The 144,179-nt window shown below is 38.7% G+C and overlaps 2 protein-coding genes across 6 annotated transcripts; one reads left to right on the forward strand and one right to left on the reverse strand.

Annotated features, from left to right (window-relative positions):
- Window positions 1-7,942: 7,942 nt before the first annotated feature.
- Window positions 7,943-77,667, reverse strand: MAPKAPK3 (MAPK activated protein kinase 3). 5 transcript variants are annotated; one of them, XM_087954956.1, is made up of 12 exons: window positions 77,506-77,667; window positions 74,821-75,173; window positions 32,518-32,627; window positions 21,108-21,247; window positions 17,294-17,358; window positions 15,871-15,950; window positions 15,395-15,521; window positions 14,733-14,808; window positions 14,385-14,509; window positions 13,234-13,319; window positions 11,373-11,453; window positions 7,943-10,452 (listed from the first exon to the last, which is right to left on the reverse strand). In XM_087954956.1, the coding sequence occupies exons 3-12, from the start codon at window positions 32,590-32,592 to the stop codon at window positions 10,294-10,296; spliced, it is 1,014 nt and encodes a 337-aa protein (XP_087811082.1). In that variant the 5' UTR covers window positions 32,593-32,627; window positions 74,821-75,173; window positions 77,506-77,667; the 3' UTR covers window positions 7,943-10,293. The 5 variants fall into 5 exon arrangements, with proteins under 5 accessions (XP_087811082.1, XP_087811081.1, XP_026529051.1 ...); XM_087954955.1 differs by having other exon boundaries at window positions 17,246-17,358; XM_026673266.2 differs by lacking the exon at window positions 32,518-32,627.
- A 17,622-nt stretch (window positions 77,668-95,289) lies between these two features.
- CISH (cytokine inducible SH2 containing protein) lies at window positions 95,290-108,074 on the forward strand. The gene is made up of 3 exons (XM_026673269.2): window positions 95,290-99,684; window positions 105,072-105,298; window positions 105,800-108,074. Exons 1-3 carry the CDS (start codon window positions 99,638-99,640, stop codon window positions 106,300-106,302), a joined length of 777 nt encoding a protein of 258 aa, XP_026529054.2. The 5' UTR covers window positions 95,290-99,637; the 3' UTR covers window positions 106,303-108,074.
- The last annotated feature ends 36,105 nt before the right edge of the window (window positions 108,075-144,179 follow it).

The following is a 144,179-nucleotide window of genomic DNA, read 5'->3' on the forward strand; positions in this document are numbered from 1 at the left end:
TGCAACTGTTCATTGTATGTTTTAGCCTCCAGTCCTCTAATCATATTGGTTGCTCTTCTCTGTACTTTTTCTAGAGTCTCAACATCTTTTTTTATAATTGGTGAACAAAACTGGATGCAGTACTCTAGGTGTGGTCTTACTAAGGCTTTATAGAGTGGTATTAGTACTTCCCTTGATCTTGATTGTGTCCCTCAATTAATACAATTTAGGATTGCATTAGCTTTTTTGGCGGCTGCTGCACACTGCTGGCTCATATTTAGCTGGTTGTCCACCAAGACTCCAAGATCGCTCTCACAGTTACTGCTATTGAGCCTGGTTTCATCCAGTCTATATGTGTACTTTTGGTTTTTCTTGCCTATGTGTAGGACTTTTTTCTACATTGAATTTCATTTTGTTAGATATAGCCCAGTGTTCTAGTTTGTCAAGATCCATCTGGATCTTGAGCCTATCTTTTGGGGTGTTAGCTATTCCTGCCAGCTTAGTATCATCTGCAAATTTTTGTAAGTTCCCCTTCTATTCCCTCATCTAAGTCGTTAATGAAGATATTGAAGAGTACTGGGCCTCAGACGGAACCTTGTGGCATCCCACTGCTTACTTCCCTCCATGTAGACTTAGACCCATTAAGGACTACTAGTTGAGTACGGTTTGCCAGCCAGTTGCGAGTCCATCTAGTGGCTGTGCTATCTATTCCACTTTTTTCTAGCTTACTAAGAAGTAGGTTGTGGTCTACTTTGTCGAATGCCTTGCTGAAATCTAAATATATTATGTCCACAGTATTTTGCTGGTCTACTAATTTAGTCACTATGTTGAAGAATGAAATGATTGGTTTGGCATGATCTGTTTTTAACAAACCCGTGCTGACTGCTAGTTATTACTATACTTGTTTCTAGATGTTGGCAGATCTGTTTTTTTATTATCTTTTCCAGTATCTTCCCGGGTATTGATGTTAGGCTGATTGGTCTATAGTTTCCTGGGTCTGTTTTTTTTTTCTTTTTTGAAGATGGGAATCACATCAGCTCTTTTCCAGTCCTCTGGTAGTTCCCCGGTGCTCCAGGATTTTTGAAAGATATGGTGCAGTGGTTCTGAGATGACCTCTGCCAGCTCCTTTAAAACTCAGGTCCCGGTGATTTGTTTTCATCAAGATCAGACAGGTGTTATCTTACTATTTTTTTTTTTGCTTATTTTAACTTTTATTTCTGGTCTGTCTTTTAAAGTTATATTTTTGGTGGGTTGAGCTATAGTTTCTTTTTGTGTGAAGACAGATGCAAAGAATGAGTTAAGCAGTTCTGTTTTCTCTCGTTGCCTGTTACTTCCTTGCCATCTTCTCTCTTTAGTGGACCAACTGTTTCCTTGATTTTTTTCTTGTTATTTATATGTTGGAGGAAACTTTTTTTATTATCTTTGACTTTTGTTGCAAGTCTTTGTTCCTTCTGAGCCTTTGCTATCCTGACTTCGTCTTTGCAGATTCTGGCTATCTGCTGATATTCTGCCTTAGTTATATGTCCTCATTTCTATTTTTTGTACTTGTCCTTTTTTTCTTTCAATTTGCCAGAGAGATCTTTGTGCAGCCATGCTGGTTTCTTCTTGGATTTCTTGTTTTTCTTTCTCAGTGGTACTGTGCTGGTCTGGGCTTCTATGATCATATTTTTTAGAGTTTCCCAAGATTCTTGAGTTGTTTTCCCCTTTAGGATTTTCATCCATGGAATCTTTCCCAAGTTCTCTCTGAGTTTATTGAAATCAGCTCTTTTAAAATCCAAGACTCTGGTGTCATTATGTTCTGTTGCTTGTGTTTGTGTTATGTTGAATTCTAGTATGACATGGTCACTCTCACCCAAGGTTCCTGCAGTTTCAACTCCATCACTTCTTCTCTGTTTGTAAGAATTAAGTCCAGTATGGCTGTCCCTCTAGTTTCACTCTCTACCTTTTGGACAACAAAGTTGTCAGCTAGGTTGGTTAGGAACTTACTTGATTTCTCACTTGGTGCAGAATTAGTTTTCCAATTGATATCAGGATAATTGAAGTTTCCCATTACTATTGTTGTATGTTTCCTGCATATGTTTGTTAGTTGGCTGGCAAAAAGGACATCTATATTTTCTGCTTGATTGGGTGGCCTATAATATACACCTATGGCCATGTCATACTTTTTTCCTTTTATATTGACCCATATGCATTCTAGGAGGTTTTCATCTTTGGTTTCATGCATTTCTGTAGCAATATAGTGGTCCTTTACGTACAGTGCAACTCCACCTCCTCTTTTATGGGGTCTGTTTTTTTGAATAGTTTGTATCCTTCTACCAGTATGTTCCAGTCATGGGTTTCATCCCACCAAGTTTCTGTTATTCCAACTATATCATATTTACCTTCATGTATTCGTAGTTCGAGTTCACCCCGTTTGTTCCCCCAGACTTTGTGCATTTGTATATAGGCACTTGAGATCTTTACGTCTGACACTGTGTTTACTGTCTACATAACCTGTGTTGTGCCTGCCTGCCCCTACTTTCTTGCCACCTGTTTGATTAGTGCACATGGTATGTCACTCACTATTAAATGCTTGATTTTGGTTGGCATCAAGGTTGATAATCTTACCTGCACAAACATCTATTTTGCAAGCACTGTTATCCTTGTTAGTTTTAGGTTGCTGGGGACAGAGATGTTCTGAATCCATTAATTCTCTGTCCCCGTTGTTCAGTTTAAATGTTTATCCAGGAAATCTGTGAATTTAATGCCAAGTAACTCAGTCCCTTTCTTTGATGGATGCAAACCATCTCTTTTGTACAGTTTTTCATTGGACCAGTTGCAGACATTATGACTAATTAAACCAAAGCCTTCCCTTTTACACCACTCCTTTAGCCACACATTAAACTCTGCTACATGCTGCCCTTTCCTTTTTTGTTCCTTGTATACTGGTAGAACCTCTGAAAAGATAAGCCTACAGCCCATATTACTAAGTTCATACCCCAAGCTCTGGAAGTCTTTCTGAACAGAAAGTACATCCTTCTGGGACGGATCATTTGTACCAAGATGTATAATAGCATCAACATCACAGTCCTTGCTGGCATTCTTGACTATCTTAAGAATACGCTTCTTGTCTCTGCTGGCAGTAGCACCTGGTAGATACCTGACCTCTTTCAAAACCTCAGTATCCTAAGTTTTCCTAAATTTACATCCCTTACAATTGAGTCCAGAAGGTGGCTTCTCTTTTTGGATTTCTGAAAGACCTTGAGACTTTCAGCATTCAGTTAGAACATTAACTTTTTATTTCATCCAGATTGCAGCACAGTGTTAACAACCTCCAAATTCTGGGTATATTTTGCCTCTGTTTTCACTAACTCATAGTGTGTTTAATACCCGGGGAGACCCCTTCTGGGAGCCACACTCTTTGTAGCATATAGTAAACCCATAGAAATGGTTAGCTCTCACTTTCTTCTTACAAATCTCATTCCCAAGGTTCAATATGAGATAAGTATACAATTGGTGCCCCCTTGTATTCTAAGTATTCCTGGGGTTGTTTTTTTGTTGTTTAGTTATATTAAAGAATGTTTATATACTGCCTCCACTTTTCTTTTCCTCTCTGCTATGTTATGAAAACTATTACCTCCTATTAGTGCCAGCTGTGGCCAAATGTAGATAGCCAAAGGTTTAGTCTGTGGCTGACAGGTAAAAGAACATTAGAAAGTCAAAAATAATAAAACAATAAGAAGTGTTTTTTAAAAAGTTGTTTAAAATGGAACTGCAAAATGTAAGAGAAAAAGAAATTAGTTCAAGTTAATTCTATTTTTTTTTGCAACAATTTCATTGAATATTACAATTTAAAAAAATAAAAGCAAATACCAACTAAAACAATAAAGAAAAATAGAAAGTGCAGAAAAGAAAAATATTGTAAAGAAAAAAAATATATAACTTCCTCTTTCATCACAAATATTTTTTTTTCCATATCTCACCTCACATTTATAATCAAAACTTTAAAGCCTCATCATTCAGTTCTGGTCAACAAAAGTTTGTTAAGGGTTACCAGAGAGCAATATTTCCTTTTTAACCTTGATCAAGTAAACCAGCCTTATATTCTTTCCATCTTGATCTTTAATCCCTTCAGCTAATGTCCTACAACTTTGTTTCTTTTTCTTTTTTGTCCTTTCTCACAAAATCTTTCAAAATTAACAAGTCTCTTTTGTAAATCAATACAGAAAAAATATCCAAGTCATTCTTCCAGTTTGTTTTTGTATATTTTAATTATTACATTTTATTATTATATTCCATATCACTCTTATATTCGGTCATTTTAAAATCCATATTCAAATTAATTTCATTCAGACATTGAAGATCTTTCTGTTTTGTTTTGTTTAAAAAAACCCAACTCCATTCCCATGTCATCTTCAGTTGCAGCATTCAATAGACTACATGAGATTCTCAGAAAGATGAGCTTAAACAATAAAATGCAGTGTATGAATCAATGTACGGATCTGGTGAAAGCAAGAATGATCTCCAAGGACAGAATGGTCTAGAGAGGTATAGCAAATGATCATGCTATAAACTAGACTTGGTTAAATTTCCTTTCGTTTTATTTATTTTTATTATTTAGGGAATTCATATTGCCACTTATTCGCACATGGCAACTCGAGGCAGCTTAGAGTTTTATTTCCTTTTCTTTATTGTTTATTTTATTTTTTTTGCTTTTTCTGCATTTTTTATAACATTACTTATTTTGGAAAGGAATATTGTGATGCGTTCATGTGTGATGAAATATTGAGATGGGCTTATATGTATATAAGTAGCTTTCAGAATAAGCTATCATAATCAGGAAAGGATGAAAGGCTTGGACAGCAGGGACATAAAGCAATATCAAGCAAAAAGAACAGGGAAAGATATATAATGAAGAATATAACAATAATAAAAAGGAAAATAAGAGATGTTTTCAAGAACATCACAGAAATCACAGAAAATGTATAGGTAAGAATATTAATAGTCACAGAATGAATCTAATTGAGGCCAATAAGATTAATAGAAGATAGACTATTGAATCCCTTTACAGACAGGATTATAGAATGCAAAACATTTGTAGAAAAATTATATATTCAAAGAGTGATTATTGTAGAAAATAAAGAACAAACCATGTCACCTATCAAATAGAAAGGGACCAGGCACAAATAAATTACCCACTGAACTCTTGATCAGCCACTTAGCCATGGTCCAAATAAAGACTAACTGTTCCACTGGAACAATAATATGAAAAAGCATATACTTTTGGCATCTGATATGAATGCATGGTGGACTAGAAAGAATTACGCTAGAAGCAGGGATGGGATTTTACCATTTCAGACTATTTCGGTTGAATCAGTAGTTCCAGTGAGCATTTGGCCCCGCCCACCCACCTCTGCTCTTTCCTATGCTTTATTTCGTTTTTTAAGAGCACAGCTGATTTGCGCGGCAGAGCAGTTTGCCGTGCCTCAGCTGTTTTATTCACAGGGGCTGTAGTAGAAGGTAAGTATTAGAACTGAAAATGGGCTTTTAAAATGCGGAGCGTGCGCTCACCGAACCGGTTGTTACACCGGTTGAATTGCACCACTGGCTAGAAGGCTATAAAAGAGGAAGGCAATGGGGGTGAGGGGCTGAGATTTAAAAAAACTAGAATGTTCTCAGAAAGCTGTAATTTTACAGTAAAACTGGCAAGCATTTGTTCATCCAGTTGCCAGGAGTTAAATTCAACTCAGTGCTATCTTGCTTCTTAGCCTAAACAGAAAAGTACTCAGCAGAACATAGAAGGGGGTTCGCATACAGTAAAAGAAAATGTGTTTCAGAAGGAAGTGTTACTAATCAATAACAAAAGCATCATGTATACTTGAAGAAAGGCAGAATAGATATGGCACCTTTTAGAGAAACTTAAAAGTTGGAGAACAAATAATCTCATGGCCACCTATCTTTCCAGAAACAAAATGAAAGAAAACCTGGCCCATTTCATAAACACGTATTAATGAATTACTTATTTTATACTTACTTTAATTTCTTCTGAGGTTATATCCTCTCTCAGAAAATAATGGTTGCCTGATGAGTTGTTCGTGTATTGCTAAGAAATCTTCACTACTTGGTAGTGGGAGTACCTATTACATTTTTTTGCCATTCTTGGCCAATGCAGTATTTTCTGATAGTTATAAGGTTTAGAATTGAAACAAAGAGTAGTAACAACTGGTTTTCCTATTCTTTGTCTTATAATATTTGCTGTGTTCACAGGGAATTTCCCCCACATTCATAGCATCATAAAATTGTGGGGCTGGAACGGACCTTGGAGATCTTTTAGTCCAGCCCCCTGGCCAAGACAGGAGTCCTCATTCCATCCCAGATATAAATGGCTGTGCAATCTTTTCTTGAAAACCTCCTGCGATGGGCACCCACAATTCCTGGAGGCAATCTGTTCTACGAATTAATTGTTCTGTCAGGAAATGCTTCCTTAGTTCCAAGTTGGATCTCTCTTTATTGAGCTTCCACCTGTTGCTTGTCCTTCAGATGCTTTGGAGAATACATCAACTCCCTCATCTCTGATTTCCCTTCAGGTACTGGAAGACAGTTATCATGTCACCCCTAATTCGTTAGGCTAGACATGCCTAGTTCCTTTAACTATTTATCGTATGGTTTACTTTCCAGATCTCTTATCATCTTTGTTGGTCTTCTCTGCGCTCTTCCTAGGGCCAACACCATTGGTTTTTGTATCGTATATTATTCCCAATAAGGAATTAAGAGAAAGCGTCTTCCTTGAGGCCTTGCAAAGGTTTGGTGAGTTTATTCACATACTTTTCTCTTGCAATTGTGAGATTTATAACACCTTCCTCATTATCATATACCTTCCTTGTGCTCCCGTTATTCAAAATGTCAGATGTAATTAAATGTAACTTCACTTAGGACTGAATTGTTGCACATCAAGATTCAATCTGACACTTAAATGAAAGAAAAAGCAAGCAAAGGGGAGGTTGTCTAAAATTATATAGTTTTCTTTAATTGGCCAAAAACAGCAATAAGATTAGACAGAAATCCCAAAAGGATCAATCATTCCACTTGGAAGCAAGAGTGATTCAGCAAATAATTCCATGGGCAACAGCTTTGGAGAGCCACCTAATGTAACTAAGTGGCCTGTTTGCAACATCTTAAAACTGCATATTTTCCCAGGATCCTGCATCTGTCCTCCAATCTCAAGAAAAGCAGTTGTTTTAAGGTGCTATGCATAGAGCCATCTGCATGCTGCAGAGCACTTTTTTGGGGAGATGGCATCCAAAGTACTGCACAGAAGTCAGATCTTATGTCTCTCTAGTTCACCAGTGAGTAATAGCTGATCTCAAAGTTGTCTGGCATTGCCTCTCTTAGAAATACAGGAAATGCGAAACATGTCGTCTGACGATGAATTATGGCACTTTTGTAAATATTGAGTAATTGTGGAGTCTGAATAACCTTAAGAGTAGGTGGTTTTTTGTTTTGTTTTTTGCTCTTTTTTTTTTTAAAGAAAGCCTTTTGCTTTGATTTAGTCCCATATGCTAAAATATCCTCAAGTCATGCTTGACTTCTGATGGCTACAGAAAGACATCCATGATGTTTTTTGCCATCATTTCAGAAATGTTTGCCACTGCCTTCTTCTGATAGGCTTTTTTTTTCAATTTCCAAATCTACCCTCTAGCCCTGGTGATTCAAGTACTTAAACCAGATCCAACCATGTTTTTTTTAAGAGCAGCCAAGGTTGGCTAAGTGCTGCCATCTAGTGACTATTGCTAACTTACAGTTGCTCTAAATTTAGTTAAATTGAATATTAAAACAAATAACATGTGGACAAAAAAAAATGATGCCTTCAAATTAAGTTCGCTTCACATTCCTTGAAAAGGAGGAGAAGTCTGTAATCCTAGAACTGAAAGTAAAATATCACAAAGGAAGATTGATTAAGAGTGAGGTCCATTTAAGAAAAAAATGGGAAAAGCACCATTTTATTAATATCTGCAAAATGTTACAATTTCACAAACAATCTGAAGTGCTTTTAACATCAATTTAATATGCTTGCAAATCAAAGAGAGGCACCTATGTAATGAATAGAAATTTACTTCATTGCAGATTAATCCTAATTCTAGAATAAGGCTATAATACAAAGTCACCAATATTTTTTTGGTTTAACAGCCACAAATTTTCTTCCTCCATCTCTGGTCTCTTGGCTTGTGCAGCAGACTTAGTTTGGAGAATGTAGAGAAGAAAACAATTCACCTGCAATTATTTATCATCTCACCATTTTACAAGTACTGTTAGGAGAAGACTTCATCTCCCCCTTGAGCCCTCTGACAAACCCTGCTGCCATCAAAGAATCTCTCTTTCCTGCAGCAAGTGTTAGAAATGAGAAGTAACATAAACAAGCACCTGCTGTTTGTTAGCATCTCAAAAACTGTAGCACAATTGAAAGCTGAGAAGGGGGGCTGGATCTGTTCTCACCTTCTTCCTACAGGGCCAGGGTCACTTGCATGTGTGGAAAATTGTGATAGGAATATCCCCTTTCAAAGAAAATGTTTGGACAATGAAATGATTTGAATAAAGATGATTGATATGTAATGCAGGTTTCACAGGACAAGCTTATTATGAGATATTGTGTGAAAATCCACTCCACTTTGGGACCTTCAGTGTTTGGCACAGTTGCTTTTCTTGGTGCATATATTGCCAAATTGAAATATCTAAACTCTCCAAAAAAATATATCCACAAGAATTACTTGAGTGACTTCATTTTTGTGCTATCCCATCCACCTTAATCTACAGGGTATTAAGAAATTAATATATGATATGTCAAAACAACTGTAGTAGTGTGTGTGTGTGTGTGTGTGAAATTTACAAATTTCCTCTTTGAATTTAGAAGCACTCACAGCATGTGCCCATGTTTTAAAACTTTTTACATGTGGACAGTACATGAAAGTGCTATATCACCCAGTTCACAGAATAGTCAAACTAATACGCTATCTCAGGGAAACTGTAGTTGTAACTATTTATTTTCTGGTAGTATTTTCCCAAGATTTCTCATGGAAATTCATTGATAGATAAATAAAAGGAATATAAATAAAATATGTGAAGTAGAGCCAATTGGTTTAATATGTTTTTTTAAAAATAACATCACAAGAAGGAAAGGGGTGGCAATAATTCTACCCCTGATGTTGCTACCATGTCAACCTCAGACCACTGGAAGCTCTCTACTGCTGGAAAAGAATGTAAAAAATGTTCCTTCTATCTTTAACCTGATAGCTATATCATGGTTCTTTTAGTAAAATTCATAATGCATCCGGGAATCATTTCCTTCTGAACTGTGTAATATTTCAGCTAAAATCTTTGTGCAAAGTTGTGGATGCTGACATAAACAATGATATTTTGGTTGATTACTGCTATACATTAATCTTTGATACTTAATTTAAAAAGTAAACAATTTGAAAAAAAATCTGTGATAAAAATAAATTATGGCCTATATGTAAACAAGGAAATGGAACATCTAAATAGTAAAATGTAGCAATTGCACCCATACCTGTTTGTGGATCCTACAAGACAGCCAGCGGAAGTTTCCTGTGATTTAAAAAAAAAAGGTGTGCCCACTTCACATATAACTACACTGTTCTTACCTCCATGATCTGAATGGAAGAATGGAAGCAAGCTTGTAATAATCCCTTAAGCCTTGAATTGTAAATATTTCCCAAAGACTAAAAAGCAATACTTCCTTATACAGATGGACAGTGTATAAAATAAGAGCATTAACGTGATAAGAACATTAAATACAATAGAAATGAACAATGAAAATCAACAAAAATATATGAAAAACTTACTTTTTCATAACTTTCTGATTGCTTCTTGTAAATAACCTGATCTTTTTATTTTACTCCTTTGCTTTATGCATGGTTTAATCTATTTCTCTTGAATGGATTCAGCATAATCCAGTCTAAATTAATCACATTTATGTCCTTATGACGTCATCTGAGAGTTAAGGAAATGGATGCTCTAATTGCTTTATATGAAAAAAGGGATTTAGAATTGCTTGTTGTGACTGTGCTTTTGTAAGCACTGAACTCGCATTACCACAAGAAATATTTATTTATCCAAACTTCACTGATATTGTAAGGTTTCTTGCAGCTCCTTAGATAAAGTATACTAAAATGTAATATAATGATTAACAAAATTCGTTGTAGAAAAAGGCCCAGTGTGTTGAAATAAAAGGTTCTTATCATCCACATTTGTGTTTCAGTTATGTATCCTTTGTGCGATGATTTCAGCTCAACTAATTATTTCATTTTATTTCTCTCGCCTTTATTGGTTGTTACAGCCAGCTGATGCAGTTGAGGTGCCTCCTTGCTTTTGTTTCTTACGCCGTTTGTTGAGGAGTCGATTGTTGGATATTTTCAAATCTTTAATTTTTACTTGATCATAGTCTACTCTCATGGTCGCCAAAGCACTAGTCATTTCCTCCTAAAATACATAAAAAGTAACAGCAAAATTTAAAGGGAAAAAAAAGTCTGCCTCCTGTTATGTCTACAGAAGGAACGATCTCAGCCAAAAGTAACAACTATAGAGTTCCCCCTGCGAAAGTTATATCCCAGATGTAGTAGACTGTAATGAAAAAAGCAATTCATATGTAGGATTAAATATTACATATTAATGACAAAAAGACCCTGAGAACCAAATTAAACCTGTAAGGAACATTCGGCGAAGGAGTATATCTTTAACGCTGTCCATGTGTATCTGGAATTTAATGTTTTCCTGTGTCAAAGGCAACCTGGCATTAGGAAAACTTCTAAGAAAACTAGTGGCACTAGTGGCACTTCATGAGTGGAAAAGTGAAGTGGGTATTCAAAGTCCAAACCATCTGAAAGCCCAAGCTGCCTATTCTTGCTAGATCTGCCTGAATAAGGATGGACACCTTACAAAGCACATTATATATGCTTTCAATTGTAGCCCCCAGAACTTTTGGAGAAACATCAACGGCACAATTTTCCATTATTTTTCAAAGAAAATAAGATTTTTTTAAAAAAGAGTATAAGTATTTGGACAGATCTAGCACGTTTATTTAAAAAAAAACACCTCCAAACCGCCTACGCCAAAAAGCATACTAAAGAAAGATTAAAGTAAAAATCCTGGCTTCAGCCACTGCAGACCTTTTTTGCTAAAATCTATTAAAAAAAATAAACACCTACTCTGCTACTAAAACCTTGCTTGTCTCTCTATGCCTAACTTTAGTAATTCTCCCAGTCCATTATCTGGATATGTTTTAGCAACCATTGTGCTATTTCACTCTACTTGGGGTTATAAGTAATTAGAGAGAACATTGTTTTCCAACTATCCATAAAAAGGAAGATCTCCACCCAACTCTGCACATGCACAAAGATTACCTTCACTTCGTCCCAGTGATCTTTATCTTCTTGCAGGACTCGAGTAGTGTGAAGAGGGGTTGGTGGCACCACCATGGACTGCTAAGAAAGGCAATCAATAGAAATGATTTCTGGTGACAGACTGCTGACACACTAACCATTAACTGCTCTTAAAAAAAGAAGTTGTGTTCAAAATGTAGAAACTTGTCTCCTAAGTTATGTGAGAAAGAGTGTAGGCGGCTGCATTTTGGGAGACAGCCACATTTTTCATAATCACAAAATTGCATAACTTCCATAAGAGTGTGGCAATTAATTTTCTAAAAACTAGAGGAGAAAATCACATTTGAGCTCCTCCTGCTTCCCCCAGCAAACACTTGTCAAAGGAGGATAAAGCTTGCAGCAGCAGGGAAAAGCACAACATTTCCCCTTCTGCTACTCAGCTTCCAGATAGACCCTTTTCCCCAAAGTAAATCTCAAACTTCATAATAAGGCTCAAAACCATATTCTTCATAAAATAATTTAGTTTTGCCATCTATTGCGGTATGAAATTCTGCAGCTCTTTAACATCAAGGTCCCATTCTCCTTTTAAAATATTTTTATTTATAGGCCACATAGCTGAATAAGAACTGGAACAGACTGTCAGGAAGATAAGTTGTAAGGACTGTCAGGAAGATAAGTTGCTCTTATCACAGCTACACTTACATTTTAGTTTGTAAATTCTGCTTAAAGCCCACAATGAGGTTGACACAACCCTTGAATCAAAGGCTAAGCTTGTTCTTGATCAACTGACATCCCTATGTCCAAATTAATCCGTTCTACACTATGACCTATGTTTGTGTTTCTAAATGTGATTCAATCTAGGTTTCTGGCTCAGAGGAATAGCAGATGCTAGAACAGAGTTTCTGTAATAGAGAGACAGATTCCAAGTCTCTCCAGAATTGTTTATATTAGAAATTTAAATCTTGATACATCGGTTTCAACTTTGGTGACTGGATAGAAAGCAGGACTTTCTCATCACAGACATGCTCAACTCATTTGTCTGCTTAACTCTGAGCCTTTCTTGTTGAAACTGAGATCCCCTTTCAGCCTAGGTTCCCTTTGGGCTGAGAGAAATGACAACTCCCTATTTAACCATTTGCTCTATGGAGTATTCAAATTGCTCTCTTGGACTTTGCCTCTTTTAAGAGAAAGAGTTAATCTCTTTAGATTTATTTTTCTTGGCAAGGGTATAAATACATTTTTAAAGCAGCTATTTTAAATGCATCGATAGATGTGAGAATCCACTACAGAAAATGTTGGTATCTTTTGCCTGGCAGTATGCAGATGGAAAACTCATAGCTTCAGCAGCACTCTTCCACTCCAGAGGGGAGTCTACTTTAACACTCCCAGAGCCTTTTAGTTAGTTGGCATCTACATCAGAAACAGCTCTGATGTGATTTTCTGAGAGAGCCGTGCTTAAGCCTCCCCCTTCCCTGTCTTGAGTTTTCCCAGTCTTCTGCCAAAAACTGAGAACGCCCCCAAAGCAGGAGGTCTCTATTCATATCAACACTGTGTAGCACGATGGTGCCTCGGAGGTCTAATAATAAGTCCTACGTTGATGAGGTAATGTAGCTTTTTATAAATAAGAGAAAGAGAATGTGTGCACTGCAACGAAAGCTAAATCTAGCTGAGAGCAGTTGGGTTGGGGGTGTAATGTCCTTGACTGCCACTTACAGAGAGTTTTTCCCCCTCTACCCTCCAAGTCTGCCCTCATACTGTGAGGGAGAAATTATATTCATTTTTACAGATAGAGCCTTCGTTCAATTAGTAATATGCTAAATCTTCTCAGCAGGTTGCCTAGTACCCACATCAAGGCACAGGCAGACCATTGTGCAGGACTCACATTAATCCAGGGGTGATTCATAAATTGAGAAATGGTCATTCTCTCTGTTGGGTCAGTTTTCAGCAATAGACGAATGAGCTGCTTGGCTAGAAAAAAATACACATGGAAACATAACGTAGGCAATAAGGGCTTGTAAAAGTATATAAGAAAAGTATTGTAAAATATGCCTGCATCCTAGTCACTTTTCCTCTTCTGTTCAATGAGAATGAATATGTTATATTCATGTATTTAAGAACTACTTATCTTTTCCCATTTGTATCCTGACTTTTACCCAGAAGCATAAGACCATACATTGTGATTTCCTCTCTAGAGTTAGCAGCCACAAAAGGTATTTTACTGGTACCAAATTACCCAGTGAATCTTCATGGCTTATTATTATTATTATCTTTATTGTCAGAGTACAACATGTGTACAATGAGATAGTTTCTAAGTCTTTTTAATACCATAATATTTGTTTTACTAATTATTAATTTAATTGTTTTAGCTTTCTTTCCTAGAGTTATTTGTTTGTGAAAAGGGCGTATAAATTTGACAAATAAAATAAATTTGACAAATCCAGTTCTCCTCAGTCTTAGATCAATACCCTAACTGTTGCAATATTTTAATTCTACAGGGAGGAGAGAAATTACTTGGAATACATTTTTGCTTATTTTCTACTGGCCCAGTACATCTAAATTTCTCTCTCTATTAAAATATTTGAAGAAATGGCATATAATTCAATTTGTCTATTTTTTTTTGTTTTTGTTTCTGACCATTCTTTTTACAATGCTTATGAGTTAGGCATGTGCATTCATGAAATTTGCCAAATTTTATTTATTTGTTTCTATCCCTCCTTTATTATGTTTACAAATAACTCTAAGTGGCAAACATATCCAACATACATTTGTTTCCTATTTTCCCCACAACAAGAACCCCGAGAAGGGAGTTGGGCTGAGAGTGAGTGACTGGCCCAAGGTTACCCAGCTGGCTTTCATGGCTAAGGTGGGACTAGAACTCACAGTCTCTGGCTTTTTAGCTTGATGCTTTAACCACCAGACAGTCTTGCATCTTGAAGCTCTCTGTGAGCACCTATGTTACCCAACTAAAAGTTGAAATTTTAAAAACCCATCAGTGATGCAGTTTTATTGGAAACATACACAGCACTTGTTTACCTTCGTCAGATACCTCTGACCATTCAGGATTTGGAAATCCATATTGCCCCATCCGAATTCTTTTTTTCATTCCTGGGGAAATGGCTTGGCCAGTATTGGAATAGAATGGAGGGAACCCACACAAACTGAAAAAGAAGGACTTATATAGATGAGATTCTGGTAACTAGAAAATTACTATATATTCCCTCCCTGGTCCCATGTAGAGTCACAGATGGCTGCTGATTCTTCTGACAGAATGAGTAATGATCCAGTGACTAATTTTTTTGATTTACTAATGGCATTACGATAACAAGGAGCTAACGTGTGACGTATCCAAATTTTGTTTTCTTATGTACATTTTACACTTACAGAATATACATGATGACACCAAGAGACCACATATCACAAGATTTGTCATATTTCTCAGGACCAAGTACTTCAGGGGCTGAAGAAGAGAACAAAAGAATTGTGAACGTTAGTTTTTCAGATGTTGGTTATATGCTAACTAACATTTATTCTTTCCTTATTATTAAATAAGCAGTTGATATATAATTGAATATAGGTACTTTAATCATCAGTAACAAATACTTTATATAGTTTATTTATGTAAACTAGTGCACATGAATGTGTGTGTGTGTCAGAAACAGACATCCCAAGTTTTATTTCCAGTGCCGCCAGCAATGTGAAAGTGATTATCCATAGTAAATCTAGAACAATTTTTTATTTGCTTGCATGATCTCAGCTCATATCATCCTTCCAGCATAATTTGTCAGTTTTTACAGGAGTCTTTTTTGCCTACAAGTCCCATAAAACACTAACTTTCACACTACATTGCTTGCTGAAGTCCAAAACTTACAATGGAAGTTAACTCCTAGCCTGTTGTGACTATGCACAGGGGTTTTTTTCCCTCTAATCCTGGATTGGTACCTTTGGATTTGACCTCTGACTGCTTGACTGCATTTATGAAAGTGTAATAATTTCTTGATTTCCAGAATGAATAAATCAGAAGATAGGAAAAAAGCCAAACTTACCTACATAGTAAGGAGTGTAACAAGGAGTCTGCAGTGCATTCTGTATGGTTGTCTCTTTAGCAAACCCAAAATCTGTGAGTTTAAGCACTGACTCTTTCTCTTTGGATGTATAAAGAAGGTTTTCTGGCTGGAATTGTATATAAAAAAAGAACACAAATGAAGATGAACAGGATAATTTTTGGTACTAATCTCTTCTGAATTTTTAATTCTGTTTGGTTTGTAGCTAGAGTCAAATTTACTTTTAAATACCAGTACATTTTAATCTTGTAGGTCAGTTTTAAACTGACATTAGGTCTTCTTTGAACCTTATTTAAATGGGCTGACTTTTAAAAGATACTTGGATTCCTGCCCAAGAGCATGACTTAAATGTTTGATTCAAGCTGTTTCTCTCAGTGTTGAAATAGGCCTATGCAAATCAACTGTTTAGATGTGTTAATTTTTTCACATAGTTAGAATACATTTATAGAAGTTCTCACCTTGACATCTCTATGAGCTATGTTCATCCCATGAAGATGTTGGATGGCTGTTCCAATGTCTCTCATTATTTCGGAGGCTTCTAGAAATGTTATTTTACAGAAAGGTCACATTAGCATTCTTGCTGTATCTCAGAGATATACAGTGCTTATAACTAGCAACCAGCTTGTTTATGTCAGGGAAAAAAACATAAAATTAGCCCCAAGACTCGTGTTTTGCTTTGAGAATGACTATTAATTAATTAATCAATGGCATTTCTGCTCCTCAGTCCTTTGGTTAAAAGGTAATACCAACGACATGAAATCATGTACATTACATACCTGCAATGCACTGAACACTTTTTTAAATGACTAAACAAACACCTTTTGTGCATGTTTATTTTGAAATAAACACGGCAGTATTTGGTGAAGTTTCAGTCCATAATGTGAAAGCCTTGTTATTTAACCTTGGATAGTTTTTCATTAAAAGCAATTCACATGACCCCCAATAAAATTTATATTTCTCTGAGTTTTCAGGCATTAAGAAATAAAAATAATTGGAAGCTCTACAGAAGTTTTGAAAGAGTTACCAATTTTGATTTGATTAGAATTCCTTTGAAATAGTAAGAATAAAGAGCTTATCTAAATACAGGTAGCCCTCAACTTATTACCACAATTGAGCCTAACATTTCTGTTGTTAAGTGAAATATTTGTTAAGTGAGTTTTGCCCAGTGGTGGGATTCAAATAGTTTTACCATCGGTTTGGTGGGCGTGGCTTGGTGGGCGCACTTTGTGCGCGTGCCAGACGCACACTTTGTGCAGGCGCAGAGGCATTTGCGCTGGTGCAGAGGCGTTCTAACTCACCTCCTGCAAGCCTGCATGATCCCGGTCATTTCAGCAGCTGCCGTGCAGCACTCTTGTTCCGCGCAAAGCAGCTGCGCTTCAAATTCAGAGGATAAAGGTGAGTATGGGAGCCTGGGCGGGCGGGTGGGCCCAACCGCAGAGCGGCGGAGAGAAGCGGTCCGGTCTCCGCTGCTCATCGCTGCTACTGGCTCTGCAGAACTGGACTGAACTGGTAGAATACCACCTCTGGTTTTGCCCCAATTTACAACCTTGCTTGCCACAGTTGTTAAGTGAATCACTGCACTTGGTAAGTTAGAAACCTCTTGTTAAGTGAATCTGGCTTCCCCATTAACCTTGCTGGCCAGGAGGTTGCACAAAAGGTGACCTTGGGACACAGCAACAGTCATGAGTAGGAAACAGGTCCCAAGCATCTGATCACATGATCATGGCGATGCTTCAAAGGTTGTAACTGTGAAAAACAGTTACAAGTCACTTTTTTCAGTGCCACTGTCACTTTGAACAGTCACTAAATGAACTGTTGTGAGTTGAGGATTACCTGTATTAACTTCCAAGAATGTGTTTGTAAAAACTTCTGATGCTCTACCTTTTTGTGTGAAAGCTTGATCTCCTCGCTCCTGGATTCGAGTGAAGAGTTCCCCTCCCTCCATGCTGTTGGGAACAAGATACAGATTATTCAAAATGCACGCATGAAAGGAGCACCTAATTTTAGTTCTTATGGGTTAATTACTATTTCTCCATTTCATCTTCTCTGCTGTGTGTTTCTCGAACCAATCTGACATCGAGGCCCAAAGCTGCTGCTCTAGCCCTAAAGATCTCAAATCACATTGCCACGTGTTTAAGCCTTGCTTAAAGGTTTCTAAAGGATTTGCTGTGCTTGTCTGCTTTTGCAGCCTCTAGATCACCTGCTTCTGATTGATCCAGTTTTCCTGCTTACAAAGAAGGTGGCTGGATATCTGGAAAGTATGTCTTTCACACTAGCCTTTTACAGGCATGTCAAATTACTAAGAATATTCTCATGATATCATCCAGGAACTATGTTTAGATACAAAAGCATTTGGGAAAGTTGCAGAGCAGTTGGGGCTGCTCTGCAACTTTTTTTCCCTTGAAGCATAAAACAAAGGTGATTCTTCTCAAATTCTGTACATCGAACTATACCTTGTCTGTACCTGCCCGTTCTTTAAAAATACTACAGGAAAGGGTGGGACTGCCAATCCCTGGCCTATTGCCATGTCCTTTATATAATTTTCTATCTAATATGCAGCAATGCACAAAGGAAGTCTCTCTCTACAACGGCAGGAGGTAAAATATGTATGATCAAGAAGGTGGCAGAAAAAAAATTTTTTTTAAAAGCTTTTCAGCTTTAGAAATGTCTAGAAGACCTTAATTTGGACTACTGTAATACTATGTTTATTTATCCATTAGTTGCATTTTACAAGTGTAAAGTTTAAGTGAGGTCTTGTCTCTACTCCTCAGTGCTCCTCAACAAAATATCCATCATATTGGGTCTGAATGTCCATCAAGAGCTTATACCCGCCCAATATCTGATTTTTTTCAACCTAGGCCATCCTGTCCTTGAATGGCTGGGTGGACTGGACATTAACATTTGAACCACTATAAGTCCATGTATTTGCCATATGCTAAAATAAAAATAAATTTTACAAGTAACAACTTACATCCTCCAGTAATGGGTAACCATTATTCCCAGAATGTATTTTCATGGGCTAGGAATCATAGAAGTGCTAGGAAATGAAGTTCACACGGTTGTCTGAGATATATCTCATAAATATTTTTAAATATGTTATTTGTCGTGAATGCAGACTACTTAAATCCTGCTGTCTTTAATAGGATTTTAAATGTTTAGCAGCAAGACCATTGCTGCAATAAATCACCCACTTGTGACTGGATGACTGTAAATTACTGTTCCTCCCTGTGCCTCCCTGATATATTTGATAACAAAGAAACCAAATGAATACACAATGAGTTTTAAAGCTTGATGTTTACTATACATGGGAGCTTTTCAGAGAAAGCTGAATCACTACTTATTATTACTTGACCTTACTGGAAATGAGCACAACAGACAGTACTGCAGGATGGCTAAAAGTAATTTCTCTAGTTTTGATGCTATCAGAATTCTGGAAACAGAAAATAAAACAGCAACAGCAACTGAAAGGTTGGAGAGTATTTGAAGAGAAATATAAAATTGGTCTAATATAGATTCTAAAAAGTCTCTTATGAAGGAAAAGCATAATCCGAGCAGATGCATATAGAGTTCAGAAAAGGATGCATAAGTCTTAGAATGAGGATGAAAGGAATTTGATTAGCCTCTGTCTCTCACTGATTCTGACTTGACTCTGATCTTTCCCTCCACAGCAGTTTTTTTTCATAGTTAGCATGAATGAAAATAGCTACAAATTCCTTTGAATATACTCCCATCTTCTGCAACTTTTTCAATTTCTAGACAGACTGCCAGGACAACCAGCCAACAGTATCAACTATATTAATTTGTTCATCATCTCATCGTATCTGTACAAGACTTTTCAGAAAATATTTGGCAAAGTATCTCTCTATAGCATGCAAAAAGTATCAACTGCAGTATATTTTACATTTAAGTCGATGCCATTTATGTTTCAAGCAGATTAATGTTAATTTAAGAGAAAATCCCAACAGAAAAATACAGTGGTACCTCCATACTCGATGGCTTTGAAACTCATCAAATTTGTTACTCAACGCATTTTGACAAAAAAATCTTGTCTTGGTACTCATTGTTTGTGTGGTTCTTCACGTGCAAGCTAGAACTTGTTGGTGTTGGCTGCCTTATGACTTGCAATCCTTTCCAGAGGAAACAAAGGGTCATGCATTAGTCACGTGGTTTGTTTGGTACTTGTTGTTTGTAGTACTCTTCGTGTCTCCCAGAACCCATTGAGTACTGAGGTACCACTATACTATATTCATATTCATGATGCAAGAATAAGAATACGGAATGTGTTCCTAAGAGCATCTGTTCTTTTTTTTTTTTAATTGTTCTTTTTTAAAAAAAAGCCTTACAGCCATCTGTGTTATTCCTCAGGGCAACACATCCCATTCTCTCTACATGGAGACAATCCTAATCAGCTATCCTAGTATTAGTTAAGGATAATAAATACATTAATTATACTTTAAACAGATCAGATGGCATCGCTATCTATACAGAAGCTTCCAAGAAGATGTCATTATCCTCACCTCTTGTAAAGAGCTACTTTCAAATCATAAAACTGGCTACTGAGGAAAATGGGATGATGAACTTGATAAACCCTCAAAGCAATTCTGATGCCTTTCCATCTTTTACTACATAAGTATCGCTAAACCATGGAAAAATAAACAGGGAATTCTTCATATAGATGTTTCTACTGCCACTCCAACTACAGACTAGCTTTGATCATTGAGAGCATTATCACCTAGGATAGGAAGAGTGGAATTTAATTGCAGTAAGTTATTTGGACCAATTTAGATGATTACTTTCCAATGACCCAGTAGTCACTCACAGAGACAATGGTAAAAGAAAAAAAAAACATGTACAGGTAGTCCTTGACTTACGACCACAATTGAACCCAGAACTTGTGTTGCTCAGTGAGAAATTTGTTAAGTTAATTTTGCTCCATTTTACAACTTCTCTTGCCTTATTTGTTAAGTGAATCACTGCAGTTGTAAAATTAGTAACACGGTTGTTAAGTGACCCATTGACTTTGCTTGTTGGAAGTTTTCAAAAGATGATCACAAGATCCCGGGACACTGCAACCGTCATAAAGCAGATGTCAAGCATTTAAATGTAAATCACATGATCATGAGGATGCTGCAACGATCATAAGTCACTTTTTCAGTGCTGTTGTAATGGAAGGAGATTTTGAAGTATTTCTACCAGGACAGATTCTGTAACAGTTTTGTTCCCTATCCCATCCCACTCGCAAAATTTGTTTGTCTTGCCATATACATTTATACATCTGGACTAAAGTGTGTTGTTTCTCTGTGTCATATAATATATGTGGGTATATGCATAATTTTATATTTATTTATTTATTAAGTTGTGCTTAGGTAGTGTATATTGGAGGTGGTGACCCTTTGACAGCTATATACAATGAAATTTCATTTTAATGTATGCCGATTAATGTACATTCAAAGTGACAATAAAATTATTCTGAGTGTTGTAAGTCAAGGACTACCTGTACAGTAGGAACGCAACTCCTTCCCCAAGATTTTCAGAAATCTAATTTAAAAACCAAAAACCAAAATGGCTTTGAACACTCTTGGGAATTATGGACAACTCACCGCTGTTTTTAATACTAAAGAGATTGTATGACTGAGATCTAATCATCGTCTTGAAGATGATTCCACATATAAAGCTGAGTGAGGGTGATGCTTACCACTCCATGATGATTAGAAGGCATCTCTTCCCATGGTGTATATTCTCGTAAACTTCCAAGATATGGACAATATGGGGACAGCCTGAAGCTCGCCAGTGATGATCCACTTCCTGTCGTGCTTTTGGGCTGTCGTATAAGAGCTGTAAAGAGACAGGAAGAAGGAGTAACAATTAAGCTAACTTTTTTTTAACTTACCGTGTAAATTTGCTGTCCTTAAAAACTATAACAGGAATGGAAACTGTCAACCTAAGAGCTCATTCGTAATTTTCTCCCAAAGTAATGGATACTTATTAGGCAGCTGCTTTATACTTGGAAACAAGGAGTTTTTAAAGCACTGCCCTTAGTACTCTGGAATGAAAATTCATGAGGTAGTCCTCAAGTTATGACCACAATTGAGTCCAAATTTATGTTGCTAAGTGAAACATTTGTAAACTGAGTTTGCCCCATTTTATGATTTTTTTGCCACAGTTGTAAAGTGAATCTTTGCATTTGTTAAATTAGTAACATGGTTGTTAAGTGAATCTGGATTCTCCATTAACTTTGCTGGTCAGAAGTTTGCAAAAGGGGATGACATGACTTGGGACACAGCATCAGTCAGAAATACGTGCCAGTTGCCAAGCATCTGAATGTTGATCACGTGACCATGGGGATGCTACAATGGTCATGAGTGTGAAAAACTGCCATAAATCACTTTTTTCAGTGCCACTTGTAACTTTGAACGGTCACTACCATGTTTCTCCAACAATACGACCTCCCCCAATAGGAAGTCCCAGCATGTTTTATAGGCATGAAATGAAATTAAGCCCTTCCCCCCAAATTAAGGCCTATATTAAAACATGCGAAATGGGGGGGAATGGCGGGGGGCTTGCCATTAGGAAGTACTTTTACTGCACACCCGGTGTTGCCTGCATTGACCTCGGTGTTGGTGGGGCACTTCGTATTGCCACCTTCTGCCACCATTACTTTCCCTTCTCCCCGTGCTGCCGCGGCGTTTGGAGCAACGTTGCGGCGTTTGGCACAGCCACGCGACATTGGGCGCAGCCACGCATGGCCAGCCAGGGCTCCTCCCTGCAACTGGAGCCCAGCGGAGACACTCAGCTTCAGGCGCTCCTGTCGCCGCTTTCCTGGGCATCATTCAAAGGCAAAGCCCATTCTTTTAAAAACGACACCCTACTACCGGTACGACAAAGCCTCCCTTGCCCGAGAGGGCAGCCCAACCCCACGTGGGGAGGTGAAACTTCCGGGGCTGCAGCACAGGATCGGCCCACCCTGGGAGAAGCGCCCAGCCGCCATCCCTGCATGGCGCCGGGCAGAGCGCAAAGAGCTTCACCTGGGGTGCCCAGCACAGCTGACAGGTGGGCCCTCCTGCCCGGCGGCGGAGCTCTGGCCAAGGCAGCGAGCACCTCCCCGCCAGGCCTTCCGCTCCTCCTGCCAGGGCCACACCAGAGCCGGGCGGGCTGGGCAGAGCCAGGAAAGCGAGCCGTGGGTGCGCGCCCGCCTGCCAAGCGAAAGAGCCGGGCTGACCCAAGCTTGGCTTCCCAAGTCCCTCCAGTCCGACCCCGAAGGGGCCACCGGGAGAGGCTACCTGAGGCAGTGATAGCGCCCACCCGTGGACAGGGAGTTAAGGCGATGGCCTGCGCTGCGTCCTCCTCCGAGCTGAGCCCCACCGAGTGAGCGCCTCTGCCTGATGCCCATGCCGCTACAGCGTTTGGAGCTGCCGGCATGTTTGGAGATGCGTGGGGACGGGAACAGGCTGGGTGAGGGGTGGAAAGGATGGGCGGCTTCGAGCTCTCTCAAGTCCCTCCACCCCGACCCTGAAGGGGCCACCAGGAGAGGTTGCTCGAGGCAGTGATAGCGCCCACCTGTCCGCGGACAGGGAGGCGAGGCGACGACAGCACTGCTTCCCTGGCTGACAGGTCCGGCGGAGAGAGCCCGAAGTCGCCTGACTCCGGCACGGCCCTGGCGAGATGAGCGAAGGGCCTGGCGGGGAGGTGCTCGCTGCCTTGGCCAGAGCTCCGTCACCGGGCAGGAGGACCCGCCTGTCAGCTGCACTGGGCACCCCAGGTGAAGCTCTTTGCGTTCTGCCCGGCACCAGGCAGGGATGGTGGCTGGGCGCTTCTCCCGGGGTGGGCCGATCATGCGCTGCAGCCCCAGGAGATTCGCCTCCCCACGTGGGGTTGGGCTGCCCTCTCGGGCAGGGGAGGCTTTGTCGTACAGGTAGTAGGGTGTCGTTTTTAAAAGAATGGGCTTTGCCTTCGAACGATGCCTGGGAAGGCGGCGACAGGAGCGCCTGAAGCCGAGTGTCTCCGCCAGGCTCCGGTTGCAGGGAGGAGCCCTGGCTGGCCCCGTATGGCTGCGCCAAATGCCGTGTGGCTGCGCCAAATGCTGCAGCATTGCTCCAAACGCCGCCGCAGCACGGGGAGAAAGGAAAGCAACGGTGGTGGAAGGTCTCCTGATACGAAGTGCCCCACCAATGCCAAGGTCAACATCCAAGCTGTCGCTGCCCACCCACTCGAGGATGCAAGGGGGGGGGAAATTAAGTCACCCCCGAAAGATGGCCTAGCCATTTTTTCGGGGCTCAAAAAAAAAAAAAAAAAAGACCCGGCCTTATTATATGAGAAACACGGTAAATGAACTGTTGTAAATCAAGGACTTCCTGTAATTTTAAACTGTCAGCCTTCAAAATGGAAATTAAATGTATTTTGAGATCATGTATCCTTTTCCAATTTGAAAGGGATGAGTTGATAGCCAGTATATATTTAATAGATATTGGGGAGAAAAATATTACAAATCATGCTTGTAATATTAAAAGTGGTAGCTGAAATATAGGATTTATTTTCTTTCTCATCCCTTTACACAAAAATAACCTTTGACAAATATATATATGTATATACATATACATATACATATACATATACATACATACATACATACATACATACATACATACATACATACATACATACATACATATATATAAAAAGCCTGATGATGGCAGGTGAGATTTTGCCGAAACGTTGCTATAACTTTAAAAGCACAACTACAATGACGTGGGAAAATACCCGAACAAAGCTGAATGCCATACATACATACACACACACACACACACACACACACACACTAGCCCCAAAATAGGTTTATAAGTAATAGTAATGAAGAGCGAAGCCAAAGAGAATACAGATAGTCCTTGGACCTCAAAAAGGGAACTTATAACCTGGATTCTAAGTTTCAATGCCTGCTCCTCCCTCCCCCCGAGTCATGTAACTGCATTCTGGGTGCTTAGCAACTGATCCACATTTATGGCTGTTTTCAGTGATGCAATTTATTCTCCCCCCAACCCACCACCCCCAGAAATCGGTGTATACTTCCAGTTTCTGGCAAAAGACACCCATAGCGAGCAATAGATTCACTTAACAAGCATGGTGTTTGCTTCCTGGATGCTGCAGTCATATAATGAACAATGTAAAAAGAAAAGGTTGTACAATTAGATATGGTCACATGATGATCTGCTTTATGACTATCACAGAAATTGCAAGCTCAAATATGGTCATAACTAAAGGACTGCTGGTAACAGGGTTTACTTATGTTTGAACCAATTTATAGCATGGCGTTTCACCTGGCTGGCAGTGTTTAAAAAGATTTACTTCTTTTCCTCTTTATCTTACTCAATACAATTCCTCGCAGTTGCAAAGTGCTTTGTAGGATCTTTAAGTAAATAAGGGTCATTAACTACATGCTGACTGTATGACTATGCTTCCTAAATGGTAATTTAACCTCATATTTTCCAAGACTCACTGCCTTCATTCTGATACTTCAGTCCATAATATATGCAAACCTCATTTTGAAGGATCCATAAATTTGCTATCAGAACAATTATTTATATCCATCATGTATATATATCCATCATCACAAGATAAAATTCATAGATGGGGGTGAGGGGTGGGAATGTAATGAGAGAGAGACACACACACAGAGAGAGAAAAGCACAAAAGAGATTTCTGATTATAGTGGCATAGAATGGCAATAAATAAATACCGGTAGGTCTTACAGTGCCCTAAATGGAAAGGAAAGGGAAAAAAACCCCAAAGCTCAGGGAGACTATAATTTCTCCCCACTGCTTCAAACTGACCATAATCTTTAGATTTGGAGCTTTAAAACATGAAGGTGATTCTCGCCTTTCTATAAATCAAAATATAACTCTACAGCTATTAATTTTCATTTTTATATGCAAAAAACGCCTGTACTGAATTCTCAGTATTTTAAAGAAAATGACTTTTAATTAGGGGGAAAGCCTTAATAGAAAATAATAGAAGTACCTGTAAAACATTCCAGCATTTTAATGTAGCTGTATGTGTGTAGCTATAGACGGCTACCCTCTAACAAAAACTAAAGCAAAAATAGAATAGGCAAATTCCTTCTTTGTCATTTAGTAAGCATGGAATCTAGAGCACAGGGAGTTTTTCAAATTGTCAAGTATATTGTAGAAAAAGAAATGATAGTTCTGCTTCATTTGTATGCCAGGAGACACGACATTTAACCTCCCATCACATAACAGATACACTATAAATAGGAGTCATTGTTTATCTTTTTTTCTTTTTCTTTTTTCTTTTACAATATTAACATGCATTTTCCTATGCATGTTTATTTGGAAGACGTTTTTAAAGTGGCCAATCAGTTCATTCTACAGTAACTACATATACATTTGTAGCCTTACTCCCATTAGAGGTATCACAGTTTTATGATACTTAGAGAGAGGGAGAACAGAGAAAAAAAGTAATCTTTGGTAAAGCAAACAAGGAAGAAAAGTTACCCTATTCTTAATAAATATGAAGCAGCTGGTATTCCCTTTATCTTTCAAAAGAGCAGACTTTTTCTGAGAAAGATTAACATAAAAATGTTCTGGTACAGTTCAAAGATTTAAGTTGCTTAATATTTTTTTTCTTCTTCTTACATTTTGTTCTAATGCTATGTTATTGCATGGATAAGTGTCTAGTATTTCTGCTTTTATTGGCCAAAGAGGAAAAGTGCTTCTTATAACCTTCCCGACAAGAAAGCACAGACATGATTCCATATAGATTTTTTTAAAGTGCTTTACGAAGCACTTTTACAAGTATCAATCAATTCAGCTGCATTTCCACGGAGCTGGAGGGTCATATAAGTGTTGTAGAATTCTGGCATTTTAAAGTTTGCATTTTCAAAGCCACTGTGAACAGAATTGTGATCTACAATATCTCAATTCTTATACTTGGCATGTATTATAAGTAGATATGCATCCTTTTATAACTATATGTACCTACTATAATATTCAGGCAATTCTCTTATAGGAGTAAATGTATTTCCATTACAGTTAGGCAGAGTGGTGCAGGGCTCAGTGGCGTAAAAGATGCTGGAGAAGGTCTATACTCCAGCAGTTCGAGACCTACCACTGCGTGATGGGGTCCCATCACCTGCCTCAGCTCCTACTAACATAGCAGTTCAAAAGCATGTAAATGCGAGTAGATAAAGAGGTACCACTTTAGTGGGAAGGTAACAATGTTCCGTGTTTTCCTGCATGCTTTGTGTGATGAAACAGAAAAAATGTTAAAAAGTTATGATATTTACATAGTTACTTACCAAGCACATATAAATTATATTAAAGTAACCAAAATATCTTTACAATCCCCAAGGCATGTCACAAATTTTGAGCACTCCTAATGTTTGGAAATTGAAAATTGAAAAATTTGACACCACCCTAAATGTGCACATGATCATGCAAATTTCTTCAAATAGCACTGGCTCAGTGGCTTAAAGAAGCAAAGATGAACACTACCCCTAAATTGGCTACAACTAGTGGAGTAAAACTCCTAGCAGAGTAAAATATTTTAGCAGAGTAAAATCCTTTACCTTTACTGTTAGGCAGAGTATTAAATTAATATTAAGGGTTCACAGAACTCAATCTAGAATTTCATAATGATGCTACTGATTATCTGGGATATGCGAGATTGGGTGGCAATGCTAACCTTTTCAAAGTTAGTCTAAATAAATTCATTTTGAACTAAAATGAAAATATATACTAGGTTGAATAAGTAGGTGGAACACGAGAGGCCGCAGCATAAAGTATTTTTACTCTGAAATATATTTTAAAATATTATTAGTGCTGAGAACTGCAACCTCCAGGGAACTGCAATATCTTAAGGCTAACAATTTTCTACTCCACATGGAATGTGCAAATAAAGGGCGTTTTTATTGGGAATTAGCAGAGGATAAGTTTTTAAAGCATAAATTTAAAATTTTTAATAATCTGAGGCATTATATTAAATCTTCTCTTCATTAATTATTGAAAAAATAACTTATTCAAGCAAGTTCTTTTCTTCTGTACTTCAGAAAGCTTTAGGACTTGGACAATTTCCAGTGAAGTTTAAGAAAGCTAATGTGGAGGTGAAGGGAGGGAGGAAGTGTTCTTGATCCTTCCCTTCCACTGTTTTCTTTTAATAATTCTCTCCATCTCTGGCTTAGAAGCATCAATTAAATGTTCAGAAAAGAAAGGTACCTTGAATTATACTTTAATGGCCTAGTAGGAACCAGAAGCAGCATCACTGGAAAAAAGTAAAACTATTCTCTTTTGCTTTTCCCACATTGCTTTCTGAAAGGCCTGAATTTCTATGGTAATAGAAATTACCACAGTACTTGTTGAGATGGTTGGCCATGTAAGTTGAATAAATAAAACAAAATTGGATGCATATATTTAGATTCAGTTCAACACTGGGAGCTGACAGTCTTCACTGACAATTATGTGGATTTAGGAGTTGTTTGTTTGATGTGTCAGGACAGTGATAGCTACCTGTTGCGGTTAGCCCACAGCAATGAGGGGGACATTCCCAAGAGCCTGTGCTAGGTGTGAGTGAGAGCAGGATGATTCATGGAAGAGCAGCACAGGCGACTTGGGAGTAAGAATGCTAATTAATGGCCCCTCCCTCCAGGGAATATAAGCCTGGTTTCAAATGGCTTTTGCCTTTCGAAGGACTCAGTGTGGTGACAGACTCTGTTTTATTTCTGCCAAGGTTTTTCTAATTGGACTAATTGGCTGCAAGCCATCTGTTATCTACAAAGAGGTTTATTTGTAGATTAAAGCCGTGAAAGTTTGAGTTACTGAGTTTATCTGTGTTTGCTTTTGGAAACTTCGGCTGGGTCAGAACACTACCTAAGAAAAGAAACTAAGGAGCCTGAGAGGCGTTTAAATTTTCTAGAAAGAATTTGATTTCAGTGAAATCATGTTGCTGATTACAAATTAATTACTAATAACACATGTGGAAATTATATAAAATATAAAAGCCAACAAACATTACAGAAGTATTGAGAATCCTTGGTTTCAGTTTGTTTGGAAATATGATTTTATTATATTCTGCCTGTGTGAAAAATAAATATAAAGATAAAGCCAGAAACTTTTCTTTTCGGTTTAATGGAAAAAGACTTAGAAAAAAAAAATAGGAACTTTGATGTTATGTATGTTGATGGCAGCAAGTTTACTTTATGCACAAAAAATGAAAGGACACTTTGATTCCCACAGTGATGATGGAGTTAGCAGAGATGGCTAAATTGACTGCTTTGATAAAAGAAAAAAACACAATTACTTTTGTTTTCTACTTGGAAACCACTTCTGGACTTTGTACTTGAGGTGGGAAAAATTGGAACTTTAATTTTGGATTTTACCGATTAGATAGGTTTGTTGTTATAAAAATAGTTTATTATTATGTAAAAGTAAAACGACGAGGTTTGATGCTATTATCTTATTCTATTGCACCAGATGGAGTTAGAAACAACAACCCCCATTTTTATGATAGCTTTATGATTAAAAATTACGCATTTAGATAAATATTCTTGCTTTACAATGTGTTCAGCAAAATCTAAACAGCAATGGAAAACGAATAGGTAGGTTTGTCTATACCTAACACTTAAATAGTTTTGATTGCTCTCAAAAAGCTAAACAGAATTGGACCTGGTTTATTCTTGGGAGTCCAACTTGAAATATCAAAGCTATAAGGTTGCCTGGGAAATGAAAGTCTCTGTGTATGTGTGTGTTGTATATGCACACTTACCAGAAGAACACAATAGCAGACAATTTCTGCATTGTTGCCAAGGAAACTATATGGACATGTTCACAAAATCATCAAAAGCTGAGCTCAGCTTTCCTTACTTTGCTATAAATCATGAAGTTGGCTTGACTTGAAGTTAGCTATTTTTTTGCATTGTGTTATATTTATTTTTTCTGTCTTTTCTGAGTTCAAAGGCTTACATTTAACCCCATAAAGAGGAGTTAAATGTAAGCCACTTTGAGTGACTGACTGCAAATCACCTAATTCAATCCATGGGGACATAAATCAGATTTCTCCAATCCAAGTCTAACAATCTCTGCATTACATTCCATATATATACATCATTGTGATATATATTCACACCATCATCAAATACATATATCTAAACTAGCACCTGGCTCAAGAAACCTGACTGGGTGAGCACTCATAGCATGTCCTCTATGTACAATCTCTCATGTGCTTGATAACAGAGTCATAGGTTTACAGAACCTTTACAGAATCTGTTTAGAATACATAATAGCTTTTCTATTTTCTTCTTTTAAGTGCCAAATGACACTGTAAAGCTGCAAAAACCAACATAACCAACAAATACATGATAAAAACTATCAGTATATCATATAAACATAAAAATATATGATATAAGGTGGACAACAAGAGAAGCATCTACTACACGTATTGTAATATTCTCTGTAATAAAGTTGCATGAAAATTTGCTTCCTACAAGAGACTCTGATTTATACAGTGACGGGGCAGTGAAATCTCTTGGATTCAGTAATACAAGAAGAAGAGTTGATTGATTTATTCTCTAAGTGCTACAGTTCCCAACAGAGGATCCTATTTAACATTACTGCTTATTTTGAACATGATAATTTTTCTGACCTTGAATATAAGATAATCTGTTGAGAAGCTCAGGTATCAGATATATGATATTTCAATCATTCTATTCTTGGGACACTTTTCAAATGGGAGAAGAGGAGAATATCAGAACATAAGCTGTGGGGATAAAACCTCATCCGTCTTCTATTTTCTTCTTGCGGATATGGAAAAGATATGGAAAAATACTAGGAAGGGAGAAATCAAGATGATTTGATGAAAACAAGATAGATGACCCAAAGTCCACTATTGCTGGATATTTTAAGCATGTTTTTCTCTTCTAAAATATATCCTGATGCTGATTAATTCATTCCCACATAGATGAGTAATAAGTTAAACATTCCAAATGAATTTATGATTAACTGCCCAATTCTAAACATGTTTATTTGCATGAGTTTGGGAGTGCTTGTTATGCTTAAGAGTGAAGCTTAAACATTTTTGTTGATCACCACTGAAGCAGTAGTGAGCATGTGGGCATGCATCTGCATATGAGGCATCTAAAAAGCAGATAAATTATTCTGACAAGTGGAAGGATAATGTCAGTCATGAAATCAGCTACCACAATGAAGCAAAAGATGTAGTATACACAACGCAACTCCTTATTCAAATCAGAATTATTAAAAAAAAATGTTAAGTAGGCTTGGATAAAAACTGCAAGCTTTTGTTCCCAGGTTTCCAATTCATATTTAATGAAGATTTAATTGGGCCCCAGCATGTTTTGTTCCTATTAGCAGAAAACAAAATGGTGCATTACCTTTTTAGTGGATATTTTTTTTTGTATAACAACACCTTTAATAAACACTGACTTGAATTCGTAGGAAGAGAAAAATCGAAACTAAATTTATAATGTTTCCTAGTAGGCATAACAATATCAAGATTACATCCTAAAACTATTCTTTACAACATAATAACAAAAAAGTCTTCCTATACCCTGCATTTCTTGGAGACTTCAGTTCACCTATATGTTTGAATAAGATTATTAATCTCTGCAACAAAAACTTTAATAAAACCATTGGTTATAAACAAAAAAGCAAAACCTGTAGAATGCAGTGATGCTGACATGTCTAAAATGAGTAACCTATTTCCTGTGATCTAAACTTTATCTGATAAAGTTTGTATTCTGTCATATGTGATAGATTCTAGCAAAAACTTTCCTACGGGTGCTTCTAAATAGTAAACACAGAACAGTAAGAATAAAAACAGCCTATATCAAATTCTTCTAGCATCCAGGAACATTAGCTAGAAAAGAAAGAAGGACTTCTTGATATGAACAGTATAACACTGTAGCAAAGATAAAATAATGCACAATCTCCATTTCTCTGGTACCCTTTGGTCATATACATATCAAGTGCACAGAGACACAAGCGAACAATCTGCTTTCAACTAAAGCTGATGGGAACATATTAAAACTAGGCAATTCAAAAGGCCTTCCCATAGTTAGAGACAAAAAGGTTAAAAAAACTGTTTGGCTCCCTTAAGTTACCAAGTGGATACTCAAAGACTGTATTAATTATTAAGTCTAAATACATCAATTTACTAATTCAAATATTGATGTAATGTGAAAATAAATTAAAATTAACTAGTATCCTACTTCTATAAAATGTGAGCCCAGGGGTTGTAAGTCAATTCACAACACAATAAAGACAACGAAGGCAATATAAAATTTAGCAAAGAATTCCCCCAGGTGCTGTTAGCATGACAGTCTTAATTATTATTAAAATATGAAATAAGTAAATCAATTATTATTGAATAATGAAATAAGTAAAACAAGGAAAACAGCCCAAAGATTTTGACTGAACAGCATATCTTCCCTATCTTTGCCATAATTTTCAGTGCTCTCAAGGAAGATCATACATATTTTGTACATATAAACCTTCTATTTCTGTTGTTGCCAAAGTTCTTGTATTTAACAATATACAGTATATTAAAATTTCTTATGTTTTTATTGTATTGTAAGCTGCCTAGATAGCAAGGATAGCAAGATGGAGCAGCAAATAAGCATATAAATTAAATCAATAAACATCCAATAAGAAAATGCCATTCCCTCATCATTTTGCACATGCCAGGGATTTAAGTACATGAGGGACAATATATTTCTTATACTGCAAAGAAAACATAAGGAATACTCTGAGAGTTTGGGCCCACAGGACAGGAGAAGTGCAGATCTATCACTGTAGATAATATTCAACATAATTCTTCCAGACATTGGGACTGAAAGTATTTACTAGCCTGCTTAGACAAGAAATGGAAAACAACTCTCCTACTTTATAAAATGCAGTTAAATGCAGTTTGCTATGAAAAGACGTGAGATTAGCCATCAACTGGATTGTTTTAAACAAATGTAGACATGCTTCTGGATACATTTGTAATGCATACTATGTATGATGACTATCTGCTCCCCAGGAAAACTCTGAATGCCAGTTACTGGGGAACAGCAGTAGAGATCTACTGCCTTCATGGCTTACTTGTGATCTTTCCAGTGGCAATTGGCTGGCCATTCTGGTAAGAGGATGCTGGACTAAACAGGCAATTGGTTTCATCCAAAGGTCTTATGAGAAGAAGCTATGTCAGAAACCTGAAAGGAGTGACAGCACAAATCAAAGAAAAATACAAATTCGTTATGAAAATCTTTAAGGGGTTTCACAGAGCAGGCAAAGCTATCAAAGAGCAAGGTTCAATTTTTTTTATACAAGTTATAAACAGTGGGGTAATGAGGGGTGAAAAAACTCAAAGAGGCATTATAGCAACAAGTACAGCACTTTGACATTTTGTGAACAACATTTTTCCTCTGTTGGCTGGATACAATCTTTACTAATGACCACAAATTTACAGTACCCTTGAAAGAAGAACTGCTTTGAAATGAGATGGGTGGCAAATAAATTTAATAATAAATACATTTTTAAAAATACTGGCTTTTTAGAATACTAAATGGCCTAGAAATGCCAGCTTCCATGCATGGCCAAACTCCATCCCTCCTTAAGTATTCAGATGTAAAAATATATGTTGTGGTCTAGTTCATATTATGCAATTTTGTTTTGGGTTATTTCTACACCATCTGTTTTTGGGAAACCGGGATCAAAATAGATTAACCACCTAGTCTAGGTTCATGAGCAGGACTTATTTTAACATCTTTCTCACATTTTATCTTTCTACATAGCCTTATTTAAAAAAGGAATACTTTTACAAAATATTCCTTATTTCATTTTCAAATTGCCTGCCAGAAATGAACTACCTTACATGGGTAAAAAAATGAATTGGATAAGGGACTGGGGGGGGGGGAATATTTTTTTACACAGATCAAAGACACAGATATTGAATGCTTGGTAATTTCAACATTATTACTTTGCGTATTCTAGTACAGGTGATCTTCGACTTATGGCCACAATTGAGCCCAAACTTCCTGTTGCTAAATGAGACAGTTAAGTTAGTAACACGGTTGTTAAGTGAATCTGGCTTCCCCATTGACTTGCTTGTCAAAAGTCTGCAAAAATTCCCATGATGCCAGGACACTGCAACTGTCATAAATATGAATCAGTTGCCATGCATCTGGTTTTAGACCATATGACCATGAGGATGCTGCTACGGTCATAAGAGTGAAAAACAGAAGTCACTTTTTTCAGTGCCATTGTTAACTTTTAACGGTTGGTAAACAAATTGTTGTAAGTCAAGGACTACCTGTACTATACATATCATACATGATCTTAATGCTCCTTAAAAATGACTCTGGTGAAATATCACAACCCAATACTGAAAGCAGGCAATCTAATCTGGGGCTCTGACGTTATTATCCTGAAGGCACCCAGAACGTTCATTAAATGAGATCTGAAGAAGTGATTAAAAGATGCAATTAGTTTGCACACAAGTTCTCCAACAGGTTTTTTTTTTGCTTCCTTTCTGTCTACAAGGAGGTTATAGTACAGAGACGAGCATCTCATGATAAAGGAAGTTCTTCTTAGGTTGGTAATCAGATCAATCCTAAAAATAACTCCATTTGCTGTAATTCCCAGGGCTGTTGTAAACTGTGTAATTTGAACTCTATGAAAACGCTGAATAGATGCAGTTGCTATGAGGTTAAAAAGAGACATCTGAAGAATGAGGATGTGAAAAGGGTAAAAACATGAAGTTGTTGTTTCAGATGGTTTGGAATATTTAGATAGCACTTTAGGGAAAACAGGGTAAGGACATAATTTTAAGGAGAGCTTTGGGAGAAAATAGAGATTGAAAGAGAGCATACAGTTTGATTTCTTATACTGCACTGGCTTTAAATCTGCTGTAGCTATGCATACATGTATTAATGTGCAACAAATTGTACAATGTAGATACAGACCTGAATATGAATCTTATTCCAATCTAGAGTGTGTATCTTTATTTAAATACGTATCCATAATATGTACCAGAACCATTTGACACTTCCCAAACCTACTAAAGCAACAAATGTATAGATCTGAATGTGGGGAAATTCTTAAAAGGGAGATGCTACTAATACACCCTACTATCACAAGGCAGAAAAGAGGCGAATTACTACTGTCTTTGGGCAGAAGGATCAGGTTATCTGGTTGTTTTTCTAACTCTCTAGAATGTTCCACCGAATTTCACTTCCAAGTCTAAGCTTACTTTGCTATAAGTACATGTACAGAATTACACAGGGTGGCAAGATAAATTCCCTTCTTTTAAAAAATTACCGTACATTTCCCCTCCAAATCTGTTTCTACCTGATTGATGATACAGACAGCTTGAGCATTTTATTAAAGGATATACAATTTTAGCTTTCTGGAGTTTTTCCTCATATTTTTTGTACGTTATGCGCTATTATGTAGAGTACACAAATACAGTAAAGAAATAGTAAGCCAAAAAAAGTGCTGAATTTCAAACCATTCACAAGATCCAGAGGCTATCTCATACACCACCTTTTGCTCTTTAATTTTCTTATTTTTCTTTTCTTTTGGATCTCAACAACTTCCTCAGTCTTCCTATTCGTATTAACCCATTCACTACTTTGCAGCTGTATTCTCATTCATTCTCTATTTACATCCAAACTACTTCAAAATATTTATTTTGTACTGATTGCATTTATTTAGCATCCATTTATTCTAACCCTCTTTATTTTATCATATATTAAGTATCCCATTCGCATTACATATCAACTCTTCCATATAACAAAGGGATTAGAAGCATGCTCTTATGCATAACCATTTTTTGCTTTTGACAAACATTCTTCACAACAGACTGCATACCTTTCTATCAGCATCTGCATGTCTTGAATTTTCCCAATCCATTTTCCTTTAATAAACAGTCAACAAAGATATAAATTCATCTACTTATTTTACACTCTTTATGAATAGTACAATCATTTACTCTATTTTCCCAATTAAACACAAATACAACTACAACAAAGCTAACAGAATCTGCCCTCAGCACTATTCTCACTTAATTGACTGGCACATGAATCAAATTTGCATCTTTATTGCTTGATGAAACAGTACCTCCCAAATATATCATTTTCTCTGATAGCTGAAAATGCAAATCATTTGGAAGCCAAAATAATGAAAATCAGAGAGCACTGTGAAAAAAATAGGACTGATTAATATAAAGACCAAACTAATGACAACAGATACAGCAACCACCCTTAACATTTGACAATGAAAATATGAAAGTGGCAGATCAGTTTCTTTTGGTGTCAGGAAGCTATAACAAATCTAACAATATTTTATCAATTCATGTAGCATTCTACTCACCACATAAGCACAGAGATCAGAAGTGATGATTTTCCTCAGTCTATGGAAGTGAAAGTTAGATTTTGAGGAAGTAGAACAGTATTAGCATTGATGCTTTTGAATTTTGATGTTACAGAAGACTCTTGAGAATGGCACAGTTAGTCAAGGAAAGCAAAGGAAATAACCAATTATTGAACAAGTCAATTCAGAGTTTTCACTTGAGGGACAAAGGCCAGGCTCCAAATTATCCTATTTTGGATTCATAATGCAAAGACCTCTCTGAAAAGTAGGGGAAAAGTGAAAGTGACAATCAGCAGCAAAGATAATGGATTCAATTACAGCAACAAAGTGTGCACCTATGAAAGACCTGGAGAGCCAGACGGGAGGTAAAAGTTTATGGAAATGATCTATGTGGTTGTTGCAAGTTAACATTAACTTCATAGCCCATAATCAATCAATCAATCATTGCCATAAAAACATTGCCAGTATAAAGAACGAAGAAAATTAAGACTGGCCACTCTGCTTATTGCATGAGTCAGCTTTGCTGGATTCCTGATCAAGGCAAACCATTCAGAACACTAGGGAATTCCTTTTCGTCAATGACAAAGAGGGTTGCAAATCAAAAGTGAAAGAAACTTCAGCTACAGCTGCTGTTGGTATTTTAGGAATATCAAAAACCATTTAAAAATAAGAATAAGAAATTCTAAAAACAAACAAACTGAAATTCAAAAAAAAAAAAAAATACTCCAGAGCCAGAGAATATCCCAATATTTTTCATTGTTTAAATTTCTTACCCAAATATTGTCAAATTGACTTAACATAAAAAATATTTACCTGGAAGAAGAGATAGATGTTGAAAGTTAACTATCTCCCATCCTCCAGAAAGCTATGTCTGGTATTCTTCTTAAACAAGAATGGTAGGCATTTAACTGTTATGATACAGTTAAATGTTCTATTTTTTTCTAAGCATTTTTCCTGTAAGAATTGAAGCCTATAATTTCTGCAACCTTGCTAAAATGGGCGTTGGTAGAAGTTACCGTGAACGCCCTTTCTATCTATGCTGCAAGAGAGCCCAGGATGGGTTGACTCCTTCTTATGACGTCATTTAGCTGAGTCTGTACTAAGATATAAAAGCCAGCCCCCGGGAAAGACCCCAGCTTTGGCGAAGATACTTGACAGACTGAAAGGTGTCTCTGAAAGCACAAATGAATACAGAAATATGACTTACCCTCTCCGGACGAATCAAGGGAGGGGCTGGGCTCTCTCGCAGCATAGATAGAAAGGGTGTTCAGGGTAACTTCTACCAACACCCATTCTCCTCCATGCTGCATCGAGAGCCCAGGATAGGACATACCAAAGCTTGCATGTCCACGGGTGGGTCCTCGTCCGGCTCATCAGACCGACTGTTAAACCACTCGTTGAACCACCCGTCTGCCGAAGGCTGCAGTCACCGAGGCAAAGGCATCCAGACGGTAGTGTCTGATGAAAGGAGACGGGGAAGTCCACGTGGCTGCATGACAGATCTCCTCCAAGGGTGCTTGGGTCGCCCAGGCAGCAGAAATGGCCATGCTTCTGGTAAGAGTGCGCCGTCAGACCTCAAGGAACCGGAAGGGCCGCAGCTTTGTAGGCCTGCTCAATGCAAGATCTGACCCACCTGCTAATAGTAGGAGAAGAGGCCTTGTGCCCCAAGTGAGAAGGGAAAAGGAAACAAACATGGCTTCTGACTTCCTGAAGGATGAAATGCACTTAATGTATATTCTAAGAGCCCTTCTTACGTCTAGCGTGTGCCACTGCTGCTTTAAGTCATGGTGCGGGAGGGGGCAGAAACCAGGCAACACAATGTCCTGGGACCTGTGAAACCAGGTGTTAACCTTTGGAATAAATGAGGGGTCCAGACGGAGAACAACCCTATCAACCTGAAAGGAACAAAGGTCCTGTCTGATGGAAAGAGCAGCAAGCTCAGATACCCGCCTGGCTGAAGTGATGGAAACGAGGAACACTACCTTCAGAGTCAGGAAACAGAGAGACACTGTTCTAAGGGGTTCAAAAAGGGGGGCTTCGTAAGGGCATTAAGGACCACATGAAGATCCCAGGAAGGATACCTGTGAACCACTGGAGGGTGCAGGTTGGAAGCCCCTTTCAAAAACCTCCTGACTGAAGGGTGATGGGATAAGGAAGGAAGTGAACCCCATGAAAGAACCGAGGAGAGGGCCTCAACCTGCCTGCATAAGGTTTGGGGGCCAAACCTTTCTCCAGATCATGCTGAAGGAACCTAAGAACCTCTGCCAACTCGGCTGAAGCAGGAGAGAGACCCTCCCTAAGGCACCATCGGGAAAGGGCCTTCCAGGTGGCATCATAGATGCGCCTTGTAGAAGGTTTGCGAGATGCCAGGATAGTGATGATGACCCTTTCTGGAAGATCAGCCTCCTCTAGCCGCTGCCGCTCAAGTGCCACACGGTCAGCTTGAGCCACTGGGGCTCTGGATGGAGCAGAATCCCCTGATGAAGGGAGATTAGATGGGCTGGGATCCTCCAAGGAGAAGCCACCGATAGGTTGACCAGGTCCACAAACCAGGGCCTCCTTGGCCAATAGGGAGCCAGGAGGAGGAGCTCCGCTCGTTCCTCCAACATCTTCCAAATTACTGTTGGAATGATGGGAAGCGGGGGAAATGCGTAGAGGAGACCTTTGGGCCATCTGTACCGAAGAGCATTGGGCCCCTCCACTCCCTGGCAAGGAAACCTGGTGAAAAATCTGGTGACCCGGGCATTTTGAGGAGTGGAGAAGAGATCCACCTCCAGCGTACCAAATCTTAGGGAAAGGTCCCTGAATAGATACGGAGGAATGGACCATTCTGCCTGGTCAACTAGGCTCCTGCTGAGCCAGTCAGCCTGGGAGTTGTCGACCCCAGAGATGTGGCCCGCCGAGATTGACAACATGTGTTTCTCTGCCCATAACCCCAACTGTAGAGCCTCTCCCAAGAGGTCTCTGGACCTTGTCCCCCCTTGCCGGTTGACATGAGCCATTGCGGCCATGTTGTCCGAAGGACTAGAACATGAGAGCTGGTCACTGAGTGCCTGAAATGCTTGAGAGCTAGAAAAATGGCTCTGAGCTCTAGTCAATTTATGGGAAGGGTCTGCTCTGACCTGGACCAAACACCCTGAGCTATCCAGCCCTGCATATGGGAACCCCAACCCAGGAGACTGGCATCAGTGGTTATCACTAGCCTGTCTGGGACCCTGAACAGAACTCCCTTCTAGATTAACGGGGAACGCCACCAATTGAGAGATCTACGTATTTGTGGTGGGAGTGGGACCTTGATGGATGAGTGGCTCGTTCCTGCTTGTTGGTAGGGAAGCAGGAACCATTGGAGTGGATGGAGTGGAAAAATCCGTGGCTCTGGAGATATGACAGGGTAATTTGCATATCCCGGTGGGCTGCATGGATGGAGGAGGACAGAATCAAATGTCATCCAAGTAGCACTGGATCCTCACTGAAACAGAATGCAGAGATGCCATCAATGCTGCCAGAACCTTCATGAAGACCCTTGAAGCCGATGAGAGGCCGAAGGGAGGTGCTCGATACTGGTAATGGGTATTCTGATAACAGAAACGGAGAAACTGGAGATGATGAGGCCAAATGGGGATGTGGAGAAGAGCCTCCATGAGATCAATGGAAGAAAGGAGATCTCCCTCCTGACCGCTCTCTTAAAATAGAATGCAGAGTCTGCATTTTAAATTGCCTGTATTTTACAAATTGGTTGAGAAATTTTAGATCAAGGATGGCTTTCCACCCCCCACCCCCCCGAGGCTTTGGTAACTATGAAAAGGCGAGAGTAAAGCCCACGTCCCCGTTGAGAGGGGGGAACAGGTTGAATAGCTCTGATTTCAAGAAGGTGTTGAATGGCCTGATTCATGAGGGCTTGCCTTGACATGTCCCAAGAGACAGGACAGATCAAAAAAAAATTCTGGGGGTGGCGTTAGGAAGTCCAATTGTAACCCTGACTTAATAGTGCTGAGCTCCCAGGCGTCCGTCGTTGACTCCTCCCATTTGGAGGCAAAGAAGGCTAGGTGACCTCCGATGGGTGGGGAGAATGAGGGATTACTTAGAGCGACAGAAGGAACAACCCCCTCCCCCCCGAAAGGGCCGTTTACCAGTAGAAGGTTGTTGCCTGCCAGATGCCTCCACATGTTGGTCTTGGCATTGGGAGTACGGCCTCTGAGAGCAGGGGAAGCGAGATGAGGTCTCCGCTCGAAAGGCAGGAGGGCGATAAGGAGCTGGGCGATAATAGGCTTTCTTCCAGAGGAAGAGAGAATTTTACGTTTATCTCTGGTTTCGATGAGATAAGGTCCCAGAGCATCGCCAAAAAGCTTATCGCCTGCGAATGGAACTGAAGCCAGCTTCCATTTTCAGCGTGACTCCGCCTGCTAATTTTGGAGCCATAACAGTCATCTTGCTGCTACTGAAGATGCCATGGCCTTGGATGCAAATTTTGGCGGAATTGAGAGTGGCATCTGCAGTGAATTCCACCGCTGCGATAATCCTATTAAGGTCTTGGTGAGACCTAAGGTCAGAAGCAGGCAATCTATTCTGGAGTTGGCGCAGCCACCGTATGGATGCCCTCGTGAAAAAAAGGATGCTGCTGTTGAAGCCCGAAAAGCCCATGCAGCGGCCTGGTGATTGTGCTGGAGAGACTGTTTGGAACATTTATCATCCGGTTTCATGATATCTTCTGGCTCTGTGGGAGTGCCAGAAGATGAGAATGAGGCCAGAACTGGAATGTCAACAGAAGGCACTGCCAGGGCTGCGCTGACGTTGTAGAAACGCTTATACAGAGAAGATGGGCGAGGACCTGCCAAAGGGGAAGTGCACTGTTCCTTGACCATGTCCAGGAACAAAGTGGGAGAAGGCAAAACCTCTGCATGCACTACAGGCTTGGAGAAGAGCGAGTCTCCCTGGCTAGAGGGATTTCCTCGTGGCCCAGGAGCCACTTCCTCCGATGATAGCTTGGCAGTGACCAAGGCCTTGCTGAGCAATGGCCTAAGAGAGAAGGATTGAAAACCAATGCAGAGGATGTCTGTTCTGGGCAAGAATCCTCTTCCTCTGAAAGATTTTGGTCAAAAGTCTCGCCCTCTTCATGCTCTGAACCAGAGGGGTAACTGTGTTCAGATGGTGAAGCCCTTCCCTCCTCATCAACCACCTCCCATTCTGATAGAGAAGAATGGACCCTGAGGTCCTGGGGCCTGTGTAAATCAGGGTGATGAGGCAAGGAACTTATAGATGGAGAAGGGAGAAGGGCCTGAACCCTTTCCAGAGGTTGAAGAATTTGCTTGAAGCCTTCAGCCAATCCCTGCCTAATGGCCAATGAGACAACATCTTGGATATTCCCTGGTCTATGCCCACTGCTGTGGGAGTGAAGGTGGCTTCAAGCCTAGATTGAGAAGAGGTTCGAGGTCTGGAGGGAGGGGGAGGAGCATAGGGCCCAGAAGCCTGTTGGAAATAAGGCCCAGATCTGCTGAGATCCTGAGGATCAGATTGTACTGCAGAAGCCTAGGAGACCAGGAAGGAGGATGGAAAGGCTCATATATAACTTCTCCTCCCCTGGGAGGGCTTGGTTGGGGCCACGGGTATCACCTGAAACATGCTGTAGTTGCACTCCCTTCTGATGAATAGTTCTGTTGAACTGCCTCTCTAGGGCTGCATGTCTGCACTTTTCTGCCCTCAACTCAGCCTGAGTTGCCTTCTTAGGGGCTAGAGCCTTAGCTCTGATTTTAGCAGCCCCCTACCTCTGGACTGATTGGGTGCATTGCCTACGTCTTTTTCTCTTATTGGGCTTAAGAGGCTGTTCCACTTGGGGGGAAAGCTCTGCCTGAGCCTTATCTTGCTCCATTTGTAGAATAAAGGCTCTTGCGATGGAAAGAAACTGTTTGGAAATTTTTTGTATTAAGCCCCTTAGGGTTATAAAAATTGGCCCCCGGGCTTACAAAATGGCCGCTCACTTCGTGGTGGAAGCTTCAATCCAAGATGGCCGCTGACTAGGGGAAACAGGCTCCAAGATCGAAGAATTGCTCCTTAGGCTATACAGAGCCCTGAGCGAGGGAAAAACGCAGCAACCAGCCACACGATCAGCTGCCTTGTGCTCTTATAAGTTTGCCGATCGTTTTTACGATCGCTCCAAACCGCAGGCATGGGGGAGGTCTACAGACGCTGCCCAGCTTGCCTGCACAGAGCTCTGTAACACTGCTCCCAACGTTGCAGGAGAGACAGCCCTGCTCTCCTGAAAGAGCAGCTGCCCTGGAAGCTGCTTGAAGTGAGGAAAAAAAGTACTGAAGATTGCTGGTGAGTGCTATCTAACCGAACGCTTTCAGAGACACAGCTACTGACTGAAAGGAGCTGAGTCAAAAGCTGGGGTCTCTCCCGGGGGCTGGCTTTTATATCTTAGTACAGACTCAGCTAAATGATGTCATAGGAAGGAGTCAACCCATCCTGGGCTCTCGATGCAGCATGGAGGAGAATATCCACTCTATTTCCCATTCCATTCTAAAGTTTTTCATTAAGTGGAGGATGAAAGGCTTTTTTCTTCTTCCTTCAGATGAATCCAATTTTCCAAGCATTAGTGACAAAACAATCTGCTTACTTCACCATGCCTTCTGGTTTATAGGAGTACAGAAGGGCAGTTAATCATATGGGAAGAAAGAAAAGCAAACAAATGGATGCAAGCCAAATGTCCATTCTTCTCCATAAGATAGCACACTAAAATCCAGCTCTTCTTTAATATTTATCTATTGATGTATATGATTTATAAATCTGGCCATCTCATTTCTGCAATTCTGGGTGGATAATAGTCATTAAAACAATAATGAACAGACTCAAATACTAAGAACTAAGTATGCCCAGAACAAAGCTGGTAAAAAATAAAGAACAAACCTGGCCAGGCATGGGTAAAACTTAAGGTCTGAGGCTCCCTGTGGCAATAAGTGCACCAAAACATTAACATTTCTCCAATCTTACTGCTCAGCCCTCTTTGGGCTTTTTACTCAATACTTTTCTTTTTGTGTGTGTAGATTACTGTTCATTAAAAAAAAAAGCCCACTGCTATACTGATTGCCAGTGGGTTTTCAAGTATGATTCAAGGTTCTGGCTGTCACCTTTGAAGTCCTATATGGTTTAAGTCCTCAGTTATCTTCAGGACTGACTGCTTCCAGTAATATCTGCACACTCTATATTGGGGTGTCAAAATCATAGCATCACGGCAGCGTCATGTGACGTATCAGGACTCTTCCCCCTTCGCTAAACCGGGTGTGAGCATGGCCAGCACATGACGCATCCAGCCTGTGGGTCGGGAGTTTGACAAACCTGCTTTATATGATCAGGAAGAGAAGGGGGCCTTTTAATTTTTCTATTACTGCCCTCAAAGTAGTCCTCCTCTGTTACAACCACTTCCTATGGCATGGTGTTCCCATCATGGCTTCAAGCAGCTTCTCTGACCTTAGGAGTTTGCTTGCAGACATTTCATTATCCGACAGATAACATCAACAGTGTACTATTATGCTATGAATATCCTTTGGTTGGTCCAGGAAGCCTTGGAAGTCTACAATGCATATGGCCCTCTGGAGATTCTGATTATCTATACTAACAGAGAGTCTTTTGTTAGTGCGATAAAGTTAATGATGATTGAGTTACAACAGTTCATTTAATGACTGTTCAAAGTTACAACAGCACTGACCATTTTTCACACAACTGTTGCAGCATCTCCATAGTCACATGATCAAAATGCAAATGCTTGGCAACTGTTTAATTTTCATGATGGTTGCAGTGTACCAGGGTCATTTTATCACTTTTTGTGACCTTCTGACATGCGAAGTCAATGGGGAAGCCAGATTCACTTAACAGCCATATTACTAACTTAACAACTGCAGCAATTCACTTAACAACTCTAAGAAAAGTCGTAAAATGGGGAACATTCATTTAACAAATGTCTCACTCAGCAACATAAATTATGGGCTCAATTGTGGCCATAAGTCGAGGACTATCTGTATTGCTGTAATATATTTAAACCCAGTTATGATTGGAGTATAGTCATGTGAAAAAGCATACCCCATTGATTTTCTCTCACTTCTTCAGCATATTTCAACATACAGATATCTGATCCTTCTTTCAACAAATATGTATTATTTACACTTTGTAATCCACCGTGTAATTTAAATAAACATAAGTGCAAATTTCTCATGTGGAAAAAGTAAAGCCTACATTTATCCTTACCTCAAATAGCTAAAATCAGAATCATGTGCACCACACCAGAATCAGGTGTGAGTGGTAAGAACATTATTAAAGAGGACCTAGAAGAAACATGTCCTATTTTAAACCTCAGCCATTTAATTTGATTTGTTCTTTGTTGTTGAAGTGTGTGCTATCAGTATGCCTAGATTAAAGTCACTTTTTTGGAAGGAAGGTTTATATATCCCTATGAAGAGCATCTATAATGGGAAGGGATTTCAAAAGATTGCCAAATAGTTGGACATCAATCACTTCACTGACTGGAAGATACATGTTAGAAGATACACTGGAAGATACATGGGGAGAAAAGTTTTCTAACAATTGCCACCTTGCACAGGCCAAGCCATCACAGCAAGCAGGATGCAAGATGCTGAAAGAGGTCTCACAGAATCCTAGAATTGTGTCACATGATCAACAGATAGTTCTTGCCACTATTGATACCAGAGCGCATGAGTCTACCATTAAAAAGAGGTTGCACAAATTAGATCTACATGAGAGATACACTAGGAGGAACTGCCAAAAAGAACATCAGGACAAGACTAACATTTGCTCATGAAGAGCTAAGCAAAGACAGAACAGGATACTAATTATAAAGCAGAGTGGTGGAAATGTTATGTTTGAGGCTGCTTTGCCACATTAGGGCCTGGACAGCTCACCAGCACAGAATCTACTATGAATTTTTGATGGGTGCCTGATGATAGCATAAGACGCTCTGTCAGATGACTGAAGTTCAGCTGAAAATGGAGCTTGCAACATGACAATGACACTAAACATTCCAATAAATCTGCCAAAGAATGGCTGAAAAAAAGGGTTATCTTTATATTTTGTTTGAATGAAGATAAAATGTATTTGTCCACCTATGTAAGATTTTTTTTTACTAACTTTTGTACTAACTTTTTACATTGACTGTATGTGTTGCTCAATCAGTTGCGACTGAAGTAGTTTATATAAATAATGAACACATACAAATTTAGTTTTTAAAGTACAGTTTCAGATAAAAACTTCTGTAAATGTGAATTAAGGTAGAAACTGTCAGCATTCCAACTGACAGAAACATTATTTAGCATTCTGCTGGTGTTGTCAAACGAACAGCAACCACTTACAGAAATAATAACTTTCTGAATGTACAGCCTTCCACTGTAAAAGCCACATTAAGCCATCTGGTGTCATTATCTAGAACATGATGTGCTATGAAACTGGTAAACATGACTCCATCTTAACCTGCACAAAGAGTGTTTGTCTAAGTCATGCAGCTGCAGTTCTCTATCAGATTCAATTAATGCTTCAATAAGATTACTTGAGAACAGAGAAATACAGTAAGAAACATAATAAAATAATATATAATAGCAAATTTTATTAAAAACCGCACATAAAAATCCAACATTTCAAGCACATTTGCTATTATTCACTTAAAAATTAAAATAAATGATTCTGGTAACCATATGGAAAATATAAATTATCTGTATGGTCCAAATATCGCACCTTTGGGTAATTCAACAACTACACAGTCTGTCTTCAACTCAGCTCTTTTTATTGGTAATATATGTTTGAACCTGTACGTTGATATGGCCTATAGGCTAATATATACATATACATATACACATACACATGTATATGTATATGTATATGTATAATATATTTTATGTAGATGATACCTATGTCATAATAAAAAGGACCAACTTGAGAAAACATATAAAACTATCAACAACATCTTCAAAATTTTCAAGAGAAAAAGAAAATAACAATACAGGTAGTCCTCAATTTATGACCACAATTGAGCCCATGTTTCTGTTGTTAAGTGAGACATTTGTTATGTGAATTTTGCCTCATTTTATGACTTTTCTTGTCTTAGTTGTTAAGTGAATCACTGCAGTTGATAAGTTAATAACCTGGTTGTTAAGTGAATCTAGCTTTCCCATTGAATTTGCTTGCCAGAAGACTGCAAAAGGTGAATACATGATCAGCAACAATCCTAAATATGAACCAATTGTAAAACATCTGACTTTTGATCACATATTCATGGGGATGCTGCAACGGTCGTAAGTGTGAAAAATGGTCATAAGTCACTTTTTTTAGTGCCGTTGTAACTTTGAATGAAAATAACTCTTGTGAGTCAAGGACTACCTGTTCTGATGGCAAATTACAAACATAAGGCTATTGAAAAGCCACCCATGCCAACTAAGCACTCCACTACCAAATAACAACCCAACTTCTCACAAGAGAAGCTGTGTAAGAACAGTATTTACATGAGCACAAATATATTGCAGCAACCCTGAACATTAGAAAAAAGAAACAGATCATCTATACAGTATCTTCTGACAAAGTGAATATCCATGGAACGTTATCACAAAGTGTTTCATCATTCAACCTACTATAGCACGACCAACATAAGCTATGAAAAGGGTAACATTGTCATACTCAAAAACATTTCAGAAACTACCACCAGACTATTACAACCACATGGCATCAGCATAGCACACAAAACATTCCAAGCAAACCAAAAAACAAAACAGGAGGCATCTAAAGCATAGCCACTATGTAGAACAAAACAGGCAGAAGACTAGCAGAGAACATCCACGAATACCAATTAGCAGTCAGAAGACATGATGAAAACTCCTTCATTTCACAGCACATGGACAGACTTAACTGTAGTTTCAACTGGGACACTGGGACATGTTATATTAAGACAAGTCCCAAAGTGACAGAGAGTTCCTTGAAGCCCGGCACTCAGACATATAGAGATAAACAACATCTACATACCACTGAAAAATGACAATAAGAAAAACCAAAAAAGAAACAAATTCAAAACACCTCATCACCAGCAATCAACATCCATTGATTAACACTAGATCAACAATCAAGAAGTAAACAATATTCCAATCAAGGATCTACCAATTCAGGAAAACAAGCTAACAGTTAACAATAGTAAACAACAGCCTAATCAAGGAACTACCAAGACCACTCTCACCAACACTGACAGGATAAGCCACTAGTATATAAAAATAAGAGTAAGCCCCATTCCCTTGTAGTGCTGATTATGTTATCTAGTTTGATAATGAAATGTTTACAAGAAACCACTAAGCTCAGAAAGCACCAAGGATCCCAGTTATCCTGAGCTACAGATATTCTCCTCTAACAGAGTTTGTGTAGTTTTATGAAATATGAGAGCCACAGATACACTATTTTATAATTCTTTTGAGGAAATTATTAAAGAAAATTGAAGAGTTTAAAATGGAGGATTGCTTATTCTTACAGATCTGTCATAAGAACATATTGTGTTTTTTTTCTATTTACTCATATATGGCTTGAGAAATAGTACTAAGTCCTTCAAGCAAATGATTGGATGAGTATGATTTTATCACTATTCTTCATTCTGAGGAGAAGGAATGTATTATCCATATTCTGTACAGTAGATTTAATGCCCAATTCTGATATCTTACAGTTTTCTATGAATTACTTTCATAGGCTGCAGAAAGATATGTAGAGTTAAAGATAAGTAGGAGGTGGAAAGAACTCTAGAGTATATGGTCTTTTCTATTGGAAGAGCATGTACTCATTTAGTAATCTTTCATCAATAAAATCTGTTAATAATAACTTATAATTGTTCTTCTCCTATATGACAAGATAGTTATACTCCTTTAACAAAGAAAAGTACTTTAATAAAAACCATGTGGCTTCAAGTGCATCTGCTAAATTCATAAAACAGAATGAATGTTTTCCAGCTATTCCAAGTAATTTCCTTGTTCATTCTAGGTTTCACACTTAGTACAATAATATAATACTGAATACCTTAGCAACAAGAGAAAAGAAAATATAGTACTCAGACAGTGAAGGAAATGTCCACTCCATACTGAACTATCATAATTGCAGCAGTTTCTAAATGAATTGGCCTTTTCAGTCCCTTCCTATCTGCCTTTTCTCAAAGCGCTTTTGGAAACCCTGTGGAATGACACTGTGCCATTTTCCAAATTTAATAAGCCTCCAGTGAAACCCAACCCATTTAATCTTTTCAACAAGCTTACCTGGTACAATAAATTTTGGAAGGACAAAAAGTTATGTTCCATTGTGCTATACCTTTATTTATCATAAACAATTGGAGGGTCTGATGGAATTCATGATGCCTATCTAAAATGTTTAATAATACATAAATAAATCCAACTTCAGGAGTCTCAGTATTTTCAGGGAATTATGTAGCCATAGCTCTTTATATTATTTTATTAGGTATACATTTGAGGATGATTTTTGGATTTGAAATATCCCATTAAAATGTTCAAACAGTTTATGTAGGTCACCATTTCAAACCAGAATTATTGTGTTAGAAAAAATGTAATGGGAATTATGTGCAAAACAAACTGAACTGAAGAAGCTTCTTGGATGCAAAGCAAAAATTTTCAAAGGAAAAATAACAAGAAGGTCCAACTGCATTTTTGAAAAAGCACCTTTGGAACAGATATGACCTCGATGGTTAAGAATCTCCATAGACATGCAAAATAAAAGTTCATAACAATGAAGTCAATTGATAAAATATCAAGATTCCTACTTAACAAGAATAATTAATACTATTCAGTCACTTATATGATTTTGATGGCCACCCATTTAGTGATTTGTGATATCTCTAGGAAATTTGACTATATGTCCTATGCTACCATATAATGTCTTTGGGAGATTTCTAATTTTTCGGGGGAGGGGAGGGGGAGTAACAATTGCTTTCTTCAAAAGACTGGCTCAATACTTATAAGGCATTTTGATCATTACAAACATGTATAAAAGGCACTAATGCTATTATTGTACAGCTTTCGGTCCTATGTTTCTTGGTTTTATGGCAGGATTTGATTTCTTTAATAAATTATATAGCCACCTACAACTCAGGGAGATTGTAAAAAGAAAAAACAATAACCAGAGGGGGGAAAAGAACATTGAAATGATAAAGTGTAATAAAATATGCTAATGCTGGGCAACTTCAAATCAAACAGAACAATTAAAAACAACCAACATGGATATCAACCTTCCAACCAGGACTAGGGGGAGGTGGTACAGTTTTGACCGTCCTTTGCAGGCTGGGTTGGGGCCATCTGGATCTTGGGTAGGATGCTGTTCGCAGGTCATGCTTTCTGAATCGTGTCAGACAATACTGCTTAACTAACAGATAGAGATAATTGGAGACAGATAGTCCTGCAAGTACCTAGGCCTTGTGTCAAAAAGATCTTTGCAGCACCTTTAATGGAACCCTCAAATCCACCAATAACCAGTGCAGCTTACAAACTGGTGCATCAAGGTCCTGTCTTAACTATTACCTTCTGGGCCAGCTGTGCCTTCCAAGTTGTTTTCAGAGGCAGCCCCATGTAGAGAATGTGTCACAACAACAACAACAACAACAACAACAACAACAACAACAACAACATAAGAAACTAAGACTAAGGCCAAGAACAGGGTTCCCAATAATGGTGGAAAGAGGGAAGTGCAGTTCAGGATAGACAAGAAGAAGGTAAAATACTGAATTTGAGTCTCCAGGGCCAGATGAATAACATGCCTAAGTAATGAGGGGATTAATGGAGAATCGTTGACTGTAATCTTGGAGACCTAGAGAACTGGTGAGACCCCAGAAGACTGGAGGGTACTAAATGTTGCCCCTATCTTTAAATTGGGGAAAGAAGAGGACCTGGGAAATTATAGATCTGTCATCTTGGCACCTCTAAATGTCAATGTCCTCAAACAATTATTAGAAAATATTATCTGTGAACACCTAAAATTGTGACAATTTTCAAAAGCCAGGATGAGTTAGAAATAAGTCACACTACACCAGCCTTATTGCCTTTTCTGATTAACTTAATAAATTGTGTGAATGCTGTGGATATAAAAGCACATACAATGTTTCTCAAAATGTTATTGTAAAAAGACTAATAAAATATAGGTTAGAAGACAAAACTTTTAATGGATTCAGAGCTGGCTGAATAACCGCACCCAGAAATACTAAGTAGTTTTAAATTAGACTGTACAGTAGTCTTGAATGGAGGGCTGCAGGCTGTATCCTGAGTCCTGTGCTGTTTTTTTATTAATGATTTGGATGAAAAGGTTCAGGAGATAATTATCAAAACAAGGAGTGGCCAGCACTTGAGATTTAAAAAATATAAACAGGCTTGAACAACAGGTCAAAATGAACACAATTAATTTTAACAGAGAGAAATGTAGAGTCATGTATCTGGGAAGGAAAAACAAAAGGTAAAGGATAGGGCAGGGGAAAGCTGACTTGGCAGCAGCATAAATGAAAAGATCCGATTCTGCTATAAGAGCACAAGCCAACTATGTGATACAAATGCTAAAAGGGAAATGCTATTTTAGGGTGCACTAATAGGAACATAGAGTCCATGTGAAGCAATTGTCCCACTCTAGTCTGCCTTGGCCATGCTCAAATGGGAATATTTGTGTATAATTTTGGGCAACTAAATCTAAAAAGAACACAAATAAACTGGAGGAAATTCAGAAAAGGCCTCAATACTGTGAGGGGACTGAAAAACCATGTCCTAAGAGGAACAGATAAGGAATTGGATGGACCATAGAAGAAAAGTCTGAGCGGATATATGATAGAAAATTTCAGGTATCTAAAGGTTTGTCATATAAAGAAGGAACAGGTTCGGTCTCTGTCCCACCAGAAGATAGGATCAGAAGCATGGTTGAAACTAGAAGGAAGTATATCAATTCAAGATATATATTCAAGAAGGAATTTCTTAAGAATAAAAACTGTCAACCAGGGAAACAGATTATCTGATGAAATGGCATGTTCTCTTTTACTGAAAGCCCAGAGAAGCTGGATAAACACCTCTCCAAAACCTTTAGTATATCAGATGGTTGAATTAAATAACCTCTGAATATCTTATACTCCATGAGTCTATCTATTGGTGCAAGTTCCAAGTTCCAATTTTTTAAACTCTTTTGTTGGGGTTTGGGCAAATCCTTATGACTTGCAAAGAGTTCCAACTGTTTTATGTTTTCCTTTGGGTTTTTTAGATTTCCACATCAATCATTTAGAAGTACATGAAAGCAGAGTACTCTATAAATTCATAAAATCCCACAGGTTTCTTCTTACAGATGTAAATATAAACTTTGCCTGCATGTCTGCATGCGCACCCACACATACATACATATTCTAAAAAATCACTTAGACATTTTTTATATTTTGAGTTTTATTTTAATTGGTCATCAAGCACACTTTCAGCAGTGTTCATTCATACGGTAATAAAAGTAAAATATAAATAGAATATAGAACAAAACTATGTAAAATTTTGACAAAATATGTGATCTACAGTAATAACAGTTGTGGTAGATTAGTAGATAAGATCTTACTAAATGTTTATGAAACTACAAAACTCTTTGCCTTAAGAACCATAAATGTAGGTACCAAACAAGCTTTTCAGGAGAGGGTGATTCAGAAACAGGATGTCATTTCTGAAAAGGACTTTTTTTTTTGTTGGCACTCTCCATACTTCATAGTGTGGGAAAAACTGGAGAAGAGTTTTTGATGAAAGTCTTATTCATCTAGATTCTAAAGTATGGGAAGAGAAGATGCTTCCACAGATTACTTGCTCTAAGCCTTTTATGATGACAGAAAAGTATAAACTCTGACACTGAAGGAGTAAATAAAGATTATTTGCCAAATTAGTGTTAATATTTGCATAGTAATCAAAATAACACATCACTTCTAGTAGTAGAATTTCCAGCTAGCAGAATTTGTTTCCATGTATTTTAATTGTCATAAACATAATTCTTGCTAGAACTGTGTTCATCATCGTAACCTAATAGGAATAAATGCCTACAGATTGTTACACATTCATTTTACTGTGTGACATCAAGTTTAAGAGTTAAGTCTTAAAAAGGCCTTTGTAAAATTCATCTATATAGCAGTTTGTCTTTATATGTTGCAGCTATCAAGATTTCATAAGCAAAAAGTTCCTAAAGTAAGAAGTGTACAAGTTTGCATTTTTATCCACAGGTTGCTGCTGTTGCTGCTGAAGTCTGCTTCAACTCTTAAGTTGCAGATTGTATACCTATAAAGTAACAGAAGATAGAAAAGGCTTCTGCCTGAAACACTAAAGATTAGTTGCAAAACAGAATAGCATGTACTTTACTGGGGTACGTGTATAAATAGTCTAATTTAGCACAGTGCAAGATTTATGTTCTTAAACTAAGAACTTCTGCAGCAGAAACCACAAACCAGTTGAGCTTTGAAACAAGGTTCCTTAGCTGACAGGGTATGCTTTTCTGATGTGTGAGAAAAGAATATTTTTTTACTTATTTTATATGCTATGAGCAAACTTAGTACTCTGCAGAGTAAATGAAAATAAATGAGAACAGTAAGAATAGTTGCCACCAAAACTCAGAATTTAGATCCTGAAGAGTATCTATTTGTACAGTAGAGATGAATATTGCAAGCTGGCCAGTTGTATTTTTTCCAATGTTATCAGTCCTTCCTGACCTGCGTATTCCAGATCAATCTGCATAATCTCTTGCCAGGCTCAGGAAGACTGTTCTGTATTTCAGGAAAGCTAAAATATAGCCACAATCTAAATTCATGGGCAAGTAACTTCTGAACCAGATTCCTGCTTTAATAATCATACATATTAGCAGGGGAGACAGTTGCATAAATTATATTACATTTGAGTTTTACCTGTCCCCAAAAAAAACTCCAGACCTCTTAGCATGCGGAGCTTTACACAATAAGTCCATCTGAGTTTTTAAAAGGATGTACTTCCTCCAGATTTCTTCGAAGCAAGATTATAAACTGATTTAAAGCGAATGGGGGGAAATACCCATAAAGACTTTTACTTGCCACAATCCATGGGTAATACAGCATGGAGGCAATGGAAGCTTTTGCTGAAGCTAGAGAAACCCATCCCCCCTTCAAGCCATGTCATCTTTGGTATTAAGAGCTCAGTTGCTGTGGCAACCAGATTCTTTTTGGAAAGCCACAACAACTAACTGCCTAAAAGTAACGTGGGAAACTGGAATTTTGAAAGCCTTGTGAAAAATGGGCCTCAAAAGAAAATTAGGATTAACATTTTGGAAGCATGTGAATCTTAGAATCAGGACTGGACAGGACCTTTAGGCCACGAAATCCAGCTCCTTGCTCAGTGCAGGAACTTAGTTAAAGCACCTGCAACAGAAAACTGTTTGTTTATCCATTAAGTGCTCTGGCTCATTGGTTCCACTGTCAAAGTGTCCTTTCTGTGAAGTTTTCTGGAAGTTATTCATTTATATTTCAAATTCTAGACCACCCAATTCTAATGACTCTGGATAGCTTCACATATAACAAAAAATAGATTTTTCTGCCTTCTTGTAACTTTTTAGTCCCTAATCATCCTTAAACCCTTCTGCAAATCAGTTCCAGATTTTCAAACTAAACAGGGGTTTAGTTGCCAAATCACCAACTTCTATCAAACCACACTTGACGTGACTTAAAATGTCATTCATTTTTTCGGAATCTTGCTGTGTTCTGCATTCAATTTAAAATCAACCACTGTTCCAAGATTTGTTCACAGTATACTCTTATACCAAGCCAGGCAGCCCAAACCTACACTTACAAAATTTGATTTCTGGTCCCTAAATGAGGAATTAGGACTTTGTGAAGAATGACAGTTTTCATCCTGTTAGCCTATTTATTCAAGCTATCAAGATGCTAAAATAAAAATCTGGAGGCCCAGGTCCAATTCCCCTATTAGCCAAAAAGCTCTCTGAAAGACTTTGGGTTAGTCACTCTCTCTTAGTCCAGTTGTCTTATAGGTTATTGTTATGGGGAAAAATATGGAGAGTGCTATGCATACCACGTTCATAAATAGTAAAAAGAAAACTACAGTAGGTAGATAAAGATGTGTATCTTGGTAGAATGTTTACAGATGACTGGAAAATGGATGTCAATGTTTCAGGACAGACAAGTGCTGATAAAAAATAATGGTTTTTAGTGTGTTGCAAGAAATGAAAATCGCTGAAAGGAATAAAAATGTCTTTGCTTTAGAGGGTGCTGCTGTATACTTTGTGATATTGTTGTTACAGTGATGGATTATGAGGGCGTAGATATGGATTCTAATCTTCCCTTTGACTTCAGTGACTTTGGACCAATCATTCTCTCTCAGGCCAACCTATCTGGCAGAGTTGTTATATTGAGAAAAATAGGGAAAGGAAATATTGCCATTAGCTTCTGAATGAAAGATGGAATATAAATTTAAATTTAAAAATAAAAAGGAAGTGGCAGGTCAGGAGAAGCATAAAAGCAAGCTCAGTGCAGTAGGAACTGGTTAGTTAAGAAGTATGCAGTATGTAGCAAACAGTGTTACAATGTAGCAAAACAGAAGTATGCAGTGTGTAGCAACAACCCTGCGAGGTAGATTGGGTTGAGAGAGAATGACCGGCCCAAAGTCACCCAGGTACAATATCAAGAATGAACTGATTCTGAATGAATATAGGTGGATTCTGATTGGATGTAAAATGGATGTATCAGTATAAAACAATTATACTGAGATGGTTTCATCACACAGAGGGAATAGAATGAAACTCAAACTGCAAAACAGATATAAGAAGGTAGAATGAATAGATTTAGAAGAATTGATTGGAGTTGATGAATTCCTCCAAAAGGTGGTTATTCGAAGAACAAAAGGCAATGTATGAATCAATGAAATAATGTACGGATGTGGTGGAATCAAATATGGTTTGGCAGGATATAAATAGAGAGTTACAAAGAGTGGTATTAACATAAAGTAAATTTAGCAATATTTCCTTTTTGTTCTTTTTTTGTTTGTTTTGTATTTTTATATTACTATTTCTTTTACCAAGCTTTGCAAAATAACATCGTTTAACCTGAAAAGAAATCTTAACCGATAAATATTTTACACATACACAAAGTACGATCCTAATATGAAATCCTGTTTAAATTTAGATTAGCTTTATTTATTTTAGATTTAAATTCCAGAATGAATCCTATTTTGAGGAATAAGGGCATATATCAGCCATTTTAAATGGATGTCTGTAAACTTATTTCAGCATTATAATATTTGAATCTTTTTTTAAAAAATCCCATCTTTATTATTTCATATGCAAGATGGAGTACATATTCCTGATTTTACCTAGTTTGGTAATGAATTATCTGTTTTAAAAAAAAACCAAACTCACAGAGCATCAGGGACCCTGCACATAATTCTTCTTCTTCCTTCTATTTTCCTCAGAGCAACAACCCTGTGAGGTAGATTGGGTTGAGAGTGAGTGACAGGCCCAAAGTCACCCAGCTGGCTTTCATGCTTAAAGCAAGCCTGGACCACACAGTTTTCTAGTTAAAGTCAGAACTTTAACCTCTACAGCAATCTGGCTCTCAGTGTTATCTCCTACAGAAACTTTTCTAGATCTATAGAAGAGTTAATTAGAGATGAAAAATTGAGGCTGTCTTTAATGAGATACTATTCTTTGTTTGTGATATATTTCAGAGTATCTGAATTTCCTCTTAATTTCCTCTTAAATATGCAAAAATGGAAGGTCACTGAAAGCCAATAGCATAGTGGAAATGAGTTGTGGGGAGCAATTATTATTTAGGGTACTTTAAGATATCCAATATTTGAGGGGCTGCCACAGAGAGGAAGGGGTCAAGCTATTTTCTAAAGCACCTGTAGGCCAGACAAGGAATAATGGATGGAAACTGAACAAGGTGAGATTCAACCTGGAAATAAGGAGAAACTTTCTGACAGTGAGAACAATCAACCAATGGAATAGTTTGCCTCAGAAGTTGTGGGAGCGCCATCACTTGAGACTTTCAAGAAGAGATTGGACTGCCATCTGTCAGAAATGGTGTAGGGTCTCCCACTTGGGCCCCCCTTGGGGGGTTGGACTAGATGACCTACAAGTCCCTTCCAACTCTGATTATCTTTTAACTGTTAATTATACACTTAAACCGGTATCTGTTAGTTCTGTACAAATATTTACTGCAAGGGAAAAAAAGCTTCTGTGACTGTACACAGAATAGGATTATAACTTTCCAAATCTAATAATTACATTGATACTATACATTGTATTGTATTCATAACTTCTTTGCATACAACTAACTAAAAAAAAGGGAAATCTGCTATTCAACTGCTTCATTCACTGTTACTGATCTTTTAATATATTTTTTCACACAGCTTTGTAAGCATTTTGTACCATTTTATTAAAAATATATTTGCCACTTCTCAGTATTATTCAATAAAAATAATTTGGCTGCATACAGTATACTATCACAGAGAAGAATCATAGGATGTGCCAAGCTAATTTGCATGCTGAACTACAACACTTTGAAAATACAAATTGAAATGCAAGAGAGTTACAGCATAGTCTTACTGTTTAGGATGATGCAAAGCTTTCTCATTTATGAAGGAAATTACAAGGGCAACCAAATTCCAGTTATCTATAGTTTACAGGGGGGAAAACTGGTAAAAGGGGAAACATTCTTGCAATTTTCCATCTCAATAAAAAGGCTGCATCCTATTCAATCTTCACTGGATACTCTATGCCCGTTCTAGATCTACCAAGCAGGTTGTGATGTTTCCAGAATCAGGAAGCATTAGTAATAAGGGCTTCCTATTTCATAGAATATTAATTTGTATGAAAAACAACACAGCAAGCATATTCTACATAAACATATATATGTATATAAGTCCGATTTGCTACCAAACAGTAGGCTGCTCTAATATCATGGCACATATTCAACATCAGTATCTGAGCTGAATTTTTTTAATATATTATGACTCACAGATGTGAAAATATTTTCAGTTGCTTTTTTAAAGATTTTCAATAAGTTTGAGGCAAGCTCATACGGCAAAAAACACTATTCTCAGAAATATTATTGAAGTCTTCTGAAGAAATTTTCTTTTGGAATGTATACAAAATCTCATGTTACATTTGAAAGAAAGCTTTATATTCTCTAATATCTGTAATATTTTATACTTCTAAATACAGCAATAAGCTTAAACTAGTTCATATTTTCACATATCATTATCTGTATGAAAAATAAAAGGTAAACTTGCAGGTGCCTATATATTTCTTCCCATGAATAAAATGGCATAAGGAAAGAGTCAAGTCCATCTCAGCTCCAGATTTACTTTCTAATAAAATTAGCAACCCCACCTGAAATTGCAGTTAATACAACAAACAAACAAAACCACCTTCCAAAACTTAGGTCATCATATGACTTGCTTTATATCCAGGAAAACTTTGTTAAATTAGTATTTAACAGGGGTATAGAATAGAATAACAGAGTTGGAAGGGATCTTGGAGGTCTTCTAGTCCAACCCCCTGCTTAGGCAGGAAACCCTACACCACTTCAGATAAATGGTTATCCAATCTCTTCTTAAAAACTTCCTGTGTGGCTACTGCTGGCTCATATGTAAATTATTGTCCACTAGGACTCCAAGATCCCTCTCAGTTATTACTATTGAGCAAGGTTCCGCATATACTTTACCTGTGCATTTTGTTTTTCTTGCCTAAATGTAGAACCTTGCTTTTTCACCATTGAATTTCATTTTGTTAGATAGCACCCAATGTTCAAGTCTGTCAAGATCCTTCTGTATCTTAAGTCTATCTTCTGTAGTGTTGACTATTCCTACTAGCTTGGTGTCATCTGCAAATTTGATGAGTTCCCCATCTATCCCCTCATCTAAATCATTGATGAAGATGTTGAAGAGTACTGGGCCTAAAACAGAGCATTGGGGTACCCCACTGCATACTTCCCTACATGTAGATGCAGTATCAAGAAATAGGGTTAGAATTAGGGTTAACCCTGACCCTAACCCTAACCATCACAACTGTATACAGTCAACAAGCAAAATGTAATTCAATGCTTTTAAAAATTGCCTCCAATCTGTAAAATAATATTGCAATACTGAATGAGATTTTGTTATGTCATAAATCTAGACAGACTTGTTTCAGATTGTTGGCAATTTGGAAATGACTCAGAAAGGGAGCAGCACTAACCCAGCTTGTATTACAAAGATGTATTATGATTATGCTGTACTTTCCTCCCCCTCTTTTCTAATTCCTGTGTTTCCACTTACCAAATGTTGATGAGTTAGCGTTCACTTACATGATTGTTCTTTAACAAGAACTACTATTTAAAAAGATAACCAAAGAAACCACTCAAGTGACCTCTGGAACAAGCCAGTTTGTTGTTGTTAGTTGCAAAGTCTTGTCTGACCCATCGCGACTCCATGGGCAACATTTCTCAAGGCCTTCCTATCCTCTACCATCGCCTGGAGTCACACCGACTGCTTCAGTGACTCCATCCAGCTACCTCATTCTCTGCCGTCCCCTTCTTCTATTGCCCTCAGTGGTTCCTAGCATTAGGCTCTTCTCCAGTGAGTCCTTCCTTTTCATTAGGTTGCCAAAGTATTTGAGTTTCATCTTTAAGATCTGGCCTGCTAAAGAGTAGTCAGGGTTGATCTCCTCTAGGACTGGCTAGTTGGATTGCCTTGCAATCCAAGGGACTTACAAGAGTCTTCTCCAGCACCATAGTTCAAAGGCCTAAATTCTTTGGCGTTCAGCCTTCCTTATGGTTCAGCTTTCACAGCCATACATTGCAACTGGGAAAACCATAGCCTTGACTATATGACTTTTGTTGCAGAGTGATGTCTCTGCTTTTTAGTATGCTGTCTAGATTTGCCATAGCTTTCCTCGAGCCAGTTTACAAGCACTCAAATAAATAATACCCCGCCCAGTGCAAAACAATTTCACTTCACCAAATGGTTTCCATATTATCATCAGAAAGTAACAAAATGGAATTGTATTTGAACACCAGATATATTTCCAGCTGTACATTATTACAGAAAATATTGCAGTTGAATTGGTGATTTTAAATATGCAGGATAGTGTCCACAAGATAAAATTTTAAAATCTGTCTAGACATTGCCCTGCATTAGAAGTCTTTACCAGATCAATAAAATACAGTATTAACACCCTTGAAAGTCTTTTAAAATAACAGAATTTACTCCATTAGCAGTAAAACTATAAGGTAGAACAGAAGATATAAAAATGTTCATTTTAATGCACTTTGAAATATACTATGTACTGTACACTTTTTACCTATCATGATAACAGAGACACTTAAAAGCTGCTTTATATATGATTAAGTGTCTACAGTATATGGGCATAATTACTTTATTTAGCAGAGGATTTTATTTTTGAAGTTTATTTCACACATCAAGGTAAACATGTACAGTATTTCCCAATATATCATTGAACAATGATATATGAACTGTACCATAAGATATAATATTCAACAGATTGAATAGTACATATTTCCAGTCAGAGCTTCTAAATACATTATAATCTTTTCACTAGTTAAACCAGGGGTCCCCAACCACCGGGCCCCGGACCGGTACCGGTCCGTGGATCATTTTGTACCAGGCCGCAAAGAATGAATAATCGTGATTAAAATATATATAAAAATATGTTTTTGCTTCCGGGTGTCTTATTTTGAAAGACAACCACTTCTGCCCTCGCCTAACTTCCGCGCTTGACTCTTTGGCGCGTATTTATCCTGCATCAGCAATGCAAGCTAGCCCTCGCAAAATGAGCCAGAAACAGAGTTCACTGGAGAGTTTTTTTGGAAAGGGTAAGTTACGGGTTCATCACTTATTTATTTACTGTTATTGGAACCTTCACGCCCCTACCCGGTCCTTGAAAAAGTGTTTCTGCGTGAAACTGGTCCCTGGTACAAAAAAGGTTGGGGACAGAGTTTCCGGTTTGTCGGCTTCGCGAGCGGCAGGGATTTGCGGCTGCGCGATCCCTGCCGCGCTAGCCGTTTTTGGGGTTCCGACCCAGACGGGTACGGAGCTAGGCTGCCCTGCAGGGGCAGCTGAAGGTAGGGGATCCGGAGAAGGGTTTGGGGGTGTTGCAGACCCCCGGCCGGCAGAACCCCCTTTTCCCAGGACGGTGCAGCGGCGGTCCGTAATGGCCGCCACAAAGAAGCTGGCAGCCGGGTAAGAATGCGCAGGAGGAAGTGGAGAAAGTGCTTGAGAGGAGAAAGTCTTTCTTGGTTCCTAGGACTCTAAGACATATTTAACAAAATTCCTGAAAAGTATGACTTTCTGAATGATACCTTCGAGAAGAGGAAAAAAGCGGCAGTTTAATGGTGCTGAAAGGATAGCTTACCCTCTTTTTACGGAATAAAAAGTGAACATTAAGAAACCTATTTTTTTTAGGTGAAAACTGGCTCTAAGCGGTGAGTGGGAAAAGAGAGGACTTTAAAAAAATATTTGTATGCTAAGACCTTGTTGGAGGAGATGCCTTAAGGATTGAAAGACTAAAATATATTGTAATAAGACTTTAAGAAACAGATTTGGACTTTCCTTTTCTTTAATTGATACTACCCCAGGAGGAGAGAGTGGGAACTCTGTCTTGGTTTGGACTGACTGAGAACTTTGGGATTGTCTTATTTTTCCTTTGGAATATTCTGGCGGTTGTAAGAGAAAAGAAAAGAAAAGATTTATAATGGCTTCTTCTATCAAGGAACTGAGAAAAGACTATGAGCAAGCAAAACAAAATGGTAAAGCTGGTTTGAAAGAAGCCTTCCTTTTTTTAGAAATGGCGCTTATTAATTATCAACAAACATTGCAACAGATGAAGACAGCAGAAGAAGAACAAAGAAAGGAAGCCATCTTTAATAAATCTCAGAACTCGACCAAGAGGGAAGGAAGAGGAAAAGAAGAGAAATAAAGGACTTAAGATTTAAAAAACATTTAAGAAATGGAAAAACAAGGTGCAAAATCAATATAAGGATGGTAAACAAAAGGGAAGAGGAATGCGACAGAGAAGGGAAGCCAGTAAGGCAGAGGCTAGAAGAAGGGGGCTAGAAGGGGGCTAGAAAGGTTTGTTGGGGAAAGAAAGAAAGGGAAAAGGTGGAGAAAAGTTACAAAGTTTTGAAATTAAATGAGAAAAAGAAATTTTTTTTAGGGATAAAGGATAAGTATAATTTCTTCAAAGAGATTTTGCAAGGTACGTAAGATGATATTGTAGTATTGTATCAGAAATAGAAAATTTAAATGGCTTGAGAGTTGATAAGAGATTAAAATGTTGGAATGTTAATAATGATTGGTTTGAAAATATAATATGAGGGGAGATTTAGAATATTAAACTTTAATTAAAGAGTTTATTAAGATTATGGTATTGATGTTATTATAAAACTTTCATTATAGTATTTTGTTTTTAATATTTAAATCTATTGCTTAACTATGTATTTAATTGTTTTAGATGTATTATTCAGTTAGAATGTACCAAGCAAAATCGGATTGGGTAGTTTAAAGATTAATTTGATTAATTTAGTGGGGAGATAGAGAAAGGCATCATACTCTGATTAGTGATTTCAGGAGAAATTTCTTTCTTTTTATAAGGAATGAGACAAAGGTATAATAGAGAATGGACAAAAGATATAAATATAATGACTCAAATTAAGATGATTAATTAAGATAGAATCAAGAAGAGTGAAATATGTGGAGAAGTTAATATAGAAGACTTAGAATGGTAAATAAAATAAGTAATGATATGTAAGATGAGCCTGAATATAATTGAAGTCCATGAAAAGAGAGATACCTGGGTCCAAGTTACTTTCCAAAAGATCTTTTATATGTTTTGTGTGTTGTGTGATTATGTTGTTTTTTTTGGGGGAAATTAATAAAACCTTGTAGAAATATAGAATGAGAATAATGGTAACTAAGTCAGAAAGAAGTAGATGAAATAATAATAATAAAATTGAATAAGAGTGAAGAGAAATAAAGGGAAATTGGATAAGAGGTTTTTGTATGTTTATATGGAAATGGTTTAAAATAGAATTATAGTTTACCTGACTTGTTAAATTTATAATGGAAAAAGGTTTAAACATGTAATGGAAAATGATGACTTGTGTGTTTTGAAAATTAATAAAACTTGTTTAAAAAAAAAAAAAAAAAGGTTGGGGACCACTGAGTTAAACTAGAGGAGAATATTTGTGGCTCAAGGTTGAAATGAAGGGGCCTCTGATGCCCTTTGAGCTTGGTTGTTTTCTTGTAAATATTTCATTACCCAACCTAGGTAACATCATCAATGCTAGTAGGAAATGGGATTTGCTATCATTCTAGTGGCTTGCCTGTCAGTGTTGTTGGGAATGGTTTATTTTATATATTTCATATTTCATATATTTTATTCCCTTTTTGGCATGTTGATTTTCTCTTTTGAATGGTACATAGATGTTGTTTATGTCTATGTGTCTGTTGATGGCCGATTTGTCAGAGAGCTAGGATTCCAGGAATTCTCTAGCATTTTTAAACTTGGTCTAGGATGGTTCCCAGTTAAAACTATGGTTAAGTCTGTCCATGTTGTGAAATTATGGAGTTTTCATCATGTCTTTTGACTGCTAGTTGGTTTTCATGGATGTGCTCTGCTGGTCTTCTACCTGTTTCTTCTCCATAGTGGCTGTTGCAGTCTTTACATTATATGTTGTAGGTTGACTAATCTTTTTTCTTCTGGTCTGCTGAGTCTTTTGGTTTACTTAAAATATTTTGAAGGGCTTTATTTGGTTTGTATGCTGATGCCATATGGTTTTAATTGTTGGTTGGTGGTTTCTGAGATGTTTTTAATGCATGGCAACATTACCTTTTCCATAGCTTGATTTGTTGTTCTACATTGGGTTGAGTACTCAGGCATTTTTTTGATGAAGTTGCATAGATATCCGTTTTGTTGGAAGATGTTGTACGTATGTCTGTTTCCTTTTTCTGATGTCCCAAGTTGCTGCAGTGTATTTGCACTCATCTAAATAATATTCTTGTTTATTTTAAAGAAACAATAAACAATCCAAAAAGAGAACAAAAAGACACCCAAATAAGCAGAGATTAGCTCTCCAAGACTTGTATGTACTGTAAAGCAACTGAAAATTCACTCTTAATTTCAGTGGTAACTCAACAGGAGAAGACATGCTCATCAGAATAAAACTAGTCACATCAAAGTATCTTATGTTACAATAAGTAATTATCTCACAATAAATTAGCTTTCTGAAAGGGAACAAGTTTTGATCTTACAAATTAAAACAGACTTCATACATTCAAGAAAACTACGATCATCTAAAAAATTGTTAGTGCTGAGAGAAATTATAATTTGGAATATGCACATGATTTCTTCATGTTTATTTAATTATCAAGTGTACAGTACTAGAAAAATATTTTTCTGAAAAACATACAATTTGTAAATAAAACTCATATTTCTGCGAAATGTCTTTAGAATGCTAAAGCATTATTGGGCATTCATTGAAAAGGTTCAAAGAAAGGAGAAAAACATTTGATTGGAGATTAATCCAATTTACTTATTTTGTTTGTGCCACATTTTTAACTTCAATATTTAAAGGTTAAATTATTTGATATTAATGGAACATCTATCATGGTTCTATTTTACTGGAAAAGAATTTCGGTCACCTAATCTCCACCCCAATTCCCTAGCCACCAATTTCCCCAATCTTCTCACAAAATTGCTGATAGTTGTGGGATCCTTTAGAACAGAATGGCGTAAGATAAACAGTTTTGGTAAGAGGAAAATTTAGTGCTTCAGCTTAAGTGAACAAACATGCTTTGTACTAAGACAAAGCAACCATTTGATATAACACATTATTTGGGTTGGCTAAAAAGGAATAAACTGAACACCAAAAATCTCACTTTGATGCACAGATTCTACTTTCAGTAAATTAAATTCAACTGATTCGGTAGCAACTATTCTACAAATATCAACTGTCCTGTATTTCTCCAGCTATAAAAATGGATGAGGGGAGAGATGGGGAATTTCTATGCATAAAAAATATTACATACCTCTAATTACATTCTCACAGACAAAATCAATGATAGTACGATTAACAAAAATAAACTAAAAAAACCAAGAATGATTCCTGATCCACATCAGCTAACATTTTTATTTTCCCTTTTTAATCTGAGCATTCTCTCCATTGGAAGCATTGCCTTCCAAATAATCTGGTTTAAAACCAAATGGCCAGTTTTAATTTTCTAAACTATGGCAGCAATGCATGTGGCATTTCAGCTGCAGGGAAATAAGTTAACACCATTTTTAAGAAGGGCATTGCTAAATAGTTTATTCTGCTTGGCATAGCAAGTTAAATACTTTGGGGAAATAAAGCAAGCATTGAAGCTCCTACACTGTCTTTGGAGACACCATGTTCACATTTTCAGACAAAAGTCATTAGCCAAAATGTTGAGTAATTCCATTAGTAAGAATTATTGGACATGATAGGGACTTTCCAGTTACTATGCAGTTTGAATGAGTAACATATGGCTCTGCGAGTAAGTCTTCCTGAACAGTTTTTGAAGACTCTTAAAATCACATACTTAACTATAACTTTCATTTGAGTCATCTGTCCAGTTCCAGACTGCTCTAATTTTGTTCACATAGTAGACAAAAGATTTTTTTGGGTAAAAAAACCATCTGTCAAGAACACAATAGCTTGGGAGGGGAAAACTGGATGAGGCTGGAACTCTGTTATCCTTCAGCTTTCTCAAAAAAGATATCACCCGAGATAACAGGAACACTTAACAGAATCTCAACACAGTTATGTACATAGTCACAAATTTTTACAAGTAGCCCTCACTTAACAATAATAATTGTGACCAGAATATTCATCACTAAGCAATGCAGTATAAAGCAGTAAATCACATGGCCCTGCTACTTAACAATGGCTGTTCCAGTAGTCCTCCAATTACCATCATTAAGAAAGGACTGGGAAGGTAATTAAATGAGGACCTCATGCAATTGTAACTTCTGATCGCTTGCTGGCTTTCCTACTGACTTTGCTTGTAAGACACGGGCAGGGGAAATTGCAAATCATGATCACATGACTATGTTCCTGAGAAGATTACAATCATGTGACCATGGGAGTGCTGCAATGGCCACAACTTTAAGAATTGGTCATAAATACCACTAGTTCGGTGCTATCACAAGTTCAAACTGAATGCATGGTTCTTAAGAGGACCACCTGCATAAATATTTCCTCCCCAAATCCTATATATGTAATGCCCCAAAATAAATTAAAGCAAATGTAGTAGGAATCACAGAATATATAAGGTATTTCAATTTACTCCACCAGGCACTAGATATGTATCTGAACACTCCAGCCACAACAATACTACATATAGGCTTCTACTTTCCGATAAATGCTCCCACTATATTACCGGTAACTGTTTTTCTTCAAGTAACTGCTTTATTCAGGAGGCGGCAAGTGTGGCTTTCCTTCCTTTAGTAGTTCCCTAAATGTGAATCTATGCACTAGAGGCGGATTCTTTTCTTCAGAATGAATACCACTGAAGAAATCAAGTCTTTATTATAAACATATATATCAAGGTTAAAAAAACTAGAAGAAAATTGTAGTGCACCAAAAGAGAAAGGAGACAAGATGAATACTTGCTTCTGGGAAGACTATTCAATTGCTTCTTTAGCCTAGGAACTCACTTATCACACAAAGAGATTGAGATCAAGACAAAAATAAATAAAACAAAGCCACAAGAACCCAGATCATTGGCTGTAAAATACAGTAACATCCAACTTGAGTCTAATTTCATTGATCCTAATGGGTAGTATAAAAACCCCATCTCTGTTGGACAATTTTTAAGGAATGGTGCTTCTTTTCTTACCTGGCTTTCAGCTAGTTTACAGGGAAGAGAAGCTCCTACTCTTCATACCAGAGACAAAAGACAAAATAAAGATTATGCCTTTCTGTTTAAAAAGAACTCTCTCAAACTGAAAGGGGAACTGTCATTCCTAGTTGGTTCCTTAGCATTTGATTTTCTTCAGCATCAATTGCCTTGATATACAACCAGGATTAAATACCCAGTCAGTTTTTGCTTGATTGTTTCTGTGTTTGAACCTCTAGGGATGAAATTTCCCCCATTCACTACAACAATTTTACTCTTCTTGATTTCTTGAGTGTTTCTTCAATAATTGGAATCATTATTGTTTATGTTCACTTTTTGATGACACAGAATGGCCATCAGAGGAGATTTTCCTGAGTCTACTTTTAAAGAAAAGAATGTAAGGCATCAAAGCTGAATAATATATAACTCAGATAGTTGAGGTCAAAATAACTGGAAATTCTGAACATTGAAGTGTAATCATCAAGGCTCCAGGACAGAGACAGTTGTCTAACAGAAAATGTAACTGAGAAAGTATATTAATTATATCTATGGTTGACTCATGCAATTAACGGATATTTACTGACAAAGATAAAAATGAAAATGAAATTTTTCACAAATGTGAAAATTTCTGGTGTAAGAATACTAGTAGTCGCTATAATTGTTATTTTTTTATAATTATATATAAGATAATATGTAAAGTTCACTTCCATTTTATATAACTGTAGTCCTGCCTCTGATCTTTCACATTTTAACTTTATTTGAAATCTAGAAATGGAAGTTAAGCCTAGTCAATTTTGTAATGTTTATAACAACTTAGAAATCCATTGTCTTCCTTTTACATTATCCATTGTGCAAATTCTTAAAGTTTTATGTACTAACGATTTTTCTATGAATTAATAAAATAATATATGTTCTAATTTGAAAAGTATTATTATATAATAGTGGTTTGTACAGCAATGGCCCCAACCTAAATCTACTGAAATAAAGATGGCATAAGATATTGTCATGTGATTAATGGATCAAATTAAGTTCAATAAAATTTATGAACAAATTAACATAAGTGGATTAAAACCAATAGCTTTTCTGTATTGCAAATATATTGCAGAATGCAATTAGACACATCACCTCCTGGTGCTGTTGTTGATTCCATTCTACAATGCTTCAAGGTTAGCCTATAAAGCTGCAATGGTCTATATCCGGAATGCTGTATAAGGTTACTCTCCTTTCAGCAACAGCATCGCAAACAAGATAACCAAAATTGACCAAAATATTTAGTAATTCAGTCTTCAATTCATTTCTATAAAACCAGAGGAGGTGGTTGCAATTATCTTGGGAAAAACAGATATTTCCCACATTCATTGTTTTGTCATTCCTTTCCCCTTTTATTTTAGTTTGTATTTTATTGTATGATGCTGAAACTTAACATATCATAAAAAAGGAAAAAAATTTATTAAGACAAAGATAAAAGTTTCCCCTGAACAGTCCTGTCCAAATTTAGGGGGCTGTGCTTATCTCCATTTCTTAGCCAAAGGAGCCAGCACTGTCCAAAGACATTTCTGTGGTCATGTGGTCAGCATGACTATATGCAGAGGCACATGGAATGCCCTTACCTTCCCACTGAAATGGTATCTATCTTGCATTTGCATGCTTTTGAATGGCAGGAGCTGCAGCAAGTGACGGTAGCTCACCCCATCACATAGTGCTCAGGTCTTGAACTTGGGCAGACAGCTTTCCAGCTGACAAGCTCAGTATTTTTAACCGAGCCATTGCACTCCCCCTTGTTATTAACTGATGACAACTAAGAGTGGACAGAATCAGTTTCATATTTAAGAGTATTAATAGTTCAGTTACTCCATATCCTTGTCTAATTTATCATTGACAAAGTTGTTCTTTATGGACAAAACAAAGTGAGATGCTACCATGACCTCCTAGAAAAAAGCTGGGTTATAAATCTAACAAAATTTATTCAGTAAAATGAGTCATGCTGGACAAATTCTCCTGCAAAACTCACAGATGAGATTGCTGAACAATAGTACCACTGAGTCTCCTGCCAGATACCCCTCTGAAGTAGTACTACTTACAAGAATGCTTTCCAACTGTCTACCTAAACTTATCAGAAGAAGCACTACTACCGGTATATCCAGAAATAAGCTTCATCTCCTGTGTTGTTTACTGTTCAAGAGGAATCCTATCTTGACTGGACTGACACTCTGTTAATTTATCCAAGGAGTTATTTATCGCAAAAGTCACTGCATTCAGGCTTTGTATATATTTCCACTGTGAATGCAGCATTAGCTGAAAAAGAGCTGGATGTATAGCTAACATATTAATGCAACAACTGAACCATGACATTCTGAATATCTTTTTTTATATACTTGTCAGAAGATAATAAATTGTGAAGCATCTCAAAAAGATTAAGACAATAAGCTGCAACCTATCATCTGAATATGTTTGGTCAAATAAGACTAGAAATGTCAGAAAAATTATTGTAATTCTAGTCACATTAATTAAATAATAGGATAGGATACCATTCTCTATTGTATCAAATGCTGCTAAGAGATCCAGCAATAAAAAAATCAAGGTGTCTGGTTTCCAAGAGATGAAATCCATTTAAAAAGAATAAAACAAAGTCCATCTTCCAAGACAATTTCTTTTATTTAGGAAAGCATCAAATTGGCAAAGTCTGTGGTAATTCCGGATCTGACACAACCTGGAATTACCCCACAATATTAGAAGTTGTCTTGGAAGATGGACTTTGTTTTATTCTTTTTAAATGGATTTCATATCTTGGAAACCAGACATTATTCCGGATCTCAATAGTTCTGTTATTGGTAGTGCAATATCTGCAAATGAGGGAATAAATTGCCGGTAGAAGTTTGCAAATCCCAGAAAGCTTTGCAGCTGCTTGCAATTCTTTGGAGGTTACCAATCAGGACAGCTTTCACTTTAGCTGGATCCATTTCTATCCCGATTTGAAATGCAGTAGCCAAGATAAGCCAACGACTCTTTATGGAATTCGCATTTAGATAGCTTCACATACAGTTTTGCATCTAACAGTCTTTTAAATGCTTTTCTCACTAACTTGATGTGTTCTTCTAGAGTTTCATTGTAAATGAGAATGTCATCCAAGTAGACTAGGCCCCTTTACACAGATATTGATGTAAGACTTCATTTATGAGCTCCCTGAAGACCCCTGGGGCTCCTTGTAGTCCAAATGGCATTACTTTGAACTGAAAACTGCCTAAGGGGGTGTTGAAAGCAGTCTTCCATTCATCTTCTCTGCTGCAGATTCTGTAATACACTTCACAGAGATCTAATTTGGTAAACAGTTTCCCTTTTGCTAAGTGTCCTAACATGTCTTTCATGAGCGGTAGGGGGTATGTGTTGTGAATACTCATGGCATTGAGAGATTTAAAGTCAACACACAAACGTACCCCCCATCTTTTTTTTTCTTTAAATAGTATGGGGGCAGCCACTCTGGATTTTGCAGGTTGGATGAAACCTCTGGCTAGGTTTGTGTCTATATAGTTCCATAGCTCTTTCATTTCCTTAGGTGTCATGGAGTACATTTTTGGTAATTTTGCCCCCTCTATCAACTCTATGCACAGTCAGTGTTGCGATGGGGGGGGGGGCGTAGCACATTGCACAAGGACTTATAACCCCTGTCCATTTTTTGGTGTAGTTCATAGATCCAGACAGCTGAGGTTGAAACAAACTGAAATAATCAGTTTTATTTAAGAAAAACCAGATTATGGTATCACTGTCACTTTGGAACTTTTAGAGGAAAAAGAGATAAAAGTGGAATTTTTATTTTATTTTTAGAGTACCAAAGAAATAAGAAATGGGGGAAATAGAAAAGAGATTTATAAACTATATAAAATTGAATAAAAAAAGTTTTAAATTAATATTACTTTACTAATTCAGATAAAGGTACTCATATGAATTTAACATTTTAAAAACATTACAATCAAATCAATATTCAGTAATTAGGAACTGTAGCCAATATAAGACTCATCAATCAGAAAAAAATATTTACTTAGAATTTTTATTTATTTCTACTTTCAATTTTTTTTCAAATTTCAAAGACAGCACCACATAGTCATTTTGCAGTAATCTAGATCTGAAGTGACCTAGGTATGAGTAACCATGGACAGAGCTGTCTGATCCAGAAACAAGGTGCAAGTGGTACAAACAATGGATTTGAACTCCCAGACTATGCATCGATTCTACTTGGAGGAGTGCTATCCCATTCAGTTATCAATAGAACAACTTCAAACTTTAGAAGTCCATGTGCAGAATTATAGCCTGTAACTGCCTTATAAGCTAAATTTAATTCAGTATCACTTTTTTAAAAAAGGAACCAGTCTGATTATTGAAATTCCAGCATCTTTTAAAACACAATTATCTAGTTTGGCGATCAACATAGGTGTAATTACCAATAATTAATAATTACACCAATGGAAAAAGCATCGGAATGTAATATCCACCATAAATTTAATATGTTTCTTCCCCTGGAATTCCCACTATTGTTTGACTTGTTCCGTTTCTGAATATTTTAGTAACAACTTATAAATAGTCTCCAATGAGCAGCTTTTCTAAGGACATGAACCAAATGAACATGTACTGTAGCTGGTCTTTTTCCACACTTCCATCTTATATTTACTTTCAAATAATATAAATTAAATTCATCCATCAAAATTATGATACTTCAGTCATCTATCATTAGTTTCACTGTAAGAAAAAAAATCTAAATAAAAGCAGATATTAAAATCTTTTTTTATAAAGCATCTGGCAAACCTAAAATAGTAGATTTCAAAGTTCAAAGTACAAAGTTCCCTTTACCAAATAAAAACAATAACATTATAGAATTTTATTTAGTGCTCTTATATAGTAAAGATCTTAAAATGGCTCTGACTGATATTCAGTTGCATTCACTTTGCAAAGGTGAGTTCTTCTTTTGTTACTTCACAATTTAAGATGTGTCACAACCCAAAACTTATTGGAAATTTAAGAAAACTCAGCTCAAGATCCCAACCAATATAACAGAATCACCATTTCCATTTTTTCACAGATCAATCAGGATGGAAGATTGAGATAAGATTGCCAGCTTTAATGTTCCTCAGAGCACTGAGGAATTCACAATTCATTTGTGAATGTAACAATTCCCTATCATTACAGACATTTCAATCACTGTGAATCTAAGTATCTGATCAGTTAAGTGGTCCTCATTTAACAGCCACTTGTTCAGCAGCTGTTCAAACTTGCAATGACATTAAAAATTAGTAATTACAACCAGTCCTCAAAGTTTAAGCCATCATATAATGCAATCTGGCAATCACTAATCAATCAAGATTTTGGTCATGCAACCTGATTTGCAAGCTTCCTTTCTGGCTTCCCACAAGCAAACTCAATGAGGAAGCTATCAGGAAGTAATAAGATCACATGAGTTCCTTGATTAACAATGGTAACTGGGAACTGAAAGAACTGATACTGCTAAGCCATGTGGTCATGTCACATAGAACTTTATGAGTACATCACTTAGCAACAGAAAATCCGGTCCCAATTACTATTGTTAAGCTAGACTACCTGTACTTTTAAACCTTCCTAAAGATCCCTTTATGCTAAATGGCAACTATAAGTATAGGCTGCCACAAATATAGTCAGATATTTACTGACACACTCATGCTTGACATGGATGAAATCTGGCTCCTAAACCTCCCAACGTAAGATACAGTGTAAATTTTAAAATCCTACCTACAGTCAGATTACAGTGAACTGGTATCAATATAAACTCTGGTAGTTCAATCAGGAAAATGCTTGCGTGACAGGGAGTATATCAATAGTACCTGCCTTATTGTTCTATCATTAGGCAAATAAACTCAAAATACTGGAGATTATTAAGATTAAGTAATAAGAGAAAGAAATCATGGTACAATGATACTTGCTTGTCTACCAGATACATAGTGGGTCATAAAAGGGCAACGTGTAATAAGTTACATCTCTTCATGACTTGCTTTATCCAATTTTCTCCAAAGCCTTAAAGTTCAAATAGAGAAACTTATAAGATAACATGTAAATCTGCATTCCCACTCTATTCATCCTGCTTTACATTTCATTGTAACTTTTTTTTTGAAAATTTTATTTGGGTTTTCACAAAAACAAAATACAAATAAAACATCTTTTTTGAAAATAGCATGGTCCCAGGTTATCACTTCTTCATACAGACACAAAACTCAATTTCATGCTCATTTTTATATTCTATTCCATATCTTATTACCATTTTATATTTTCTACATAGTTTTTCCCCTCTTCTAATTTTCTCAACTTTGTTTTGATTATCTCAATTCAAATCATTATATTTATACTTTTGTCTGTCCTGTGACAATTTCACATTATCTTTTCTTATTAAACAAATTTTTCCCTGTAGTTACCAATTAGAGTATGACACCTTTATATCCTTTCATTTTATCAATTCAAGCTCTTATTTAAGCTTCAATGTATAGCTTTAAGATTATAGCATTCAATATAATACATAACTTCCAATCAAATTCTGCTTGGTACATTCTTAAAATAGACACTATATTCTTAAAAAGAAAAAATTATATATATATGTAAATAAAACACATTCCATTCCAATTCAATTCTATCATTAATATGCATTAAAATCTTAACATCTTTAACATTTCTTTTCAATTGAATATCATACTTCCTTGGGAACACTTATAAACTTTCCATAGTTAATTCTTCCCCCCCCCCCCCATATTTCTCACTTATATTTTTATAAATCATTACTTATAATTAAAAATGTTCCCTTTTAATTCTCTCAATCATTTTAATTCATTTATTTATTAACAAACATCCCATTGCATTACAATAAATATTTTATCCATCATCATATTTTCTAAAGTTATTTCTATTTGTAATATAACAAAGCTATCTTATGTACCTTTGCAGAATCCCTTTTACAATTAAATTTTCACCCATTATCTCTAAACAAACTTATGGTTACAATCCTTATATCTTTTCCCTGTTTCTCCATTTCTTGCTTCTGTCTTTTACAACTTCTTTTCCTTGCCTTCTTCCCCCTCTTCTTCTCCCTCCCCTTTTTACCCCCTCATCTCTCTACTTCTAACTCTCTCATCTGTAATCCCCTCTTCTGTTGCTTTCTAATATTATACTTATCTTTCAAATTGTTGTTCTTCTTTTTGGTTGTTTTTTCTAATCTTAAACCTTTCACTCTCTTTCCCCCCTTTTCTCCCCCCACTTAAAATTATTTGATCATTAAAGATGGCTTCTTCTTTGTCCCAATCTTCTTGTTCTGCAAGCATTTCTTGTTGCTTCTCATAGTTCCAGATCTCCATTTCTAAGAATTGAAATACGAAGCCAGAAGAACTTCTCCCTTCTTGTGCGTCTTCTTTCCATTTTTAAGTTCCGTTTTCAGTTCTTCTAAGAGGGATACCATTTTAAAAACTTTTAAACAACCACCCAGTTAATTTTAGTCATCTAGATGCAAAAACCAAAAATCACCAAGTAATCAAAATAATCCAAGGCTGTTTCTACTTGCTTCTTTTTTCCACTTTCTCTTCCTGGGGTTCTATTATTTTGTTACCAAGTTTCCATTAAAATGTATCTTTGAGGAATCTTGTTAAAATTTCACTGTAAGTTCCTTTTAATTACAGCTCCATTCCTTAATTCCAGGCAGTCTCCTCCATTTTTCCAGATCCTGCCCTTCTATTCTTTTTTTTTCTCCTTTCCAGCTTTTAAAAACTTTTAAATGTCCAGAAATCTTTATTTATCCCTTTGACTTTTATTTTCAGCTTAGATGCCTATTAATGTCAAGGTGGATTTTTTTTTTCAGTTTCTTGCTTAAGTCTCTTAGCTGTCAGTATAAGGAAGGGAAGAAAAAAAACCTAATCCTTTCCCTTCTCTCTCTCCTTCGCAGCTTCAAAATCTTCTTTGGGAACACTGTTGTTAAGTTTAAATTCCAGGGTACCTTATTTGTTGCTTTTGCTGTTTGACCCAATCAACCAAAACTTTCTCTTCTTATCTTCCTCCTGCACATTCTTTTGCGGTCGAGTTCTTCTTTGTGGTGGCCATTTCTGACCACCGCTACAACCGCCTTCGGGAAAGGGAGTAATGGCCAGCTGGGGAGGAGAGATGCGGCTCTCCTCAACCCTGCAGGCAGTCTCCCCCCTCTTCACCACCTCTACGGGGTGGCTTAGTCCCAAAACCAGCCAGCTCGGGGCGCTCCAGCGGCAAGCACGGATCGAAGCCTCGGAGAGACAAGGTTTCGGTCTGTCGCCGAAGCTCAAATCGGAAGACCTACATTTCATTGTAACTTCTGTTTACATATACTTGACAGCTAAGGCCCATTTTATTCATAATTAAGTTCCATAAAGGTGTAATGTACACACTCTGTGATTTTAATGTCATTATCCTTAACTGTCATGAAGGTTCTAGCTGAATTATTAATCATAGTCCTATTTTGACTTCAGTGTCAGTTCTCCATGTACAAGAACACCATGCAGTACAATAGTTAATCTCTCAATATAAATGTTCTAACCAAAAAATACCAGAAATTATTTAATAACTACAAATAAAATCTTATTCCAAACAAATGTTATAGGTACCAAAAAACCTATTACATTTTTTATTTTGTTTCTTTAAAAACAGTTTCAATCATTTTCTATTTCTTAACATAGGTTAATTTAATATACAGATTTTCAAAATTCATTCCTCCACAAGAAATTACTGGCATTTTAATTATCACAGAAAAAAGCAAGCAACAGCATTTGTTTTAATGTGTATAAACAAAAATATCCTTGGGCTTAGTTCTAAATTTAAAAATAAGGCTGATATGAAAGAATCCTGGAATCTGAATATTCTGTTGGTTTTGCTATCAATCCACATCCCCAGTAATGTAACCTTTGACTCTCCTGGCTATGAATTATGGCTGTGCTGGTTGTGAATTCTAACACTTCTGGAGAGCACAAAGCTGGGAAAGGCAATTTAGACTTTCTAATATAAATACTTTATTACCTAGGCCTCAACAATTGCTTTTAGCCTATACATCAAGTAAGGAAAATTAACAGCTAAATCAGGATGAATCATCTCTACATACCTTTAAAGCACATTTTCGTCCTGTCACTTTGTGAAAACATTCCAATACTTTTCCATTAATACCAAGGCCCAAAACCCGTTTAGAGATTTTATAGTCATCTGTAACTGCATGTTTCTTTATTTCCCCTTTGACAGCAGCAGCCAGGCTAGGCAGAAGTCTTGTATTGCTTTTGCTATCATCTTGAATCTCTGATGAGGATGCTTCTTGATTCTCACTTTGTTCCATAGCAGGTAGAAGCTCAAAAATTTACAAAACTGCTGCCACAATCTTCAAAAAGACTCTTCCATTAGGTTGTTGAAGTAAGCATTTCAAATAGACTAGATCCATTTCCTATGATTTCACAGAATATCCTCCTTTAAAAAAGAAATATTAAGTATAAGGTACAGATAGAACTATTTACTACACCTTTTTCTTGGTTTTGAGCTATGGCACAGAATTTATAGCATGGTAAGGAACACAATTCACTCAATAATCTTGTGATATACCAGGAATGAAGCATTATGATTTACTGATCACTATCATATTCTCATAGGAAAAGGTGCCTCTAGAAGACATAACCATAAGCAATTTAATACGTTCAGCGCTGACAAAATATTGTGTTCCATGTAAGAAACTGGGTTGTTAAGGACTTTAGGTTTGAAGACAAAAAGGTGCTTTGGAGCCTGGAAGTTGCATGAACGTAACACCTATCTGCACTCTTTAAAGCAGCTACATCTTTTCTCAGGATTCGGTGAATGTCCTTTGCTGGTGTTGTGCGATCCCAAAAAAGCACACATTTGGTTTAATAAGGAATAAATAGGGACTACATTCATGTCTCCATGGACTCAGAAGCATCTTCTTGCTTTCAAGCCAAAGAGCTTGTTGTATAGTTATAATAAGAAATGCTGTAACAAAGAATTTCTGACTTTGTGCACTTGATAGAAAGAAAATGACAGTTCTAGATTGAAAACTAAACAAAAGCACTGATTACTTAAAATCATATTTTCTTATTTTTTGAAATAAAAATACAACTTTAACATTTGTAAGAAGGTTCATTTAAGCAATATTCAATTCAGCTAACTAGGAATAATTATGTAGGTGTACACTAACAACTAGTAAATCATCCCCATAAGCAAAGACCTCACAAATGAAATTGCTTCCAGTGTTTGCAAGAACTAAATTAATGAAATAAATCACTGTATTTAACATCTTGTATAATAGCTATTTTTTTAAGCTGCTCTGAGTAACTAGCAAATAAAGATGAGGTGTATATAATTCTGATCACTTGGATGCATATGATTAGCAGCCAACTGGTAATTTTTCATCAAAACAAAATTAAATTTGGTAACAATACAATGAGGCTCCATTCCAATCAGTGTGATTCTAAATTAAAAATCCTAGCAAATAAAATTTTAAGACGTTCCTGCTCAATTCCCCACATTAGTGCTAAATGCAGCTCAAAATTACTTCCAATAATGTTGAAAAGGCCTCATGTGAATTACAATATAAAACCACAGTAAAGGCAAAAGACTTACAGTACCAAAATTCACCCCCCACAATCCTTCTTTGACCCATATCTTTCTTTTTAATTTGACAAGTTGTGCTACCTGTACAACTAAATTGCAGGGCTGTATCTTGATAATACAGGTTGTTCTTGACTTGCAATACAATTGATACAGGAATTTCCATGGCTAAACAATGCAATCTCTAAAAGTGACTTGCATCCCAATTTTTTGTCTTTTGCCACAGTCATTAAGCAAATTCAGCTTTTCCCCATTGCCTTTGCTTTCCGGGAAGCTGTCAAATGGTGATCATGTGATCCTGGGAACACTGCAACTATTGTAAATACATGTTGGGAAGAGCCCAACTTTTGATCATGTGACTATGGTGATACCATGACAGTCAAAGTGCAGGATCAACTGAAAGTCACTTTTTAAACAAATGATCATAAGTTGAGGACTGACTGTATTTGGTAAGACATTTTGAGACTCCCTTTCAGCCATGAGTTTGCTTACTCATATTTGCCATGAACCCAACGTGTGATTTCATGGTCAGAACAAGCTTTTGAAAAAAAAAAAAAAAAAAGTTACCGTTTATATATTAAAGGTACTCATGAATTTTTTAAATCCCCAAAACAAAAGCCTACTACCTGGGTTGGCAAAACAACCAACAGTGTATTTTTCAAAGAAAAATACTTTAAAACAAAAACAGCAGTTGCTTCCTCATCTGAGGCAGAATATCTTCCCTTTAAGAAAGACACCCAACAAGTCAATCTACTTGCTCTTCTACTACAGGACTTGTGACCCCATTCCTTCTGCAAGCAAATGAATAAGAGGAAATTTACGGCTAACATTTGCCTCACTTGGACCATCGTCTCTCTAACAGGAATGCAGAAAATGAGGGGTGTGTTTTTTCCCCCCTCAAGGCCATTTTCCTATGAAGGGCACTTGATCGAGTCTTCTCTTCAGAGCAACTCTTGGTTAAAGCCGGTTTAACTCTGATTGGCAAAGAGGTGGATTATTCCAGGAGAGGCTGCCCCGCTTTAAGGTTGGCTAGAGGCTAACACAACCCCCTCTCACAACCCAGAACGACCCATCCATTCGTGTCCTTCCTCAGGGCAGCAACGTTTGAAGGTGGGGTGGGGGGTGTAAGAAAACCCCGCGACAGAACCGCGGAGGCTTAAACTAGGGACCAGAAGGAGGTTACCTTCGTTGCGCGCATGCTCCTCACAGGTGGTCGCTCGGCCGCTGCTCCCTCAAACCTGTGGCTAGCCAAGCAGTTGGGGGTAGGGAGGAATTGGTGGCCATGGGAAGCCTCGCCCCCGCCAGGCCCAGCCGAAGCTCTTCGCCAACCGAGTAGGACAAGCTCAGGCAGCTGCTCATGTGACTCCCCGCCCCGGCCGGCCCAACCCGGTCCCGCCATAGACAATTGCCAACATGGAGGGCGGGGCATTGTAGGCGGGGGAGCACGTGCTCCGGGGCACCTGGCTACCCGGCGCGGGAGTTGCGTGGTACCCTTACACCGCGGCCAGCAGCGGGGCCGGATGCATCTCCGCCTGCCTCGTCCAGCTGTCCATTGACAATCTCGTATTGTCGTCCGGCGCTGGAAGAGGAAGGCGGGACGGGGTGGGGTGGGGTGAGCAGCAGCCCTTAATACGGTAGTTACAGATAACTATAGTGAAAGGCGAAATCTCGCAGACCTGGGATGGGTGTTAGCAGTGGGGTGACATTGGGTCGTCTATCTTTTGCGATGACGTCCAGACCGAAATACTTTGGGGTCTCTGAAACGCCCCGGCCTTTCTTTTCGTGCTTATCGGTCTCTTTTCCCAGACAGCGAAGCTTGTGCTGAGAACAAAGGGAGCAGTGGGAGGGAAAGGCTGGGTCTAAAGTCTTTAGCCGGAGCCCCAAAAAGACTGGAGAACAAACGGAGAGTCTTTATTATAACACCTCATTGAGGCGTTCGACGGTAAAGAGCGGGTGTATCAGCTATTTGACAAGGAAACGAATCTGACCGTGGTGGTTCTGTAGATTCGGATTTCGGATATGCGGTCGTTTCGTCAACTACAATCTTGAGTCTGGTATCAGGGCAACACCTACTGGTGGAAGGAAGGCTGGACCGACGAGACGGGGCTGCGGGAGCAATATTTCCACGGTGGTTTGGAAAGGGAAAGAAGGGAAGCGTGTTCAGCCTACGGTACTCTGCTAGACACGTGTGTGCCTGTCTTTTAATTGTAAAGACTCAACAAAAGAAGTTGATTTTTAAAGCCAGATGCGGAGACTCACTTGATCGGGTTTTTGTTTTTGTTTTGGTAAGTTGGATATGTTCGTGGATATGTTCGTGGGATGAGGAATCCAAAGGTGTTTTTTCAAGAGGCAACTGGACTTTCTGTTTTTTCTTTGAAGACATTTCACTTCTCATCTGAAGAGGCTTCTTGGATGAGAAGCGAAACATCTTCAAAGAAAATCCAGAACGTCCACTTGCCTCTTGAAAAAGCACCTTTGGGACAACCATGACCTGGATCACTGAGAATCTTGGCTTGAGGAATGTGCATTTGAGAGTGCTCGGATGCTCTTTGCTTGTTCTAAAATGTTAAGCATGGCACTGATGACAGCTTCACTGTCAGAGTCATTATAAGCCTTGGTTCACCTGAACAGCCTTCCCTGCAGTAATACCTAGTAACACAATATTATTTATGAAATACACTTTTCTATCAATAGTAGAGAACATTAGCAGCTCAGGATGAAATTGGGTCCTTGGTTGGTGATTTTCTTGCAGGCGTTTCATTACCAAACTAGGTAACATCATCAGTGCTAGTAAAGAGTGGGGTTTGCTCTCAACTTATATTCTAATGGTATGCCCCTATCAGTGTTAGTGGGAGTGGTCTTGGTGGTTTGGTTGGGCTGTTTATTGCTACTTGTTTGGCTAACAATAACCTCTAATACTTTTCTATAACAGCAGTTGCTGGACTTTGGGCATGCTACATTGATAAATAAAAAGTCTGGCCAAGTCTGATGTGATTATACTGTGCTGTTTTAAACAATGAATTGTTAATTAATTTTAAAAGACTACTTTTACATAATCCACCGGGTTTCCTTCATTGTACTTCCCATTTAATTCTTCCTGCTTATATAGCTTTCTGATTGCCCCTGCCCTATTTCCAAATTCACAAAAAATTACATAGGAAGTGAGAGGTTTTTCCCTTGTGAACATATCATTGCCTGCCCTTGTTTCTTAAATTATGTGACTAACCGTATGCCAATTGCCAACCTTTATTTAGTTTTGATAGTTAATGAACATTAATGGCTGTGTTGGAGAAGTACAGTTTTCACCCCACCCATTGATGCTGAACAAATCCATATACAAGAGAGAGAGATACTAAAAGTGACATAGAAATAAGACCTCTACTTTTTTATGAACAAATCCAATTTGTGACTATAATTATACTGTATAAGTTCATATGTATAAACATTTGTGATTATAGAATTAGGACACTTAACTAGTAGTCCTAATTTCATTCCATTTATATAGTATGTTAATGTTGCTTAAAGTGCTAATGGCAGACATTAAGACACTATGCTAATGAGAACATTATAAAACCCCATTGAGCGTTCAGTTAAATGCCTTGGGAGTCAAACCAGAATTTTCGCATCCATAGTTACATGAGGTGAAATAGAATTTACAAACAATAATAAATCTTTCCTGCACTATTTGAACATAACAATGAATGAAAAATGATAAATCCTGTAATAGTACGTGGGAAAGATTTTGAAAGAGAGACAAAACAACAAAGAGACACTGCCAAGGGAATACAGAAAGTCCTTGACTTACAACCACAATTGAGCCCAAAATTTCTGTTGCAAAATGAGATATTTGTTAAGTGAGTTTTGCCCCCGCTTTACAACCTTTCTTGCCACCATTGTTTAGTGCAGTGGCCCCCAACCTTTTTTGTGCTGCGGCCCGGTACCGGCATCACAAAATCATCCGCGGCCCGGTACCGGCATCAGCACGCATGGCAAGGCAAGCCGAGCAACCGGCCAGCCAGCCGTCCCCCGCTTCTCCCCGCCACCTTCAACTCCTCCTTTGTACCTGTGTCGATGGGCTTTGCGACGGCTTCAGGACGGTCACTCGGCTCGCCTTGCCATGCGTGCTGAAAGAATCCTCGTGCCTTAGTTTTGTTCGAAGCCACCCCCCCCCTCGATGAAACTAAGGCGCGAGGATTCCTTCAGGACCCAAACGCCACTTTCTACCCGGAAAAGCTCACCGGAAGCACTTTTTCATCAAAACAAGATGGCGGTGCCCAGCAAACCGGCGGCCCGGTAGAAACTGTTCCACGGACCGGTACCGGTCCGGGGACCAGTGGTTGGGGACCCCTGGTTTAGTGAATCACTGCAACTATTAAGTTAGCAACATAGTAGGTAAATGAACCTGGCTTCCCCATTGACTTTGCTCATCAGAAGGTTGCAAAGTTCACATGACCCTGGGACACTGCAACCATTGTAAATATGGGTCAGTTGCTAAGCATTTGAATTTTAATCACATGATCAGTTGTAAGTTGTGAAAAACAGTCATAAGTCACTTTTTCCGGTGCTGTTGTAACTTCAAACAATCACTAAACGAACTGTTGCAAGGCAAGGACTACCTGTAGTCAAATGAAAAGGCAGCAAAATCTGAAACTGGATAGGGGGTGGGGGCAAGAGGCTGAGAAGAGACCTTCCCTAGTTTCTCAGGCTGTAAAGGGGATGGTGGGGAGGGATTGCTCTTTCAAACTTCCAACATTCTATCAAAATAACATTACAATAAAGTAGAATTAGCTCATCTGGTTGTGATTCCTATATGGTTTACCCCGAGAGGCTGATGAGGCCTTATGCTGGCATGATTCCTGTTATGAGTAAGCTTTGTGTGAAAAGAAAGACTGCATTGTCTTATCAGTTCAGTAAAGCAAGAACTATCTAGATCAGGGATCGCCAACCTTTTGGATCTCAGGGACCACCAAACTCATAAATTTAAATCCCACAGATCAGAGACCCTGGGGAAATCCCCCCAAAAAAATCTGCAGGAAAATTCCACACCCCATTTTCCTACCGATCAATCATTCTTTATTTGGGATCACAGGATACCGTCTCCAGCTCCATTCTCAGGGGGAGAGAGAGAGAGACTTTTGGCTTCATGCAAGGAAAGCAGCAGAAGTCTTTCTCTTCCCCCAAACTCCACCAGAAATGAGTCTTTGTGAGACTTGTTGCCCAGGGTCCCAAAGACTCATTTGGGGAGAGAAAGAAAGACTTTTGCTGCTTTCCTTGTGTACAGCCAAAAGCCAAAGAAGAAAGAAGTGGAAAGAAGCAGCCCGGTGGCCAGGCTGGGCATGTGGGGCAAGTTCCCCCCCTCCGCCCTTTCCCCCTCCCCTCACTACCTTTTGTTCACAATTCAAGCAACACAAGCCTTGTGTTCCCACGGGCCATATGGGCGGTGCAGCCTTGTGTTCCCACGCAGCCTGGATTAAGTGCTTTGGGGGGTGCTTTTGGGGTGACATTTCTCTGCGGACCACCAAAATTTTCTCGCAGACCAGCAGTGGTCCCTGGCCCACTGGTTGGCAACCACTGATCTAGTGGAATTATCTGATTGAGACATGCCTGGTTGTAAACAGAAGAGATGTTACACTATTTCCTAAGTCAGTAATATAATTCTGAAATGTAATAGTTAGTATATTTTGTATAAAATCTTTACATTGTTTTCTTCTAAATAGTGCCCCATAAACAAAAGTTTTTTTTTTAAACACCAATAATTCTGATGAATTATTTGCAAAATTATCTCTAATGCAAAATAAAAAATGCTTTTTATTCAAAGCAAACAGATGCTGTGAGATTAATCATTAAAGTGGGTCATGCAGAAGAGGTGTTGCTCTGACTATAAGAAAAGAAATGCCAAGTTAATTGGTCACGTACTACATACCTAAAGTAAAAAAAGTGTATTATAAACATACACATACTACCCTACTAATATAATTATTATCCTTCCTATGACTCATAGAGGTAAAAAAAAAGTAAGAGGTAATTCCCCATTAGGAGAATGAGTGCATACAGGGAGACGTATAGAGTGTTTGAATAATACACACAGAGCACACAGATACACTGTACAGTAAATGTAGGTTTTACTTCCAGAAACGTTAAGCAAAGTCCAAAATAGGCAGTCCAAAGTCATTCACAGGTTAAATCAGTCAGTTTTCAATCCAGGGATAATCCAAATATCAAAGTCCAGTGTCAAAAACAGTTCAGTAACAGACTTACATTAAATCCAGTAATATCAGTCAATTAGAAGAAATGGAGGAACGGCAATACTTTCCAACAGAAGGAAACAGAGAGACTTACTCACACTCTCTTCTGAGACTCAGACTAAACAATCCAGGTTTCTGGCTCCATCTTATGGCCGTTTGAGAAGCCACACCTAATTACAGTTTTGCATTTTCTTAAAAATACAGTTTTAAAATGTTTATCCTGGTTTATATATTTCTAACCCAGATAGCTGTTAGGTGACTCATATTCCTAACATTCTCCCCTTTTGGGTAAGACAATATATACAACCTTACATTCTAAGTCCATAATCTTCACAGCTAGCCTTATGCTTTATAGAGCCTTGGGCCTTTGTAAAATGATCTGCTATATTGTTTTCTGACATACAGTATTCTAGCTTAATCATCTTACTTTGCACACATTGTCTCACATTTAAATATCTTAAATCTGTGTGTTTCGTTCTTGTTTTAACAGCAATATTTGAAGCCATCTGTATTGCTGATTGATTATCTTCATAAACAACAATAGAATCTGTTACATCAATTCCCATATCAATCAATAATTGTTTATACAAAACTAAATCTGTACATAATAAAGACAAGCATGAGAATTCAGCCTCCATTGTTGACAAACTTAGATGTTTCTGTCTAATAGATCTCCATCCAATCAATGCTTTTCCCAATAATACTACAGTACCCGATGTAGATTTTCGTGTATTTATGTCTGTAGCAAAACTTGCATCAGCATATGCAGTTAAATTCAGTTCATCTTTTGGCTCCAAATACAATGCATAATGCATTGTCTGTTTCAGATATCTTAACACACGTTTAGCAGCTTGCCAGTGCCTTTCAGTGGGTTCAGCATTAAATCTCGCTAATTGATTAACACTATGCAATATCTGGCCTTGACCAATTACTGAGATAAGATAAACTACCAATCAAGGACTGATAAATGTTCTTATCAAAAACAGTACTTTGTACATCAGTATGGCTAAACTCCTGGCTCATTGGTGTTTTAGCCAGTTTACAAACTTGCATTTTAAAACTTTTTAGTAATTGGTTAATTTTATCTGCCTGTGAGATTTTGTATCCTCCCCTAGTTCTATCTATCTTTAAACCAAGATATTGTTTGATTTCTCCTAATTGTTTTATCTTAAATTTATTTTCCAATAGTGAAATTATCTCAGTAGCTTCTTGTTCAGTTTTGGTGATTAATGCTATGTCATCAGTAAATAATAACAATAATGAAATTACACCATTACTTTCTCTTTTAAACAAACATGGATCAGCCATGCCAGCTACAAAGCCTATTTTAGTTAATTCTTTAACTATACATTGGTTCCACTCATATCCAGATTGCTTCAAACCATAAAGACTCTTTTTCAGTTTCCAGCAATCATTATTATTAGTATTACCATTTTTGAGACCTAAAGGTTTCTTTAAATATATAGTGTGTTGCAACGGTGCATGCAGATATGCTGTCTCTACATCCAAATGATTTACAATATATTTCTCTTTAGCTGCCAACACTAATGCTGCCCTTAATGTAGTAGCCTTCAGACTAGGTGCAAACACCTCATCATAGTCATTTGCTGTCTGATTGAACCCTTGTGCTACTAACCTGGCTTTATGGGTAACAGTCCCATCTACACCTGTCTTCAGTTTATATATCCATTTGCATCCTATGGCATGTTTACCTGGTGGTAACTTAACATTTTCATATACCTCCAGTCTTTTTAATGATTCCAGTTCCTTATCCATTGCTTTCTGCCAAGCAGCCTGATCCTTAGCAGGATACAGTTTTAATTCACTATAGTTACTTGGAATTGTATTCACTTGGCATACAACACTAGCCTGATACCTATCAGGTGGTCGTGTAACTTGGGTTGAACCTCTTATTAATACAGGGCTAACTGGTGGAGTCACCTGTGCCACCTGCTCCTGTTCTCCTACCTCTTCCTGTGCCTGTTCTTCTACTTCCTCCTGTTTTCCCTCTTTAATGGCTATTTGTTGTTTACTGATATCATCTTTAGGGACTATTTGGGTGTCAATAATAATATCATTGCTGGATTCCTGTTCCAGTTTATCCCATCCAACGTGCTCAAGAAATTTTGCATTAGCACTGCAATAAACATGAGATGTGCCTCGATCCCAAAATCTAAATGCTCTATGGTTGGCCTCATAACCCACAAAAAATAACTTCTTAGCTCTATGTTGCCCTTTCAGTCTTACTTGTGAGGGAATATGCATCCATGCTGGAGCTCCAAATGTGTGTCGGTAACTTAAATTTGGCTTTCTACCATGCCAACGAGTGAATGGTAATTCTCCAGTTGCTGTATTTACTACATTGTTTAAAACATGGTTGCTACACATTATGGCTTCACCCCAGTGTTTCAGGTAAACCTGAATCAGATAACATAGTGCGAGCCATGGCTTGTAATGTTTGCCCTCTTCGTTCTATAAACGAGTTATGTTTAACTCAATCAAACCTAGCAAACTCACAAAATTAACTCACAACACACCATGTGCGTGCATATTTATTTATTTTATTAAAAAAGAGCAACTTTTACCTAAAAGCAGGCAAAGCAGATTGAGTTGTTCACAGAATCACAGATTAACTTACAGATCTATCTATCTGCAATTGGCTATCTGAGTCTGCACGGAAAAGCTTCAGTCCTAAGGAAGATTCGGCTCTGCTTTTGGGTTAACTAGAAAGCAAGAAATCCAATGATTTCCTGCTTTCTAACTAATCTAAACCTCTTGGCAGAGCAGAACAGCTGATGGTCAGGGGGAAAAAAAATGAGAAATAGTAACTTACCAAACCAGGCAAATTGGATGGCTTGCATGCCAGATAAGGAGTGAGTGGCCGGGGAGGGGAGGGGCCAGCCAATGGAGCGATTTGCCAGTTCTCTGAACTGCAGACAATCATAACACACGTGAGCAGCATTTGAAAATCCTCATTTCCTGCTTTTTCAAGCTCAGCTGTGCCACGCAAAGCAGCTGAGGAGGGAAAAGCAGGGAATAAAGGACAGTCTAGAGTCGTGATGGCAAACCTATGGCACGCATGCCAGAAGTGGCACGCAGAACCATTTCCCTCAGCACGCAAGAGCTCGCCCAGAAGAGTCCCATTGCGCATGCATGCATGCCACCGCTGCCCAACAGCTGATTGTCGGGTATCTGGCGCGCATGCGTGGGGGGGCATGGGTGTGCAGGAACACACAGCGCACGCTGGGGGATCGCGCACGCATGCGCAGATGGATGGCATGGGGAGTGATCACACGCATGTGTAGACACGTGGCACACTGCAAGGGGATCTTGCACACATGCGCAGACATGTGGCACGCTGCAAGGGGATCACACGCGCAGGCGCATAGACCCGCAGCAGGCTGCAGGGGTGATCGCACGACGTCCGGCAAGGGGATCACGCGTGCAAGTGCAGATGCGCAGCATGCTGCAGGGGGATCACAAACGCATGCGCAGGGGGGGCGGGCCCAGCACGCATTGCCTTCTGGGTGCTGGCATGCGAGCGCACGCACATGAGTGCATACGAGCGCACACGTAATTATCGGCATGGGAGTCGAAAAAGGTTTGCCACCACTGGACTAGAGTCTGGGCAGGTGGGTGGGCCAAACACCGAACCGATTCGGTGTCAGCTGCTCTTTGCAGCTACCGGTTCTATAGAACCAGGCCGAACCGGTAGCATCCCACCCCTGATCTTGACAGACTAGAACACTGGGCCGTATCTAATAAAATGAAATTCAATGTAGAGAAAAGTAAAGTCCTACACTTAGGCAAGAAAAACCAAAAGTACACTTATAGACTGGGTGAAACCAGGCTCAATAGCAGTAACTGTGAGAGGAATCTTGGAGTCTTAGTGGACAACCAGCTAAATATGAGCCAGCAGTGTGCAGCAGCAGCCAAAAAAGCTAATGCAATCCTAAATTGCATTAACAGAGGGATACAATCAAGATCAAGGGAGATACTAATACCACTCTATAAAGCCTTAGTAAGACCACACCTAGAGTACTGCATCCAGTTCTGTTCACCACATTACAAAAAAGATGTTGAGACTCTAGAAAAAGTACAGGGAAGAGCAACCAGGATGATTAGGGGACTGGAGGCTAAAACATATGAAGAACGGTTACAGGAACTGGGCTTGACTCGTCTAGTAAAGAGAAGGACCAGGGGAGACATGATAGTAGTCTTCCAATATTTGAGGGGCTGCCACAGAGAGGAAGGGGTCAAGCTATTTTCTAAAGCACCTGTAGGCCAGACAAGGAATAATGGATGGAAACTGAACAAGGAGAGAGATTTAACCTGGAAATAAGGAGAAACTTTCTGACAGTGAGAACAATCAACCAATGGAACAGCTTGCCCTCGGAAATTGTGGGAGCGCCATCACTTGAGACTTTCAAGAAGAGATTGGACTGCCATTTATCAGAAATGGTGTAGGGTCTCCCGCTTGGATTAGATGACCTATAAGGTCCCTTCCAACTCTGATTATCTGTATCTGTATCTAAATAGGAGGAGGGATTATTAGGTATGTTTGCTGCCTTGAGCTCCTTGTAAAGTAATAAAGAGATTAAAAAAAATTATTGTAACAACTATAGAAACGGAATCTCACTTGTCTGAATGTGCTCCACCCGCTCATTTTATCTGTGTGAGAAATAGGAATTCTGAAACATTTACTCAAATTAGATTCTTGGAATGGGCTCAAGCCCCTTTGTCTTATTCTTGCCTTGGTATCATGTGGCTCTTCCTCCTGTTCTTTTGAGGCCAGTCTCTCCTCCTACTAATGCTCTGTCTTACATATTGGCAAAAAAAATCAGAAAATAAAATACAAGCTGAATAGTCAAGATCTTGTTGATGACCCAAGCTCTGTAAAGGACCTTGGAATACTCACCTCTAATGATCTAAGTGCTAGAGCCCACTGCAACTACATAGCCAAAAAGGCATTAAGAGTTGTTAACGTAATCCTACGTAGCTTTTTCTCTGGTAATATCACACTACTAACCAGAGCATACAAAACATTTGCTAGACCAATACTCGAATACAGTTCATCAGTCTGGAACCCACATTACGTATCTGATATTAGCACAATTGAGAAAGTCCAGAAATATTTCACAAGAAGAGTTCTCCACTCCTCTACTCGTTGTAGAATACCTTATGCCACCAGACTTGAAATTCTAGAACTAGAAAACCTTGAATTACACCGTCTTCGGTCTGACTTAAGCATGGTATATAAAATCATACATTGCAATGTCCTACCTGTCAATGAATACTTCAGCTTCAACCATAACAACACAAGAGCACACAATAGATACAAACTCAAAGTAAACCACACCAAACTTGATTGCAGGAAATACGACTTCAGCAACAGAGTGGTCAATGTCTGGAATACTCTACCTGACTCTGTAGTTTCTTCCCAAACCCCAAAAACTTTAACCTTAGACTGTCTACTATTGACCTCACCCCTTTCCTAAGAGGCCTGTAGGGGCGTGCATAAGCGCACCAACGTGCCTACCGTCCCTGTCCTATTGTTTCTCTTATTCTTTTATTTTTCTTATATGTACCCATTTCATGTATTCACAACTATGTATACATTTATACTTATTATCTTGTAAACAATTGGCAAATCAAATAAATAAATAAATAAAATAAATACTACATCTTACTGGACATATATGCTTCTATGTATACATACATACAGCATATATATGTTCCCTGCCACGCCCACCAAACCACTCCCACAAAACCAGTAGTAAACAAATTTGAATCCCACCACTGGTGTGTGTGTGTGTATGTATATGTTCAGTTTTCTATGTATAAAGTTTTAAAATGCACACACTTGTAAGCACAGTAAGCTGGTTTTTCAACAATTGCTATTTGTTTCCTACCTTTCCTTGTATTTTTAACAGTTCAATGACACACCATTTCATCATTTTTCTAATCACACCCAAATAAGTTCTACTGTAGTAAAATGATGTACATGCTGCATTCCCTTTTTATTCTTTAAAACTCCAACAGACTATGGTTAACATTGATTCACTTGAAAGGGCATTCAAGCCTCTGTAGAGTAAACAATGAATTGCAAGGGTTAATCGGCAACCAACTGAAACATGTTATCAGAAACAAGAATGCTTGAGGCAACATGAAAGCTATGGCAGGGAGATGGGCATCCAGATAAGCTATTTTAATAAATAATGCATTGTTTAAACAAATAAACATGATATAATGTCCTTCAGAACTGCTGCAGAAAAACAACGCATGAGGTCACTTTGACAGTAAACTGCAGATTAATTGATAGCAACACTATCAGATTCTGCCCTTCACTAACAGCAGAAGTGGAGAAATTCATATGTCTTTTTTTTCTTGGAATAGAGTTTTCCTCGGAGCATGCAAGTGCCACAATCAAACCAAGGTAATGCTTCATTGGGGAATTATTATTATTTAGCTGACAGGTTCTGTTGCCTGAAAAGGCCTGATATAGAGTAACAAATCGGTTAGAACAAGGCATTGTAAAGGCACCGGGCAGTCACTTGCAATGCATGAAATGGAATTAGTTTTAAATTCGCTCTTGATTCTGTAAGCGATAGAAAGGCAGGGTTAGTAAAATAATGCCAGTGGAAATAACTCAAGAGAATTTGGCTGAACAGGATTGTGGGAGGCAAAGTTGCTTCATTGTCTGATTCCCTTTTCCTACTCTAGGAAAACTAAAAATCAAAAAACAAAATTAAAAAAATGTGAATATTATGTACTGTTGTATAAATCTTATTATATACTGTGGAAAGGGAACTTCATGAGGACAGTGGTGACACCCAAGCAGGAAAAGCCCAAAGGGAACATCAGGCCAGCCATAAAACAAACTTGCATAGGAAAAGAGATTTAATAAAAGGTATTGAAAGAAGCCCCCTAGACAAAAGCCAAGTAATTAGGAAAGCTAGGAAAACAAGAAAAAGAAATCCCTTACAAACAACAGGTCATGCCAAATCAACAAAACAAATAGACAAAAGACACGAAATAAATTCCATAACAGACAGGAGATTGCCACAAAACAAATATAAGAAAACATTAGGACGAAACTGATAATCCAATCAAACCACCCGCGGAGTTTACCCTCCGGCGGAAATGAAGACAACCCCTGACAGGATTTTAAACATTAAGAAATACAAACACAAGCACTCACACACAAAAGGAGAAAAAAGTATAAAAATCAGGGGTTTATTATACAAAGCCAGCTAGCCCCAGGAACGCAGACTTCTTGCTATCTCTCACCTTCCTGAAAAATAAAAAGAACCAGCTTTCAAGCAGTTGTCTGTATCCTTGCACTGGAGTTCTCCCAGCAGGAAAATCGAACCCTCAGAAGAAAGGCATTTTCCAAGCCTTTCAACAATACAAAGCTGAGTAATCCTTAAGTGCAAAGTCTTGCAGTTGGCCTGATGGTTGGCACAAAGTAGAGGAATAAAACTTTTGCTCATCCCGAGGAACAGTGCAGGCTACAGTTATCTGGCTGCTGCTGGCAGTTAAAGCCTCCAATGAATCACCTGAGAGCCTGATTGAGGGTCTGCTTCTCCTATGATGAACTGCCTAGTTGTACAGATCACCAAGATAGGCTTTTCCGAAGATGCTGCCCTTGCCAGAAGCTTGACTGTTGGCAATAGGGGAATCTGGTGAGATTCTCAGGAAATGGCAGGCAATCCACAAGGAGCCAGACTGGGTCCTGTTTCTCAGAGTTTAGCAAGATAACAAAAATACATCTCTTTTCCCAAGAGTTTAATTGCTCATCATTTGAATAATTGTGTTATCATTTTTATTTTTTAATTTCAATTGCATTGATTTTATCTTTTAAACACATTTTTATTGTAAGCCATCTCGGCTGTTGCTAGATATGGAAAAGCAGGTTACAGATTCATTAAGAAAAGGGAATAAGAGAAGATTCCAAATCCTTATTAAGATAATGTAATCTCAAAGGAGTGGGTCACATTTTTGAGCTCTCCAGATTTCTGGGGTCAGATAAGATATGAAAAATACACGGGCAAGTAAGGGAAGACTGGAAAAAAGTTGATTGAAATTGAAATAATAAAAATCAGTGTAGCTCTTGAATCACCGTTTGCAGTCTTCATCATGATTTATCTGTGATCTGCAGCAAATCATCCAGTCTTACTTTGGACCACAGCAATGGCAGTTCTTTTGGTGACATGGCTAATATGTTTTTCCCAATAAAAATAAAATTTGCTGAGCCAATTAAATTTGTATGACTTCTTGGCCGGCCCTGTTACTGTCGGTCAGAAATCCCACTGAGCTAGCATTTAGCCACTATCACTTGACAATATAACTTAGCTTTTTGCCTATATAGTCTGCATCCCCTATATTCCTTATAGATACTTACAGTCTCAAATACAAATCTGTTTTTTTTTTAAAGAAAAACATTTATTATGATTCAGAGACATGCTTTAACATTTATTTTGTATTTGTAGTGCCGTTCTTGTGTGAGGCAGATTGTAAGGACATTGTAATAAGCCCCAAAGAGTTAAGAATGACATGGGATCTTTTCACTCATTTGAATTATATTTATTTATATTTCCTTTTCTGAAGTTCCGGAAGGCCCAAAATTCAAATATTTCCTTTCATTTTTATGAATATGGAAATTAAATATTAAAGTTTAATTAGCTAAAGACCTTGAATGTACTACTTTTAAACCATAAATCTGTTTCCGCCATATTCATATAAGTAGCTTATTACTGTACTTTATCAGTAAGTTCTGAGAAACCAGAAAATCCAATCTATGCATAATGGAAAGTGTGGCTTTGATGCATGACAAAAGAATCATGATTATTGGTTTTTGCTTTAAGGATTATATTCTTCAGTCATTTTTAGAAGAGTTAAATTCTCTATTAGAAATGGTAGAATTTTGCTTTAGTGTGAGACCTGCCCCAACTTAGACATTTAGGAAAGAAGACTATCGACTGCATTTGGTTGAAATGATAGGTCTTTTACTAAAGTCAAGCAGTTGCAGTGAAAGTAAAGCTAGATCTGAATATTCCTGTGCAAATTTACGTTTTCTCTTGAGTTATTTCCACTGGCATTATTTTACTAACCCTGCCTTTCTATCGCTTACAGAATCAAGAGCGAATTTAAAACTAATTCCATTTCATGCATTGCAAGTGACTGCCCGGTGCCTTTACAATGCCTTGTTCTAACCGATTTGTGAATTAGTGTTATTGCAACATTTGTATTGGGATTTTTATGGGATCTTTAGAAAGATCTCAGCTGCAGATTATATATTGTTTCTGTTTTTGTTATTTTGTGCTGGTTTTTTTATTGTTGTTAGCTACCCAGAGTTATTTGTTTGAGATGAACAAATAAATTTATTTAATTTAAACTTGTTTGAGATGAATAAATAAATCTCTTTAGCATCTGGACAACTGCTGTCCTCTTAGTAAGGTTTCCCAAGAAACCTTTCTACTGAATCTATTATATTAATGCATCACTACATATATGCAAAACTCTTTTTAAGATTAAAAGCTGACCCAAGTCCTCCTAAGGAAACAATCTCATCTTAAGCACTGTTTTTTAAATTCACAGTCTATTTTTAATCTAAGTTGCTGGTAGAGAAACAACATTCCTATACCTCAGTTGATCTTTTAATCTTTTCAGATTTCAGTGTATTTCATGAACACTTTCATTAACCTTTGGTTAATAAATACTAATAGTCTGTTAAATAAAACACCTAATTCTCTAATAAAGGAAGCAAGAATGTACTTCAAGCTTGTAAGAAACATTGAAGTAATGTTGGAACAGCACATTGAAAGTAATCAAATTAACCTCAATCAACCATCAGTATGTTTTTTAAAAAATAAACCCTGCATGAAATATCCATGAAGGCAATTCTGATAATTTATATTCAAAATATAACATTTCTACTCCTGACAATAATAATGATACTGCAAACTAAAATTTATACTGTCTTTGATTTTCTGAGCTGTTCAATTTTATCTAGAAATTTTATCTACCTATAGGGAGATAGCTGTAGGAGAATTGCTAATTTTGAATGTAATAGTGAATTCAAAATGTCTCTAGTTATCAAAGTCTACACCACTCTTCCATGTTTGTATAGCATACAGCCTATTGAAATGCTCCAGGTTGGTGCCATATGAAACTGCTGTTATAGAGAAAATGACTTCTTTTATAAATTGCACAGGGAGAAAGAATTTCTAGGTAGAAGAATTACTGCAAAATATGCAGATCTTTGCTAGTCTATAAACTGGAACATCAAATAAGGAGTAAAACAATTTCATTATTTGTTAACATAGGCATGTGAAAAACTAGATGTTTTTTGGAGAGGTCTAGCAATTACTTGCTAAATGAGGCTTGACTAAATTTAACTTTGATATGATGTTGCTACTATAAACAAGCAGAACCATCCCAACTAAAGGACAGAATTCAAGGGGGAGATGATATTAATGAAATAACAGGGCTGCCTAATTATGATATCTAGCACTGAACCCAAATTATTTTTGTCATACTGGTAGCCTGAAGGGGCCTTTTATTATTTATCAAACTTGCCTTTTAAAAATACTGTATTTATAGGCCACTTATATCTGTGTGGCTTAAAGGTTTTGTGTCCAGGCTGCTACTGAGCTGGACATAGGTGTGAATCAGCAGAGGGGAAAAAAAATACTCCCATCCCACCCCCCAAAAAAGAGGGAGAGGATGGAGAACAATCTGAGGTGTGGCCTTGAAATTCAGCTGTGCTGTCCCAAGGGCAAATAAGCTATCCAGAGTACTAACTCGTACTGTTTTGGGGCAGCTGGAGGCAGCATTTTGATTGGTCAAACCTAGGATTATAGGTGTATTGAAGTCTAAAGCCCTGAAGGAGGACATCACATCCTCAATGACTGGAAGACATGCTGTAAAAGGAGAGCTGTAAAAAAAAAAAGAGAGAGATTGCCATGTTTGAGCCTGCACTGCATTGTTGTGGTAGCTAGAAAGAGACTTCATTTGGGGGGGGGTGCTGAAATGAACAGATGCCAATTCCTGGTCCAGGAGGCAGAAGATACTGGTGAGCTCTTCCCAGGAGAAAGAGAAGAAAAGACCCAGACAGAGGGATATGTTTCACCCCAAATCTAAGGCAGAAGGGGACTGAGGGGCATGACTCCCGACAGATAGATGCTGGACTTTGGGGAAGTTGCACACTGGGAAGGTCTGGGCAGAAGACTCAGAGAGAGGTATGTCACACAGCATACAGAGAGATGTTAACGAGGTCCCCAAAAAACATTATTTCTTATTTCTCTTCGTGAAACATGGGGCAAGGAGGAAAGAGGGTAGTTATGCTAGCTTACGGGTGGTTGTTAGCATACAGCTCTGGAGAGAGTAGAAAACATCACAAACTATAAAGTTCAGACACTTGTTTGTTTTTTCAATCATTCCGGTAAATATACCTGTATATTATAAACAAAAAACAAAAAAGCTTCCATCACTGCTTAGCAATTGTCCTCCTCAAGGACACCTATACATCAGTTATAAAAGAACCTTTAGTCACGCTATGACAATCTTCAGTGCTGATTTACGTCTACAAATTCTTTTAACAATTGCAATCATGTCTTTCCATTGTTGAGATGTTCCTGCATGAAAATATCCGATCATATTAGAATTGTGCTTGCTTTAATGGTCCCAGGAAACCGCAACCATCATAAATACACTTCAGTTGCCAAGCATCCCGATTTTGATCACATAACCATGGGGATCCTGCAACGGTTGTCAGTTTTAAAAAATGGTCATAAGTCACTTTTTTCAGTACCGTTGTAACTTCAAATCATCATTAAATGAACTGTTGTAAACTGAGGGCTACCTATACTGTTCAGGTACAGAATCCATAGCAGTAACTTGGGAAGACCTCTAGGTTTACCCCATTGAAATCAGTCCATTGAGAGAGCGAGAGCCTTCTTCATAGATGAGAGAAGTGGAGTGGGGAATGGGAGATGCAAGGAGCGAGGTCAGAATTCGGCACATATCTAGGATGAATTCATGGCTCAAGTAACATATGGAGGGGTCAATTTATAACACAACAACAGATAACATCAGGATTGGGATAGAGGGCTGTAAAACAAAAGCAACAGAATGAACGTTCAAAATAGAAAATTGGATTGAAAAGGAAGATTAATAATTTACAAATGAATATTAGCAATTTGAATAATTTGCAGGCAACAATATGAAAATGCTTACCAAAATAATATAACCTAAGGGAATTAAAAAAGACTCAGAAGAATTTAAAAAAAAACTTGAGTCATAGCTATTTTGAACAAATTGAAAGATATGAAGATGGAAAAAAACCAATTCGACAAAATCAGCAGTTTTTTTAAAAAAGCATTTGTTTTATGAAACATTGTTGGAACATATTACAAACATGGACTTTACCCTGATAAAGATAAAATATTAAAATTTTGGAGTGTTATCTAGGATAACCAATAATAAAGATCAACATGGATAATAGAGATTGAGAAATGCATTAGATCAGTAAAAATAGATAATGTGGTCATAACATAAAAAATGATTAAAAAGCAAACAAAATATATTAAATAGAGTGCATCAGGAAATGATGAATTACATGGATTTTGGCTTAAACATCTGATGACTTTCCATGAAAGATTGGCTACTTGGTTTAATGAAATATTGCAGACTGAAAGCATTGAAGAATGGATAACAATTGGTATAACATTTTAATAAGATGTTACAAATACGGTCATCAACAGTCAACTTTTCTACTTGTAAATTAGCAACAAAAGTTAATTGCCAAAATTGATAAGGAACAAAAGATCAAAATATCCTACAGTAAAAGGCTCCACTAACAGTATCACACGTTTCAAACCTCTTTCTTTTATGCTTTGACCAGTAGGTGGTGACACTTTGTTTTGAAATCCTGAATGGATTATTTAAGAATGATCTCTAGCTCTCTCTCTCTCTCTCTTTTTTTGCATTCCTGCAGTAAGCTTCTCAGAAGGTTGATAATAAAATTTCTTTCTAATGACATTTGTTTGAACTAACCACAAATGTAATATATTGAAAATATGAAAGATTTTTTCTTTTCTAAGTTTTGACTTCATCAGGCAATGTAGCACAAAAAACAGCCGATAACGAAATAAATAATCCCCAATTAGGCCAGATTTTTTTTCATTTTGAAAAAGAAACTGGAAAGGTAGTAAGCATATAATCAGGTTATGGGACTATACCTGGCAACCTGGACCGTCCAGTACCGGTAATTCCCAAATCATATTGTTCTAGGCATCAGGTATTGAAATGAATATGGAACAGAACTAAAATCTGTTAGAAAATCTGACACCACCATTTCATTCTGTTTGATGAACACAAAAGCTTACATTCTTTAATTAGAGTCAACAGAAGGTGCGAAGGTTTCAAAATCAGATAGGAATCTACTCTGAAAATAATAACATCAACCCCAAAGTTGAGTTTTCTTTGGATCTACTAAAGTTTCTGCTGTAATCAGTATTGATGTCTGGATTTATGAATACTCATTTGTACTTTGAAAAGACATTTTTCGGATTTTTACCTCTAAATGGCACTTGGTGGCATGCCTAGAAAATATATAAAGGCAACATCTTTTTTTCTGTCCATAATTAATTGGGATATCATAACACTAAGGCATAATACATCTAAAGCTCAAATATCTACCTTGAAATGAAAACTGATTGGAAGTTATGTTGAGCTGTTAATTAAATTCACACAGACCCTTTTCCAACTGATTAGTCAGATCTTTTTCTTTTACTGTGAATATTAAAAACAAACAAACAAATTAGCTAACTAAGTGAGGTTAAGGGAAAAGAGATCCCAAATAGACCTCCAGGAAATAGTAAACCTCTCTTATGTCCTGACTAGATAATCATTCTAAGCTGGCGGTTTGACTTCAATAATAAATTGTTGTATTTTAACAACTAATCTCCAGGATTGATCTGGCCATACTAGGTCATCTCTGTTCTAGTTTGTGAGAATATCTGGTGTTTAACTAGTCAGGTTATATTAACTCATATTTTCTTACAGTCAAAAATCAATATAAAGAAAAGTAATAAGAAGATAAAAAGATACAATATATTCACTGCTGCAAACAGCTGATTACCACATTTCAATAGTGGAAGGACACTGGACAGCTGGTGCCAACAGGGTTGGGATCTTCTACTTCTAGGGTAGGTTAAATAAGGACCAGAAGATTTTAGGATTTAAGTGTTTATGATGTGCATTGGTCGCAGCCATTATTTCCCATCTGGCTATATAAGTGGTGCATGTCAGAGAAACATGCATATTTACAGGCATTTCAGGGCAAAACCGGTTCCATTACATACAGCAGCTTGTCTTATTGCATAGGACTCTGGCAAAGTTTACCTCATTAATCATAGTTCTCCTACTTACTTGTACAAAATTAATCACTAATTTTTCTTCCAAATTTTAGTTTCTAGTTATCGAATTAAGATTATTCACTAATATTTCTTCCAAATTATAGTTTCTAGTTATGGAATTTAAATCCATGTAGAATCCATGCTCCATGCAACTGGATCCATAAAATAGACAAGTTCTCTGCAAACACAGAAATATTTGGATCCCAATCTGTGGTGGACACTGAAACCTTTACCAATATCATCATCTCCAAGGTTTCAGATTGTAGTTTGTTGTGTGATCCACTTCCTTATTTGGAAGTGACTGCTGTCTTGGAATCCCTGAAAAGTGACTTAATAAAAAATTAACAATAAAAAGAAAACAGTATCCTACTGGATAAGAACTGTTAATCATTTACACATATTATAGTCAATATCTAACTCTTTCACATCAGGGAACTCACAATCCCATGTCAAACAACTAAACATGTCACAGTCCAATGCATAGTAGCAGTTTGTTTTATGAAACAGAATCTACAGCAGAGCTACTTTTGAAGCATCCATCCCCATTCTTAAACACTTGGATTCAAACACCCCTTTTCCTGCTTTTGAATACTGTCAAAATCTCTCTCCCCCCAAAAAACCTAGATCTTGTTTTTACACAAGAGACTTGACAACAATAATCCTTTACCATTATCCCCCAGGATTTGCCCAAAACAACCATAGTGGTTTGTTTCCTGAATTAAGTGAGAAATTACAGTCCCTTCCAATTTCTAACAAAACAACAACAACAAATTAAGAATTGTGGCCTTGAACCTTGAAGAGGAGCTGAGAGGAAATTCTTGTGGTTTTTAACATGTTGCAGGAGGAAGAATGTACTGCCTGAAATCCAGCTAAGGAACTGGATGAATCCTTTTTGAGACTCCTGCCTTGTGATGCAGGAAGTCATTGGACTGGGAAGAAATAGGCTGGCATATTTTGCCCAACGACCAATTAATTGTCCTTGAATAGGAACCTGAAATCCAGGACCATATCATTGTTGTCCTGTGGTGCTACCATGTTGCCTTTCTGGGATGTTCTGGACATGAAATAGCCTTAAGGTTCAGCTCCTACGGGTTAGGAGGGTAGGGCTATTATTCCTAATAGTTTTTTCTCAGAAGTCCCTAATACAATCCATTTCATTTATACAAGCCACCGAATTATCCTTAGCATGGTTCATACCTTCCCGGTTTTTCATCGTTTAAAGATAAAAGGACAGACGAAAATAAGCTCTGGGTGTGTATTCCTAAAGGGAAGGGTGCGCCTTATGGCATTCGGAAGGGGAGGCTGCTATCCGCCAGCATCTCTTCGCTGCAACGTCTCCATCCCTCCACAAGGATTGACGTTTATTTCTCGTTAAACTGAGAACAATGGGTGTCAAAAACTCGTGCCTCACAAGAAAAGTTTGCAGAGGCGGTGGAAAGCTGTCAGCCCTAAAGAAAGCAGCCTCTGTTCTCCTGCCCGCCAAAAGCAGGCGGTGGTCGGCTCCGCGGCTGTTGCCCCCCGACCAGATTTTTCGCCTTCGGGCGGCGGGCGCAGGAGAGCCACCTGGGAGGTCAGCGGCGCCCACCCTCCCCGGCCACATGGCGAGAGGCGCCTCGAAGCTTTCTGCTGATTTCAGGTCGTCCCCCGTCCCCGTCCCCGCCCCCGCTCTTTCCTGGGACCCAGCACCGGCCTGCGGGCTTCTCACTAACCCGACTGGGCCTGGGTGACTGCAGCATCGCGCGTCATCCGCTCCCGATTGGCGGGGCTTCGCTCGTCCGGCCCTGCCCTCCTTCACTCCGATTGGCGGAAGGAAAGAAGCCCGCCCCGCTTTCCTGGAAAGTTCTTGGAAATCTATCAAAGGTATTTCCTTGAACGGAGCGAGCGAGCGGAGCCAGCGCTGAATTAAAACGAAAACACGCAAGTTTTCAAACCATTCGCCGGAGATCTCTTCACACGCTTCTCTTCCCGCCCGAGGGACGCCTTATTCCTGACCTTAGGAGACGGCCAGCCTGAAACGAGGGTACCTCGAACGGCCCCTTCTATTTATACTTCGCTTTCTTTTCTCCCCCCACTCCACTTTTTTTTGTGTGTGTGTTGCGTGCCTGTCGGAACACTGATGTGAACACAATACAATTCCAGGAATCCAGCACTTCCTGGAATAGATTAATAGGGCGCAAACAAAAGATTACGGAGTAGTGGTCCCCCCCCTCCCCATCCTCTCCCAGCGACCCGCATTTCTTCAAGAGCCCGGCGTCGAGGCGAACCTCTGCTGGCTCCGCTCTTGCTCTTCTCCCCGAACTTATTTTTCACGCGGGGAGAGGTTATTTATTCAGATAGGTATTTATTATTATTATTTTTTATTCTAGTTTTTATTATATTTGTATTGCCATGTTTTAAAGTTCAGCCGGAGTTTACAAGGAAAAGAGCTACGGTCCAGCGCATTTTTCTGCTGGTAACTTGGTGCGGGGATGATTTCTCCACAACTACTTCTCTACAACTCTTTATTTTCTGTGAGCGATTCTTGAGTGCGGCTCACAGAAAGCTTATTGGGACACTTCTGGATTTCTGCTGACTTGCGGATTGTGGCAGCGTTCTGTTTGAGAACAAAGAAGAAGCGCGCCTTTCTCCCGTTTCTCTTGAGGATTTGATGCTCTTTCCCGGGTCTTGGCGTGACATGATCCTCTGCGTTCAAGGGTAAGTTTCCTTACAAACGACGACTTTTATAAACACGCACGCACGCGGAATCCTCTAAAACCTTGCTTTGAAGTCAGTCCCTGTTTTCAGTGACGGTTTACTCCAGAGCTCCCTAGGATTTTACTTAGATAAAACAACAAGAAAAGGACAGCAAATGGATTCTCCTGCCCTGTTTTTTTTTGTAAAAATTGTGGGCTTCTGTTCAAATCAGTGGCTCTGATGGTCATTTCTAACCTACCAAGAGTCTTCATGTTGGCTGTGCTTTTTCATTTAAAGTAAAGTGCAGTAGTGACTAGCTATATAAACCACCACATTTAGAGATCTTTGAAAATGAGCATTTACTAGATAGTTATCAAGAAATAGAAAAATAAACATGTCCTTCCTGCGTGTATGTCTTCTAAAGTGAATTGTCTTTCAATCCAACTGAGCTGAAAAGAAGGTGGGGCAACCATCAAGAAAAGGAGAATTCCAGGTCTGAACTGGGTCAGAGCACTTTGCTTTGAAGAGCAAAGATGCCTGATTTGAAATGCTAACCCATTATGTTATTAGTTATGATAGAATAAATAGGTGAGACCATATGCATATGGACGAGACAAGTCAAACATACTATGCTAAGCAATGGTGTTATGTGTTTGTTTCAATGTGACTATTCAGAAGTCAAGGCCATTGAATGACTTGTAAATATGTGTGTACATCAGTGTTGCCCTTAGGGTATATACACATTGGACTAATTGGGTCTTTTTTGCCTTCAGTTTAATCCTTTTCAGGTTCTTCTCTTACTATTACAAATGTTTCTAATAACAAATCCTGTGTATTTATATGTTTACCCAGGCTAACATTTATTGTTCCTTCTGGTCATTTATAAACAAAATAATTACATTGTTTCAATTAATCTTATATGGCAGGTCCAACAAACTACTAAAAATTGTTGGTCATTTAAAGCTGTTCTAAATAAGATATTAGTATTTTTTATTTCTTAAATGTTACAAAAATGGGAGTTTTCCTTTGGGCTTTTGTTTTATTACCATATCAGATATATTGCAATCACATTTGTTTTTTATGTTTGGAATCCATGTTATTTATTATTTATTAGAAAATTTACATTTGCTTTTATAAATTATATCTGCTTTTTATACTATATCTGCTTTTGAATCAGTGCTGGATTAAAGTTATAGATTTATACACACTGTCCTAAAAACACTATGCTGAATTACATCAGGCTTACTTAGGCATGTACTGTCAAGTTGTATTTTAATTGTGGTAGTAGTTATATTAGTAGAAAGACATACATGATTTCTATATGTCTCTCTCTTGCTTCACCATTTAATTGCTTCCTGAGCTAATGTTTTACTTTGGATACATTGCACTCTCTAGAGCTGGGTTTCTCAACTTCGGCCATTTAAGATGTGTAGATTTCAGTTCCCAGAATCCCCCAACCAACATGGCCGGCTGCGGAATTCTGGGAATTGAACTCCAGACATCTTAAAAAGTTTGCAAGATTGAGAAACACTGCTCTGGAATCACATGCAGTACAGAAACCCAGTATCGTCTCACAGCGAAAATGAGAATGGCCTAGTAACCTCCAGTAAATTTCCTGGCTGCACAAGGATTTGAATTAGAATGTTTTTAAGGCCAACTTTGCCAACTACAGCAGACTCCTTTTTTCACGCTGGTGTACACACTTTTCTGGTTCTGTCAATCTTCAACTTGACAGTTCTGTTTGTTATTCAGCAGCTTGTCCTGAAGCTGTTTTGGCTGCTTTGGAGTCTTTCCCTGGAAAGTTCTCTTACTCTGGCTGCATAATTCAGTATTGATAGCCACTGTGTCGTATAGTTGAACTAGCTCTATGTTGTTTCCTAACCTACAATTTGGCAGTCTCTTTCATATTACCAGTGGATGTCCCAAAGGTGCTTTTTCAAGAAGGAACTGGACTTTCTGTTTTTTTTCTTTGAAGATGTTTAGCTTCTCATCCAAGAAGCTTCTTCAGCTGCGAAATGAAATGTCTTCAAAGAAAAACCAGAAAGTCCAGTTGCCTCGAAAAAAGCACCTTTGGGACAACCATTACCTGGATGATTGAGAATCTCCATAGACATTCCCAGTGGATACTCCTGCTAATTCTCACATATACATTTTCCCTCTCACAACTTTTGTTATGTCCTGTCATTTAATGAAGAACAAAGCTGCTGTTTCCCTTTCCCTCACCAAGGAGCCAACACCCCCCAATTGTGCAGCTGTCGAACCCCAATGGGCTCATTGCTTGCAGCATATAGATCAAGAACTTAAAACAAAGAAAACAAACAAGAAACATCTGCTTTAAGCCCCTCACCCCAAAAATAATTAAAATGAACTTGTAACTAGTTTGGTTTTAGGAAAAATACAACTTTTAATTCCCTTATTTGACAATTACGTGAGCAAACAAGAGGCTCTTTGCTCTCACTGGTTATCCAGAAGAGTTTTTACTCAAAGAATCCCCAGCAAAGTATTTATTCACTTAAGAAAATAAGATGGTTTACAATGGCATGTGCCCTCTTCTCCTCTTGGCAAGGAAGCCCTGAGATTGCCAGTGCCAACTACACTACTTGCCTCATTAATTGTGGGAGTAAGATAGTATTCATTACTTTATTTTCTACTTGTTCATGACTATGAACATTCATTTACAGGGCAGCCACAGTGATGGAAAGAACAGTGACTTTAAATGGTGTACGTGACGAGTCAATTTTTTTTTTTTGGGGGGGGGGAGGCAAATGGCATTGGAAAACTACAGATAAGAGCAGATTCAGGATTCTTCTGGTTCATTTCTTCTGCTCCTGAAATATTAGATGTTAAAAAAAAATAGAGGAAGATTTAATTGAAAGATGCATCTTTGTAACGTTTATAGCTTTAGGTATTTATATAGGCTTATAGAGTATCAGCAATAAATGAAGACTATAATGAGTTAAATAGTAAAGACACCTGAAATAGACCAAAGGATAGTAAAGGATTAATAAGAGGGAAAGGTTAAATTTTCTCTCAGTTACAAATTTTGTCCCTGGGACAAAAGGGGTAAACTTTAAAGCCTCAAGTGAAAACAAGATTGCTCCAAAATGACATAACCAACATAATGTCAAAGATCCAAATTCCTAAAGATCCTAGGAATAGCAGCAGTGATCTTCATGGGTTATCCTTTGAGGGATTATTTGAAGATTAGCCATGGTCTTTCAGAAGAAATAGTATGGAAACGCTTTATCCCTACTGTATATTTTGTTGACTCATTTGCAAAACAAACAAAAACCCTAAAAAGCCACAGTTATGTCTTGTTTTCTCACCTGTGTATCATACCCACTTTAGAGAACTATAGATAGATGTGTGTGTGTTTGTGTGTGTGTGTGTGTGTGTGTGTGTGTGTGAGAGAGAGAGAGAGAGAGAGAGAGAGAGAAAGAAGAAAGAGAAACTAATTGTTCAAGTCAATGTAGATACTTTTTCTAAAATCAGCAACAGAATCACAGAAACTATTTCATTTAACCCAATTAGGATATTGAATACAATTTCCTTAAATGTAAAGGAATCTATATCAAGTTGGTAGACACAAGTTGAATTTCAGTTGAATTTTAATTATTTAATCTAGAGGTTGATTTTTAATCAAATTTGTCATTGCATCTCCTTTCTCGTTAGACACCAGGAAGTGTTTTCTAGAAGTGATTTTTGAGTTCTCATATACTTTTCCATTTTAGTGAGATGAAAAATGCTTGTTGGTCAGGAAGTGGTCAAATGTAATTTTTAATAAGAAAGTTTTCAGTTCCTAATGGCTGGTTTTACTTTAAGTCTGCTTTTACTTGACTTATAGTTGAACTTGGGTATTAGACTGGAATAATTGCAGAGAAAAGAAGAGGCTGAACAGAGAGAAGGAAAAGAAGATAGGAGATAATATACAGTAGAATAAACATTTAACCTTAACCCCTGTTTTCATTGGTAACACATTCATATTGCACACAATCAATACTGGGGTATTATTTTAACTATTCAAAAGAGAAACTATATACTGTAAGCAAAGCAGAAAGATATAGTACTATTACTTGCGGGACCATTATGTTTACAAGGTTGAATGATAAGTAAACTGGGGGAGTAAATGATCAGATTTCTATTAATGCAATATTTCCAGTTTTTTGAGCAGTTGGAAATAACTGTTAATGCGTTTATCAGGTAGGACAGAAAATACAACTGTGTGAAAGTCTTTGAAACTCTGTCCAAGAATATCCTGTTATGTCTTAGAGAAAGTTACAGAGGTTGGCATAGTGTAAAAAAATGTTTCTTTAAAACACTAAAGCAGTTTCACACAATCTGGAATGTTTAAGTGGCTCTTTAAAAGTCACTCTGTGGCAGTGTGTTTGCCTGAAACCAGATTGTCAAGTACTAAACTGCAAACAGAGTCAAATGCTACCGTCTAATATTTGCTTCCTGGCAACTCCATAAGGTTGAGTGTTACTATTGAGGATTGACAGTGGTCATCTGGACTGGACAGTCCAGGAGACCAGCTGTTCATATAGTTGGAGCCATCATAGGGTTATCAGGGTACAAAGGAGGCCTATATAAATGGCCTATAAATTGCCATTTCAGATAATCTCATGAGAGAGATGTTCGACCTCTTACACTATTAAATAATCATATTTATTTTAATACATTTAAAATAATAATACATTTATCATAATGTTATATTTCCTTACTAAAATAAATTTGGGGATTAAAATTGCAGAGAAGCTAACAATATCATTAAAAGTCCAATGGAAAGTTCCATTGACCTAAGTGGAATATCCTTTGGAAGAAATATGCATAACCCTGTACAGAGGGAGACCAGGATAATAAAAAATATAGGATTGTAGTTTAGCATAGAGGTATTTTTTTGAATCATGGCTGGCTCACACATGTTCCTACATTGGTTATTGTGAATAATGAATTTATTGATTTTCTGATTCAGGTAAGATGGTCTTTTAAAGATCAGTAACTTTAAAATATAAGAGACAAATAATTAAACCAATCCCTGGAACGGTGGAATGTTTTCCAAGAATCTGCACGGTGTTTTTTCTTTACCTGTTTGTAGTACTTGCAAAGCATCAAGATGAATTTTTAAATTTTATCCAAATTTTACCTATTGGAAAATACTAAAACACTGTCTCGTTTAAAGGACTGATAAGGAAAGAACTTCTGTAAGGATAAAAAGAATCCTGAGCCCAGTTATCTTTAAATGGGTGACTGCCATGAATACAGTTGCCTTGTTTGTAGAAATGAACTCTAATGTGTACTTAAACTGCACAATCCAATGTATGTGTTCTCAAACGTAGCAATGTATTGTTCAGTGATACATCCACTTTAGCCAGAAAAGGAATAATCATCCAAAATGCTCTTCTTTTCAGAACCTATCCTTTGGTATCAGAGGAAAAACTCCGGAGGCGACCTGTAGAAGGCCTTGCAGTGAATGTGTCAGAACTGGTCATGCAGCCTCTGTCAGTCACATCCTTCCAAGAACAGCCTGCCCCTCCCTTGGTAATGCCCAGGCTTGAAAGCAACTCCCCTCAAACCAGAGACCCAGAGGAGGATCTGCTATGCATTGCCAGAACGTTTTCATTTCTGAGAGAATCTGGTAAGGATCCAACTGGTGGTACTTTTGACTCTTGGAATAAGAACCTATTTGTATATTGTTCAAGGGCACACTTCCTTGCTGCTGAGGAAAGCATCGGTATCTCCTTTAGGGCAGCCTGATTTTTAAAGGGCAGAATTCTGAAAAGGCAAAATGACTCCCCAATATGGTTGTCTGGGGCTGCGGTTCCATAGCTCTTTGTCTTCAAACAAGCCCCACTTAACTCAGGGACACTTCCACAGCTCCTTGAATATATCATCCCAAAGCTGACTTCATAAATGCCTTTGTAAATATCTATGATACTTCCCATTATAATAATGACTAAACAATACTACTTAGGGAGGGAGTGTACAATAGCTGCCACTTGATTTCCCAAATATATGCATGCACGTATGTATATGTTAATAAAATAGAAAATGAATCAACAAATGTTTCTTTTTCTGTTCTTTTTTAAATGACTAGTTTGTCCTTCTCATCTATGTCTTTTTTTGGATTCTCTCCCAGGCTGGTATTGGGGTTCTATTACAGCCAATGAAGCCAAGCAACAGCTCCAGAAGAGGCCAGAGGGGACTTTTCTGGTACGGGACAGTGCTCATCCCAGCTACCTGTTCACACTATCCGTAAAGACCAACAGAGGCCCTACCAATGTACGCATTGAATACGCCGATAGCAAGTTCCAGTTAGATTCCAATTGCCTCTCCAAACCTCGGGTTTTGGCCTTCCCAGATGTGGTTAGTCTCATCCAGCATTATGTTCTTTCTTGTACTGTGGAGAGCAAGAGTGATACTCCCTATCCATCTGCCATGCCTTTGCCTCCCCCACAAAAGGAGATGATAGCATCGGCAGTACATCTGAAGCTCATCCGGCCACTCAGCCGCAAGGACATTGCCCCCAGCCTACAGCACCTCTGCCGACTACAGATCAATCGATGCACTGGAAAGACAGACCAATTGCCTCTACCAAAGAGAATGAAGGACTATTTGAAGCAGTACCCTTTTCAACTTTAAAGGCAGCCAGTCTGACTGGGACAAGCAACCAAAATAACGTTGAAAAACATCCAATACTGGCAACTTTGATCCATTGATGAGGTTATGTTCTTAAGTGGGCACAGTATATTAAATTGCCAAAGGAAGAGACTGTTTTTCCCATCATCCTCTCCCTTATTTTTCTCAGTTACCTAAATTCATTCTCATGCCATGGAGGAGACAGTATGCACAAGGTACACAAATCCAAGGCCAAAAATCTGAAGAAAATGCTTCTCTTATTTCTCTGCAGAAAGGAACTACTCTTGGCATGTGCAGACTACTTGAATTGGGCAATCATAACTGTGCAGGGAATGTTCAAGCCTCAGAACTGTATTATTTATTCCCATGGTACTCTTTTTTTGTTACTTCTGAGTACATTGAATATCCTTCTTTTACTTTTGCAAGCAAATTATTTAAAGATGGGCTCAAACCATAACTATGTGAGACAGTCTTGCGGTAGTTCATTATGGATTTGAATGAAGTCTTCTGGCCATTGGCTACTCTATAATCTGTCTTGATGTATTCATACTCAAATATAAGATAAATATATTGGGAGTGTATAAAAGTTTGATTCCAGTTACAATCAACATCTGGACTTCAGTTCCCATTAGGTTGACAAAGAGATAAACTTATTCAAGTTTATTGATCTTGGATTAGTAAACTTTTCTCTCCCTAATTCCTAATCTGAATCAGTTCAATCCAAATGATGTTTTGTTGAAATTACACAGGGAAGATACCTACATATCTGTCCTATGAAGAACATAACATTGTCCTTGGAGAAATGGTCACATCCTGAAAGTTCATTTCTGTAGCATTTTGTTTATATCTTTTGGAGGGAAAATTCAGGAAACGGGCCATTTTTCTCCTTTTACCATATTGGTGGCAACTCGTTAGCTGAAATATTAACTCACAATATTGCTGTATTAGCACAAAGGAGCTTCAGGGAGAACACAATACTGATAACATTATTTACCAACATTTTTGCTTTTGAGTACTTGCCCTCTTTGATTCTGATGCTTGTCCATGGGGCAGAGAAGATAGCAGGAATTAAGTGTCACTCCAGCTTCCATCTTTTGCAATTGTTCTGATGCACCTTACATTTGTTAGGTAGGAAGCTAAGACACTACATTGTTGGTTGTATAAGGGTAAGAAAGAATTACTGGCATTAATTCTGCCTTCCATTCCTTCCTCTGACTTACAATAACAGTAGCTGAGGATGGAAAATTTGTGTTGTCAAAGACTGTCCTTCATTATATGTCAAATCCTCAGGAGAGTTATACATATTTTCATGGTTTTATAGTTAAACAATAAATACCTCTGCTGCATGTGTGAGCTCCAGGAAGGGTTAAAATTCTAGGGCAGTCTTTTCTAACCTGCCACTCTTTGGATGGGGGACTACAACATCCTGAATTATAATTGGCTCTGCTGGTGGAGAATTCTGGGTAGTATATTCCCAGCATATCTGAAGCTGCCCTAGATACAACTTGAAACAAAAGGAGCAGTATGCTCCTTCAGCAATCCAATGTGGCTTGGTATATTTAGTCAGCGTCCATTTCTTCTCATGTTTTTTTTCCAGAATTTGTTGTACATATGATTTTATTTTAGATACTTCGATAACTGACAGAATGTGTGTGCGTGCGTGTGTGTGATGTCTGGTTTGTTGATCACAATGCTCTCCATTTCTGGAACAAGGGCAAATGAATGGGAGAATATCTATTAAAAATACAATAAATGATATTTTTAAATACTAAAAATGTTTAAAGCATTATTTTCTTCCAATTGCACGCACAATTAATTTTAGCCATTTCTTGAAGTATAGAAGTGAGTACATCAAATGCATCTGCTAATCTTGCCATTTTAATTAGATCAGTGATCCCTCTGCACACATGGATTACCTGCTGTTTCTGTGCCTGAAGAGTAGATGAACCAGTAGATATGAAAAACACCAAGGAATGTTAGCAGCAGGATGGTAACCTGATCCCTTCCACACAGTCTGGAGTAGAACTCCCTCCATCCCACACAAGTTGGGTGGTTGGTGGAAATTGAAATCCAAAACAATGAGGCTAATTTGGTAATACTATCATTCATGATGATGGTACAAAGGTCCTATTTCCACATCTGGTCAATTTTGGTAGGGTTGAAAGGATTAAGTATACTGCAGGAATACCAAAAGGATTGGTTAACTGATCCAGCCAACCAACTTAATAAGACTCCAATTGATCAAACCAGGTTGAGAACAAGGTTACACTAACTACATAGCCCTGCATTGTGCTATGGGGACACTTAAACTCAGTCATCATAGACCTGGACAGAGAAATGGCTGAAAAAGCCCCATACACATCTAAAAAGCAATGCTGAAACAATGTTTAAAACTCCCTAGTATCTACAACCTACAGGGAAACCAAGCCATCCTCTCCAGATATGATCCTTGCAGATAGACTTCCAACAAAGCCAGAAATAGAGAAGAAAAGGAAAAGGAAAAGGAAAAAGATTCAAAGAAATTTCAGAGAGCATGTGCTACCAAATGTCAACAAACAGCCATCAAACAGCTGTTGTACCTCCAAAATTTAAGTAAGGAAGTAATCACGTAATTAACCAAGGCTAACTGCAAGCTACCAATCTAGTCTGGGAAGATTCCTCCATCCCATGATCACAGAATCTTCACATATGGACATGAATTAGGTTAAGACCAGGATACATGGGATAACAATGAAATAACTCTCCACAGGCATCCATCTCCTGCCAGATAAGTGTTTAACAAAAGCCAGACAATCTAATCAAAAGGATGCTAGCCAAATGTAGCAGAGCTCAAAGCATTCCTCACCTACCCACCCACCTATCTCTTCTAGCACCCGCTGCCAAAAAGTCTTGTTAAAGTGGAGCTGGAGGGGAAACGTTGGTGTCATCTCCTAGGATGTGCTGACCAGAAGTTTTGGATAGCTAAAACAGGAGAAAGGTGGGAAGCCTTGTGCCACCAGTTTAGGAGGCCCACTCAGCTAGAACTGCAGGGAAGTCTTCTCTTCATCCTTTCTCATAGGGGAAGTAGAAGACTGAATTTCCAAAGCAGGTAGAAGCAAAACAAAGTGATTGCTTGATTGTTAGAAGTGAGGGATGTAGATGCAACTTAGGAAGCAGCTTTGGAGAAATGATGGTCAAAATGGCATTAAATAAAAAATTATTTGGCCAACCCTTTTAAATTTGTACAAGGCTAAGTTGCTTTGAATACATACAGTTGTTTTGGATACTGATGTTCCTGTTTGTATAGTAAAAGCTTCAGTATGTTTGGAAAGAAATTCTAGCAGGGTTTATAATTACTAAAGGATTATGTTGTAGAAATTGAAGAAGCAGAGCCTGCTCTTTTCCTCACGTTGAAGACACAGAGCATTCATGACACTAAAAGTGTTGGGGCTTCAAGAAAAGAAAGAAACTAACATTTAACTAGTGCTATAAAAGACAGGTGAAATGCTTAGGAAGTTATATGTCTTTTCAGAGATGGGATTTCTTACTTGGCTGGATGCATTTAAGAGACTTCTTGTATAAGCACCCATAAGTGGTTAATGTCAAAGTGTAAACACAATAAAACTCACACAGGACTGCTGGACTGCTGGCATGAAGTCAAAGCCACTTTTAGAAGAGAGTAACAGTTAAGAGAGGACAGAAAGGATGACTTGTAGGCCTAAACTGCTTAAACTCTAGGTACCTACTCCTCTCCAGAAGATTTGGAGAGGGGGCAGTGAGAAGCCCCCTGGTTAGTTATTCTGAGTGATAAAGAGAACCTCATTCTCACAAAAAGGGTTTGCTTTAGAAGATAGATAATTGCTGCTGAGGAGGAAGAGAAAGGATAATGGCGTATACTACAGGTGGTAGTCCATTTTTCAGATTGCCATAAGAGCCATAAGGAGTATGATACAAATATTAGGTGTCAACTTTGTGAGACAGTAGAAGCACTGATGGGATATAGAACTGGGCTGAGAAGCTTATGCTAAATATTTGTATTGTCCCTTTGGTAGTTTTGTTCTATTCCCCTATTTTTTTATTTGTCAATTTGCTGCTTCAAATCACAAAGCGATTCTCATGGCTTATACAATAGGATTAAAACTTCAGTAAAAGTAGTAACTAAAAATAACAATAGTCACAAATTCAATACCTTTCACAGCAAGCTGGGATAGAAAGTAACTGCCAGTCAGCTGCAGGCCATAAGGAACTGCTGTAGACAAGTGCTGCCTGTTGGTTGGGCCTATTTTAAATGGAAAACAAATAGCAAAAAGGAATCACATATAAACCATACATTTTTGGATGTTCTAAAATATTTATTTAGTACATCACTTTAGACTATATGGATACTCCTCTGGGCAGCTAACAACAAATTAAAATAGTTTTTAAAAATAGCGAATAAAAAAACCCAACAATGTTCACCAAAGATGAACCCAAGAAGATTAGAAGAAACCTCCTACAGCAGTGTTGGCAATAAGATGTGTTGACTTCAACATGCTGATGCGGGAATTCTGAGAGTTGAAGTCCACATATTAAAGATGAAAAACACTGTCCGGAGCATAAAATAGCTGTCCATTCCTTCCCATATTTTCTACATTTTTTTTAGGTATTCTGGGTTTATTCTTGTGCTAACATGATAGAGAAGGCAGATTGGGCAGTTCTATTCATATGTCAATATTAAAAGATAATTCTCCATTCTTCTATTTGAGTATATTTTGCAGAGGAGAATCAAAAGTTACAGTCCAAAGTGAATTTATTTATACAACTGCGCTATAAAGAGATGAATTTATTTATACAACTGCGCTATAAAGAGATGTGCATGGATACGAAGACAGAACTTTAATTATAACTATGTTTAATTATGTTGTCCTTTGCTGAACTCTAAATTCACATGGTGCAATGAAATAAACAAATTTGATTGGATCTTCATTTTCTATATTAAAAAGTATAGTACAGTGTTGAAATCCATGGGGAACATGTACAATGTACATCTCTTGACAATTCAGAGTTAGTGTGGATTCATGTCTAAGGGAAACAGCTAATGCTTGATAATGAACAACATTCACAAGTTTGAATGGAGTTAGCAAAAATCTCATTATATTTCTGCCCACCACTTGACAGACCTGTTCGCCAGTTAGGCAATTGATGATACACCAGTATGCACCTGTTTCAGGAGTGGTGTGTTCTTTCAAAGAATCTGGAATCAAAACAATAAATGCGTTAGATATTATATAATTAAAAGATAACATATTTATTGATTTTGATTCAGACTTAACAAAAATGAACACACTATTCACTAACAGGTGTGTGTGTGTGTATGTGTGTGTGTGTACCAATGTATGTACATACATACATACATGTAATGTAGAATATATTAAAATTATTTTCTATCCTCAGCATCAAAGTAAGAAGAGAAACAGCAGAAGAAACAGGAGTAATCTGGCTATGAAAGGCATCTCAAATGTAAATTGTGATTTATACAATATCACAATAATTGTGTTAGGGATATATACCCTAGCAGAACGTGCAACGGCAGTCTAGCAGACAGGCAGATATGTGAGACAAAACGTTGTAGTAGCTTACACTCAGTAAGACAGATACACTGTGCAAGTTAAATAGTTTTTATTCCAGCAAGAATTATAGCATAGTCAAAACAGTCCATATGTCATACACTAAGTTCAGTCAGTCCGGGGGTTATTCAGTTTGCAAAGTCCAGTGTTGAAAAAGAGTTCATTAAACTTACAATCAATCAGTCCAGTGATATATCTCTTTTGCAGTCAGAGATATGAAGAAAAATAATCAAACCCCTTTTCTTCTCTCAGCAAACACGCAGTTATCACCATCTATCTATCATTGTCAGCATTCCAGTATAAGCCAGGGCAAACAGTGAGCTCTCTTGCTCCCTCTTATGGTGATTTTACAACCGCACCCAAAAACTTGGTTTACAGTTTAAAGTGATACATACACTTAAACTCACTAACATAGTTTATATATTATTTTACCCAAACTAAGTTAGGTAAACAATGTTATCCCTAACAGTTACTATGGCCAAGGCTTACATATTAATCTCCGCATTTTTATTTTGTTGTCTGTGAATCTGGTTTTTTTTACTCATGGTGACTGCCTTGACAAGTACCTGCAGTTTTCTTGGCAGCGTTTTTCAGAAGTGGTTTGGCCTTGTCTTCTTCCTAAGGCTGACACAGAGAATAGCTGTCTATTTAGGCTGACTTTGTGCTTGAAAAACTCACAGACTCCTGGTTTTAGTCTGGTGCCTTAGCCATTATAGCAAACTGATTCAATTGCAGGATTTATCCAATCCAAAACATAGTATTAAAAATTCATTTTGCTCCTGAATCTACCAGAGAACTTGCTGCCATTCAGAGATAGTGTTTTAGAACATTGGGCTGTCAATTGGAAAGACTCAGAAATTAAACAATGTCAGAGTATATTCATGAACTGGAATAGAGCTTAGTAACAAGGTCAGCCAATGAGAGCTGAATTGGGGGCTGAAACTTAAAGAGAGAATCTGGGCGTGGTTTATCTCTGTTCTGTGCTCAGCTCTAAAGTGAAAGTGAAAGTAAAACTAATTTGCTTGCTTGCTGAAAACTGATATCTGCTCTGAGCTGCTGCTGCTTGTATTTTTGCTTATGTTAGGTTGAAAGAATCTACAAATGGTATTGTAAACTTTACTCACATTATGTTTATAAAGAAGTTAATGATCCTGCTGAATCAGTTATCTGTGTACTTTCTGGACTTGAATATCTGCTGCAAACTCTAACAAACAAGGTTTCTGAGATGGAATGAGCAGACAATATAATATAAAACAGATATAACTTGATGGCTTTCACATGCTTTGGACTTTGAATCCCCTAATTTGAGAGTTGGTGCAGTGAAATAGTTAAAATGTTGGCCTAAGATCTGAGAGACCCAAGTTCAAATCCACGCTTAGCCAGGGCTACTCATGCAGTGACCTTACACCAGCCATGTTTACCTACTATTAAAGTTTGTTGAGATGGTGATGGTGGGAATGGGAAAAGGGAGTACTATATGTGTTGCCACCAGTTCTTGCAAGAAAGGAAAAATATAAATCCAACAGATAGAACAGTCACCCATTATCAGGTTGGGTTAGTCCAATATGAAGTTAGCTACAATAGAAATCAGCTCTAGGATTTCAAATACAGGCTAAAGAGTGCAATGTTTTAATGCTATAGACAATGGAGTTAAAAGTAAAGCAAAAGAAGAAACCTGCCATAGTTCTTAGAATAAATCTGTTTAACCAAATTTCCCTATCATTTTGCCATATGTCGGGGTTCCAAGTAACACAACCGAATGGAATCAAAACTCCAAGGCAGGCATGTTCCTCAAAGTATAGATTTATTAGGTATGTCATATTGGCACATCTGGGGAAACCTGCCTCTAAACACCCCTCAAGTTTCCCCCTAGTAAAAAGTAAAGTTTTCTTTCCTCTGCCCATGTAGTCTGTCACATGGTCCAATCAGGTCACAGACCAAGGGTTGTTTGGTCTCAGATCCCACCTCTTTGCACCTGGTGGGAAAGTTCTTGGTTCTCAGAAGAAATAATTTTATTATGGCTACAATGCCCCAGCTATCCGTTCCTCCCCCTTCCCGTTCCCACAGCTCAATTCAGCTCCACTCTGGCAGCCATGAAGGTGCCAGGGGAAAATGGCTCCAGGGCTGACATTGTTTTTGCCATGTTTTTCTCAATTCAACCAAATTCCTTAGAGCAAATATTCTTGGAACAGAAAGTGTTATCAATCAATCAGTACAAGAAACAAAGCTTTTTCACCAGGAGGTATTTATATTTTGTCCACTCAACCTCTTTAACACATTTTTTGGCTCAGTATTTGTAAACAGCAATGGATCATGCCCAGTATTTCCTAGTCGAACCACAGACAACTACAATGATCTAACACATATCGATTTTACAGAAGACAATGTTGAAAAAGCACTACGCAATCTAAAACCATCTCTATCTATTGGACCGGACGGAATATGTGCCTACTTCTTAAAAAAGCTATCCACTGCCATAGCCGAACCTCTAAGCATAATCTTCGAAAAATCTTTCAGGACCAGCTCCTTGCCAAAACTATGGTCACAAGCCACGGTCATCCCCATCTTCAAAAAGGGAGATCCCAACCTAGTTGAAAATTACAGACCAATCTCTTTATGCTGCATCACCTTAAAGTCATGGAATCAATTATTAACCAACCCATTATCCTCCACTTAGAGACAAACAATCTACTCTCTAATAAACAATTTGGTTTCAGAAAAAAACTATCCTGTAATCTGCAACTCTTACACTGAAAAAACATATGGACTACACAACTCGATCAAGGCAAAGCAATAGACACAATCTACATAGACTTCTGTAAAGCCTTTGATTTAGTGGTACACGACAAACTACTCCTAAAACTAAAATCTTATGGTATCTCTGGACACCTGCATAACTGGATAGAAGCATTCCTGTCAAACAGACAACAAATGGTCAAAATTGGGAGCATCCTATCAAATTCTGTACCTGTCAACAGTGGTGTCCCCCAGGGCAGTGTTCTAGGACCAATTCTTTTCATACTCTACATAAATGACCTCTGTGATCATATCAAGAGCAACTGCGTTCTCTTCGCTGACGATGTAAAGCTATTCAACACCACAGACATTACTGCTACCCTTCAAAAAGACCTCGACTATGTATCAGAATCGTCAAACAAATGGCAACTTCAAATCTCAACAAATAAATGCTCTGTCTTACATATTGGCAAAAAAAATCAGAAAATAAAATACAGGCTGAATAGTCAAGACCTTGTTGATGATCCAAACTCTGTCAAGGATCTTGGAGTACTCATCTCTAATGATCTAAGTGCTAGAGCCCACTGTAACTACACAGCCAAAAAGGCATTAAGAGTTGTTAACCTAATCTTACGTAGCTTTTTCTCTGGTAATATTACACTACTAATTAGAGCATACAAAACATTTGCTAGACCAATACTTGAATACCGCTCATCAGTCTGGAACCCACATTACATATCTGATATTAACACAGTTGAGAAAGTCCAGAAATATTTCAGAAGAAGAGTTCTCCACTCCTCTACTCATTGCAGAATACCTTATGCCACCAGACTTGAAATTCTAGACCTAGAAAACCTAGAACTACGCCGCCTTTGATCTGAGCTAAGTATAGTATATAAAATCATACATTACAATGTCCTACATGTCAATGAATACTTCAGCTTCAACCATAACAATACAAGAGCAAACAATAGATACAAACTCAAGGTTAATCGCACCAAACTTGACTGCAGGAAATACGACTTCAGCAACAGAGTGGTCAATGTCTGGAATACTCTACCTGAGTCTGTGGTTTCTTCCCCAAACCCCAAAAACTTTAACCTTAGACTTTCTACTATTGACCTCACCCCTTTCCTAAGAGGTGTGTAGGGGGCGTGCATAAGCGCACCAACATGCCTACCGTCCCTGTCCTATTGTTTCTTTTATTTTTCTTTTATGTATCCATGTATTCATAACTATGTTTTTACTTATACCTATTATCTTATAAGCAATTACAAACCAAATAAAATAAAAATAAAAAAATATCACAATATTAGGACACACACAACTACTTTCACAGGTTAGTCTCTATCTGCTATGGAATTCCCAAGGTTTTTTTTTTAACTTTATGGTACTAAAGGAATAAAAAACACAATTATTTAAGGAGCTTTACACTGACATTATCCTCAAGTGTTAGGGTAAATTACAATTTAATTAACACAGGCTGTTTGTAGTAGAAAGAATGGATACAAAATATACTTTTCTAACAGTTTGTAAATCTGAAATGCATAATATCTCCCATTTCAGGATAACAAAGAACTTTAAAATGAGCTTGTAACCCACCATTATTTTGGCAGATGTTAAAACACAGAGATTATGGTTTCAGCTATGGATTGTCAACTTCAATTGCTTAAAATACTTACTGCTTGAAGGAAACTGCAGTTTCACATTGAAATGCAAGTCAATATTAATTAACAACCCAGCCTACAGCGATACACGGCCATAGAATGTCTGTGAGTTCATATATTATCAACTTCATTTGTAGGCTGAATTAGAGTAGGAGAAAGCAACCATGGGACCAAAGAGTCTATCTTGAATTTTGAGAGCAAGTTATGGGCATTTCCAGTTCAATCTTGTTGGAAGTTAAAGCCCACCCCCCTCCTAGAGAAATTAAATATTTTAGGATATATTAAAAAGGAAGAATATTTCTCCTAAAAGAGAAGAACTCAGAGAGGCAGAAACTCAGCCTCCCTACCTTTGCTAATGGGCCATTAAGGCCTGGGTCAGTCTATTCTACATAACAAAGACCTACCTCCTTCAGGCAGGCCCATAATAGGAATCCCAAAGCCCTTTCATTACATCATCATCCAACAAGATTCAACTAAGCCGGGGACTCAGAACAGCCTACAGAGTTCCCCTGCTTAGTCCCATGGGAGTCTGACAACCAATCAGAATACAAGCTCAAATTTAAATCCCAACAAAGGGCATAAAACCCAGGGACTCTCAGCATCTCTTTCATTTTTTCACTCAGGAGCCCCAAGGCATGTGATCCTGTCTCCCATTAAACCATATTTCCAAACAGCCTCCATGTTTCCAGTCTCTTTTCCCTCACTTGGAACTGAACCCAGATGGACATTTCTTCCAACAATCTCTCAAAATGGCTGCCAGGTTGAGACTTTATAGAATAGATAATAAGGAAGTGGATATTGATAGAGATATGCAAGTTTTGATGACAGGGCAAGAGGGGATGAAACATATTTTGTCAGGCCCAAGCTCAAAGATGACACAGCAAAAACCAATTGGGGACAATCCTTTATTTGCTTACACAATGTTGCCAAACTAAAGCTATAACCTTCTAATCTAATAGATGTACTCTGAGAGATTCTAGGGTGTGGACTAAAATGTTTCCCCCTCCATCCAGTTTGGGACTGCACACTCTCTTAATCTGGACCTCTTTCTGATGAGATTTACTGCTTCCGCCTGGGAAAAGCTCTGTGTTGTCAAATCTCCTTTCTGCTGATTCTCCAGGTGCACATTCCATCACATATAGTCCACAACAGACAGATATTCAGAAGTGGATCAGCCAGACACTCTCTACAGATTGAAGTCCACAATTTTTATCAGACTTACTTCAACCCAACCATCTGGAATTTTGCCTCTCCCTAAAAGTAGGGATTTGATTCCCATAAAGTCCAGCCAGAATAACCAATGACAAGGGATTTTGGGAATTAGTCCAAAACTTCAGGTGGGGTGGGGGGGCTCCCAAAATACCTATCCCTGTTTGGAATGCATTGTGTAGCTACTTTGAATGTTAAAGCTGTATGTGGCAGTTACTGAAAAAGTTGCTATCATCTTTTTTACCAGGATAATTTTCAAGATCTTCTGGATCAAGTATATAATTATGATCTAATATGTCTATGAAGATGGAGATGATATGAGGGACTTCAATAATTCAGCAGGTTCCCAGGAAGGAGGGAACTCATTCTAAGGAGTGGGACAAAATGCCGATTTCTGATGCAGTCAAATTTTGTTCAGATTGCAAAAGCATCCAGGTGATTGATGAGTTTAATAACATCGGGAGTGTTTGGTAGTTACACTTATGGTTTGTAATAGAATGTAATAGAACTATGGATACAGTGACCGAATTATGGTTCTGTTACAATTACTAGAAAAGGTTGTCATTTTGTCACTACTGCAAATTCAAAGTAATTAATATTGATTGATGATAAATTTGCATTCTGGGGCAGGTCAGCAAAATACTGCAAGGTAGGTCTATTTCCCCAAGATTAGAGCTAAGAGTTAAGATACTCTGGTCCTCATGGAGGATCCTCACAGATCAACTTTTTTTCTTATAGTTTCCATGAGTATCCTTTATAGTAGGAGGGAAAATCTGGAAAGGGTAGTATGTTGTACTGTATTATCCACTGTGGTTGATGAAGTCATTAGTGACACATCACAATATTAGGCTTGTCCAGAATGAAGATTTCCTCCCCCCAGGATAATCAAATTATGCAACATCTAATGATTAATCATTCTAAAGATTCCAATTTCAGTTAGCAAGCAGTAGCTTATACTGTAATTAAAGTAGCCCTCAACTTGGGTCATTGGCCTATGAACCTCATGTGTCTCATGTCTGACCAGCCTAAGAACGATGTAATACAATCCAGCTTTATTTGCTTACATGATACGGAAAAAAAATCTTGCCACCCTAGCCTAATGGATATAACCTGGACGATTTTAGGGAATGGCTATCCTAAATCCGGTTCCTCTTTCCACAATCCAGCTCCAGTCTGTGCTGTCCCTTGATTGCTTCCAATTATTCATATGTTGCAATATTTTCCCAGCACAATGATTTCACACCGATGTTTAAGAAATCTAGTACTATACAGGTGAAACTTGAAAAATTCATAAGGGTGTATCCATACATTCCATAAAATTTTAGCATGTATGCTCTGCATTTTGTAGTTCATCAGAAAAGGTAGTACTGTACTAGAAATGGTATATAAGTGAAACTCAAAAAATTAGAATATCGTGCAAAAGTTCATTTATTTCAGAAATGCAACTTAAAAGGTGAAACTAATGTATGAGATAGACTCATTACATGCAAAGCAAGATAGTTCAAGCCATGATTTGTCATAATTGTGATGATTATGGCTTACAGCTCATGAAAACCCCAAATCCACAATCTCAGAAAATTAGAATATTACATGCAATCAATAAAACAAGAATTGTACATAGAACAATATCAGACTCCTGAAAAGTATAAGCATGCATATGTATTCAGTACTTGGTTTGGGCCCCTTTTGCAGCAATTACTGCCTCAATGCGGTGTGGCATGGAAACTATCAGCCTATGGCACTGCTGAGGTGTTATGGAAGACCAGGATCCTTCAATAGCGGCCTTCAGCTCTTCTGCATTGTTCGGTCTCATGTCTCTCATCTTTCTCTTGGCAATGCCCAATAGATTCTCTATGGGGTTCAGGTCAGGTGAGTTTGCTGGCCAATCAAGCACAGTAATCCCACGGTCACTTAACCAAGTTTTGGTGCTTTTGGCAGTGTGGGCAGGTGCCAAGTCCTGCTGGAAAATGAAGTCAGCATCCCCATAAAGCTCGTCTGTGGAAGGAAGCATGAAGTGCTCCAAAATCTCCTGGTAGACGGCTGCATTGACCCTGGTCTTAATGAAGCACATTGGACCAACACCAGCAAATGATATGGCTCCCCCAATCAACACAGACTGTGGAAACTTCACACTGGACTTCAAGCATCTTGCAGTGTGTGCCTCTCCATTCTTCCTCCAGACTCTGGGTCCTGGGTTTCCAAATGAGATGCAAAAGTTGCTCTCATCAGAAGGGTCATTGGTCCTAACCTGATACGACCTTTCTCTTTGTGTGGAGATAGCATTCAGGATTGGGTGATCAGTCTCTGCCTGTGATTGGACTGAGTCTGTCAAAACTTTGATGACACTCCCTCTGCTGCTAGGGATCTCCCCAGAAATTGGTGAAGGAATAGTGACAGACTGACGTGTTCTCCTATAAGTATAATACACACCATTACATTCAGAACACACCATGAAAGGGTGGGACTGAATGTTATCTCCACACAAAGAGAAAGGTCGTATCAGGTTAGGACCAATGACCCTTCTCCATTGTGGTGGAGATAGCATTCAGGATTGAGACATACCAAAGCCGGCTGTCCTATGGGTAGGCCTAGTGCAGTCCGAGTCCCTTATACAGAATGGACCTTTTGCAGAACCCTCCATCCAAAAGCTGCCTCAGCAGAAGCAAATGAGTCCAGCTTATAGTGTCTGATGAATGGAGAGATGAGTCCTGCTTATAGTGTCTGATGAATGGAGGTTTGCCGCCCTGCAAACCTCCTCCAGAGAGGCCTGGGTGGCCCACACCATCGATGTTGCCGCGCTTCTTGTTGAGTGCCCTGTTATCCTTGGAGGAACTGCAAGTCCCTGTGTTTGGTAGGCCTTGGATATGCAAAGTCTTATCCATCTCCCCACAGTCGTTGGAGTTACCTTGCAGCCCATGGTGGAAGGCTGAAAGGAAACAAAGAGGGATTCAGACCGCCTGAAGGACGATGTCCTCTTGATGTAAATCCTCAACGCCCTCCGAACGTCCAGAGTATGCCATCGTCTTTCTAACGCGTGCACAGGATGCGGACAAAAGTCCGGTAAAATTAGTTCTTGGGATCTGTGGAACCACGAGTTCACCTTTGGCATGAACAAAGGGTCTAGTCTTAACACCACTCGATTGGTGTGAAACACACAAAGGTCTTTCCTGACAGACAAGGCTGCCAGGTCTGAAATCCTTCTGGCAGAGGTGATCGCTACCAGAAAGGCTACCTTACAAAACAAAAACTGCAAGGGAATTGACCTCAGTGGTTCACATGGGGCCTCAGTCAGTGACTGCAGTACTTTAGAGAGGTCCCATGTTGGATATCGATGAACCACTGGAGGCCTCAGGTTTGTAGCCCCCTTCAGAAACCTGCAGACTGTGGGATGTCTAGACAAAGATTCCACTCCCCCCAAGGATAGAACAGAGGACAAGGCTGCAACCTGCTTCCACAGAGTATTAGGTGAAAGCCCCTTGTCCAGGCCCTCTTGGAGGAAGTCCAGCACCTGGACAATCGAGGCCCCAGAAGGGACAATGTTATACTTACAACACCACGTGCTGAAAGCTTTCCAGGTTGCATCGTAGATGCAGTTGGTGGAGGGTCTCCTGGAGGTCTGGATAGTTCTTATTAATCTGGAGGAATAATTGTCCCAGATCAGAGATCCCTGCTCAATCTCCAGACAGCCAAGTGAAGCCATTGGGGCTCTGGATGCAAGATTGGCCCCTGGCTGAGTGACACTCTGTCCTCCGATATCCTCCAAGGTCTGGAAATGGAAAGGTTTACTAAGTCTGCAAACCGTGGCCTCCTGGGCCAATGAGGGGCTACAAGGATAAGCTCTGCTCTTTCCACCAACAGTTTCTGGATGACCCTTGAGATCAGGGGCAGAGGAGGAAAGGTATACAGGAGCTCCCGTGGCCAAGGGCTGCATAAGGTATTCGTTCCCTCCGCCCCTGGAACTGCAAACCTGGAATAGAATCTCAGGAGTTGCGTGTTGTCCTGGGAAGCAAAGAGATCCACTGCTGGGCATTCAAAGCACTCCGACAGCTCCTGAAACAAATGACTCTGCATGGTCAATGGTGGCCCTGCTAAGCCAGTCAGCCTCAACATTGGCCACACCTGCAATGTGCTCAGCTCTGAGCGATACCTGGTGTCTCTCTGCCCATAAACAGAGCTGCTCTGCCTCCAACATCAGAGGCCCTGAATGAGGCCCCCCTTGTCAGTCAAGATTAGGATGTTCTTACCTGAGACCATGTCCTCTAATTGTCTCAGGGCCAGATGGATGGCTCAAAGCTCTAACCAATTGATATTATGGTCCAAATCTGTCTGTGACCATTGTCCTTAAAGCACCCTGGATTGAATGTGGGCACCCCAGCCATGAAGACTGACATCTGTGGTCAGCACTAATCTGTTCGGTTCCTTGAATAGGAGTCCCATGGAAAGCGCCTCAGAGGACCACCATCTTAAAGATTTAAGGACCAACCGAGTTAATCTGACCTGTAAGAGGGAACAAGTCCTACCTGTCTTCTGATAAGGCAGAAGGAAGTGACCTGGCATGCAGTCTAGCCCTGGGCACTATATTAATGCAGGATATCATTTTCTCCAAGAGCTCAGAAAGCGTAGCCAGGGATACTCTAGGTTTAGATTTCACTTGGCCAATTAACTCCCTGATACTCTCCTGATGTTCTAGGGATAAGGACACCTTGCAGGAAATAGTATCTCTTACAGCTCCCAGATGGAGTAAGGTATTGGTGGGAGTGAAGTGGCTTTTGGCCTCGTTGACAGAGAAGCCATACTCTCGGAGCACCTGAATGGTGATCTCTAAATCCTCTACAGCTCTAGATGGGGAAGATGACTGGACCAGTATGTAATCAAGATAACACTGGACCCTAACTGGTATAGCCCTAAGGTGGGCTGCCAGGGCTGCCAACAGCTTAGTGAATGACCTGGGGGCTGAGGAAAGTCCAAAGGGCAAGGCCCTGTATTGGTAGTGCCTCCCATTGTAGTAGAACCTGAGGAATTGTCGATGAGCAGGGATAATAGGGACATGGAGATAGGCCTCTGTTAAATCAATGGAGGTAAGGAAGTCACCCCCTCTAATTCCCGCCAGAATGGGCTGGAGTGAATGCATCTTGAACTACTGTATTTCACCCAGAGGTTAAGGTGCTTCAAATCCAGAATTGCCCTCCATCCCCCTGATGCTTTTGGGATTACAAACAATATGGAATAGAATCCCATGCCTTGTTGACCCTCAGGCACCGGCTGAATAGCCTGAATCTCCAGCAGGTGCTGAATAGCTGTTTCCATAAGGTTCCTTCTCTCTGTATTCCTAGAGATAGGGCAACGAATGAAAAACCTCAGGGGCATAGAGAGGATTTCTATAGATAGTCCGGAGCGGACTGTTTCCAGGACCCAGGTGTCAGTGGTTACTTCCTCCCAACACCTGGCAAACAAGGCTAGATGTCCCCCAATGGGAGGGTTGGTCTCCTTTTTATCTAGAAGGGATGACCCCCCAGCCCCTCGAAAGGGCTGCTTGTTGTTAAAAGGATGATTTCTACCTATCCTGTCCTTGCTTTGTTCCTGCCTGAGGGCAAAAGACCTCTGGGGTCTGGGGAATCCCCCTCCTGTTTTGGGGGTCCTATAATAGGAGCGTCTGGCATAGGGAGTTGGCCTATAATCACTTTTTCTGGACTTGGACAGCAAAACCTTCCCTTTGTCCTTAGAGTCCACTAGGACCTTGTCCAGAGCCTCTCCAAATAATTTATCCCCTTTAAATGGGGCCGTGGCAAACCTCCACTTGTGCCTCATATCATTGCTTTAGCCAGAGCAAGCAACGAGAGGTCACTGTTCCCCCTATTGCCCTGGACACAAATCTGGCAGCACTCAGTATGGCATCAGCTGAAAATTCTACTGCTGACAATAGTTTGTTCACAATAGCAGGTGCGATCTGACATCATCCAATGGAATTCTCTCTTGCAGCTCCTGAAGCCAGATGAGAGAGGCCCTGTTGAAGAAAGATGCGGCTGTGGAAGCCTTCACTGCCCATGCTGCTGACAGGTGTGTTCTCTGCAATGTTTGCTCAGCCTTCTTGTCCTCAGCCTTCAGTGAGTCCTCAGGCTCCCCAGGGATGTCTATGTTGGCTTACAGGGCCGCAACTGGGGCATCAACATTGGGCACTTCCAGGGCCTTGGAAAGATCGCCTCCTACATTAAACAATTTCTTGTCTAGGGAGGAAGGGCTTGGACCGGACCCGAGGGACGACCACTGTCTTTGGATGACTGTGGTGAACATCTTTGGCGCAGGGATGACATCTGTTGTGACTGTTTTCTCAGAAAACAATGGGTCATTGAGGTCTTCAGAGGGGTCTGCAGGCTCCTGCGGTTCAAGGACTAAGCCTCGCCCTGTGGCCTTTTTGGCCTTAAAGATGAGAGATCGAGTCACCCCGATCACGCTGCAGCCTTTCACTTTCTTAAACTTTCTCTCACTACCTGTACTCTTCGCCGTAGGTCTTCTGCCCCTTTAAAGGCTACTGCGGTTAATCTCAGCATCTCCAATGGCCGAAACTGCTGGGAGCCTCCCAAGCCAAAGTGCGGGAAGGAGGTAAGGATGGTATTCAAACTCCTCCCACAACCAGAACCTTAGTACCTTGTAGATCGGCCCTCAGCCAATCCGAAGTCCAACAACCGGGGCAGAGCCCCGGCCACGCTGCAGTTTGACAATTGTCAAAGTGGTAGACCGGTTCCGGCTTGCAATAGAATTCAGGATTGGTGTTTTAATTCCTATTTTTCCAATCAATTTGAAAGGATTTGTTAAATTTGCTGGGAGAAGAAATTAACACGTCGTCCAACAAGCTGACTGAGTCAATTTCTGGGGAGGTCCCTAGCAGCAGAGGGAGTGTCATCAAAGTTTTGACAGACTCAGTCCAATCACAGGCAGAGACTGATCACCCAATCCTGAATGCTATCTCCACCACAATGGAGAAAAGAGGACTTTGGACCACTGAGCAACAGACCAGTTGTTTTTCTTTAGCCCAGGTAAGATGCTTCTGATGTTGTTTGTTGTTCAGTAGCGGCTTGACAAGAGGAATACAACATTTGAAGCCCATGTCCAGGATCCATCTGTGTGTGGTGGCTCTTGATGCACTGACTCCAGCCTCAGTCATGGATATCATGGATACTGTCTGGATGCTTCACACACTCCTTGTGAAAGTCCTCAACACTTTTGAATGGCCTTTTCCTGACAATCCTCTCCAGGCTGCAGTCATCCCTGCTGCTTGTGCACCTTTCCACACTTTTCCCTTCCACATAACTTTCTATTAATGTGCTTTGATACAGCACTTTGGGAACATCTAACTTTGTTTGCAATTACCTTTTGAGGCTTTCCCTCCTTATGGAGGGTGTCAATTATGGTTTTCTGCGTACCTGTCAGGTCAGCAGTCTTTCCCATGATTGTGATTCTGAACCTGACTGAGAGACATTTAAAGGCTCAGGAACCCTTTGCAGGTGTTATGGCTTAATTAGCTGATTAGAGTGGGACACTTTGAGCCTAGAATATTGAACCTTTTCACGATATTCTAATTTTCTGAGATTGTGGATTTGGGGTTTTCATGAGCTGTAAGCCATAATCATCTCAATTATGACACATCACAGCTTGCTTTGCATGTAATGAGTCTATCTCATATATTAGGTTCACCTTTTAAGTTGCATTTCTGAAATAAATGAACTTTTGCACGATATTCTAATTTTTTGAGTTTCACTTATATACCATTTCTAGTACAGTACTACCTTTTCTGATGAACTACAAAATGCAGAGCATACACGCTAAAATTTTATGGAATGTATGGATACACCCTTATGAAGAGGCTGTGACCTACTGGATAACAATTATATAAGAAGAATTCTGCTGGATCTAACCAAAATTGAGCACCCTGTTTTCTATAATAGCTAACAAGATGTAGTATCTTTGGGAAATCAGCTAACAGCATGTGATCCAGAACAGGGGTCCCCAACCACCGGGCCCCGGACCGGTACCAGTCCGTGGATCACTTTGTACCGGGCCGCAAAGAAATAAAAATAAAAAATAAAATAAAAATGGTGGCTTTCTTTGCCTTCGGTGAATGCTGCTGGGATCAGGGATCAAGAACACAAAGGAGAGAAGGGGAGGGAGGAAGCAACCGAAGCCTGTCCTGCTCTCCGGCTCAGCGGCTTCGGTTTCCTCCTGCCTCGTTCCTCTCTCAGTCGCTCTCTCGCTCCTCCACCAGCCCAGGAAGAAACTGCTTCAAAGAAGCCGGCAGGGTAGCTTCCTGTCGGTGCAGCTCCTCCGAAGCGCCCGTTCACCCCCACACAGCCGCCCGCGGTTCAATCCAGTGCTCCGTTCTGCCTGCCTGCCTTCGTTTCTGGTTGTTTCGGAGCAGCTTCGGCTGAGAAAAAGAGGCGAATAGTTATTATTCTCAGCCAAAGCTGCTCCGAAACAACCAGAAACGAAGGCAGGCAGGCAGGCAGAACGGAGCACTGGATTGAACCGCGGGCAGCTGTGTGGGGGTGAACGGGCTCTTCGGAGGAGCTGCGGCGACAGGAAAAGCCACCCTGCAGTTTCTTCCTGGGCTGGTGGAGGAGCAGTTTCTTCCTGGGCTGGTGGAGGAGCGAGAGAGCGACTGAGAGAGGAACGAGGCAGACACCTGAGGGATGAGGCTGAGGGAGGGAGGGAGACACCTGAGGGATGAGGCTGAGGAAGGCAGGGCCGAGAGGCGGGGCTTCTCAACTGTCCTGCAGGGACTTGTCCTGAGCCGCGGAGACAGCCGTGGGCCGCCACCGCCCAGCACTCAGTTTTGAAGGCGCTCCTCAGCCAGGCACAGTTCCTGAATCTGCAGCTGAAACCCTCCGTTTTAAATGTCCCAATAGAAGAGAATATCTGTCGCTCAGGGTTGCAATGAGGAGGCATTGGCACTCCCTGAACTTGGTGGTTTGCTGGCAGACGTTTTATTACCCGACTAGGTAACAACATCAGATGTTACCTAGTCAGGTAATGAAACGTCTGCAAGCAAACCACCAAACTCGGACTCCTCTCCCCCGGTCCTTGAAAAAGTGTTTCTGCGTGAAACTGGTCCCTGGTACAAAAAAGGTTGGGGACCACTGATCCAGAACACCTCCCAATAGCTGACAGCAATAGTAAAGGCAATACTGAATTATCATAACTACAGTATATACCTTCATTATAATGAATTGGCCTAACTCTTTTTAAAGCTGTCCAAGTTGGCAGCCATCCCAATTTGTGATAATGACTCCCAGCTTAAATGCATATTGCATCTTGGATTTCCTCTATATTGTAAGAAGTGGATCTTCCCATGATCTAGCTTAACTTTAAGACTTATATTTTAGTGCTGCTTTGAGTTGGTCGGCCCTCAGGAATTTTCCTACTATCGTGGCAGGCATGTGAGCACTATTCAGTCTTATCTGTTCCTTCTGATTTGTACACAAGTATCCAAGCTGTTCTGCTGGTGCCCAGGCAGTTTCTATAGTGAGATGTCCTGTATTTATTTTAAATCATTCAACGATCTTCCAAATTTGCATCTGTATTAGCATATGTTAGCAAATAGCGCTCTAGTCTTTCAGTTACACATTTAATGCTTATATCTTTACCTTCCTCTCATTCTTTCAGATAACAGCACGTCATGTTATGTTTACTTACTCATAAGCTGCAACACCCTTAAGGATTGTAGAAATGTCTGGTTTGCATATTATCAACAAAAATATTCTGAATATTTAGCTCAGAATGTGAGGCCAAAGAATAAACTTTAAAATGCTTTACTATACGGTATCATTGATTACATGAAAAAAAAAATGAAAACTGCTTGTTAACTGAAAAAAGATAGGGAGGGGGGGGGAGAATTAACAGGTGAAGCCATTCTTAACCATCTTGATAGACTGCTGGAAGAACTCCTGGAATCTGTATCAGTGATTTTAAAAAATGGAACTGGCTACTTGTTTAATAACTCTGAGAACACACAATCTCTATATGTGTCCAAGAGAAAGTAATGAAACGAATCACTGGGTGTTATGTAAAGAGAACAGGAAGGAGACATTATGCTGTTGTTGTATAACTCAATTTTCCAAGAACACTGCATTAGTCAGATGTCAGTTAAATAAAGATAGGGTGGAATATAGAATTTTCCTTTGTTATATTATGAAAGGGCGCGGCTACTTAATAACAGACTTAATTTTATGGGAGAAGTAGATTATCTCTTAAAGGCTTTTGATCTCTGCAAGTACTTTAATTAGTGCAAAACATGAGAATAGAGAGAGATTTCCACAACAGTTCTCTTACCCACAAATTTTTTAATTTCTTTTTATAAATCTCCCTGAACTGGGACTGGCTTTTTGTATGGAAGCAAAAGGTAAGATTAACAAAAGAAATGATATTTTGTGTCTATGTTGGTGGGAGCTAGGACTGATACACGTTGAATTTACCAGAAGAGATACCTCAACAGAAAGTCAGGACATATTTTCAGAGCACCGTGACATGGAATAAGGGTCCTAAGTTACAGAACAGAAAATTCCAGTTGAATATTATGAAGGTGTTTTCAAAGAGAGGGCAGTTTAACAGTGGAGTCAATTTAACCAGGACAGATTATGGACTTCCCTTTGCTGGATGTATTCAAGCAGAAGCTGCATAGACATATATTATAAATGCTTTAAGCTATTTTCCTATGCTATAGGTAGTTCTCAATTTACAACCATTTGTTCAGTGACAATTTAAAGTTACAATGGCATTAAAAAAAATGACTGATGACCATTTTTCACACTTAGGATCATTGCAGCATCCCTATTCAAGTACCTGGCAACTAGTTCATAGTTATGACTGTTGCAGTGTTCCGGGGTCACCTTTTGCAACCTTCTGATAAGCAAAGTCAATGGGGAAACGAGATTCAGTTAACAACTGTGTTAGTAACTCAACAATTGCAGTGGTTCACTTAACAACTGTGGCAAGAAAGTAATAAAATGGGGCAAAACTCATTTAACAACTGTCTCACTTAGCAACAGAAATTTTAAGACTTAATTGTGGTCATAAGTCAAGGACTACTTATATTAGGGAGTAGAATTTGGAGGCTAATATAGTCCTTTCAACTCTAAGAGTCTAAATCATATCTGTTATTTTATACAAGACAGAAATATATGTAAATATGGAGCCTTTCCAAAAGACTTAGAACTGAAAAGTGAATGATGTTTGTTTGCTTTTTTCTCTAATTACATTGTTCTTACTGTATTGTATTTCCACAAATTTGTGAAATAGTGAGAATAAGGGAAACGTTTGGTTCCATTGTAGTTGGATTTCCACACTGCATTTATGTACTGTAAGTTCAGGAAGTTATAAGAAGTGTATCATAGCATACCTCTTGTACCCCTTGGCAGTCTAGTGACTAGAACCACGATAATGAACATAATAATACTTTATAAGTATTCTGTCTCTATTCACAAAAGGTTCATTACTTTGCCATACTAATTTCTTCTGTCATACCATTTCCTAAATTTTTATTTTAAGACAGTTAGAAAAGGTCATTTTTGTATGTGGAATCTGTTAGATATTAGCATACTCACCATTGATTGGTTGTTTCGCGGAGTGGGAAACTTCAACAGCCGTCACTGGTTGAAGCCGCGGACAGCTCTGCTGTAAAAGGAGCTACTGCAGATGCCGTCTTCAGTTCTGTAAGAATGAAATAAAGAAGTTGGATGACCTGAGCTTCCCGTGTCTTTCCTTACCCACAATCTAACACTGGCGACGAAGGTGGGATTCTGAGACAAAAGGGACCAGCTAGCACGTGGCAGCTGAACCAACAATCCGAACAATGGCCAGAACCAACACACCACCTGCACCGTTCGATTCGACAACCAAAGACTGGGAATTGTACATCGACCGATTCCACATGTTCCTCGAAGGAGGTGACCTGATGAACATTTCAGAACAGAAGAAATGAGCCATTTTCCTCATGCATTGTGGGCCCACCGTATTCAAAATGGCCAAAGCTCTCTTGGCACCCAACAATGTGAAAACGATGGCCTAGCCAGACTTGGAGAGAATTCTGAGGGCCCACTACACCCCGCTGGTATCTTGCCTAATCAAGAGACATGAATTTTACCAGAGAGACCAGAAGGACAGAGAGAGCATCAACGATTTCATCGCAAACCTGAGGGACATCGCCAGGGAATGCAAGTTCCTAAACGTGGACGAGGCAATGGGGAACACATAGTCCTGGGACTCCGGCATCTAACACTACAGAGACGACTCCTGACAAAGCCCAAAATAACCCTAAAAGAGGCCATTGAAGAAGCATTGGCCATGGAAGCATCCCAGAAGTCCACCAAAGCCATGAGGAAAATGAACAAGATACCTCAGCTCCCACCCAAAGAAGCCACCGCCATTCACCACGAGGACCTCGAATCCGAGTCAGAGACAAACGACGACAAGGAAGTGAACCAACTCCACTCAGAACAGAGCCAGAGAAGCCAAGATGGGAAGAGAAAGGACTTTCGGTGTGCAGGATGCAAAGGAAACCACCCCCGGTCGGAATGCCATTTCCACGACGCCATCTGTCAATGATGCAAGTGGCAAGGGCACATCAAGAGGAAAAAAAGAAAACCAATTCAAGAGCCAATGGAACCAATTCAGCCAGAGCTGATGGAACAAGTTGGCCACTGCAAGAAGTGAAACGCACCAGACAGTGACGGTGGGACACTCCAACACGACAAACACTCGGAAGATCCACGTCCAAGTTACATAGAGGGTAAGCATTGCCGGATGGAAGTGGATTCCAGGTCATACCTATTGATGGGACACCATCAAACAACTAACCAAAGATCAGCCTAACCAAAGATCAGCTGAGTAAACAGAGACTAACTCTAAAGACTATCAAGGGAACAAGATTCCCGTCATAGGCATAGGGAAATTCTGAGTAACATTCAAGAACTACTCTGGAATCCTGCCATTAACCGTGGTTGACTGGGACTGGCCAAGCCTGCTGGGGCTTGAATGGTTCAAACCATTGGGAATTGAAGTCACCGGGATACACAGCATCACTGAGAGTGAATGGGAAGACAACCTGATGGAGGAATTTCGGGACGTGTTTGATGGAAAATTGGGCAAGTACTCAGGGTCCCCTATCTCATTTAACCTAGACCCAACAATAGCCGCAATCAGACTAAAGGCGAGGCGGGTCCCTTTTCCGCTTAAACCTAAAATAGACGAGCAGCTAGACAAGCTCATCACCCAAGGAATCCTGGAACCCATTGATCACGCAAAATGGGAAAACCCCATCGTCACCCAGTAAAGCTGGATGGATCCATGTGCATCTGTGCTGACTATAAGGCCACCCTGAACCGCACCCTACAGCAGAGCATCTACCCGTCCCAGTGGTGCAATATCATTTACATTCCCTGGGGCGTGGGAAGTTTTTCGCAAAGCTTGATCCCGCACAAGCCTACCAACAATTACCAGTAGATGCTGAAACAGCAGAAGCCCAGACAATCACACAGAGGGGCTTTCAAATGCAAGCACCTACAATTTGGGGTCAGCATAGCCCTGGGGCTATTGCAGAGTCTCATGGAATGCCTATTACAAGGGCTAAAAGGGGTGGTGCCTTACTTCAACTATGTCCTCATATCAGCAGAGGACAAAGAACAATTACAAGAACGCCTAAGGGAAGTCCTAAGCTGATTCAAGGAGGTGGGGCTAAAAGGAAAAAAGGAAAAATGCCAACTAGCAGCCAACAAGGTAGAATTCCTGGGCTACCTAATAGACAGAGAAGGGATCCACCCCACGGAAAACAAAATTAAGGCAATCAAAGAAGCCTCCAGGCCAACAAACAAAACAGACTTGCAAGCCTTCCTGGGACTTATTTACTTTTACAATATATTTTTACCACAGAAGGGCAACAGTTGCAGAGCTGCTTCACAGACTTCTTGACAAGAAGGCAGTCTGGGCCTGGGGGCAAAAGGAAGAAACTGCATTCCGAGGAATCAAAAACATAACCACATCAGACCGCGTACTAATCCAGTACAGCGAGACCTTACCATTAATCCTAACCTGTGATGCATCACCATTTGGGGTCGGTGCAATAATCAGCCACAGACTACCGGATGGAAAAGAAGCCTCCATTGCCTTTTATTCAAAGACATTGTCCAAACCAGAACACAATTACAGCCAACTCGACAAAGAAGTGCTAGCCACAGTCACCGGAATCAAGCGATTCCATGAATACATCTACGGAAGAAAGTTCACCCTGGCCACCAATCACAAACCACTACTGGGGATCATCGCAGGGAACAGAGCCACCCCAAACATCCTGTCACCTAGGATGACGTGTTGGACAAAGTTCCTAGCCACCTACAACTATGACTTAATATACCAGCCTGGAGAGGAAATAGATCATGCCGAGGCACTCAGCCGATGCCCCCTGCCCAACCTGGACAAGAACCCAGCACCAGCCACATCCACACTCCTGATAGAGACTCTCGAGAAAGCGCCAGTGACAGCAGCTGACATCGCGAGAGCAAAAGACAAAACTCTGGCGCGAATATTGAACTGGGTGGGGAAGGGTTGGCCGGAGGCAGAAACAGCCGAAAATACCAAACCATTCAAAAATAGACAAATGGAGTTATCGATGTTGAAAGGGTGCGTACTTTGGGGGGATAGGGTGGTAATTCCTGAGGAACTAAGGGAGGAAATATTGGAAATGTTGCATGTGGGACATCCAGGGATAGTTAAAATGAAATCCCTGGCAAGAAGCTATGTGTGGTGGCCGGGGATGGACACAGAGATAGGGGCCTGGGTGTTAACCTGCCAAGAATCCAGACCAGCACTACCCATAGCACCCAACTAAGAATGGGAGATACCCCAGGGACCTTGGTCGAGGGTACATGTTGATTTCACTGGGCCAGTAAAAGGGCAAACATTTCTAATGTTTGGACGCATACTCCAATTGGCTGGAAGTAAGCATCATGCAGTCCACCACAACCGAGGCAGTAATTAGAAATCTTAGGAAACTATTTGCGACACATGGTCTACTGGACATGATCATATCCGACAATGGGCCACAATTCACAGCCACCCCATTCGAAGGTTTCCTAGCACAAAATGGGATACAACACGTCCTACCCACACTGGGTAAGATCCATGAAAGAGACCCTGCACAAACTAGGGACAGGAGACACACAAGCTAAGAAAGACAAACTATTAAGCATACAACACATAACACCCAGCGCAAAAACTAACAAGATCCCCACTGAACTATTAATGGGATGGAAGCTGAGGTCACCATTAGACAGACTACACCCCCATTATAACTCAGAGACACCTGTAAACTCGTCCAGCAGATGCCGGACATTCCAAGCGGGTGACCCAGTATACACAAAAAACCTGACTGGGGAACACCTATGGATACCCGCAAAGGTGTCCCAAGTAACTGGGCCCCAATCCTACAGGGTTGAAACAACTGACGGGCGAAGTTGGAGGAAACACATAGATCAACTGGGTGCCCAACGGACAAGGGGGGAAAGGGAAATCACAGACACGAACAAGGAAGAAGGGGGACTCCCTTCACAAAAAACCAACATAAGCAGAGAGGAGGGGGAAGACCTCTCCCAAGCAAACAGAGAGGAGGGGGAGACCCCTCCCAATCAAATAACCAAACAGAACAGGCCCTAACAGTTAACGAGGCACACCCTCAACAATTAACAACAGCACCTAACAGAGGAAGCGGGGACATACCTGAGATCCATTGGCAGGTCAGCATGGCCAGACAGGAACAAACCCAAGGAGGAGTTGAAAGGGCAGCCTATAGTGGAGACAAAATGGCCATCCCAGCCAGAAGGTTCCAGGAGGTTCCAATGGGGAGAGCAGGAGAAACGATAAATCCAACCGAACAGCTCGAGGAACGAACAGCAACTGAACTGCGCAGGTCCAGTCCCACCCATAAGAGCCCCGCCTATTTGCGTGACTATGTACATTAGGCAGGACGGGATTGGGTGAGCCCGGACCAGTGGGAAGGGGTGTTAGATATTAGCATACTCACCATTGATTGATTGTTTCGCAGAGCAGGAAACTTGAACAGCCATCATTGGTTGAAGCCACAGACAGCTCTGCTGTAAAAGGAGCTGCCGCGGCTGCTGTCTTCAGTTCTGTAAGAACGAAATAAAGAAGTTGGATGAACTGAGCTTCCCACATCTTTCCTTACCCACAATCTAACAGAATCTTCTTATTTTATTAAATTTGAAAACCGACTGTCATCCTTACTCCATTGCACACTACGTTTTGATTTTTGTTTTGCTAAGTACTAATTCTTTCATTTTTTAATTTTTTTATTATATGCTATTCATGGACTCATAATATCCAATATATATATGATGAATTCTCACCATCATTGTCTGATTTCCTATCACAGTGCAAAACTGTAATGAATTAAAAACAAGAAAGAATGAAATCTATCTTTTCTAGAAAATGCAGCAGTTTTATTTGGTCACCTTTCCTAACTTGCTGAACTCTGGATGAACTGAACTACAATTCCTATAGTCTCTCTTCTATAAATAAGGCATAGAACAATTAGATATTAGGATGTCCTAAGGGGACTATCCCCTTCAGGATATCTACAAAGTATCCTGAAGGGGAAGAGCAATTCTAATGTTAGTTTGAACATTCAGAATGGCAGATGAGGAGGAGCAACATATGACATCTATGGAGGAAATTTGCATTTATATTTTATTATAAAAACCAATTATAGGATGTATATCAATTTTGATACCACTGATGGTTTTGTGCTTTCACACTTGAAAAGAGCAACCATTGTTTTTGTTCCTGAATATTTGAAGTAAAGAGGCATCAACACCTTCCACATATAATTCAGACAGTCTATAGTTTCCATTTTCAGACTGACTTTAAATTAGAGACATTGCCTGTAGACTTAGGTTAGAAATTGGCATCTTCCCTGTGCCTTTCTTTTTGCTAACATCTTGCCTGAGGAATGCTTCTAGAGAGGTCAAAAGAAAGGTTCAGTAAAGCCAATTATCCAGGACTCAAAACTACTCTGCCTTGGAGAGATTCCCATCCTCATTCGAAATCTGACAGCTCCCAGGTCAGCACTTCTACTGCATTTTTGTTATGAGTCCAAAATATATAACTGGATATCATCAGCATAATGAAGATACCTGATCCCGTGCTGACCTCTCCTGGGGTTTCATGCAGTTATTGGAGAAGTGGAATACTAGAGTGCAGTGGTACACAAAACTTAGTACACTTGCAATGGTACACTTAGACATCTCTAAGTAGATATCTCTTTCCTCTCCACCTTAGACTGCTTTTGACTTCTTAGGAGAAAAGAGAACCATCAGAGGCTGCTGCCCTTACTCCAATACTTTGATCCAGAAGATCCAATACTTTGATCCACTATGGCTGATGATATGACACCATTGAAAGATCAAGGAACAAGAAAGAACAAGGTTTAGCTTGAATCTGAATGATTTTGTCTGCCAAAAGTCATCAGAATTATTTACAATGGCTCTTCAGGTGTTATTGCAAATCCCTCATCCCTAAAGGGAATAGGTTGACTTAAAAAGGGTCACTGGGCATAATTCAACAGATGCAATAAAAATGTCAAAATATTTTCTTTTTGTCACCTAAGTCCCGTGACATAGATTCAAACATACGCTTTACCACTGACCAACAGCACTCTAGATACCTCCTCTGCTTAGTAGTAAGATCTAATCACAATTAGTTTTCTGGAAATGAATTTTCCAGAAGAAGAAATGCTTCTTAGAAAATTATCTGACTATAACTGGATTGATGCATTTGGAAAAAAAATAACATGAACTTTCCCTAGAACACCCTGTCTCTATTACACTGAAGTTTGCACACAAATATCTAGAACTGTTGAACTTGACCAAATATTGCCAATTCTTTTCCGCTTATAAAAGTACTTCTCAAATTTTACTGACCCTAGCCAGAGGTTTCTCCAAACACAAAGGAAACGATTAATAGTACAATTGAATTATAAGATGCCTAGAGTTATTAACTAAGATGGGCAGCTATAGAAAACAAATAAATAAATAAATACATAACTAAATTATCCTTTTCCTGACATTATGTTGCCAAAGTTTAGGAAACATGAAATATTTATAGGAACTGCTGAAATACGTTTTTCCATTTGTTTATATAATCTATCTTGTTTGGAGTTTCTACTATCTTTATCTATCTTTAAAGAAGCTTTTGGATTAGTGTTAAAGGTTTAGCCCTGAAGATTTCCAGCTACATAGGATAGATTTTTAAATATAATGAACTGATTGCATATGAGCAGTTGTGTTGCTGCTTTCAAATAAAGTACACTTGGTAAGTGTGAAGTTCATAATTACATTAGATCAGTTCTTCTGAATCAGGTCAAGAATCATTTTAATCTGATAGAATCACTTAAATCCACTTGTTTGTTACCACTCTTAAAAAAACTTTGCAAAATTCATGCATGTTTCCTTTTATGAAGTTTGTTCCTCATGTGCATATTTTTTTTTACAATTTCAAATAATTTGCCTGGAATAGATGCTAATGTTGCAACCCTACAATTTTTTTAGCTACGATCCAATGCCTGGTACTCAGTTTGATTTGAGGAACATATTATATGTTTCTACTAAGAGGCCAACAATTTCATACAGTGCAGTTCCAAGAAAAAGCTTTGCTGTTGAAGAAAGGCAATGAATGCACATTTTGTATAATATTCCTACAGAATATCTTACACAATTTTTTCTGGTATCCCTCTTGGGCAGTATGACATTTGGACCAATTTGAGGCACCACTATGAAAGTCAATATTAGTTACTGAAAACTCAAAGTACAAATAATTGTTTCTGCCAGAATACATTTTCCGATTGCATCATAAAATCTCTAAAACTGCCAGAGAAAAAATTAAGAGCAAAACAAAGTAGAATTAATTCCTGGGAAGAGGTTAATCCCATATACTTTGTCATATAATTAACCAGGAACATTTGCACTTGAGTAGCCATCCTTGCTCCAAAATAAATTAATAACATTAAATGACCTGCAAATGAGTATACTGCCTCATCAAGAAAATGAGGAATGTCTAGGAATCTTCCTATTTCCATTACTCATAATGTAACCTAAACTTGCATGATTGGCAGCCAGAAATTTCACATTATGATAATGGTAGAAATAGAAGACAATGTTTTCTAGTAACCAGAATGTGTTTAGGTAAGACCTCTTTGTCATATTAAATTGTCTTTTAATCAGTCTTTGCTTAATCATTAGATATTGCATTTTTTTCCTTTCAGAATGGCAATGTTGGGATATTCTTAGTTTATACTTGTTTTGCCTCAATAAAGATAAATCTGACACAACACCTAGGAAGACACCTTGGAGCAGATGTAAAGAGTTGGCAAAATAATAGTATTGATACTGTTTCTCATAGCTGAGCCATAATGTTCATTTTGTTTACAGTAAATACTTTCTTCACTTCCTATTCTGGAGCACTGTCTGTCTGTCTGTCTGTCTGTCTCTGTCTGTCTGTCTGTCTGTCTCTCTCTCTCTCTCTCTCTGATAAAATTTTGCTATTATAGATTGTTACAAGCAGAAGAGAAAACAACTGTGGATCAACTTTTGAGCGATTCCAATTTTTAGCTTCTATAGTTGGGGAATCTGGGAATAACAGTATTGCCAAGCCATGTTGTCGAAGATTAACTTAAAATCCATCATACCAGACCTGCTCAATAACCAAACCATTTTCTATCAGAAAGCTGCCTATAAAACAATAGTGAAACAATTTTGTTACCATTGTAGTTTGAATCTATCCTCTTCTAAAGAACTTTGCAAATATAAAATGCATTATAAGTGTAAAATGCAAATACATAAAAAAGCAATTTATCAAACAAAAACATACACTTATTCATATTTATTTATGCAAAACATTTATATAGCTACTTATCTTAAACCAAACTCTGGCCAGCTGTCAATATATATAATGAAAAGTTATACGTGTGACATCAACTTTCATTTCATACATAGCATTCCTGTATCACTTTACAATGTTCTCTATCCTGATTAAGAACATCTAATGAGTTCTTAGTTAAAACAAAATTTGCATTGTTAAAGATAGTAACTCATATCTGTAATCACATTATACTACTTCTGCCAATGTGGAACCTAATTTAGGTATATATCATAGAGCAGAGTTTCCCAAACTTTCTACCTTTGCAGATGGAGGGGGGCAGGGTGGGCGGAGAGGGGATGGTTCCATGTGAGTGGCAGGCAAGCACACATGCATGCACAGGTCCATTTGCGTTAAGTGGCAGGTACATGTGTGGCCCAGTTCTGAACGGCTCAAGGCCCGGTAGTGGGCCATGACCCAAGGCTGGGGACTCCCAACACAGAGTAAGCAAATGCTAACCAAATTAATGGTTCATTGAATTTTGCAATAATTTTCACTAAGGATGGCAGGGCTAATATTAATAGGTGGAAATTATGGGAGCTATACTTTGGCTAATTAAGAAATTAGGATACATTTTCTAATGGTAAGAACTCTTTCAACAGTATAACTGTTTACTGAGGGTGGGTTGTGTTTGAACTGAAAACGTATAAGCAAATGTTGGACAATAATTTTTGAAGAATGCAGCTAGTCTCCAAGTTCTCTTTTAGTTCTCATGGTGCTATGGTGTATCTCATTGATATAATATGTGGTATTTTCCAGTGTATAACTATAGCACCCTTTAACAAATGTTTCCATTAGTTCCATTTTTTTTTCTTCTGTTCAATTTTGTTCTATTCTTGGAGATTTTCAGAAGTTGTTGCCTCCTTCCTAAGACTGAGAGAAAATGACTTGCCTAAGGTCACCAGTTGGTTTTGACCCTGAGGTAGGAGTAGAATCATGGTCTCCTGGTTTGTAGCTGGATGTCTTAACCATTGCACCAAACTGGCTCTTGATTTAGCATCATTAATACGTTTAGAACATAATGTCTTCTTAAAGTTGAAATTGACTTCATGGTCACATTCTCTAGTTTTCTTGTAGCAGCATAAAAATATCTGCCACTGTTTTCTTCCAGGATTTTTCTTTGACTTTCTAGTCTAGACTTTAGCTCAAATATTCCTGGCTGTTTCTCATTCAAATATAAACTTGGCCCAACTTAACTTCATTTTGGGGATATCAGCCAGGGCTAGAAAAGTGCTCTCATTTAACAAGATAGCACTATTAAAACTTAGCAAACAATTTTCTTTTGAAACTATGGATTATACAAACTCTCTTTTTGGTGGAATATATCCAGCCACTTTTTTATAGGCTGAAATACAGGTAATCCTCAACTTACAATTCACAAGAGTTTGTTTAGTTTCACAGTTACAATTGCACTGAAAAAAATGACTTATGACTGTTTTTCACACTTAAGACCATTGCAGTATCCCGTGGTCATGTAAGCATTTATATTTGCTCTATCAAGGGATTTATAAATATGTTGGGTAAAGCATATACATTTAATTACAAAATAGGGAAAATAACAAGGGCAAGGCATGAAAAAAATGGTTCTATTGACAGATATAAAGTTAAAAAAATTAAGGTATTAAAATATATTTATTAATATATTTATTAATGAATAATATCCTTTAGAGATTTAGTATTTCTGGATTTTAAGTATTGCTGATTTCAAGTTGTTCTAAGACATGCAACTTATGTCTCAGTTTCATTAAATGCCCTTGTATTCTGAGAAATATGTTCCTTCCTCTTTTAGTTAAGAAGAAGTTGGTACTACTGAAGAGGAAATGACAATTTAGAAATGTCTCAGTGAAGACATAGTTGATAGAGAAAATAGAATAGTTACTGAGGGCAGCAGCCTCTGAATTTGCATTGTGAAATATGTAGGGATTTGTCATTAGCTTTCAGTTACATACCTAGAAATATAGCTAAAGGGTAGGTAAAACATGAATACAACTTTTTCAATTCAATTCAGAATAGAGCTGGCAGGGATCTTGGAGATCTTCTAGTCCAACCCTCTGCTCAAGCAGGAGACCTTATACCATTTCAGACAAGTGACTTTCTAATCTCTCCTTAAAAACCTCCAGTGATGAAGCACCCACAACTTCTGAAAGCCAGTTGCTCTCACAGTTAGGAAGGTTCTCTTTAATTCCAAGTTGCTTCTCTCCTTTATTAGTTTCCATCCATTGTTTCTTGTCCTGCCCTCTGGTGCTTTGGAAAATCAGTTGACAGGCTTCTTCTTTGTGGCAGCCCCTCAAATACTGGAATAGTGCTATCATGTCACTCCTAGTCCTTTTTTCTAGACTAGCTATACTCAGTTCCTGCAACCGTTCATTGTTTTAGTCTCCAGGCCCTTATCAAAATAAAGGTCACAACAAAATTATGTTTAATTTTTCTCAGTATATATATGACATGGTTAAATAGATTTTGTGTACTTAGTGCAGATCCAGAAATAACTGATGTATTTACATTTATTTTTCTTCCAAATGCTTCCTTGTTTCATTGGCAGAGCCAATACAAAAACATATGAGAAGCTGTGGAGAGACTAAAAATGTGTTAGAGCATTCTGATAGCCAGGTGCTTTCACTTTGCCATCTTGACTGTTACTATTAGGGATAATTTTGCTTTGTTCATTCCATTTGATGTTGTTTTTAATTGATCAATGACCAAAATAAAGTTTTGGTCAGTCTATGGAGTGCTATTTATTTTATGCATGAAAAAAGCTGTACGTATGATTAGTATTCAACTTTACCACTTTGCATTTGAACCATCTGGTGACATTACTTCAGTCTAAGAATCGGCATTTGTTCCATTTGGGTCTAAGAGGCACAAATAAAATTTGTGGTAGGACCATGGTAGTTTTGTTTTGCTATGATTACAATTTAAAAAAATCATTGCACTTTTAATGGATAGGATTGTGCAAGAGCAGGAATTTCTGTTACATGGCATGTAATTAGTCTCGTGCAACACATTTCTATTAAGTAAATCTGACCTGTAACTACCTTGCAATTATAAAACCATTTAATTATAAAGTCAAAACATAAATTATATAGAATTATAGAACAGGGAGGGGTCATTTAGGCTATTGAATTGAACATCCCTCCTCAATGAAGCACCCCAAAAGCACAGCCTTACAATGAACACATCCACTAAAAGGCAGCCAACTAATTCCCCTAGTAATAAATTCCACTATATGCTGCTCTTTGAGGAGATTCTTCTTAACATTAAATTGGAATCTGCCTTTATGTAACTTGAGATCACTATTTTATGTCCTTACTTTGGGATGTGTCAGGCTAGAATAATCTCTATAGTATTACTTCAGGTACTAATGAAAAGCGTCATCATATCCCTCTTCATTGTCCTTCCACAAGGTAAGGGAGTCCATGGTAAACTGAGACTTTATTAAAATATGGAAAGTGTATTGTCATGCCATAATGCAAACTCTGCCTCTCATATATTTGCATGCAATCTTGCAGTCTAAATATAAGAGGAATAGCTTGTGTTATGACACCACAAGTGTACATTTTGAATGCCCCTTGCGTGAGCACCTATGATCCATGTAGAAATAGTTCATAATTTATAATATTTCTTGTGGCTTTCTCAGAAACTGAAACACCCACATGTAATTAGGTATTTATATAGTACCCAGAATCTCTTGAACCGGAAGACTACATAAGCAGATGAAAATGCATATATACATAAATGTCACATGCTTTCATAACATAGCACATTCACATGAATGTTAGGAAAGGAAGGAGTCGGATTATGGCATGCAATTACGTAAGGGGGGGGGGGCGGCATTTCTATCATGACATCCCTGTGCATGTGTCATCGTTCTGCTACTGTTGTTTCTGTAAGCCTCACAGCTTGGGTAAAATCACCACGAGGAAGATGTGTGTATAACTATGGCATTTTTTATAATTTTACACTTGAACACAGCTTTTCCTAGTAATATCCTTCACCTTCTTTTACAATTCAGCATCTTTTCACAAATTTCAACTTCATAAAAAATTACATTGACAATACGAGCTAATTTATAAAGGTCAAAGTAGCAACAGAAATTGAAATTTAATAAAAGATGGAAAATACCATTTTGATGAATACATTAGAAGATAATTTTTCACTGATCTAGGCTACAAATATATTATGGGTAATATTGCAATTGTAATTCTTTTTCCATGGATTTACCAATGACACTACATAGTAGAAATTACATTTTTATGCAAAAGCTTTCAATTTCAAATCTTAGCATCTGTAGGCTGTGGGAAAGTAGGCTGCCATTTTATATTAAAAAATTCCAACTTAGTACCTTACAAATGTGTTAAAACTATGTTTCCCAGAATTCTTATCTATTAACCATGCTAATTCAGATTTTTAATTGCAACTATACTTCCCTAACAAGCTGAAGGAGGCTAGCATAGAACATACCAAGCATAGGTTGGATACCTTAATTAGTACATGTAGTCCTCATTTAGTAACAAAAACTGAGACCACCAGTTGCCTGGGATAATGAAATGTCTGCAAGCAAACAACCAAACTTAGAGAGTATCAAGGACTCTCTACTTTTCCTCTAGCTAGCATCTCAAGGCAGCCCACGTACTACTTCCTCTTTCTTCAGAAAACAAACAGCCCTATAAGGAAGCTTTGAATGCAGAGGTGATTTCAAAACATCCAGGATGTTTTTATAGATGAAGGTAGATTTGAACTTGAGTTAGGATCTTAAACCAAGCAACAGGTTAAGAACCGCTGTAGGCTTGGGTGAGGTATGCATATGAATGGCCGCTTTCTCCTTCTGCCATTTAAAAATCCTTTGTTTTGTTCCTCCTCATTCCCACCCCACTTTTACTACAGGTAGTCCTCAATTTATGACAATTGAGCCCAAAATTTCTGTTGCTAAGTGAAACATTTGAGTTTTGTTCCATTTTACGATCTTCCTTGCCAGTTAAGTGAATCACTGCAGTTAAGCTAGTGACAACGGTTGTTAAGTGAATCTGGCTTCCCCCTTGCTTGTCACGAAAGGTGATCACATGTCCCCAGGACACTGCAACCGTCATAAACATGAATTAGTTGCCAAGCGTCTGAATTTTTATCCCGTGCCAACCAGGATGCTGCCAACGGTCATAAGTATGAAAAATGATCATAAGCCACTCTTTTCGGTGCCCTTGTAACTTTGAACGGTCACTAAACGAACGATTTTAAGATGAGGACTACTGTAAATGAGTTAAATAAGTGAAATAAATGAAAATAGGTGAATAGCGAATAGTGAAATAGGGTGGAGGAAGTGAATGCATTTTCTTGAAATATTCAGTGTAAAATATTTGGTGTAAAGCCGAGGACTAGCTGTACTTAGTCTACTTTAAATTGCGTGCAGAGAAGTGGGTAGAGATACAATGCACATACAGCATAAACCTCATTATTGGCACGGTCTTTTCGTTGAGCTCTGAGGGGAACGTATTGCACGCTGAGGGGATCGTGCAGGCTCGCAAAGATTAATGGCGCTCTTGGCTGAACAGAGCCCGCCACCCGAGTTCACCTCTTCTCGAGCTTGACAGCCGAACGGCGTCATCCATTAACCTGACAGATATCCCTTTTCCAAGTCCCGTGGCAGTTAACTGCCCCCCACCCCTCCTCCTCGCCGGTTTCCCACACTTTCCAAACGGAATGAATCATCTGTACGCCGAGCCCGACAACCAAACCAACTTCCTCGCCTCTCCCCCCCAGGGAGAGTGGGAGCTCTCCTCGCGCTACCGGCGTCCTCGTCTTCAGACGTTCTAACTAAGGTCACGGCGAGAGCGCGCTCGCTTGTTGCATTCCACAGAAGGAGCCAGAGGATTCCCAGAAACGCCGCTCCAAGCCTAAGCAGCCACGCTTCCAAGAACTGGAATCGACAGCTGCTGACTCCACAACCCTTTTCCTAGAAAAGCGGGGACTGTAATTGCCTCGGGAAGGGCGCGCAAGGAGAAACGGGGGGGAGGGGGGAGAAAATCCCACCCTGAACAAACGAGAGTTCACGGGCGGGGCTTCTTAATTAGAGAAAGAGGAGGAAAGACTTAAAAAAGAAAAACAGTCAGAATTGCCTCTACGATATATACACTGCCTGTGTTTCTTCCTTTTGCACTTAATTCAGGCCCAAGTAAAGTAAAACTTTATTCCATTTTGGTATTCCTCAGAAGCCTGAGCAAGTACAATTAGTGGGTGACTCAGTCTCATCGTGGGTTTTGCAAGATATTCCGCCTGTAAAGCCTTCTCAGAATTCTTTTTACTGGGGAGGAGTTTTCAGAAAGGTGAAGAAGAGTATCATTGTATTTTTTAAATCTCTTTCAGCTTCTGAACTCCAACAGTTTCTCAAATTTACTTGAACTGCAAAGTTCTAGGTTAATAAGCACTGGGTACAGAAAAGAATCATAGTAGCCATCCTTTATGCATTAAGAGATCATTTTCTCTGTCTACTTCTAAATTAGTTTTTTGGGAAAAGTAAAATAGGTTTCAGTGAAATGTATTAATTTAATTGGCTTTAAATCACAGCCTGAAAATGATTCTAGATATGATGCCTACATAGATGCTTACTCAATTTTTGTCAGTAATGCAAATTAGACACAGGCTGGGACAATGTTGAACAGTATTTAGATACTTCTCCTTGATGCTTGGTAAACTTTCTCCCCATTTGGCTTTAGTTGTT

Source organism: Notechis scutatus, chromosome 2, assembly GCF_049901735.1.
Source record: "Notechis scutatus isolate UNSWTSFEM ecotype Mainland chromosome 2, rNotScu1.2, whole genome shotgun sequence".
Lineage (NCBI taxonomy): Eukaryota > Metazoa > Chordata > Lepidosauria > Squamata > Elapidae > Notechis > Notechis scutatus.

Bases quoted from the DNA above. Each gene is read 5' to 3' on its own strand.
- MAPKAPK3 (XM_087954954.1), bottom strand. From the start codon at position 75,045: ATGGAACAAAGTGAGAATCAAGAAGCATCCTCATCAGAGATTCAAGAT. The intron at 21,248-74,820 runs GTATGTAGAGAT...GTCTCTTTACAG, and splicing joins GACGAAAATGTGCTTTAAAG to CTCTTATACGACAGCCCAAA. The intron at 11,454-13,233 runs GTGAGTCCTGCA...TGCCTTTCTTAG, and splicing joins TGAATCACCCCTGGATTAAT to CAGTCCATGGTGGTGCCACC.
- CISH (XM_026673269.2), top strand. From the start codon at position 99,638: ATGCTCTTTCCCGGGTCTTGGCGTGACATGATCCTCTGCGTTCAAGG. The intron at 99,685-105,071 runs GTAAGTTTCCTT...TCTTCTTTTCAG, and splicing joins ATGATCCTCTGCGTTCAAGG to AACCTATCCTTTGGTATCAG. The intron at 105,299-105,799 runs GTAAGGATCCAA...ATTCTCTCCCAG, and splicing joins TTCATTTCTGAGAGAATCTG to GCTGGTATTGGGGTTCTATT.